This window comes from Galleria mellonella, unplaced genomic scaffold (genome assembly GCF_026898425.1).
Source record: "Galleria mellonella isolate WM207_F2 unplaced genomic scaffold, CSIRO_AGI_GalMel_v1 utg300, whole genome shotgun sequence".
Lineage (NCBI taxonomy): Eukaryota > Metazoa > Arthropoda > Insecta > Lepidoptera > Pyralidae > Galleria > Galleria mellonella.
The window spans coordinates 3395443-3539621 of NW_026442068.1; the positions used below are offsets into that span (position 1 = coordinate 3395443).

At 31.3% G+C, this 144179-nt stretch overlaps 1 protein-coding gene across 3 annotated transcripts; it reads left to right on the forward strand.

Moving 5' to 3' along the window:
* The first annotated feature begins 22807 nt into the window (after nt 1-22807).
* On the forward strand, nt 22808-86448 carry LOC113515249 (roundabout homolog 1-like). 3 transcript variants are annotated; one of them, XM_052895674.1, is made up of 12 exons: nt 22808-22952; nt 55709-55789; nt 65808-65958; nt 75307-75636; nt 76163-76316; nt 77617-77747; nt 77944-78216; nt 78298-79614; nt 79706-80039; nt 80156-80328; nt 81200-81546; nt 82793-86448. In XM_052895674.1, exons 3-12 carry the CDS (start codon nt 65901-65903, stop codon nt 83375-83377), a joined length of 3702 nt encoding a protein of 1233 aa, XP_052751634.1. In that variant the 5' UTR covers nt 22808-22952; nt 55709-55789; nt 65808-65900; the 3' UTR covers nt 83378-86448. The 3 variants fall into 3 exon arrangements, with proteins under 3 accessions (XP_052751634.1, XP_031763470.2, XP_031763469.2); XM_031907610.2 differs by lacking the exon at nt 55709-55789; XM_031907609.2 differs by lacking the exons at nt 22808-22952; nt 55709-55789 and adding an exon at nt 42714-42877.
* The last annotated feature ends 57731 nt before the right edge of the window (nt 86449-144179 follow it).

Here is a 144179-nt window from a genome sequence, read left to right on the forward strand (position 1 = left end):
AATCAGACACTAAAAACTTCTGGATTTTTTTTTTCAATTTTAATTAAAGTTCATCTATTACCTGGTTCGTAGATAACGACGCTAATATAATTGGAACTTTTCTCTTTAACGAACTCAATGGATACGGGGTCAATTAAAAAGCGATGTTCTTGTTAAGGCTAAATGATCCCTTTTGTGCAGTGAAGTTTCTGTACTGCGATGCAATCCAACTAAACCGTTGGATTTATGTGGAATAATACATTTATCGTGTAATAACAAGACTTTACAGTCTTGTTATTCAATAAATAAATATTCAATGTAGTTACGTACATCGAATATTTATTTAAGTTTTTTTCGTGTACGACAATACAGTTTTTATGATATTTGTGTACGATATTTTTATAGAACTGTGCTCTTTTCTGTAAATTAAAATTAATGAAAAAAAAAAATACTTAAAATAATAAAAATAAAAATATTTTTTATTTTACATTTTACTATAGGTATATTATTTCAATAAGTATTTGGTATATTTAAATTACATAGAATTATTCGATAGTTATGTATTTAATAATTAATAAAAATACTAATTGATCTTTTTCAAATTATTTAATATAAATTATTTAATTTATTAAAGAAAAAAAAACAAAGATTTATTTTGTTTTATTTAGGGCGACATGTTTTTAATATTTCTGATTTATTAAAAATGCTTGTTATATTTAATAGATGCAAAAGATTGTTTATATAGGCTAAAATAATTTGTTAGGGGATCGTTCTACATGTAAAATTGAACATTTTTCCTCAAGAAACATGGGTTGTAAAACGACAAAAAGGTTTTGCTTCTCATACTGACGCAGCACATCCATCTCTCAAAATGTACGGGAAACTTAACATTCTTTCACGTCTTGAACCATGTTTGTTTAGTAAAATTATTAAATTTTAACGGTGGACTATTATCTTAAAATGATACTAATTTGTGGCTGTCTGGTCCCGGCATAGAATAGGCCAGCCCTTTCTTTCCCATAGGTGTCGTAAAAGCCGACTAAGGGAGGGCGTCCCTCTTAAAACATCTCTAAAGCCTGATTGCGGCTGCCAATCTGTCTGCCAAGCGTGGTAACTACTGGAAAAATCCCCCAAGGAGGATACTATGATACTAATTTTAATTTTAACGTATAGAAGATATTATCTATTGAATAATTTTCCACTATTTCATGGTATACCACAGTGGGGCAAAAAACGAAGCGCAATAAATTGCTTAACTTTGAACTTTGTAACGTATGTGAAACAAAAACGGGACATCTCATCCGGCTACCGAGGACCGAGGCTGGAAGGCAGAGTAAAAAGCCGCAAGCCAACGTCCCACCCGTGAGTTCCGAGGCGGCCGCACTGATGTAATATAACTACAAATTATGATTTTTGTGGAAAATATTAAGGATAAATGTAAATTATAAGCAAGGTATAATTCCAAAATTAACTCAAAATGCACATTTTATATAATACTAGCTTTCAAATTGCAACTTCGTCTACATGACTGGGATGACTGGCATATATTCACTGACTAGGATAAAAAATAACCTATATCTTTCTCTATTTCATATATTACGTGTACACCAAATTTTATAGTTAAGCTGTTAAGGTGTAAAGAAGTGACAAATTCATTTTCGCATTTATAATATTAGTAAGGAATAATTGTTAATAATCATGAATGTAAGTACATTTCATTATAGGTGTTTACAAGAATTTAAAGATGATTTCATCTTAATTAGTTTTTCGTGGTTAATTGTTAATATTTAAGATATTTGGTATTAGTATAGTACGAGAATATCGATATTTATTACATTGTTTGATAGCTCGAACAAAAAAAAAATCTTTCATTTAAAGTCGTTCAAACATGATGTTAACTCAGTCAACTTATATACAGGTTTGTCATATCCTATCTCCATTAGTGGTATTTCTTCGTATTTTTACTTATTTTATATTTTGCTCGTTCCAAAAAAATACTAAAAAATATCAATGTAAAGTTTAAAAAAAGTAGTTTCATGTTTTAGTATTTTGTTTTAGTTTTATCCTAATTTGTTCACAGTAATTGGTCACACTAGTCAAGCAAAAAGTTAAATTTAAACATCCCGCTCTCGTAGCCAGCTAACGCGGACATAATTAGTGCGCACGTTTCACGTGTAATTCATTGAATTTCTCAGCTAAGCACTTTTTATAACGTGCTTAATTAATTAATCATGGTCGGATTTGTGATTTTTTCCCATTTCACTATTTCTCAACATTTCTTAGACATTGTAATAGTATTAAATGAAGCGGAATAATAAATTAAAAATAATAATAGAGAACAACCTCTATTTATATCTTCGTCTACTCACATTCATTCGCATTTATACAGGTATTATCATTGTAATAGTAAATAAGAATAAAAGTATATACATATATACATAGTGTTGTTATTATATAGAATTTGTTCTTTTCGTGATTATTTTTATAGGGTATAAATTATACAGAGAGTTGATAACAATTATTGAAATTTATTATTTTTCTTGAACAATTTTCAAAACCTAAATGTAAGTAGATAATTACTAATCTAAAATTAAAAATTTTAGACTTTTCTAAATGCGAGTAATCAGCAGTAACATTACAATTACGAGATTAATATTATTTTAACTAAGGATATCTTTTCTCTGAAAAGAAATATAAATAATACAACTTTTTTTTAATGTAATTATTTTTAATACAACAGGTTAAAAAAAACGCAATACATTAACCGTTAACCTGAAAGCCCATAAGTCAATAAACTTCGCAATAATGTAAATCCACTCAAACTTCAAACAATAAAAGATTTACCTTACCACTTGACCCAAAAATATAAACAGAAAAGAACTCTCAAAAATGTCAAATTTGTAACAAGAGTGGAGAACAATTAAAGTTCTCCGTCTCGGGAAAAGGAACCAAGCAACTCCGCCTAAGTGCTTCAGTTGATTTGTTTAACTTTTACGATGGATCCATCGACGTACTGTTTTAAGTAAACCAAAGGAGAACAATTAGATTCATATATAATGGATATTGAATATTTAAAGTTTCTTTTTTTGCTTTTGTTTTATAAATGTTGCTATTAGTAATAGTTTTCATTCGAATTCTCAAGGGATTATTAAAAGGACTGTAGCACGTTTGTACATAATACGCCATATGTATTATCACGTTAAGTCTATTTAGAGGTAAGTAAAGTGAACAGAGTGCAAAAAGTCTCCATGCATCTATATCGGCCGTTAACTGTCCGCTACTAAACATAGGCCTCCCCTTTTGGGAGAACGTAAAGAGCCTGTAATGTTTTATAATTTGTTTTTTTTTTTTGCAACTCGTCTCATGCATACACGCCGATTTAGGAGACTTAACATCAGTACAATTTATATAAAATTTAAAATTGTATGTATTCAAAGTATAAAGATTAACTGTAGAGTTCTTTACTGGTTCTTCTCAGCTAATAGCAACACTTCGAACTCAGCAGAAAAATCCTTATAAAGTTAAAATAAAAAAGAGTTTTAAAAAAAGCCTATACGAATAAAGATGATTCCTGTCCTATTGTATTCTTTATCAGATGATACACGGCGTATGTGACTATTACAGGGTAGCCTAATCCGGCATATGCAGCACCTATTTTCATAGGTATTGACTGACAAAGGAGATATTTTCTATATCTATTTTGTCAGTCTTTTATTTAATATTCTTTTCACATACTTGAATCAGCGTCTCGTCTTTATACAAGAGAAATTAATACAAGAGAAGCTAATAAAAGAGTGTTAATACTTTGTTAGATGTGCACTTACTCGGTATAATACCGTTGCAAAGAACCATCAGTCAGCCATAATAGCGACCTCGTAATTCTACAAGTTTAAGTGTTCTGAGGCTTTCGTCTCTATAAATTAAAGTGATTTATAGTCGAAACTCAAAAGACTCGCAGAACGCGGAACTTTTGTCGTTTGCAGAAAGAAACAGATTTCGCGTAGCGACTAATTATGGAACCTTTTTGTCTCTACAACCATTTTGGGCCGAGATTATTTTACAACGGATTTGAATGGCCACCGTAAAGAAAATGGTGTTATTGGCACGCATTTTGTTTTCCCGCGTAATTTCGTGGAAGTGAGTTTTTTTTTTTATATCAAATGCCACTTTATTTTTATTCTGTTCCTTATGAATTCTGTTTTGTCTGAATTATTAATCAAATTAATATATGGTTATGTTTAGTATTATAAATTGCAATAAAATGAAGTTTATTTTGGATTTTAAAGTGGTATGTTGTATTGAGTTTTTGAATATAATTCTGTATATTTATGAGCATTTTATGGTTTCGTACTATAGTATTCAGCTTATAACAAACAATCTGTTCGACATGTTTTATTCAAGTATTACTTTAATTAGCAATGAATAAATAATATATATGCTGCCGTGTGGTCTTGGCATAGAATGAGCTTCTCCTTTCAAGCCTTCCTTCAAGCCAAAACACAGCCATGCAAACACAACTACTTCACGGTAGAAACACGAATGGGACAGAGGTACCCAAGCAATCGACTTTTATACAAAGTCTCCCTCTGGTAAATTTAATTTGTTTAGACTATTGCCCAGGATAATCAAATTTATAAATTAACTTTAAAATGAACAACATGTCGTATTTAGCTACAAATATAAGAGATCACCTTTATTATAAAAATTAGTTTTCTTTTTTAACATTGAAATTTGACATGATAAGTATTTATTATTCAAAATAAGCACACATATATATGTAAGTACATATTATAATAGTTTTCAGATCATAAAGTTACAAAGTACTTACCTATTAATATCTTAATGTAGCCACTATTAACCTATAACCCTATAATATTATGCCAGTTATCATGTAATAACGGATTCCGGGGCATCATAAATCTCACGGTGGAATAATGAATCGAGTTCGTGATCCGAAGCGTAAGGCTTTAGTTACTTATAGGACTATTTAGGAACAGTTTTAGCATAATATGCATGTTGTTTGCTATCTTTGTGGTATAAAAAATATTAAAATGATCACCCAATCTATTAAATTTCATTCGATTTATTTATTTATCTAAACATGGGCACAAAATTATCTTAAATTATTATAAATATCCCAATCATGTCCTGCCGTTTCTGGCATATAAATTTCTAGTTCATACATCGTTTTTATAGATAAATGATGAAGTGAGAAGAATGAAGAAAGATAAATGGAGTAAAATGATAATCTGTTGGTACACAAAAGATAAGAAAAGGTAAAGAGGAAGACTACATAGAAGCTGGATAGATGACATTAGGGCTGAAGCAGGTGGAATTTTGACAAGAATCGCTAGAAATAGAGACCATTAGAGGTAGTTGGAGGAGGTCTTTGCTAATAAGCAAACAAACGATAGTAATTAAATAAATAATAAATTATTATAAAAAAATATGTCATGTCTGAATAAAGGCTATTATTATTATTATTTTACATAATTTTATACATTAAGTCACATTAATATTAAATATTACAACATTAAACCATTGTTATACTGTAGTATTATACATCACATCGTTATACAATCTGACGAATGATGAAATTGTCTTAAAAATAGCTTCTTTTAAGGGAGTTTTAAAAGTGTAACTAATTATATTTCTTAAGAGTCATAGGTTGAAAAATGAAAAATGTTGAACCTCCCATCCAAATATGGGTTATTTTTAAATTCTCATGTGTGAACAAGAATATCTCAGAATAGAATATGCTGCATAAACCGACTTCATCCAATATTACTACTTGGAGGGAAAGGATTATTAGTCATGGATTCAATCCTATTACTGGCAATACACCCTATCAGGCCGACCTTCACGCGATTTCCTCTGAAAACTTTCGTGATTAATTCTTGTCGAATTCTTCATGATAAGCCAACTGACCTGCCTTAATCCTCGTCTATCATCTATCCCTTATGCATCCCTCCAACGTACATCGATAGCGCTGGCTTGATATGCATTCGATTTTTACCAATTAAAAAAATATTACTCCTTAGCACTAAGGAGATTGTAATGGGTCTTTTTTACAAACAAAGGTGAAGAAATTTTGTCACCAACATCGTGGCTCAGCACTGGCTTGTAATCCTTAAATATATATCAATCCGTAAGTAAATGTTGGGGATAATATCATAAAAAAAATCTTGTACCCACACATTTGACAAATATTACAAAGCCATCATCTATTGGGGCTACCTGTCTATACATAAATGAATTTATATTTTTACATTGTTGATTGTAAAAACTTAAACCGTAAAAGAAAGAACTTGTATTTTAAAATCTTATTCCTACGTTATGAGTGTTAAACCCGTTTCTTATCGACGCTAAAGCACTGTGATAGCACTGCGATTGACTTTGGATAGACCAGCGGAACAACCGCAGCGTTTTCACGCAGCGTTTTTTTTTCTATATTTTACAAAAAAAAAAGAAATATGTTATTATTAATATTTGCTTGTTTCTATATCGTAAAATAAGTTATACAATTTATTGTTCTAAGGATACGTCCTTAAATATCAATGGGTTTTCGTCTATAAAGAATTTATATTTTGATTAAAGTTTATCAAATGAAAAATTTTATTTTATGTGTACGAATATTTAAAAAAATGTAATTTTATGAATTTTTGGGTACATATTTATGTTACAATATTATATATTAACATTATAGATACATTAGATATTTTTAATATTTTTTGTCTATACTTATAAATATTAATACGGAAACCTATTATGCTAACTATATACGCGTGAAGTATTAATGCCACTTCTTCATACTAATCATCTTGACACAAATAAACGGGCATTATAATCGTAAATTTTTTTTTTAAGTAAAGGTACATAAAAATAAAATTGAATAATCATTTAAACCGCCCGTCTGCACAGTAGTCTAATGCGTCCTGAGGCAGTTCACACACTTACCTGCAAAGTAGTGTTCCGTGTCGCCGGTTCGTTCAGATAAATGGAATGATCAAGCAAAACAAGCACCATGTACCACTTGGGCCCTCGAGGTATATTGTCACGTCGAGAGACCTGACAACAGAGGATCTCCCTACAGCAAATACTTATTCTCTAAACAGTAATATTATTTTGTTCATCCATATATACGTCGTAGGGAAATGAGTAAAGGGGAACATATACTACGAATTTGATACTAGGGATTTAGTAACAATACATACCGCGAAATTAGGGAAGAAGGTATTTCACAGAATATATTGTATTTATCTTTCATGGAATACATAAGAGAATATAAGGAGAAACCGATTGGATAATTAACGTACAGATCGAATAATAATATCAATGATGATATTGTGATACAAATAATCTAAAATAATTAAGATGGAATGTTAACGAAAAATAGAAAAAAAAAAAAGGTATTTAGAGATATATAAAGTACATTTTTCAGTGGCTTACTAATTTACATACGAGTATAACTCCGACCGAGGAGATTGAGGTAAATTTGCTCACTTCAACACATTGATAATTTAAAATTTATGATTTTCAGAAATTATTATCATTATCATATCAGCCTTTAACTGTCCACTACTAAATTTAAGCCTTCTCCTTGGGGATTTTTGCCAATAGTTGCCATGCTTAGCAAGCGGATTGGCAACCGCAGTCAGGCTTTAGAGACGTTTTAAGAGGGAATTTCGGAAATAATAAATGTCACAAATATACATAATAATTAAATATATTATTCTATTATATTGAATAGTTTTAATGAATTAGTTTATTAATTAAATCATTGAAAATAAATAACAGCACTTTTTACAATATTTTAAATTAATTAAAAATAAATAATAATTTTTTTTTTATTAATACAATGCACAGAAAAAAATGTCGAGAATTGTCCATCGATTGCGCAGATTTTAATATTCACCACAATACTTTTAAATAACTCTAAGTTTAATATTTCCTGGTATTTGGAAACATTTTGAATACATTAATAAATAATAGCAAAAGTTTTAAAAGCATTATAATTAGAAATTTAATGGAAATTCTAGGTTGATTCTTAAATTCTATAATGACCATCTTTTTATATAGAGTAACATCTAAATTGGTACAGAAGTATTAGAAATGTCTTTAATGTTGTGTTCACAAAATAATAATTCTTTATTTTAAGTAACTAAATGTATTTATATGAAACATATTTTACACTCTATACAAATATACCTTCAATATGTTATTGTATCTTAAATATATTTAAATGTATATTTATTGATCTTAGATATGAAATATAATAACAAATACATTCGATATAACCTTCTCAATATTTCGATAGCAACAGAAAAAGAAAATATCTTCAAATTTAATGAAAACAGTCCCTCCAAAAACATTACCAACAACTGTGCACACATGGGTATGCTTGAAATCTGAATAAATAAATACTTATGAACCTGCATAAGGCAGTTAAGTGCCCATTAGCCTTCCTAGAAACGGCTACTGCAATTATAATCTTTTGTCGTCTTGAAATGTTTTGGTCTCCGATTCATAATATTCAGAGATACACCTACAAATGCTTCGAAAAAAATAACACTTTTTTTTTATATTGCGTAATTTTGAAATTGTATAAATTTTGTAATAAATCTTTACTTAGGAGCTGAGTTGTTAGAAAGATCAAGTACTAATCAAATCCAAATGCCTACATTCAATTCGCTTCGACAAAATATTAAAAAATATTTTCACAATTAGTTATTATGGGGTAGTTAGCGCATTTGTCGATTGTTGTCGTTGTACAATGAATATAAGAATTACTTTTGCTATCCGAAGTGTTGTAACGTGGTAATTATCTGCCAATTTAAAAAAAAAAATCCTATGTTTATGACAATTATTTTTTATACCACGATAGTGGTAAACAGGCATACAGACTGTCTGATGGTAAATGGTTACTACAGCCTATAGACACCTGAAATTATTGATGGGATTATTTAAAAAGTGCTCTGCAAGCGAACTATAGCGTTAATAGTAGAATATGATGCATATTAATATGCTGAAAACTTTGCACCTACTTCATATTTAGTTTTGAAATTTTTAAAATAAATTTTTCCATCATATTCCAAATTTTTAGTAGGCAGTTTATAGCTTATAAGAATACATTGTATTATTACCGTTTTAATTCATTAGTAGAATACATTTGAAATAATCAATTACAAATATAGAAAAATATTCAACTGTTTTTTTTTAATTGATAGATAATTGCGACCTTCTCATACTTTGTTTTGAACGTTCTTAATGTGGTAGAGTTCAATAGTTCTCATTTCAATTATTTTGGTTTGTTATCAGTATTTTCCATCACCGGAAAGTTAAGCGGTAATTTGAAATGACATACAATTTTTTTGATGTTGGTTAGTTTCGAATTTATTAAGTCTAGGTATTTCGCAGTTTACAAATCGCTATATGTAATATGCCACAAAACTACAACTTTATTTAATTCGTATTTTGAAAAACGGCTTGATTATACATTACAAAAGATACAAGTATAACTAAATTGACTGTTAAAACTTTCCAGTACTTAGTGTAGATATAAACACTATTGATAAAGCTCGTACAAATGCAATGCAGATGGTATTAAAACGTCCAGTAATTGATTATTTGTTACATGCTATATGGTTTTAATTAGTAGACCAATAAAGCGAGTTGCAAGCCACGAGCGTTAATGAATAGTGATATGATAAGATAGGGTGCAAGCGCCGTCGACATTTTATTTCTGGTATAAAAAACAGGTTTTTTCTTTGTTTTTTGTATTTTACAATCTATGTTACATTAAATATAACCTATACAGTAGTATATCTGCATATAATGTACTACTATTTAATTATATATATTTTTACGTAGTACAGGGTGTTTTACGTGTATATCGAGACACAGTTGAATTGACTATCGTTGTTTGATAAATCATAAAAAAAATTAAGGTTTACATTTTATTAAATTTCTATTATTTATGATATTTAATTAAATTACTTTTAGAAACATATAAGTTTTAATTTATTGACATTATTGATAGTGCTTTATAGCGCACGTAACTCGTAATCTTTATATATATATATATATATATATATATATATATATATATATATATATACTATTTTATCAAAAAAAGTCCTTGTAATATCTATAATTATTTAAAAAAGAAACATTAATTTTTGTACACTTCTGTATTTTAGTTTTTATACCTTTACATGACTTTATTTAAATTTCCCAGTATTATGTTAAGTTCAGTATTATATAGAATTTTAAACATCCCATAAAGCCATTTAGTGTGACATTTTCATTATACGGTCTAGATTTATTTACTCGGAGGTCATCTGAGAGAACGAGAATGGGTGTAGGTACGCCAGCCAAGAGCACACTCGTATTTGTGGAATTACAATTTATTAAATGTTACCAAGATAGCGAGTGTGTATCGTAAATATACGAATATTGGCCAGTATAAATATTAGGCTATTCGGAAGTTATTGTAAAATGCATGTCTCATAGGAATTTTAAAACATTGTGAAATTATCTTCCTAAAAATCGATCTAATATAATTCAAATCTGTATATTTAGACTATACGAGCAGAATGTGATTCAGTTATTATTATAATAATTATAATTATTAAAATAATCATTGAAAAACCCCCTAATAATTATTATGGTTTTTTTAATTGTTCACGATCATGACACAAAGTAATAAGAAAGACTGCATTGAAATGAATTATTTGTAGGGAGTTAATAGATATAGGTGACATAGGAATGTTTATTATAGAAATAATTTTTAAGTAGTTCTTAGTGGGTTGGTAATAGAATGGCGACTCTGCCTTTACTATCGATATATGCTGGCAGAGCACCAATGAGTGGTGATAGCTAAGAATGAAGTTTTTAATGGGGTGATAATTAAATTGTGACCCCGCTTGCGCTGTCAGTATACGCAGGCAGAGTACCAGTCAAGGATAATAGGTGAGGATGAAAGCTAGTCAGTAAGCCCATCGTGACGAATTCTATCAGGATTAACCATGATGGTTTGTAGGAGGAACTGCGTGGAGGTCGACCTGATTGCAGTTGGGTTGCAAGCAATGTGGCAGTTTTTTTATTTATTTATTTATTTATTTGATGGGTGAAAATCTTATGGTAACCCCGCCTGCGCTAACGGGATTCGCTGGCAGAGGACCAGTGAAGGGTGATAGACGAGAATGAAAACAGGCCAGTTAGCCCATCATGATGAATTCATCAGGAATTAACCATGATAGTTAACAGGGAAAACCGCGAGGAGGTCGATCTGGTTGGGTATATTGCTAGCAATGGAATTTTCAGTCTCCATTGCTAACAATCCATTTCCCCCCTGCAATGCGGCAGACCTCATTCCTAATAATTCCTGCTCTCCTAGTTGAGAATGAAGTCAGGTTAGTTAGCCCATTGTAGTCAACCTGACAGGGCAGATTACAAGTAACGGCCTCCACGTAAGTATCGTTTATTAACTAACTAGGACTAAACTCTATAACTAATAAGCTCTCTTTCTCTCTATAGAAGTTTATTGCAAAAACCTAAATTCATGAAGAGGGAATATTAATTTGATAGAATAATCTAATTGTAATATATTTCATAATATCTACCTTTATTTCTTTATGCTTAAATTCTAAAAACCAAAAGGGAATAACGAAGTATATTTAAATAAAAACCAAACGAAAGTATTCTGTCTGTTTGCACCAAACCTTGTTGTCTTCCCAACTTATTATTCGTTTCAAACAGAGGGTGACTGGAACACACCACTTAGACACCAAACAAGGGTGTATTAAGTGTGAGTTAAAATTTAAATTGATTCTACCCTCCCTTAGGAGAAAATTCAAATAGTGCAGTGTGATCTCGAGCGAGTAACATTCTGTTTGTGAGATTCTTTTTCTGTGGATTGAGCGCCTCGGGCCGTTTAGTCGCAAAAAGATCGGCGAATTGGACATAGTGTAAGCCGTATGTATATGTATACCGACATGTAAATATATATGTCGTATGATTATACGGTTCATTTGTAAGGAAGGGGAGTGTGGTTCGTGTTGTTCACAGTTTTCTAGTTGACATTTAAATTGTAATGAATATTAACCTTCTGAATTTTAATATTAAATAATATTTAAATAATAACTTAGTCCAATAATCTCTTAAGTTGTATAGGATATTTTATATATTTTTTTATAATATTTTTTCTAGTTTGTCTATCTCCTCCTCCTCTGTCCCATTCGTGTTTCTACCATGAAGCGGTTGTGTTTGCATGGTTGTGTTTCGATTTGAAGGGTGGGATATGGCGTGAATTTACTGGGTACAGAGGAATAATACCTGAGTCCTCAGGAATGGCAACGAATGGGGGGTATCATGGGCGAAACAATATGCGTGTGTACTGTTATGACCATGGTACTGCTCATGTCTATAGGCGACGGTTACCACTTTCTATCAAGTGGGCCGTCAGCTTGTTTGCCATTCCAAGTTGTATAAAAAAAATAGTTAAACCTCTATATAGTATAGAGCAGTGGACTAACCATCTTGATATGTTTATTTAAGTATATTATGTTCATATATTTTTACATACGAGTATATATGTAGTTTTTAATATAATATTCAATTAATATGCTGAGAATTATCGTTGTTTCTAAGTTTTAGTTGTATTTTTTTTACAACAAAATTTTAAACAATTTACTTTTTTTTTATAATTTTTTTTTATTTAATTAGCATGCTTAAATACATTAAAAAAAAAAAACTGGATTTTTAGTACCACTTAAACTTCTTGGGCTTGTGTGTGATATTTAACATTTCGTTCTCAAATTATATTATCATATTTACATTAACATTCTGCTGTTTTAGCAAGGTTGGACAGTAAATAAGCTTTCAGTTTAAACTTTATGTTTTTAACAGTGATATTGTTTCGCAAGTCGGTAGGTAGAGAATTTACTAATCGCGGTATGAGGTAATAATAAGATTATTTAGTTATTTTGAGCTATTGTTATTATTAGTTAGAATTTTTCACAAATAAAGACTATTCAACTGATGGAAATCTTGGAAATTAGAAAGAAATTTCAATGGAAATGGATCTTATGAAAACATGGAATAATGTCTGTTATACTAATTAGTGATTCGAGTAATTTAAAAAGAAATTCAAATTCTTGTTGTGGGTCGTTTACGATCCTACAAAAACTCGCTACAGGCGGATGAGCTGTAATATCATGCAAATTTCCCAGGCTCTAAGTATGAAATACGTTTTATTTTTTCCTTTCGTTTTCTTCAATTTTTGGCATGCTTCGTAGGAAAAGCTTTTACGTCCGTGTCTCTTACAAAGTTAACAAAAGGCGCGACTATTTTCATAAGCAGCATACTTAATTGACTATAACTTACAATCTTAAAAGGCACTATACTTAATTTCCATTCAATAATTACTGTTAAAACCATAAATATAGTATAGTTTATTTAGCAATTACATTATGTGACTTCTAAAAGGTGCAGGTTCACATTTCGATTAATTTTTTTTTAACCAATATTGATGTCATAATTTGTTATTTAATATCTTTTGCAATCAACAGTCAATAATATTATAAAATGAGCGTAACATTGATTGTCATACAATTGAATGGCATACGGTTTGATTTATAGAATGTGGTGATAACAGCCCAGCAGTAATTAATGTTTTAAATGAAAAGTTTATTTACTAAGAGAAGGGGATTAACGTGGTTATGTATGTAAAATAATTCTACAACATTACATGGCCAGTTATTATTATTTCATATTTATTATTATTCATATTTATATCTCATCATTAGTTAGCTGATGAACTCATCAGCTCTGATAATTTTACATATACATGTATGTTAATAGCTCTGTGATCTGGGCATAGAATAGGCCGCCCTTTCCTATCCCGTGGGTGTCGTAAGAGCCGACTGAGGCAGGGCAAGGGATGAGCAGCAGCGTCCCTCTTAAAACATTTCTAAAACCTGACTGTGGTTGCAAATCCGCCTGCCAAGCATGGCAACTACTGGCAAATCCTCTCAAGGAGGAGGCTTATGTTCAGCAGTGGATCATTAAAAGCTGATATGATGATGTTGATGATATATGCTATTCAAGTACATAATTATGTTTATACGTGACAGTTGCTGCTTTCCATCAAATAGGCAGTCGGCTTGTTTGCTATTTCAATATGTATACAAAAATTAACAGAAAAAAGAATGTTAAGGAACCCCTATACTCTTTTTTCGTTATTTACTCGTATAAATATAGTGAAGTATAGATAATACTTGACCTTTTCTACCCACGGACGTTATAGAAAAATATGAAACTCAAACTTAATCATATAGTACATATTTTGTTCTTAAAAAAAATAAAGACATCCATTGTGGTATAATTTTAGCTATTAATCTCACTATTCTTATTTTAAAACAACGACCACAAGATGTTTCATATATAATAAAACTAGCTGTATCCCGCGGCTCTACTCGCGAATAAACAGCCTTTTGATCTGAAAGAGAAAGAGCGTGCAAAACTTATAAAAAGCCAACACGAGAGGAACACCGATCACAACACAATGAACACCGATTGCAAATAAGTATCATAATCGACTAATATTTGGTGAAGCTACCGATAACATAAATACAAAAAAGATTGTAAACCCCATTCTTTTAGACGCTTCTTCAAAATAGCCACAAGTGCTTAGCTATATTCTTATATTTAACTGTATATATTATTTCATATAGGGCGCATTGCCCTTTTCGCATAAGACGCAGGGATGGCTTTTCAAACATCTGCCCAAATCAATCTTAAATATTGAATTTGCGTCGTAATCTGATGGAAACTTTTACGGGAAACGAGTTTCTATTACGTTTTAACGCAATTTGTTTTGAGTTTTCACCTTCCTACACTTTGTAGGAGGCCCGCTCGGATTTAGTGAGGGAGATTTTTAATTTTAATTGCAGTCGTGAAGATATCACTATTATATATTAAATGATACTTTTCCTATGTCGTGATATTATGTAGAAAATATGTCAGTTTGTTTAATCGCCACATGAGTATTAAATGTAGGATTTTAAGAGCGGATCGAAAGTAAAAGTAAAAAACAAAAGAAAAAGTATATAACAAAATTAAGTTAAACAGACCTTTAACTTTTATAGTTCACTAAAAATTTCAATAAAGTTAGAAGTACAGTCGCAATCTATAATAATAAGGTCTTATCTCTGAAAGGAATTTCATCCAATCAGGCATTGACTACCTGATAAAAACCTGCAGAGTTGCGGAAATTAAAAAGAAAATGGAAGTCAGTACTATCAAGTGATTTATATAGAATTATGAATTAATGGGATGAAATTTGCATACAGTTGTGTTAATACGATATTTGACTTTAATTATCCTATTATTTATATTTTAGTTTATTAAGTGATGTTACTATATTTCCATATGTTAATTATTTTAAAATACTCTCTTACTATACATATAATATAAATACTACTTATACTGTGCAAATATAATTTATCTTGTGCATAATAATTTGAAAAGAGTAACTGTTGTTTCTTGTGGGCTCTCTTTAGCTGATGACAACATTCGGAATCCAGCAGTACAATCATAAAAAATTGACGATTTAAAAGAGCTTGTAAATAAGTGCATGTGAATAAATATTATTTTTATTCTATTCTCTACTATGGAGTATAATATAGTTATTTTAATGTTACCGTGTTACGTGACCTATCACCTGCATTCCTCCATTGTAACTATATATAAAAAAATCAACGATATCATTTAAATATTAGATATACCTATAAATTCTATATAAATCCACCAATATTATAACCATTAAAAAAAGTAGCCATATTAACTTGTATCAATTTGGCTACTTTTTTATTACAGTTATTTTTCACAACTTAAATAAATAAAATTTATCAAAATTACGTCAAATATATTATTTAAAATAGCGATTTACATCTTTAATATGTCCTATAACTTTGAATGAGGCTATATAAAGCGACAGATCAAAATACCCTGTATTCTGTGTTGTGAATAATGTTGCCAGATACGATTTTTACCAAGTATCAAAATTTCAAATATTTTTACCTAAATCGATACGATTTTCTTAACTTTTATTCAAACTCAAACAGAAACAAAAAGGAATGCCGTTGTCTCTATACCAGGTAATTCATCTTATGATGCTACTTTCATTAGTTTATTGTATGGCTTTATATACTGCTGTACGATTTATAAATAGTAAATTTATCAAAAAAAAAACTTTTTTTTATACAACTTAGAATAGCGAACAGCCCACCTGATGGAAAGTGGTAACCGTCACCTATAGACATAAGCAGTACCATGGACATAACAGAGTATACTGTTCCGCCTATGATACCCCCATACGTTGCCATTCTTGAGGACTCATGTGTTATTCCTCCGTACCCAGTAAATTCACGCCATATTCCACCCTTCAAACCGAAACACAGCCATGCAAACACAGCTGCTTTACGGTTGAAACACGAATGGGAAAGAGGTGCCCAAGCATACGAATTTTGTACAAAGTCTCCCTCTGAAACAAACTACACAAATTCCTCCACTTTCATTGTATTTTTCTTAAAAAATTTGCTGTTAATATAATTACTAAGTATTACGAAAAAAAATATCCAATCTGGCAACCCTGGCTTTAAATAAATAAACTACATTAATTGTGTTAAGTATACGATACATCAACTAAAAAATAAATCTGAAAGGCCATGCAGATTGTGTCACATGCATCATTTAAGTGTGATTTAATGGAAATCCGAGCACCACCATCGATTTATTCATCGACACCGTTCGTATATTCGGCTGTATTATTCGAGATTACAGCTGTAATCCGAATTTTCAACGGTCTACACACTTTTTCAGGCTTCGCCGGCCCACGGTGGGATTAAGGGCGCGTCGATGGTTACTCGTTACCGAAACTTCGTCGTTAAGCCTTTTTTACACGAGATTCTGTTAAGTGCCCACCTTATTAATTAATTAATACCAGTTTTATATTCTAAAGTTTAGAGAGTTAAACTTCACAATTAGGATTACTCGGTATAAAGATTTAGCATTGTTACGGGTGTATTTATTAGAAGAAGTTAATTTTGTTAAACACTTTTTGCTTATAGATATTAGATATTTAAAAAAAAGGAATTATAAAAAATAAAACACTATTTATAGAGTAGTCAACGTTGGATAAATAAATCAAATCGAAGTTTCGACTCTGAAGAAAAACTATAACCAAATAAAAGATCACTCGATCACGAGTGTGTTAGATATTTATTTTAAATTATATTAATTTTATTAAACATCTTGTGTTAACATGTGTACCTATATTTATTAATAAAAATCAGACTAACTACTTTAAATACAATAAAACGTTAAAATTGTTATTATACCAAATTTGTTAATAAATTATTCTTGTAATGTCTAATTTGATAAGTGCTTATTAATTTTCAGCTTATTTTTTTTTTATTTTCAGCGTTTTAGAGTTGTTAGTATAAACCATCTCCCATTGCATTTATTTATTTATTTGTAACTAAAATGTCTATGAAGGTTTTAGAAGTAATCGCGATCATTATATCTACACTGTATAATTTTGAATGCAATTTGGAATAGTTAACAGGTTGATGGCCTATTCGATGGAGAGTGGTGATGGTAGTTGCTTAATAATATCTTGGATATTATTAATCAACTTATATGGATATTTTAAAAACAGGTATATCTTATATTACCAATATATTAAAATTGTAACTAGACAATGTATGTATAGTATATTGAACATATTTAAGAACAATTGATATGAGAGGTCTTAATAGGATTAATAGAGGTAAAAACGATATTTTTTTAAAATTTTGGCTGTCTATCTATCTATATGTTTATTCTGAAATTATTTATATCTAGGTTTTTTCGTATTATCAAAATAAAACAAATGAAAAAGTCCACTTTTAAATGGTGTATCAAGATGAAATATACACCGGATTTTAAGGTATATCTTCTTAAACATAACTGTGAATCTAAATTCTTGTGAATTTAGTATATATATATATATATATATATATATATATATATATATATATATATATATATATATATATATATATATATATATATATATATATATATTATATATAGATTAATAGAAGCCAGAAAATTCTTTTTTATTTATTTTTTCTTTTTATTATGTTGATACTTCATGGTTACATCTGTGTATATTTCTTTTCCTAATAAATCTATGTATCTTTTCATATTTTATCAATCAGATGGCAATGCCGACTTTGATATAACGTAATTATTTGCTGTGTAATTTTGTCTATACCAATAAATGTTAACTGAGACGGTATAAAAATAAAATATAGGATAGTTATTAACTTTCACAGATTTATTACACAAAAACTATCAGAGGAAAAACTATCTGGATTTTCCGTATCCCGTATAACTGGGACCGCTGTGAAAGGAGGTAAATAGAGGACAAACATTGACGTTGAACAATATGGAGTCGCAGAAAATAAAAATAACAATAGAGGAGCTCTTGTACACTTCGGGAGCAAGGTTTATTTGGTTCGGTCCTTTTCATTGTACAACGTTATGTCAGGTATCGTATGGTTTTATTTCATACGCGACATTCTGTTCTATATATTTTTTTTTATAACACAAGGGGCAAACGGGCACGAGACTCACCAGATTGTAAGTGAGTACCACTTACAATCTGCCACCTACATATGAACATTCTCAATATATATATATCACATACTAGCTTTTACTTGCGACTACGTCTGCATGACCGAGATATGTTTACTGACCGGAATAAAAAGTTGTCTATATTCGTCTCTTCTTTTCCATCCCATATACTATGTGTATATCATATATTTCATAGTGACTGGTTAAGGTGCTATAAAATAACAAAACAACAAACAAACTTATTTTCACTAATATAGTAAGAATATATTTATTTAAAGGGAAAGTATAATAATATTGCACATTACAAGAGTGAACTTATTTCTAGAACAAATATCAAATTGGAGAGTAGTATTAAATGGATTTTTTATTACGATATGAACTTTGTTTAGGTGTATTTTATAACTGGTCTTTACCCGCGACACCATCCGTGTAAACGGGATATATGATTGGTATGAAACGTGGCCATATTTCATAACGATAAAGTCGCCAGAGATAACAAACAAAAAAACAAAGTCACTTTCACATTTATGATATTGATATCAGTAATAAGTAATTTATTAAATTTATTACAATACTTTCATTTACTATAGCATTATATTTGAAACTATAATTTATGATAATATACTAATCCTGGTATGATGTAGAATGTGGCTGTGTTTCGGTCTGAAAGGTGGGATATGGCGTGAATTTACTGGGTACAGAGGAATAACACCTGAGTCCTCAGGAATGGCAACGCATGGGGGATATCATGGGCGAAACAGTATACTCTGTTAAGTCCATGGTACTGCTCATGTCTATAGGCGACGGTTACCACTTTCCATCAGGTGGTCCGTCAGCTTGTTTGCCATTCTAAGTTGTATAAAAAAAAATGTATCAGTTCTAAAATGCTCGAATCGAAATATAAAAAAAAACCTATCAATTAATTGTCAATAATAATCATTAGAATATTTTTATAATGTTATAATAATATTTATATAACAATAAAAGCAAAATAAAAAGTCTCTTGTTTATTTTTAATGGTAGTAAATAATTTTGTCAAAATATATAACAAAATCATAAACTATACAGGTAAATAAGCACAAATATATAGTACATAACAATAGATGTAATCTAGACAAGCGATTCGGGCACAGTCGGTAGCAAATGGATTGGGTGTCACGGTACGGAATACACGTAGTTTCATCCGTACTACGAATTGCTGAAGTGAACAGTAATTTATTGTTGTTAGTTTAAAAAGTATGGAAATTTCGATTTCGCGTAGATTGGTTGCATTAAAAGTAATTAAATTGTGTGTGGTCCCAGCATAGAATAGACTACCCCTTTCTTTCCCGTGGGTGTCGTAAAAGGCGACTAAGGGAGAGTGGGGGATGGGCAGCAGCGTCTCTCTGAAAACATTTCCAAAGCCTAATTACGGTTGCCAATCCGCCTGCCAAGCGTGGCAACTACTGGTAAAACTCCCCAAGGGGGAAGCTTATGTTCAGTAGTGGACAGTTAAAAGTTGATATGATAATGATGATGATGCTGAAATTATCCTAAATCATTTGTTCTATTTAGATTTAAATAGTAATAATTATTTAATTAACTAAATAATTATTTGCTCTTTGGGAAAACGATCCATTATCAAAATTTATGAAATTTTTGTAGGATAAGATTTGTCACAGAAATATTTCAGGTAGCTGAATATGAGATATAAATATTATTCAAGCTAGATTTAGTTCCGTCTGTTATGATCGAGAAAAAGGTTGGTTCTATGTATTAAAGTTAATCAAAATAATAAAGTAATCAAAATTTATTATTTCAATATCTTCTTATTTTTGTAAGGCATAGATATAAGTTGACATACAAATATACAAGTTTATAACCAATTTCCTCCATATGACGAGTTATGTATAAGCATATCTGATTGCCCGGGATAAAAAGTATCTATGTCTATACCTACTTTAAAATTAATGAATTCCTTTGCTATACTCAAATAAATAACAAAGGAAAACAACGAAAAATTCATTTCAAATGTTGGTTAGACCAGTATCTTTCCAGCGGAGTCGCTGGCAGAAATGCAGGGTGTTAATTTTTTGTGTAGGACGGAGGCTTTTAGGGGACAATGATTAATAGTTGAACAAGAAACATGTATCTCTCTTTTTATACCATAGCCAGTTTCTCTGTACTTCGTTTTCCTCTAAAATCTTGTCGATTTCAGACTAAAAGTTGTTTGTCGCGGGTTCAAGTTAATCTGGTCATACGAGTATTTTGAAATGTGCTTTCAGACAGAAAAATGTCGTGAAAGGAAATCGCCTGTGTCATTGCCACATTATTATGAACAGTTGGATACCATTTGCTTAGTTTTCTACATTTATGTATTACCTTTCAAATTAAATGATCCTGTGTATTTCTTAGCAAACAAAGCCGTATCATAAATATTTTATTGGGTAATTTTATAAATCATTAAATGGTTCATTTAGTTCGTCTGTATTACTTTTATAAATGTGTAGGAAAACATAAAAAAAAAACAAAAACACAGTTAATGCGCTGTAATAAAAAGGGAAAATGGCGTAACTCGTCTGGCATTAAAGACCCGAAGATAAGCTGAAATACTCCTGTCAACTTATACATCGTTAATTTTGCTGCGAAACTCCAGTTTTTATTGTCGTAATTTTTCTCTACCCTAAAATATATTATCCTTTTCGTCGACATGTGACACAGTGAACACATTTGTCTTTCTATACTCCGTAATAAAAACTACTTAGGGTAAGCTCTGTTGGTTCCTATATAGGTAGTTGATTAAACGTCAAGTCAAGGTAAAGGGCGGATATCCGAACGACTACCTACGAGGTACGAGCAACAAGCGTGTACACAGGCTTTTGTTGACAAGGTTTTCTTGGATGGCTGCCATCGTATTTATCTAAATTTATCTTTGGATCCATTAGAAAATTAGTAATATCGTTTTATTTTTAAAACTTATATTCATTTTTAACGTTTTTAACGTCAATTTAACATTCAGAGGGAGTATAGTGCTTTACCTTACAGCATTTCGCCTACCACTGTAACAATTGTAGAAAATGATAAACAAAATAAGTCTAAGTAATAATAATCATAAAATTCATTATATGTACATATAATGAATAGCAATGTATATATATAATATAGCAATATTCCCTTAGGATTTTAAAAAGCAGCAACAGATTATATCGTTATAAGCTTTTATCTTTCTGTTGTAACTTGTAATTATTTCAATGAATATTTGTATAAAAATGTATTTTATTATTTGTTTGTTTTAAGGATAATGTTTTCTATCAGCATCCTATAAAAATCTAAATTAAGACCTAACACGATTGATAGTGATTGTTATTTTCTTAACTTTGTAATGAATATTTAATTTCATCCTCTATTTATGTATAATTAATTATACTTATGTTACTTATTGTTATGATCATATAGTATACATGTTATTATAGTTTTTTTTTTTTTAAAGAAGGCAAACTAGTTCGTGGCTTATCTATTGGAGACTATTGCCGCCCATGAGCGTTCGCCACCAGATGAATTGCAGACATGTTCCAGTTTTATACAATTTTTTATTATTATTATATCAGCTGTTAACTCTCTACTGCTGAATATTGGCGTTCCCTATAAGGGAGAGTTTTGCCAGTAGTTGCCATGCTTGGCGGGCGGGTTGGCAACCGCAGTTAGGCTTTCGGTGATGTTTTACGAGGGCCACTTTTGCCATCCTTCGACCCCTCTTACGATACCTATGGGAAAGGAAGAGGTGGCCTATTATATGTCGAAACCACATGACGATTATATTTAAACTATAATTTCAACTAATTAGCTCACATTTCGACAGATTTATCTTATATATTAGATTTAACCTACATATTACATTTCCTTATTTATCTTTAATATTTTCCAGAACAGTTTCTCACACTTTTACAAGCTGAAAACAGCTGGCCTTAAGTTTTATAGCAAGTCATTATACCCTCCTTAGTGAGGGAGCGATGTGAAACATTTCTTACCTGCTTTCGATATTGCTCGGGGTAACATATGAAGCTAGGACCCTCTGGTTACGCATATAAGAGTGCTAAGGTAGGAGATGCGCGCGTCTGTTGAGACCTCCGGGAGGCTCTATCCCCCCTCAGTAAAGTCCTGCTCGTCAGGTCGGCTGCACGCGTATGGGCGGCAAAATCTGATCACTTTCCGCCTACGTTCGTAATTATTGCGATGCCACAGTTTTCAGTGTTGTAAAGTGCTGTGAGTATTATATTTTGGACTTTTGTTGCGAATTATGGAGTCGTGAGGTAAGTTTTAATTATTATATCTAGTTTATTTTTATTATTTTTGTATTTGTATGTAATAAAAATCATAAATGTAAAAATTATTTTTATTTATGCATCGTTTATAATTGACTCAATGGATTAACGAAAATATTTTTAATTAAATTAATAATTACAATAGGTTATGATTATTCCTAATAACATTATTATTATTTTTCTTAATTATTTTCTTCTATATATAATGTTTCCTTATATATCTATTCTTTAATAAAAAAGAGTTTTAGTAGACGTAGACATATGGATAGTAATGTGATACAAAAAAGGTTTCTTTCTTATCATTTGAGGGACAACTATCAGTGGTTCAGTATAGATTCAATAAATGAGATTGATGTTCGTTGCCAATAAACATTTTCTTTTCTTTTCATAACAGAGAACGTCTTTTCTGTTAAGGGGAAAATAGCGAAAAAAGAACGAAGAAATATACAACTTATCATTAGATAAGAAATTGATAAAAACATATAGATGCGGTTACGTCTTTAATTCCATATAGACATATCAATTCTTATTTTTGTACTGATATTCAATATAATATGCGTATTATTTTGTAGAATGCAATATGGTTGAGTGATCCCATCATCTTTTAAGAATAAGTTTACCATGGTTAGACTGAGATATAAATAATTAACTAGAATGAATTAGGTCGATCAGGTATTTTTGAGACGGTATATTACGAGTATACTAAGAATAGTAACCACGTAATATATTAATAGTACCACGCCCATAATCTTAACAATAAATTCATAGGTTTTTTTTGATGGGTGAAAATGGTATGGTAACCCCGCCTGAAATTCATAGGTATTAGAAGCTGGAAAACTTGTAAATACATTTGAAAATTTTTACTTAACAATATTTAATGGACTGAAAGGATTTGAATGAATTTGGATACAATTTTGTACTTATCTTTTAACTTATTAGACCCCGATAAAGCCGAGGGATAAGTAGTAATACACTCTTTTATTTTAAACTATACTAACGTAGATTATATGTTAGAAAGCGTAATTGACGTTAGATAGATTTATTACTTAGTATTTATTCACAGTAAGTGCATTTTCAAAGATAAAAAGATAAGAATGTTTTCATTAATTGTCTAACCTATGAGAGAATATTCCATTGTCAACGCATGAAATTTTTATGAGGAAAGATCTGTAATCACAGATCAACCTGTTAATTTGCAGATAGGAAGACTATTAAGCTAGAAGTAGTCCTGTCAGCTATAAACGGAAATACGTACCAAAATTATGTTTTTTGACTTTCTGGAAAATTTGACAAATTTTGCTTTCCCTAAACTCCTGGATTATTATGCACTCTTAAAAGAAACTACTAAACCAATTTTTTTGTTCTCAAGTGATATACTTACTAACGATACAGCATTTTATTTTCAATTAAATAGATTAATGATATATAAATGAAAGAATTTTTTATCATTCGAATAGTTTCGCTTGCGTAGTTTTTAAAATACATAAAATATTTTCTCTTAATAATATTAAAATTATAGATATTTTATTATCTTTATAATTAAACTAATTGTGTTCACGATTTCATCTGTATGATCATAATGAAAAAAGCCTATTTTAATTTTTTTGCCAAATACAATGTGTAAATTTCATGAGGGGTCTATCGACTTAATTTATCCAAGCCGTGAAGGCGCTAAGATGTTATTAACTAGCAAAAACCCATATTCACATTTATTAATAAAGATAATGATTTCTAATTTAAAATTTTTGTTTTATTTTTCGAAGCATTTGGCGTTCCATTGTTTCTGCCTATCCCAATGGGAGACAGGCATGGCATATTTGTATGTATTTACAATTTTATAATTACCACATATGTCTTAATTTTATATTAATACATTAAGAAGTCATTAATATCTCTGTTTAAATAGTTTATTTATTGTTATTTACTGTCAGCGAAGGCTAAGATCGAAATTGAAACCCCATATTTCTTTTATGTCAGTATTTACGAGTATTGTAATTTTTTATTAGTGTATATTACGTATTATTTTATTTATCCCTAGCATTGATGATGTAGATATTTAATAAAGGTTACCGACTAAAGTATTTATTTCTGTTGTATATATAATAGTTTGTAAAAATGTTTCGATATTTGTCATTCCATAGCAAGATATCTTAATGGATTTCGATTAAATTATGAGGTTACTTTTTATTGGAACTGATGTGAGTAAGACTGTACTTTTATTTATTTAAAATGTCATAGTTATGCATAGATTTTATTTTTTTGTAGTAAAATAACAAAAGTCGTTATTTTGTTGACAAAAAATTAAAATAATGCTGCCAAAATGACGATAAACTTTCTATTATTTTCGCTATTGCTAAATATTTTTTTAAACCTTTTAAACATTATATATGTATTGAAATTAGAAGCCCCTCCGTTTTAAATTCGGTTGAAAATATCACCCTCAAACGGAATAATAATTTTGACTGACCTCTTTGTATTCCCTCGATCTCGGGATCTGTAGCACTTGTATCAACATGATTTAAAAACAACATAAATAACTCCAACGCTTTTTAGTTACATGACAATACAAACAGAGATGTTAGGGATATAGTCATTTAAATCCATTGTCATCTTTCGGGTATCATCTTGAACTCTGCCAAGAGAACCGGTCAAAAATGTGTCGAACGAAGATGTTGACGTTACAAATTCGACTTTATCACCATTGGATTTAGGATGTTGCACAATATAGATGATGCGTTCAATTCGATTGTGATATAATACAAAGAAACAGCGATAAAACAGATAACAGCAGGCGTTACAAAGGCGCTAACAAAAGCATCGTGTACATAAAACATACGCGACCCACAGCTAGACTAAAGCTATCCGTATAGATGTTCTTTGAAATTTAGTGTATGACGTAATATATGGTAGAGTTGTAAAAACGCATTAAACTATAACACCGTACTGTGAATGATGGGTATAAATTGTTTATAAATAAAATGAATCAGTACTAGCGACCTGCCCCGGCTTCACTCGAGTAGATAGATAATGATACAGTTAGCAATAAAATTCTATTCTAGTATAGAATAGAATTTTATTGCCAACTGTGTACATACATATGCAGTAAACATTGCTTTGGACTTGACATCAGTATCAACGGTTATACCCTATGGGGCATGCAACAATTTAAGAACAGGTAATTTAAATAAAAAAATAATCGTGCTCGCAATTACATTAACATTTAAATATTTAAATACTATTAACATTACATGTATGATGATATATAACTTATGTTATTCGCTAACAATCCAGCTTATTATTATAGGGCGAAGAATGGGCAGCACTTAAAAAGCCTAATTGTCACTGCTAACCCGCTTGCCAAGCATAGTAACTACTGTCAAACCTCCCCTTAGGGGGAAGGCTTATGTGCAGCAGTGGACAGTTAATGTCTGAAAGAATAATTATTATAGGTAAAACAACAATAAATTCGGATTGATTTTTTTATTAATAAAAAAATAATATACAATCCGTATTTTTTCTATACTAGGCCATATCAGCCCGTCTTATTGTCAATAAAATCATGCAAAGCCAGGGCGGGCTGCTAGTATTAATATTAAATTATGAGATTTTCTAAATTAATAGATTCAAAAATATGGTTAACATTATTTTAAAGAAGATTAATTACAATATTAATGTTTGTTAAGGGCTGCTTAAAGACACAATTGTTCCAACAATTTCAATTTCGCCCATTTTATCTTCTGTCACATCAAGCGGGTATCTATTACGAAATTGCGATTTGATAAATCGCCAAACATTATTATGGGCGGTGAAAGAAATGGACGTACTCAACTTGAAATGATACTGCGACTAAAGTGGAGATTTTCCACAAAAACGAACTTTATTTGTAAACACGTAAAGTTTATTGTTCCAGTTTGATGTGTAGTAAAATAAATATTTTATTAACCTATAAGGAAAGCATAATGGTACGGACGGCTATAGTGATTCTTATGGTAAATTGTCCGCCGATTGAAGGATATTATTAATACATTAAGAAAATTACAGGAATAGCTTATTTTTTATATATAGGTAAGTTTTATAATGAGTTCATGTATCATATGCATATATTATATTGATTGAATTCTGAATTATTGTCATATTTTTATTATCATGTAGTTTTGAGTTATTGTACTATTTACTGAGAATAAAAAAATTTATAACAAAAAGAGTAAACAAACATGCGGTTTACCTGATGGTAAGTGACTACAGTGCTATGAGCACTCACAATATCTAATAAGTTTACTATTGTAATCTTTTGGAGGAAACAATAAAGAGTATCTATCTATCTATCTATCTAATATCAATAACAATTGTAGGCGTGCTGCCAGCCTCTTAGGAAGGTATATATTATGGCCTTTTCTTGAAGCTTTTAATGTCAGCTGTTTGGGAAAGTTCCATATAGCAATACGTGAAAGGTAGTTTCTGAAAAAGTGTACATAGTGGAGGAGTGTCACTTTGCCAGATAATTGGAAAGGAACTTTATACGATGTAGGAAACCACGGCCCTCGTTTTCAAGAAATTCGGCTCTGAATACCCATGACTGCCTATTTCAAACGTAAAGTTTTGAAATACATATTAATCTATTTATGGTATTTCTGAATGTATATAACATGTTTACTGATAAATGTATTGCATAGTAGGTTGGGTAATATTTACTAAAATCAAAACAAATTGATTGTACATACGTTGTATATATATATATATATATAATAAAATTATCGTAAAATTATGCGAGAGTTACCAAAAACAAATTTATTTAGATGTATATAGATTTGCATCGCATAATGAAGCCTCTATTATTATAAGGTATGAAGGCTATACGGAGGGTGAAATGTTGTGACATGTAATTATAATAAGTGATGTAGACCAACAACACTAGAGTTTCCTATTATTATTATTATTATTTCAACCGTTAACTGTCCACTTTTCCCATATAAGAGGGGTTTGCCAGTAGTGTCTACGCTTATCAGGTGGGTTGTCAACCGAAGTTAGGTTTTGAAGATTTTAAGAGAGGCGCTTCTCCTCATCTCTCGACTATTTAGTTCCCTTAGTCGCCTTTTACGATACCTACGGGCTAAAAAAGGGTGGCCATTCTATACCAGGTTCACACGGCGAAGAGATCCCTAAGACTTGTTAAATCGTAACGTTAGATTGCATATAAACAGTTACTCATCGTGACGTTTTGACAACAGTAGCGGATTGTCAATGAAATTCTTACTGAAATTTTTAGCGATGTGAGAATATTTCACAATAAACTACTGTATGGTACTTTAATAAGACAAATCACCGTTTTGTTTTTTTTTTTTGTAATTTTTAGTGTTCTACACACCACGGAAAATTTGCCTTTAAATTTAGATAATTGTACGCTCCATACGGTTTTCTATATAATACGTCTATTTAAGAAATTGTTTCTTTCGTTTTGTTCTTATTACGTTCTTCAATTTTCGTGTTTCATTACTATTGTAATTGTTGTTTAAATTGTTAGTAAGATAACTAATGAGATTTTTAACATCACCGAGTTGGTTAATTAAGTACCTATTCCACTAAAAATACCCGAAGTAAATCTATACTAGTTTCAAATCTATTCTGCGTTGGAAAATACAATATATTAGGCAATATATATATACATAGGAATTCATCCTTCTTTTTGAAATCTGTTGCCGAAATGAATAAAAAATACATCTTAAAAATAAACAACAATATCAAGAAAATACTCTCACCTCGCGTAGAGACTATATATTAACGAAGCGTGCCACTAAATTACAAGCTTGATTTTCTTCCCCGTGGAAAGATCGCGTGTAGCCACGTCTGCCCGCCCTCGCACGCTATACCAAAATTTTCTAATATACCTGCAGATTACGTCGCAACAATTATTCTCTGGGTTTGCACGAAATCTTGTCGTCAACTGTACATTTCATATAGCAGATGTTACGCAGAATCTTATTCGAGGATAATGGATATACGTATAGATGTGTGTAAGTAGATATGCATTAATTTTGTGTGCTTTTTGTTACGTCAGTTTATTAAGAATAGTGATTTTTAACCACTTCCCAAAGAAGAAGATTTTTGATTCGTGTCTCTATTTTTCCCGCGTGACATATGAATACAATTACTGGTATAAAAAAAATACAAGCCGATTGATAATTAAATTCCGCGATATCTTCACAAATTCTGAATCAATTCCAACGATTCTTTTTGCGTTCGATTCAGTAATTTAAATCGAAGAAGTTTACTTCCAGTTGGTGTTACATTAATTTTGTTAGGCTTATGGATGAAATAAAAAAATGTAGTAAAAGATCTACATATTTTTTGCGTATCCGTATGACTATCTGTCTTTAATCTTAGTATATATGCATGACATGAACTATTTAAGAAAGTAGGATGAAGCAGCATATATATGTAAGAATAGTATCATTTGGTACTATACTCTATAGGGCAAAGTGTCAATATTGAAAAAAACAGTCAATCTAATATTTTTTTTAAACCGATAGTCGTGGTAGCTGGCCAGTCGAGCGGAATGAAGCAATTAAACACGGGTACCGCCCCCAAAGGTGTACGTATTGAATGAAACTAGGAGTACAATTGTTACTGTGACAGTATATTTTTGTGTGTGTGTGCATAATATATCTATAGAACTTCTGTGTTAGTCTTATTATTTATTTTATCTAGATTAATGTGTTTCTTTTATGTGGAGATATATATATATATATATATATATATATATATATATATATATATATATATATATATATATATATATATATATATATATATATATATATATATATATATATATATATATATATATATATGATAGAATGTTAAAAAAAGTAGATAGCTCTTGGCTAATAAAATGCTAAAAAAAATTTCTAATGACCTTTGCCTTAATAACCTTTGACTTTTGCCTTATTATATTTCACTTTTCGGTACGATATGATAAAGATTTTCTTTCATAAAAACCTTGTCCTCAGGATTAAAACTCATCAAAAAGTTAACTAAGAGTAGGAACATGCAGCCGTTCTGAAGTAATGCGCTTACATACATTCCGCAATTGATTTTTATTTATTAGTTATATAAATTGTGCCGTATAGTCCCGGCATAGAATAGGCCACCCCTTACTTTCCTGTAGGTGTTGTAATAGTCGAGTAAGCGATGGCAATGGATGGGCAGCAGCGTCCCTCTTAAAACATCTCTAAAATCTAACTGCGGTTAACAATCCGCATGCCAAGCATGGAAACTACTTGCAAAACCCTCCAAGGGGAGGCTCATGTTTAGCAGTGGAAAGTTAAAAACTGATATGATGATATGATATGATGAGTTATATGAATTAAATTATGATTTTCGTAATAAGAGTAACGAATTTTAAAGTAATATAATCGCACTGCATAAAGAAATATGGCTGTTTCATAGTAAGCATCTGTAGAGAGACACTGTCTCTATATGTACTTTGTACGTGTGCAAGTAATAACGTACAAGATTCGTGTGAGGTGTTAATTTAGTCTGTCATGCGATGAACAACAATAATGTTTAGCTTGTGGGGGCTGTAACATTGAAATATCCCAAATTACGTTCAGATAATCGTTTCTCATGTTGGGGAAGGTCCCTGTAATCATCTGCACTAGCAATTGTGTGAACATTTTTATTAGGAAACGTTGATGTTCTTATTGGACAGGGGTTGATTTTGGAACAATTGTAAGAAAAACTTTTTACATATTTCTTTAAAATTTAATTAATGTCAGACTTAAGCTAGAAAAGATGTGTTATTTCGATATATGAAGTTTTAAAAATTTGAAGGAGATGGCTCAACGCTTAAATAGTGAAAATTAGGAACATCTTTAATGATAAATTTATTTTAAAAAAAAAGTGGTTACAATATAATATATGAGTAATTATGGATAAATAATTAGATGAAAATAATAATAATAAATAATAAACCGCGCAGATTTATAAATTTAAAATAATACAGGCGTCCATATGTTACAGTAACCGTATACATATACATATACGTGATACTGTAACGTAAGTTACAGTATCAGATGGGCTGTAGGCTAGTTTACCACCTTCGTGGAATAAAAAAAAGTAAGTGAGCATAAAACGTGGTTCGATAATAATCATATATAAATATGTTTTTAAGGTTCGTTATCATGACTGATTGCGGTAGCATAAAGATGGGAATAATGGGTATTACCAACATGTATTTAAAAATAACAGAAGTATCATCGTGCTTTCGATCAAATTATTTATAATTACTACTGTCCATCCAAAGGTTGCTTATAAGAGAATGCTTTTAGCGATAAGGCCGCCCTTTGTTTTTTTAGTGTCAATATTTCTTGTAATTGTTTGTATCTATCTACAATAAGTTTACTATTTTAATCTTTTGGAGGAAAGGAGAAAGAGTATCTATCTAAATTCATATTTTCTGCAAACTACTTTATCTGTTAATATTCATAAACAGGCTTCGTTGTTTAAAATCTTATATCTAATATTAAAACTTAAATAGTGTGTAATATATAAAGAACGTATTACGTTCCATTTACCATGTTAGGAATTAAAACATGCAAAATGCATTTGCAAAGGTCAAGGCAACAAACTAAACGTGAAAGCGGCAATTAGATTAACAGGAAGAGGAACGTTGCGTAAATTGTCCTAAAGGGGGTGTCTATTGGAACCTCCGTCACTGTCTACACACACGGGAAAGAGTGAGACAGACTGCGGTGGAGTAATACTGCCGGGCTTGTGGTTATGTTTGCGAGTTTCCGATTCTACTATTATATTATCTGTGCTTATACAGGTATTAGTAATGTTTTTAATGATGTGACATGTTTAAGTATAATTTTGATAGAATTATTCTGAAAATAATATGGTGGTAATAATAATACAGCCGTGTGATCCCGACATAGAATGGGTCACTCCTTTCTTTCTAATAGGAGTTGTAAAAGGCGACTAAGGAAACTTAATGATGAAGGGATGGGCAACAGTATGCCTCTTTAAACCTTACCTAAGTCTCATCGCGGTTGCCGATCCGCCTGCCAAGTATGGTAACTACTGGCAAAACCTCCCAAGGGGGAGGCCTATGTTCAGCAGTGGACAATTAACAGCTGATAAGGTAATGATGATAATTCCTAAAGTATGAATACCTATTAGAAATGAAGATTATATATCCGTAACAAGGTATTATCTGTTTGTGTATATTTTTTATTATATACAATATTTAGTTTTAAATTATGTACATCAATATATTACCATATATTTAGCTATATAATTTTATTATTCCGAATTTCATAATTTATAGCCATAGAGTACAACCAATCAATTAAGTACGTAATATAACAGTTACATAGACATAACAATGCTTATATTTTTTCGATTACTCTACCTGTGCTGGGTGCTCTTTTGTATTCTAGTGCAAGCGCTTCAAGTTATGAGACGTAAACTATTGTTGTTGAGACTCGTCTAAACCAACCCCACAATGTTGCGTTAACAAATGATTAGTTTCGCATCGCGGTAAAAATATTGTGTCCATTTTTGTCAATGTCCACCCGCATTGAATAATTGTCAGAACGGTTAACGTCCGTAACGTTAACCGTTCTGACAATTATTTTCGGAATAGTAAGACCAACAATAGTCAAATGATTATGTTACAGTGGTCATAAAGTAATAACGTTAACATTGTACTAAAGCGACTATTGTTTACTTGGAAGTGGTTAGTGTATAACACGACCATTTTAAACGTGCCTTTAATAAACTGTTCGTAGTGTATACGAATCCTTATGTTAATGAAATAAGGGATATTTCGTGTAATAGTTATTTTGGTGATGGCCAAACATTCTATTTGCATTTAGACGCGTGGGGTACGGGGTTAGTGATTTATATTCGTCTTTTGTTTTTGGCTGTTTAGCCAGCAACGGTATCAATGGCACACGGTCTCGGAAGGTCGTTATTCTTGCATTGTACCACTCGTATTGTCTACAGAACGACATCGTTAGTAAGTTAGCGGGTGGTCGACGCATTGAAATTCTATTGGTGACATGATAAATCTTCAACCGTTCATGTTATTACCACAACCTATTGAGATAATTGTTTCGATTATAAGAAGTGACATTTTTATGTAAATTTAACCACGTACGGTTATATTACATGAGGTATTATTACCATAAAATAGTAGCGCATCAACTATATGTCTTCGAGAAAAGTGGTCCGGTTCAAAAATGAATTCAAACTTCTCGTGTCCATTATAGTAGATTTACGTTTATCGATTCACATCCGTTGAATGCTCCATTCACGAATATTTTTTTAACATTTTTCGTCACGAATTTATATGTCACCTATTGATATATTGCTTTGAAGATAACAAAGAGAATTCACGTCTGTGTCAAAATAAAACGACGTCGACCTACGCGTAACATGGGATATTATTCCAAAAACTCAATAAATACTACACAGAGTGACATTTGAGTTTCTACGTCCTTAGTATTATCAGAGAATGTCCAATGATTATTATAGAACGTTTTTACTCTATGGTTACCATGTTTAACATGTTATGGAACTTAAAATATACCTAGTGTTATTGGAGGGACATTGAATTTTGATCGGCATTTAAGCTTGTTACACAACCGAAGTATTGTTATAAGGATGGGATTCGACTATATTCTGTATTATAACAATAGTTATGAACAACGAGTGACCATCAGAAAGGGCTCTTTGTTACCGACAGCTGAATATTTTTATAAAGGATGTCTATAGAGCCGTGATGAAATATGACTTTTAATAAAGAACTAAGATGACAGGGTATCTTTATGCGACAAAATTTTGTGATAAAATAGTGGTGGATTTTTATGTTCGTGTAAAAACTGTATTAAAAGTGCAATAATTTTTCTTTAATAAAAAACACTTTAATTTTTAGAATAAACAACATCTCACAATAAGATAATATATATAGAAAAGTGTACTACATTAATTCACTAATTATATTAGTCACTAATGGATTAAATATTTATTTTCTGCAGAGTGGTTCTTGGTTTCATGTTAAGTGAATTTGTAGGTACATAGATAAGTTCATATTTATATACACTAATCGATCTCTTTTAGAACTATGCACAAAGGGTTGTTACGTTTGCCTCCCCAAACTTTAGGAAATTCAACAATATCATACAAGTAATATGATGTCATCTCTTCCGAAGTTCAGGAAAATAACGCACTGCTACCTTCAAAATTACTTACATGTAATTTTTATTACCATGCTGATCTGATTGATTACATGAATGACGGAATGTGTTATATTTCCTACCTAATTAAAGATTGTGTAATTAATTATTCCCCAAGAATTACTAGACAACAATAATGACCGGGACTTTAATTGCTTGCCCAAAACACATCAGTCGTCCGCCAAATAACCTCTCAGGCTTAACGAAGGACGCAATAAAGAGACAAAAATAAAACGGCAAGTGAAGTATCCTTCATTTCACGGACATTCAGCATTAACACTACTCCGTTAATGAGGTAGGTAGTGAAACTTTGGAGTTGTTCCAAGAATCTTGTAAACAGAGAGAGAAATGAAAAGTGAAGTTGTTTTCATTTGTCTTGTATTATAAGAATACTTTGCAGGGACTCTTTTAAAATATGAACCAAAATAAAACTTGATTTTACAAGTCTTGAATTTTGTGTGACGATATATAACTAACATTATATGCAAACTTTTTTAATAGTTTATTTTTTTAAATATCTGTTAAGCAAATGACTCCTCTTTACAAAAATTAAAATGTAGAGATAAAAATAGTATAGACATACAAATCTATACCTCTTCTTTTCCTGTGGGTGTCGTATGAGGCGATTAAGGGATTTCAATAGTAGAGGAATGGGCAGCAGTATTATTTTTAAAATATGACCAAAGTCTAACTGCGATTGCCAACCAGCGTGCTAAGCGTGGTAACTACTGGCAAAACCCCCTTTATAAAGGAGTCCTATCTTTAGCAGAGAATAGTTAACGGCTGATAAAATAATAATATAATAAAGTAATTTGAACAGACTAAACCCTACAAGTAGAACGGAACCAGAGGAAGACTGTACAAAAGTCGTTTGCTTAGGTACCTCTGTCCCATTCGTGTTTCAATCGTTAAGCAGTCGTGTTTGCATGGCTGTGTTTCGACTTGAAGGGTGGGATATGGCAGTGAATTTACAGGGTACAGAGGAAATACGGAGAAAGGATATCATGGGCTAAACAGTATATTCTATTATGTCCATGATACTGCTCATGTATATATAGGCGGCGGTTACCTCTTTCCATCAGGTGGGCTGTCACTTAGTTTGCCATTCTAGGTTTCATAAAAAAAAAGGTAAACGTTAGGATTATGACGAATAAGCCAGATACTGTTATACTTCTTCCTATTTTAGAGCTCAACAAGTCTACTATGCCATAATAAATCATAATATTACCAAAGAATCTAGAAGCACGGTTATATGTTACTTGGCATTCGTTGCAGCGCGGTCAAGCGATTCATGCATGAACATAGTAATTCAGAGTGGACACTCACGTACGTTGCCTAATTCCTACACTTCACATCGTAGCTCCACTGTGAAAACTTAACGCTTTTGTACACTGTTGTACTATAAACACTGAAAATTCCATTCCTTTGTGCTGAATTAACAACGCACAAGGTAAATTACACCAAAGCTCAAGTCACAGAGCGTACACGTGAATATAGCCCGATACAGCATTACGAAAATATTAGATATTTCACTGCCTCAGATCTCTTGCTTCATTATGATAATTTGGTAACTTTTATTTATTATATTAATTTATTTAATATTCATATACATAATAAAGGTACATATAGTGGACGTGACTCCTAAAGGTGTTTTCTAACAGCCGCAGTCATTCTATTTTTTTTAGTCTTTAGTACAGTCTATTGCAGTCTATGGGGGATGCTTATGTCCAGCAGTGGACGGATAATGGCTGAAATGATGATGAAGACAAAAAATAAGGATTATGTGTATTATTAATAATAAATACCTGTTTATTGTCGCTGGTAGATAATGAGATGCGAGACAAGCTGTTCTACGTTTTCTTCTTATTCAATTTAATGTTTATGCACAGAAATAAGAAAATATTATGTTGGAAAGAACATTGTTGAGTTGTGTAAAAGTAACAAGTAAAAGTGAAATTACAAAATCATGTTGTGTATAAGTAATAAAATAAGTTATGTAATTGTAATGTATATTTTTTCCTGTAATAACAGAGTCTCTTTATACTTTATAATAAAAAGCAAATGTTAGTACAGACTTTATTGTTTTAACAAAATTGGGTATAATAATAGGTAATGTTGATATTTATACACGGGGAGAGAAGAATAGAAAATTAAGATCTCTATCTTATTTGTAAAAAAATAAGGTAGACTTTGACATTCGAGTCTCTTAGTCTATCCCTTAAGAGACTTGGCATAGAAATAGATAGATCCTTATTAATATTATAAATCTGAAAGTAGGTTGTTTTGTAACTCTTACCATATAAATTGCTTTACTAGTCTATATAAAATTTTATAATATGTAGTACTTGGAATGAAGAACTATATAAACTTTTGTTTATCCCGGTCTCTTAGGTAAAGTATATAGGAAAAAAGTTCTATACTATAATTATGAATTAAAGCCTTAATAAGTTCGGACACGTTCCCGGATCGTGACCGTTGCAGTTTACTTTCGACGTAGCGAATCGGACTGCCCGTATTAGCATACCTTTTCACGTGAGTGTATTTGACTTGCTTATTAGTATTTCCTACAGGACGGAAAATGGGTTTGTGGGAATCCACTTTATATAATAAACGTTTTAGATTCAATTTAATAGAGTTTCAATATTTTTTTTAATAGGTGACAATGGAGTGGTGATCCCGCCTGCGCTAACGGTATACGCTGGCGGGGCACCAGTGAGAGATGTTAGGTGAGAATAAAAAGGCAGGTCAGTTAGCCCATTTTGATGAATACACCTGGAATTCAACACGATAGTTTTCAGGGGGTCCAAGTGGAGGCTGACCTAATAGGATATATTGCTAGCAATGGGACTGGTAGTGCGTATTACCAACAGACCCCCCCCCCCCCCGAGTTTGTACTTAGATATAGCTATTCAATCCTTATTTATATTAAAATTATGATACCAAGATAAAAAGGACAGAACTTTTAGAATATAGACGGGAGAAAAAGTAATAAATATTTATATTTATTATGTTATTTACAAATAAAGCATACTTTTTAATAACTATACATATATTTTGGAAACGCAATACATTTGCGACTCCCCTGGCATCATTAGAATGCATGTGCTGCGACGATCACTTACCATCAGGTGAACTGCACAATCGTTTGTCGCCCTCTCAATTTTTTTTTATATCACTGAGGTTCACTGATGGTAAACCGTAGCCTTAATTAAAAATAGTTAATCACATTAAGTTAATTAAAAATATTTTCAATTTTTTTTCGTTATTTATAATAGTAACACATCAAATTTATTGTTAAAAATAGTATAAAACCAATAATTTCGTATTTTATTTATTTTTTTTTTATTATTTATTTAAAAACTTAAATTTAATAATTGTAGAAATAATTGTGTAAATACACAGAAAAAATGTAAAATTGTACAATTTTTTTTAATATTATTGTTTAAAAAATATATACAATAACCTCCTCTTATATGGAGTTGGTTGAGAATATTATTAAATAAACAAATGAACTTGGTTTGTACACATAGGAGATAATAAAGCTAGCTAGCACTCGGCGGCGACCTGGTAAACAGGCAAAAGCTCTATCACGTAGAAGATTTTGTGGGCTTAACTCGGCGCTAGGGATTAGTTACTTCTCTACGAGTTAGTTTAACATGCAAACTTTACGATTAACGTGTCGTTTTTGATGCGACGCATTAGTATATAAAAAATATAAAATATTATATTTTATACCGAGAATTATTCTTGTCTGAGTGTTTCTCAGAAACTAAAACAGCTGTACCAAAATACTGATATATTAATACACAAAAAACCCGCGTCACGATGTTCGTTCACGTTGATCTCCAAAATATTTAATGAAATTTTGTAAATGTATATTGTTTGCTCTAAATTTCTTTTATCCTGATAAGGTCATATGGGGCAAAACGACGTTTTTTAGGTCATTTCGTACAATTTACAATTATCAGCGTAATTATTTAAATAATTTTAAGAATCATAGGTCTTATTTTTCTAAATATTTTCTTGTAATTGTTTGTATTTATAATATATTTACTATTGTAATCTTATAAAAGAAACAATAAAGAGTATCTATCTAACCATCTATCTATTTCAATATTTTATATTATTGAATACTTAAAACGGTTAACATGTATTTCTTACGACTATTAGTTAAAAGGTTTCCAGATCTTTGCTAGTATTATAAATGTAAAAATGAGTTTGTTTGTTATTATTCGAATTTGAAGTTATCTCTTAGCGCCCTAACGGCTTAATCAATTGCTATGAAATTTGGTATATACGTATTATGTGGGATGGAAAAATATATATGCTTCTTTTCATCCCGGTCAATAAACATATACTGATCACGCGGATGAAGTCGCGCGTATAAGCTTGCGAAGGAATATATAAATTTTATTAAGGAACTTTAAAAAAAAGATGATTTCAATTCTAGTATATTTTTGTGCGCCATTGTTACGTGATACCTTCACCAATTCTCAAGCGGTATTATTAATTGTGGCAATCGATATGGACACGGAATTGTCTGCTATTGCTCTCTTATTAATTTTATTACGATAGAATATTCTATTCTTAATCTAATAAAATCTTAAATTATACTACACATTCTTAATTCTTAATATTCTTTTTTATAAATTTTAGAACATACTTTTATTACAAATTTTTATATTTGTAATAAAAGTGTGTTTATTATTATTTAGAGCATTTATCAAAGATATTTTTATCTTATGTTCAGATTGTGACGATCTGAATTTAAAGGTCTACTACATTTAAATTCAGACCGTTTAAATTAATTCATAAAAAAAAAAAAACTTCTAACTTCACCAAATGCTGACAATCTTCACCATCAATAGTATTTATTTAGCTCAACATTTTATTACTGCATACATACAAATATCAGTAAATCAAACACCCGTATGGTCGCCGTGTGGTTCCGGCATAGAATAGGCGACTCCTTCCTTTCCGGTGGGTGTCATAAGAATCGACTAAGGAAGGGCGACGGATGGGCAGCAGCGTCCTTCTTAAAACATCTCCACAGCTTAACTGCGGTTGCTATCCCGCCCGCTAAGCGTGGCAAATACTGGCAAAACACCCCTTAAAAAATGGATTATATTCAGCTGTAGACGGATAATGGCTGATATGATACATAAAAATATTAATAAATTAAAAAAAAAATAGTACAAAAGTCGATTGCTTGGGTACCTCTGTCCCATTCGTGTTTCAACCGTGAAGCAGTTGTGTTTGCATGGCTGTGTTTCGGTTTGAAGGGTGGGATATGGCGTGAATTTACTGGGTACAGAGGAATAACACCTGAATCCTAGAATGGCAACGCATGGGGAGTATCATGGGCGAAACAGTTATGTCCATGGTACTGCTCATGTCTATAGGCGACGGTTACCACTTTCCATCAGGTGGACCATCAGCTTGTTTGCCATTCTAAATTGTATAAAAAAAACCTATTGCAGTCCTCTGCTAGATAGATACCTATTTGGATTTAATCCACCCTTGTATCCCTGATTATTACGCTACAATGAAATAAAATAATACATAATATAAAACTGTCACTGAGAATTGTTTAGAAAGTATGCAAGTAATGTGAATAACCATTATCTGCAGTATCATTCCCACTCTATTATTCAGTGTCTCTTTAAACATAGACATAATGTTACTAAAACGATGTGTCATATGAACATCAATTTGTCATTCCCGCATCTTGTATGTCGAGGATAATATGGAATTAATAAGTTTAATCTCATTACGTGTAGCCGACTGGGTTATAGGTGTAAGTGGAGTGTGAGTATCGCGGAGAAAGCATGAAAGTAGGATAAATGCTATAGAAATGAAAGCTTTGATATATACCTCATATACGTAAGTGCGACAAAATTACTCCAAGCACATGGTTCTCAAACTAGGATGTGTGTTATAAGGATATAGGCAACGTACATCTTAGGGCACAACCCAGAACACCCAGACTCGTGTCAATTGAAAAAAGTACTCGTTTCCTAAATTGCTCCAATCGGGAATCAAACCTGAAACTACATCAAAGCAAAGTAACATACCACCTGTCAAGTATTTGTAGTGTAACATAAAAAATATAAATATAATGAAGAATCGTGTCAGAGAGAACTGCGGACTAAAAGTAAGTAATGACAAAGATTAAAAAGCACATAGCATCCTCTATGTGTATGTTTGTTTATTTGGAAATGATGAATTCAAAAGATATATCGGTTATGAATAAGTAAAAATACTTACATAAGCTGTTCTAGAAAAATGTACATTAACCAAATATGTGATGTGCTGAAAAAGGTCCAAGTTAAAAGCACTCGAAAACGGCGAGCTTGCATGAATGTATTAATTAACGCGGAATAAGCGAAAGAGGTTTGTTTGAATCGGAATATTTGGCGTTCTTTTGTTTCTGCATGTCCCAATGGGAGCATATGGTAGTGAAATGGTAGGGTACATAGGCATTGATATTATTAAGTAGCTTAGTCCTGAGGTATGAGAGGTACTGCATGAGTGAAACCATGGGTGTGTGTACATTTGAGTAATCTGTAATATACATAATAATGTGCTTGTGTATAGGCGACGATTACCACGTTCTATCAGGTAGACCATCAGCTGGTTTACTATTAAAAGTTAGATAAAAAAATCTGAAAACTTCCACAAATGATTAAAACTAAAAATATACCAAAATTTCAAATTCGTTGTTCCACATTTCTACGAAATGCATAATTTAGATTTAGTTCCTCTCTACCCTAGCATTTCACCACCTCTCTCCAGGAAGTACCAGTACGTGCTATATTTAAACTAGATCAATACAGATCGCTCTTATAGTTGCTGCACTGGCGATGCAGACATTTTATTAATAGCATCTCAATTTATTATAAACCTATCCGTACAGATAGATGGACTATTCCATTTTATGATATGATTCCCGAGCCATTAAAAATACAAAGTGAATCTGTCTATTGGCTTTTAGAGCTTTCCTGACCAAACTATTGATTTCGTTTGAATAAAAATTGGCAGAAAGGAAGATTGAAACCTAAAAGGGTATATAATGTTACCATAAATTTTATCCTACGGCATAATTTATAATGCACTCTATGTAGATGAAGCTGCGAGTTACTTTCGATTTTATTTTTGATCATTTTCAAACGAACATTACTTGAATTTTTAAGCATCGCTCAGTATGGCTTCATTTGAGATAAATATTGTCATTCAACAAAATTTGATTTCAGGAATAACAAACAGTCCTTGATTACATAGAGTTAAATATTTTAAACAAAGCAACATATATAAATAGTAATTTAATTTTCTTTAACTTAGTTTGTCAAGATGAATTGAAATTACTACATAATAATAAATATTTTTGATGGAGATTGTCATGTCGATGCATATATTATTTTATATGTTTAACCTTAAACTGTTGCAGAGTAATCCAATTCGTATAGTTTTATTGTATGTGATCTTAAATGAATGTATTGATTAATCATTAAACAAATCTCACAGTTAGTGACGATTACTAGTAAAATAACGCCTTGAAAATAATGTTATGAGTCATATTATTTTTATGAATTATATTGGAATATAATAATGTTACGTAAAACGTCTACTATAGGTACCTATTTCTACGTCAAATAATAATTAAAACAAATTAAAGACTTTGTAATATTAAGTTCCAAATGAACTTTTCATACAAAGTTCTATCAATTTTGCAAAGAAGATTAGGAAGATTCAATTTATATCAGATTATAAACTCAAAAGGCAGAAGGAAAGAAATTTCCCAGATTTCACGGTTCAAAGATAAATAAAGTTTTGAACGTAAAGTTTCTTTACCTCAGACCCGATCTTTGGAAGTTGAAATAAGACACACTTCTTAATTATATCACTCCTATAATCAGCATTCAAGCATTTAATTATTTAAACTTAGCTATTCTTACTATTAAATATTATAAATATGTAAATGAGTTTGTTTATAACCTTCTTAACTGTTTAGTCAATAATCATGAAATATGGTATTTATAAACGTAATATTTAGGATAAAAACAGTATAAAATACTTTTTGTAACTTTGATTTTCTATTTATATTATAACAAATCATAATTTTTAATATTATATTGAAAAATATATATTTATTACAGAATTAAGAGCTTTCATCAATTTTAGGTACATTTTGTACTTTGATATTTTAGATTTGAAACATATATTTATCTTCTTATTAAAATAGATACATTTCTCATTAATATATATAAATAAATTCGAACACTATGATAAAGTGAAATATTCGTGCTACTCATTACAACATAAAAGCTTTAATGAACTACAAACGTGTTGCCTAATTTGATAGACACAATTATACTTTGACAGCTTAATCGAATATTTCCTTATGATATCTGTGGTCGGTCGTTTTGGACAAACGTTGGCGAGGGTTGGTTTACCCCCGCTTTTCCCCGCTGTACGCCTGCCCATCCCTTGTCTAGACTGTGAACCAGACTACGTTAGTTGACTCCCATATTTTGCGTGAGACTGACGTGCTTCCACGCTATTTTCGGCGCGAAATTCAAACGCGCGCATGTGAGTGTCATTTATATTGGATTTATTGTGTTTTGTGACTGTTTTTATGCAAAGTTCATCAAATATGAAGTTACTTTAAGTATTGTGAGTATGAGAGTTCAATCTTTGTTATTGTTATTTTCGTGGCCCTTGTTATTTTTTAGTGAACTTCAAAAATGAGAATCTTATTTCAATTGTGTTCATTGTTTGTTAAGCAATATTAACCTATTTTGATAATTCTTTTTGTAATCGATACACGAATTACGCTTTTTTTAGCCATAGTAGAGATACTAATTTTGTTGCATTTAAAGTCGTTCTTTTTTATGGAGCAAAATTCTAATACATTATACTATCTACAGAGATAAGTATAATAAAACTATGACTCGAACGATAGTAAAATCAATGTAAATAATTGTAATAAATTAATATTTATTAAAGATAAATCCTAGTATTTTTTATTGTTATCGCTATTATTATATTATTTAATTTACATTTATCTTAATTAAACACATATTTTTGGTGTTATATAATGAATTAAAATATCCATAAATAAGGGTGTAAATTTTGAAACCTTGAATTAATTTTGTTTTATGATATGAATGAGAGTCATCAAATTTATTTAATATGAATGTATGAACAACGAGCACAGTACGAGCAGGCTCAAGTGGCAGGGCATTGTAAAAAATATCTGCAAAAGGATGTCAAAACGTACTTATGAAAGAAGTTGTATTCGTAGATATTTTTGCAAGGCCCTCGAGAGCCGACCCGAAAAACCCGACTTCCGGACGACTCGTACTCCACTTAATGTCGCCGTAGTGTCGCGATTAATTAACATTTTTAAATCTAAAGAATATATGAGAGACAAGCGAATAAAATAGCGATATAGGTTAGAAAGATCAAAGAAAGTTTTTATTTTAGATATGTTCATTTCAAAACCTCCCAAAAAAGGTCTATTCTTTTAATGATTCTGTTTGTATGCTAATCTATTTACCTGTTCTTTACAACAGTTTTACTTTAAAAATAAAACTTGAACTTGAATTTACATATTATGGGTACCGGAGTAAGAATGAAATGTATCACTACTTTTTTTAAGACCGAAGGTTTTATACAACTCAAGTACTACTACAATATGACAAAAAACTAGTAATTTTTTTTTCATCCTCACAAAAGGACAAAGTTCAAGAGAGAAAATGAACCTTGAATTAAAATTCTATGACAAATCCATTGGTCAAAGTATTATATTGTAATTAGAGAGTTGCACCCAATATCAGCATGTAGTCGTACTTCGTCACAGCGCAACTATGAATGACTTTTAGATCCTTTGGAAAAAGCAGATATTGAATATGTTTAACCAGATATATCTGAGATATAGATATAGGTAATACTTAATTAAATATTTTAATAATTATGTTACCTTATAAATATATACTAATCAATTTCACTCTTACTTTTTAAGTATTTTTTTTTAAGTTTAAGTTAATCTCACTCTACAATATTTAAATTTTTTTTACGCAACTTAGAATGGCAAACAAGCTGAATGCCTACTTGATGGAAAATGGTATTCGTCGTTTATAGACATGTGCAGTACCATGGACATAACAGAGTATATTGTTTCGCCCACGTCTACCCCTCATGCGTTGCCATTCCTGAGGACTCAGGTATTATTTTTCTATACCCTGTAAATTCAATGCCATATCCCACTCTTCAAACTGAAACACAGCCGTGCAAACACAACTGTTTCACGGTTGAAACATGAATGGGACAGAGGTGCCCAAGTGACTATTGTACAAAGTCTCCCTCTGGTAATATGGCCACTTTTTAACCTGCGCAGACTAGGTTTGTTCAGTTTGTAGACAGAATTTAAATATTTTGATTTATCTTTCCATGTTTTTTTGTTTCATAAGAAACAAAACTCTACGTAAAGTTTAGTCCGGACACCATAAGACCCCTATAATAATAATATAATGATAGTAATATAATATTTATTTTATTGTCAAGTACTTAACCCATAAAGGTACAATTATATTACAGTGATATTTACGCTTACATTTAAGGCATACTCGGATAAGATATAAAATATTATAATTAAAACATAAAACTATAGTTGCACGTTACATGTTTTGCAAGTACATGGGAATATTTTACTCATGGATAAAATATTCCTAATAAACAATTAGTTGTTATCTAAATAATCAGGTAATTTCCCATCTCTTATAAATCATGCAACGTGAAAATCTAAATTAAAAAAAAATACCCAATTACGTGTAGAGTTTGATACTATTGCTTTAAATCTATATGTATCTAACTATAACTGTAATTATAATTTTATTACCTTCACATAAGATGCAAAGAATATGACTGAAAATATTATAAAATACGTAATTCTGTATTTGAGAAATCTAAATATAAGCATATTCCTTTTTTAAAAGCCGGCAACACACCTGCAATGCTTTTGGTGTAGTGGTTAATCATGGGCGGCGGTAGTCACTTAGCATCAGGTGAGCCGCATGCTCGTTTGCCTCCTATGTTATAGAAAAAAATAACAAAAGGAACATTGTATTTCACAAAAAAGTCAACTTCTATTGTAGCCAAACCTAACTGGTTTGGCTACAATAGAAGTTGTTGTAGAATAGTTTTGATTTAGAAACTAAACTACTTAACCGATTTTGATAAAATTTCTATGAGAATTTTCAATCTGAAAGAATATTTTTTCAAATAAAAAAGTATTTTCGGACGGAGTTATGAGGTGATTAATAAAAAAAAAACGGAATTGAGAACCTCCTTATTGTTGAAGTTGGTTGAAAACAAGTATACACAGCTGATTTACCACCACTATTATGTTATACCTTTTTTTGAGACAATTTTTTATAATTAATATCCTAATAGGAGTACTTATAATTGTTAAAATTGTGAACACTGACGTGTAAACTTTATTGACTATATTATAAAAACAAACTGACAAGTAATGATGTCAAGCACATATAATAATTATAAGGACTTCGACATAATATTATATTTTTAAAAATATATGGACAATATAATTAATTTTTTTAATAAAAACTTTAAGAATATTTTAAAAATAACCCCATTAGCCGCTTACAGCGTGTAAGCTAAGCCAATAAAGCGCTGCGTTTGTGCCGACGCATCACAAATCTTCCTTTAATTGCTAGCCTGAGAAAAAAGCCGGAAACATGCGGTCGTTACAAATAGATACATTAGTATTTTATATCGCGATATCCGATACTGAGCATTTTCGTTTACTTTTATAAATTGTCTTGAAAAATACGTGTTATATTTCATAAAATTCTGAGAATGAAAAATTATTATCTACATTTACGTTGTTATTTAAAATATTTTTTAATAGTTTTAAAAAAAAATATGGATCCATTTTGGTAGAGTATAAACATATACGCATGAAGGGTATCGTGGACGACACAGCATACATACATATATAGTTATATCCACGGTACTTTTCATGTTTATAAGTAACTGTTATTACTTTCCTTCAGATTGGCCGTCAGCTTGTTTGTCGTTCTAAGTTGCATAATATAAAATAAAAAAAATCATCCAATGATGTTTTTAGAACAATTTAACATTACTAAATGTATAAGTTTTATATTTTATATTATTTTTTTACTTTTATTCACAATCGTTAAATGTGTAAAAATATTTTTGTAAAATATCAAAGTTTCAGTTTTATATTGCAACATAATAATATGTTCATTCAACTGCAAGTAAAAAAAACTAGAAAGCAACCTTCACTGATGCATTTCACACCCATAGATTTAAAGAAACGAAGCTCATGTTACTTACATCTTAACAACGAACAAAATGTATTCTATGTTTAAAGGTACAGTCGCGTACACTTTTTTCTTTGACTAGTCTAAAATTCTGTAAGTAGCACATTTATAAGCATGAATTATGTTTATATAATGTGATACTTATAGTATACATAGTAATTATTATTTGGTCTTTAGCGAAATGAAAAAAAAAATTGTGTTATGAGTACTTTTTCACACATTTTACATCATTCCAAGAATGACAATGTTTGTTGTATAACCTTGTAGTTAGTAAAAGTACTGTTATTTTATAAAGCGATTGTCACAGGACCTCGAAAATCAGAACAATAAACCAGTCCCATACAAACTAGTTATAACTTACGCACGTAGACCATACTTGATTCCTGTATTCTATTCAGATAAAAGGGCACAATACAGATTATACAGAAGATGAACTATACGAGTACATTCACTTACAACGAAACAATGTTACTACATAATGCTTTAAATCTTGTCACAGCAGTGTCAAAGGTCATCGGTTACTGAACGGATGCATCCCATTTCATATTGAGTACATCTATTTGTGTGTTCTTGTTTAACATACAATATAGAAATATGCGCATATTTACAACAGATGACTGCTACGTCCTACTTAAACGCCCGAGTACCGTCGCTCAAGATCCTTGCCGTTTGCAAAATGTCGGAAACTAAAAAAGATATAGGCACCGTTACTTTCCATACATATTTATATGGCATATATGTTGTTGCAAATGTTTCTTTACATTATTCATATACTTTTAAACAATCATCAAATTTACATACAAAGTTACTAAAATGAAATTTCTACAATATGGTTATTATTAAGTATAAAAGTTATAATAGAACCGAATTGTTATCATCTATTGTTATTTCATATTCAAATTTAGAACTATTTGAAGTACTTTCAAATTCTGAATTCGTCTGAGGCTCAAAGTTACGTTCAAAGTTATCTTTAGAATAAATGGATCAATGGGTTGAATTTTCTAGAATATTGAATGGGAAAGGTCAAGTAATTCACCCGCTTCGCTATCAGCTGCGCCCTCCTCTTTAAAAGCCTATTCTTGTTTACAGATAAAGCAAAGATATCTCGTGACCTCGGTTCTTTCGTTACCAGGATAACAGAAACAATGAATTTTAATTTTGTATTCGAATAAGGCGACAGCCGTCTGGTTCATAAATAAGTCCCTTATCGCATAGGTAATTGGTAATGTGGGCGATCGCTTCCAAAACTAACGGAGAGCTTGTATCTATTTGGACACTGTAAATTAAACAACACAGTCTTAAATCAACAGATGGTTTATCGACAAAGTGTTACAAATTACTCGTAAATCACCCTTTATCACAATTAAATCGTCTACGTAATTGAGAGTAAATGATACCTACAACAAGTTGATAATTATTAAGAACTATCTAGTGTAGTGAGTTTATTTTGATAATTTTTTTTTATACAACTTAGAATGGCAAACAAGCTGACGGCCCACCTGATGGAAAGTGGTAACCGTCGGCTATAGACATGAGCAGTATCATGGATATAACAGAATATACTGTTTCGCCCATGATACCCCCATGCATTGCCACTCCTGAGGACTCAGATGTTATTCCTCTGTACCCAGTAAATTCACACCATATCCCACCCTTCAAACCGAAACACAGCCATTCAAACACGACTGCTTCACGGTTGAAACAAAATAAAAAATTTAAATTAAAAAATGACGTTCATTAAAGGTGAAGAAAAAATTTATTTTTGTCTAAAATAAATCTTTCTCAGCAATGAAGACAACATTACACGAAAACCTAATTTTTAGTGCTATAAAATTAAGTAAGATTATAAAGTTGTTTGAATTATATTAGAATGGCTTATCGTGAGAACAAATATTAGTGAAATGCTACTTCAGAAGTCCTGTGTAACTAAGATAAGGCCGCTTTAAAAAAATATTATAAACTTTTATAACCGACATTAAGCCAGGCTTGGTGGTAGGTATGTTGTTTTAAAAATTAACTATATAGTATAATGAACTTGAAGTAATGTTTTTTTAGGAAATCATTATTAATATTTCCCAGACCAGAGAGAGACTGTACAAAAGTCATTTGCTTGGGCACCTCTGTCCCATTCGTGTTTCTACCATGAAGCAGTTGTGTTTGCATGGCTGTGTTTCGATTTGACGGGTGGGATATGGCAGTGAATTTACAGGATACAGAAGAATAACACATGAGTCCTCAGGAATGCCAACGCATGGAGTTTGTTGCCCTTTTAAGTTGCATAAAAAAAACAGAAATGTGAAAATGAGTTTGTTTGTTTGATGCCGTGAAAGGTTAAACAATTGTTTCGATAATTGATCAAATGTACTACATCATTGTCATCATCTCAGCCATTATTATTATCTGCCTAATCGCAGCCATTATCTGCAGCATACTGAATAGAGGCCTTCCCCATGGACATAAGGAACGGTTTTGAGCCACCTACATCCACAGACTCCCTGCAATATATTTGAGGTCGTCACTCCATCTAGAGGAAGGTCGTTCTATACTCCGATTGCCCGTATAGGGTCGCCACTCAAGAACCTTTCTTCCTCATCGGTTGTCGGTTTTACGAGCTATGTGACCAGCCCATTATTTATTATGATATTAATTATTTATTTTGACACCTTGGACTCGCGGATGAAATCTCGGGTAAAAACTATTTATAAATGTAGTTGTGTTTTCACATTTCGTATTAAATATAAAGATTTATATTCATGAGTATGTCTGTTAATTTTGTACTAAACGTTTAATGAAAATGTACTTAAGAATTTAAGGTAAATGAATAAAATAGCATAGCAGTAACTAGTCACTAATACTATTAGTGAAAAAGTGTCATAGTTATAATAACAATGACACTTTTTCACGGCAACAGAAAAAAAGAATAAATTTAATATTAAATGTCGTTAACATATTCTGTAAAAAACTCAGCTCGTCAAACCCTTGAGTGACAGCGGGACCTAAATCCACCATCAAGTCTATCAAAATCGAATAAAGTACAATTTTCCCCCATTACCGCCCTTCACTTCTTCCGTCATTTTACGTATCGCTTCCGAGCCCTAAAGAGGGTAAGATGTAAAGATGAAAATAATAAATCCGTATCGAATATGCACGGTCGGAGCGGATGAAAAAAATCTTTACGCGAAATATGATATTCGACCGTGAAATTCGCTGTGATCCATCACCAATTAAATACAGGGTTGTTGTAGATACATTATCATCTGTATTGCGAATGATCTCTGATTGATGACGTGGTACCATGAAACCATAGCATAGTTGTACCCGCTCGATTGGCTCCCAGTCTATGGAGACTGCTGTCAGAAAGTGACCGATGACCGATCAACAGTTTGTATCACCCCAATAATTGAATTCGGCGCAAGCATAAATTTACGACACCTAAATATTATTGCGAACATACAAACTTAATTACATTCTTGAACTTGCAATAATTTCCTACACTGGGGGGCCCTTGATAAAACTCGTGTAATAAATTTACACGGGGATAATAACCTTCATTGAGCAACAAAACAATGTACACCTGATATTAATAATGTTTTAGAATTCACCAGTTTAATCACGGCTTCGAGCTTAATTATTCCATCCGTTGGATAATTAATTAAACAAAAGACTCCATGCAGCTAGGTAAGTATTCAAGCTGACTTCCATTGTTATTGGGATAACAGTGAAAAATCCGCGATGCTTCCGGCTGCGTCCCTGGTTCACTCATTGTTCGAGCTTCTGCTTCGTTCCAATTTACGCAGCTCTTTTATCGCGTGACTGATGCATTTATCATTTGCGTTTGAGAAATTTCTTTGGCCCTTATAAATTGTTTATTGAACTGGCGTCGCTAATCGGAGTTGGATCGAGTCACCCGATGTCTTTTTGATTTGGACGCAAACGACAGATTTGTAGGCATTTAGCGTGAGGTTGTGGGGTCGAGGCGACCGTTCCCATGCCGTTGGGGTGTTACGCTATTTTAGTGCGTCGTCGTACCATAATTTATGGTATGCATTGCACACACGCAGCTTTTAGGGAGATGGTCTGGAATAACGATTTTCGTGAGTATACGTAGCTTTAAACATGATAAGTGACTGCTAGAAGGATTTATCCATATACGGAATACGAGTATAAAAAGAGTAATAACATTATTTGTATTTTAAATAAATTTAATAATGTTGTAAACAAATATGTTATGTCTACTAGAAAACTGGTTTTACTGACCATTTCATGAATTCAAAGAGATATCTAAATTAGTTGTCCATAATTAAACTTTTACACTCACATTAAGCGTTTCCAGATGATGACCAAAGAATGTAAAATATTCAACCGTAGAAATGGAGTACTTTAAATTTTATTACCGAATTGTTCTCCGCGGCGGCACGTCAAATATTTAAAGACTTAACAAGGCCATTAATAGGTAAAATGTTGTACCAATTTGTGTTCAAATTGTTTGTCAAGAAAGTCCATTCCAAAAATTGCTTCCAGATTTAGCGAGAAAGGGGTTCATTGCGGTGTGTTCGACTTTCATGTTACGATCTAAAAGGATGTCGTTTGTTTAGAAACTTCTAGAAGTGGCACTATTGTTCTCATTGATTATTATGTATATGATTCTTTTACATCAATAAGGTAGTACATTCTGCGGATTAGAAATAATTATGAATATCGTTTCAAAAGTGGTAAAGATATCATATAAAATATGAACAATAATAAAAGCGATTAGAATTTTTTAAAGTTACTTCATTGGGTTATCATCTTATTACAATGTTACAAATGAATATATGTATATTTTTTTATATATTATCCTACCTATATATTTCATTGCAAATATATGAATATATATTTAGCAACAAATCAGGATATACTTGCTAATATTATTACAAAATTCAATATCTTTTATGGCGTCGTGCAATGTCACGGAAAAAGCAATGAGGTGTAAGGATCGCGCAGCTGCCAGCATTATGCTCGATAATGACTCTGTTTGTTGCATTCTGAGTACGGCAATGCATTGGTTTTAGCGAAATATATTTATTGACAATGTAATACATTTTGTACATCAGTTGGACATTTAAGTAATGGAGAGTGGACGTTTATGTCCTTTATATATATAAGGGATATTGTATTAATTAATATAAATCATATTCTTTTAACCCATTTAGGTTATGATTTCTCCGATGGTTTGACTGATTAATAATCCAAACATCTTTATAAACTTTCATATTCATTATATTACTGGTTTTTTCCCGTTACTTTGTCTGCGTAACCTGTATATATTTATGTATTGAGATAAAAAGTAATACATGTCCTTTTCCATCCCAAACATTACTTGTTGTACACCAAATTAAATTACTATTGCTTAAACTGTTAAGGCTGTAATAAAAATAACAAATAATTATAACAAAATATAACTATAATAAAAATTAAAAAAATACTGGAAAAAATGCCACTTCTAGTGAGAGTTCATTCTGTGGTCATCCCTCCGGGAATAGCACTGTAAGTTGAGTATATAAATTAGCTGCCAGAGCGCTAATCGCTCCGACAGGCCGCGATGAAACTTCAGAGTCCATCAGTGGCTGTCTAAAAACTCAACGTACACCCAAAATAGATACACAATAACGGCAGTTATTTATTTTGTTATCCCTTTAGCAAATCCCTAGGGACCGTTAATTTGAACGACCATTGCACTCGCAGTTGTTTGTTCAAGGATTTCGTTGTTTCTTCTACGAGAACTAAATCTAGGAGTTTGGATATGCATTCGTTGTTAATTGGCAATTGGTATTTTTAACATTTTAAATCTCATTACTGTTAACTCTCGACACAAAAGATAGAGTTTTAAAGTGGGAAAAAGATTTTTTTTATTTCTCTACGTTTATATCAAATGTACAACGTTACAATTTAGTCTAGTTAAATGTTCGTTTAGTCTTAGCTAATTGGCAAAAATGGTTTAATTTTATCAGAATATTTTTTATGATACTTTAAATGACAAGCAAACTGACAAATATGCGGTTTTTATTATTATTTTTTATTTAGTTAAGTTTAGTGATTATAGATTAAATAATTTATTTTATCTGTCCGATATTATTGTATATAAAAAAGATTATCTCAAGCAATGTTGCATTTAACAATTGGATAACTTATCGCTATTCTGTATTTATTTTCAGGCTTATTTAAATGAATATAACTAATTAATAATGATTGCATATCGATTAAACTCCATTAGATTTACATATTGTTAATCCATTGTTCCAAAAAAGAAAAAATAATTAAGCAAAAATGTTAAAAATCGCTAATATTAAAATCAGTCTAAGCGAAAAGTTGTCAGGAACTTCACGCGAATTACGACATCCCCTGTCCCAGATTCACACGGTCCGCAGAAAAATGGCGTCCGAATACAATAGGGTACAATTACAGACTTCGCCATTCGCCACAGTAATGAGCGTGCCAATGAGATAGCAATAAAATTCCTCACAATACCGCCATAATTAGAATTAACTGTCTCGTTCCGCCCACATTCGATAGCCATCTCTATTTTGATGTTGGCCAGGACAATTTTGCCACCACCTTTGTGAAAGTTCCATTCTCAAGAGTCCCCCGGGACGTAATGATCTTAATGGTGACATATTGTCTTTTCATTGGCCATATTCCTCCTCTCATCGTTTATAAAATCAGTTTATCCCAGTAAGAAGACGACGTTTAAATTTCAAGTAATCTTTTAATGTTTACGAGTTTTATATTATGTTTGCAAGAGATAAATTATGTTTATGTTGTATATTCAATTTTAATGAGATTTAATAAAAAAAAGAACAAAGTTATAATTACTCGATTAGAAGACATAGTTGTAAAGTCTACCGATGTTTTTATACAGTAGTAGATTAGTTGATTAAATGTTTTCATTTATTACTAATATAATTTAGAGTTATTTCTGATTATATCAATAAGACTCATTAACCAAGTTTTGCTGAAAGGTTAAAGGTAATTACCTTTTCATAAACTTCTATTGAAATTCAGAATATTCGAAGTGGCATAAAACTATAAAAATATCATATCGCACAAGCCTAACAATATACATGTGAAAGAAAACAAAAAAATAGTGTTCTTTGTTTTAGGACCAGCTGTTAATAAGATCGAACAGAATTCCTTTATACTAAACTTTCTCAAGGGTCAATAAGTTTTTGTTGGACCAATTAAGGCGATACAGTTTCCGCTAAGGGTGTTTGTTAGAAATTCACGGATCGCCACTCAGACGTCCCTTCATTTGGAGGATTAAGTTGAAATTAAGTGAAGAATGAGCGAACAGTGAGCCCATTGTATAGTGTTTTTAATAACAATGGCCTATTGTTACATCCATAGGACCTAGCTGTTGTATTTTCTCATTGTATATGAAATTTTGAAACATAACATTCAAGTAACATTCTACGAGGAATGTTTATTTTGAACTGTGTTGAGTGAAAGTAGTTAAATAATGCATTAATTATTATTATTGTTTAGGTTTACAAATAACCAGTGTTGTAGCGAGTTATATTTTAATTCTAGAGTAAGGTAATTTCGAAAATAAACGACAAAATACAACTAAATGCTAGTAATTTATAATTTCATAAATATAATTACCTCGATTCGGTAGTCCATTATAATATAATGGTACCTCTAAAGTCAATTTTAATGGCATTTGTTGTGAAATCGGAGCCCTGCACATTAGCGTTTTATTGCGTTGTATTATTTGCATATACTCTGAAATTATGCCTATATGTAAGATCATGTTACACACCTATAAAATGTCATTATCTTTTCGAGATTAAATGATGACTACTGATTTTTTTAATGAGTAGAAAATAAATAATGACTCCGTCTGCACTATTGCTATACATTGGCGGGGTACCAGTAAGAGTTGATAGGTTAGATTGAGGCAAATCAGCCCATCGTGACCATTTCAACAATTCTTAACCACGATGGTTTCTAAAGGAAACCGAGCGAAGGTCGACCTGATAAAGTATTAGCTAGCAATAGCTAGATTACTTAGGATCATATTATTAGTTCTAAATCATTCTAAACTAGTAGATATAAATGAAAATAATTATTTTTATATGTTATAGGTGTTGATGTTATTATACATATATTACAAGTGTTTTATACATATATTATACATGTTAAACCTATTTTATTCTAAATGAATATATTGAATGCTTTTTACGTACATATTTCAATTCAATGGTTCCCGTTAAATAACTAGTAATGTTTTTAAATGTGTAAATTTCGTAAAAATACCTAATTACTCATTTTTTTTTTATTCAAAAACAACTCATCTATTTTATCTAACAAATATTTATCATAATAATTGTTTGAATATCAATATTAAGTGTGTAGAGCACATGTGATTTTAGTTGCTTAGACTAATGCTTCTTACCTGATGATAAAAATTATGTAAGTTTATGTAAAAAAATGGTGCGGTACAATCTATCAAATTGTGATTTATATACGATTAATACAATATATATTTGTGTTTAGACAGATTTCAACCAACGTAAAACATTTTTATAGCACACCTTTGTCGGACGCCTATCGTAATTCGGCTTATGCTAATTAGCTTAATAAATATCGGTTTTTATACAAACCATTATCGGAAACGCTACGCTGAGGTACAGCTATCAATCAATGCTTTTGAAATTCAATCTGTACTTTTAGACCCTTCAATTAAGCATAATTTAAGATAAGCCTTTAATTTTTACGTCTCGGGTGGGCTCAGGAAAGTGTAAGCCAGTCATTAGCCACATTTTACTCCAGTTTTGTACCTTTTGTCTTAAAGCACATCATATTTTTTTTAAGTTTAATACATAATACATGAGATACCGAACCCTTCAATTATGTGTAATAAATCTCCTGTTAGATCAATAACTCGTACGTACCGGTATTGTTTTAATTTTATTACTTACACTGTGTATCGCTAATATAAGATTCTAAAATACCAAAATGATTTCAGTGTGAATTTTAGATAAAAATTTAATACAGTTTCGGAGAAGCGCACCGCTGACCCGAAAACACTCAGCCCTCATTGAATAACGTTATCAACGAAAATAAATGACCAATTAAATAATCTAATTCATTTCAGTCGGGTCTCGGTCCTCGACGGGGTGGAAGCATAAATCAACATGCCGTCGAGTGGCGATAAACATTCTGACTTCTAACCCAGGTGATAAAAAAGTGTCCTCTTTTTTTCTACACCGCACCCGTCGTACCCCTTAAAAGGGTGACATTTTTTAACTAACAGCTCCTTAATTGTTATTATGACCACCCTTACGCGTCACTGTTCACAAAAAATAGCTTAAATAAATGACCCTAAAGAACCGCTTGGCCGCAAAAAACTAGTAGGTAGCCGCTGTAATTGGTTATAATGCGTATTTGATAAAAGGAAATTCCTTCCTAACTTTCGACATCTCGACGTCAAGTCACTTGTATAAATATTTTAATGACACATGCCTAAACATTAAGTGTTAGCTAATGGGGTGAGCAAATATGACGCTTGTAGTTGTATGTATTAGAGTGGTACAATGCAACCTCATGCGGATAAGAGCGTCAATATTTTGATAGCGCGCGTGGTTCGATGCTGGAAACATGTGGTCAACCATTGTGCAACAACGTGGCTGTTTAATCGCTGCGGTGCGATAACGGCGAGCTTAGACAAAACAAATGTAGCCGCTCTTTCGCTGCCACCATACGTCACAGGAACAGGCGGCCAAAAATAGTCGGTCGAGATGAATCAACCGCTAACTCGAGAAATTCCAACACATCAAAGCAACTTCGAGGAACATGCTTTTTTTCTCATACCACATAAAGTTGATTGCATTTTCATGGTTTGATAAATTGTAGTCTTCACTGTCAACAGGACTCTTTCTTTATAATTATTTTTAAACGTCTGGATATGGCAAAGAAGTTGATGGCCCATCTGATTGAAAACTATAACCGTCGCCGACAGATATAAACAGCACCATGGATATTACAGAATATACTGTGACACCCATGGTATCCCTCTTGCGTGGCCTTTCGTTAAGACCATTCCACTAAGCTTTCATGTATAATTATGAAAGTGCCGTTACTTGACAGCAGAAATATGCGTGGAACAGAAGTGTTCATGCAGAAGACTTATGTATAAAGTTTTTCTCTGCTAAATTTTATATTACTCCTGTCACAGACATTTTTAGGTACGTATCGAAATGAGCCCCTAATGTTAGACCGACCACGTGTAACCTATTTGCTATATAAATATCATAAATTAATTTAATAACAATAATTAAAAGAACCAAAACCAAATGATTGATTACTTTTATAAGTACACAAAACGCTGTACATTTTTTATAGTCCAATTTGAATATCGAAGGGAGGTTTAATGATGTGGAAAATTTGACACTTCGCACTCGGCGAGCACAGTCAAATTATTCGGCATTATTGGCGCGGTCATTTACACGCCAGCTGTTCGATCGTTTCTCAAAACTGTTGCTTATTCTTTTTGTAAATGAGTCATGTAAACAGGCTATTAATATGATAATATCAAAAACGTTTTCGCTTTATACTTGCAAGTAAGTTTTTTTTTCACAATTTATAATACTTTAATTTGAAGCTTTGAGGTATGATAGACTTTCTTACTTTTTTATTATTTCAGCCGTTAACTGTCCTCTGCTGAACATAAACCTTCCCCCATAAGAGGAGTTTTGGAAGTAGTTGCCACGTTTGACAAGTAGGTTGGCAACCATAATTAGGCTTTCGCAAATATTTTAAAAGGAATGCTGCCACCCAACCCTCCACCATAAACTCCCTTAGTCGTCTCTGACAGACTTATGCTTAATTAATTATTAAAACTAATTAATTAAAAATTAATTAAACATAATTTTCAGTTTTTAAACTTAAAACACGGTGTTCTAAAATATGTAAACATATAATGTAGTTCTTTGTGGAGTACAGCGACAAAGGTTAATTTCAATTTGCTTTATGTTTGAATTTTTATGATTTATTTTAATAAAGTTTCTTGTAGTCGTCGAAAGCACGTTTTGTATTATGAAATTCAAATATTTTTCGTCTCAGACATAACAAAAATGAGTGAGGCTTTAAGACAATGGGTCTTAAATCTTTTGACCTACTTATGTTTTTAAAATATTTTAAATATAGCCACGCTACATTATTCATTTGTTGTGCGGTACTAGTGCTGCTTTATTAAAAATTATTATTCCCTTCTTTATTCGCTTTATTTAGCTTTCGGTAAAATTAAACAAGGATATTACGATATCAAATATGACAAAATAAAAATAATGCAAAACATGAATATAAATTATATTAATTGTGAAAGTAATTCAGAATTAAAGACACAAATTTGGACTTTTCAAATGAATGGTCATCTTCTGAATAAGAACGATTTATCACTTTGCATCAAATGGGGTAAGATCAAACCAATGGCATCAAATTGAGAACGATTTTTAAAATTTGTTTTTTAAATTACTAGAAATTCATTATTCATTATTTCACACATGTCAATGTTTAAAAACTGAAGTGGTTTACTTAAAAAGGTAAGATATATATCATTATCATTGAGTAACTATTCAAGAAAACTGTTTAATATTAATAAAATAATGCAATAAGCATATTGTAGTTTATTTACAATGATTAACTTCAACAATTTATTGCATCCGTGGCGATAATCTACAGAAAGGTTATCATCGTTATTCCTTTTACGAATCAAAAGACTTATTATCATGGTCTAACAAAGCCATAGATTGTTTCCATTGTAATCGGTGACACAGTATTATTTATATACAGTTTGTATAATATGTATAATAAAGATTACAATATATGATTATTGTTGGCACTTAGTGGAACTTCGTGTTAAAATTATGCAACGACATACTTTTACTTATTAATCTCTTTTAATTAATTATTCTTATTTGGAAGTGAATAAAATTTTATTTGGTATTTCGTAAGTTAAATGAAACATGAAACAAAATTAAAGTTAAATTAAGCCATCTAATTACTAATCTTCATTTAAAATTGATAGAAGTATTTATGAAAATGAAAGAGTAACTTTCTCAATTACAGTATTATTAAGAATTAAGAAGTTCATATTTATTAATGGGTATTATTACCCACTAAACGCCACTAATGGATTAGTAGACTGGATAAGCTGTGCACTGTATCTACTAAATTAATTAGTAGATATATACTTACTTTTTACGATCTATATATACATACCAATGAACACAATTGTTTATACCGTACGGGAATCGAATCGAATATATATATATTTTATATAACTTAGAATGACAAACAAAATTACGGCCCACCTGATGGAAAGTTGTAACCGTCGCCTATAGACATGAGCAGTACCATGGACATAACAGAGTATACTGTTTCGCCCATGATACCCCCCATGCGTTGCCATTCCTGAGGACTCAGGTGTTATTCCTCTGTACCCAGTAAATTCACGCCGTATCCCACCCTTCAAATCGAAACACAGCCACATTCTACATCATACCAGGATGCAAACACAACTGCTTCACGATTGAAACACGAATGGGACAGAGGTACCCAAGCAATCGACTTTTATATATATTAATATAAGTACGGATTATTAGTATGTCAATCTTCACATAAAAACCAACGGGAACTATCCTTTGGCAATATCGTCTCATCCTAATTTGTTTTTTTTTTTTAGTTTTTAAGATATTCATAAAAGATACAAAGCTCGCGCATTAATAATTTTATCATCATATTTTAATCTAACCTTAGGTAATTCAATACAATGTTTCATTTATAAAGACATTTTGAATATAATTTACAATATCTGTAGATGGTAAATTGAGTCGTAAATATTTTTTATCGTCGTTGCATAACGTAGACGGCGGAGGCGCTAACTTTGATCGGACGGTGAGCGTGAACGCTCACAACGTAAAGTTTTGCTCTTTTGAACATTTTGACATCTTTATTTGAAACTTCAAAGTTGGTGCATACATATTCAGTTCTGGCTCCGCTGTGACGCGACAGTTATTTTTATGGAATCGCCATCGATCTGTTATTCTATATAATTTAAGCGACTGAATCAAAGAATTCGTTTTGAATTATCTTTAAACTTTTTAAGCAAATAAATTGTTCAATCTATATAATATATTAAAATGCTTATCTTAACTGATCTATTAGCATATTTATCAGAATTATTATCGGTATAAATAACTGAAGATAATAAACTTGAAATTTGAATATAGATTCTATTTTTGATGCAAATAAATTTCTTTGGGAACAGAAATTAATAGGTACTATGCGAGTGTATGGCAGTCTATTGGGGAGGCTTAATCCAGCATTGGATGAATAATAACTGAAATGATGATGATGATGATGCCAGTGAAGCCACGATAAACAGTTTTTTTTTTATTTATTTGTTTCGCTAATTTTCTTACTTATATTCTTGTTGCATACTTGTGTTTATTTGCCGCTATATAATAATATAATAAAATTCATTTGATTTTTTTTAATTTCATATTAATATTCTTGTTTTTTAGTTGCTATAATGTAATAATAAAATAGGGAGGTGTTATTGTCGAAACCTTTAATAATGTTACCCAGAGTAATACGTCCAGGTGCACATAAAATACTTTTTATTTCATTTTATGCCATAAATACTCACTGCGCGAACAATTTTATTGTGACAATAACTAGTAGGTGTTAGCTTGGATTCCTTTGTGTGTTTGTGTTTTTTTTTATTGATGTAGGTTTTTCTATTAACTATTTGAGATTATCCGTTTGTAATCTGTCAATTTTGACACGTTGAAGTGACATGCCTTGTCGGCGACTTTATTTATATTCTTGTAAGTACTAGTTCTTTCCTTCGGCGTTGCCTACACATGAACTGTTGTACCTTTTTTGTTTTTTAAGAAATTCTTTCTTAGTACTTTATTTAAGAAAGAAGTTTGAAATGAACAGACATTTGATACAAGAAGTTTGATGCAACATATCATATTTCTATATTAAACTTTTCAACTATATGTTGATTGATCAGTTTCTTCATATTAAAAACAAATGTAAGATAAAATAAAGAAGGCTTTTGCCACTCAGCTCCTTGTACTAATATTTAATAGAAGTAGAAATACATAATATCTTTCCTAAGATAAATTTATAAATTTTTATTCAACGTTGTAAAATTAAAACGCTTACAGTATTTTAATTTATAATATTCGTTGACAAACACATTCTGATTATCCAGCTTTTATTCAGTACTGACTAATATTTGCACGAAATTAGCTAGACGCTACCCTAATTTAAACAAAGGACGAGGCTTATGATTCGACAAATATTGTATTTCAAATCAGATCATTCATAAAGCTTCAAACTCTCAACAAAAATCTCTTGGTCGCTTTGTAGAGCCGCTTCCGTCGCGCACAATAGATGCATGCGAACTTAGTGAAATGGGTAAAAATAATCCTCTATCCCAATCCAATACATCACGCTAACTGTCAGTATAGACCGCACGAACCGAAATACACCATTGTGAACGACGGCCAAGGCTTTGTTTGAAAGTTTTGTAAAAACTTGTGCAATTTCGGCAATACACGCACAGACGCGATGCGATGAAAAAAAAAAGAATCCTTAAGCTGTCATAATCCGTCCCTGTCGATTGTATTTTTACACTTGATATCTATTTTATATAGTTCAATTTACATTGGATCGTTGAATAGTAAGTTACAGTTATAAAAATACGAATTAAGACCATATAATAATTAACAAATGGATAAAATAAAAAAAAAAGAACCGTCGAATAAATTAATAACTATGATATACTTATTTTATCGTACATTACATATATCGGTATAGAACAAAGAAATAAACTATTCTGTACCCTATATCTAGATATAGTTGGTTTCTTTTATATTTTACTGTATTATGGCACGATAGCTGTAATTTACTACATAAACTTTACAATTAAGAATCTAACGACCGATTTAGAAAATGAGTAGACATCTTTCGACTTTGTATTTTGTCTAATATTCGGATAAATTTACCTACATAACCGACATACATTAGTCTTCTTTCTTTATTAGTCGGATAAAAAATATCTTTGCAGTTTACAATACATGCTAGTCGATTTAAAATTAGAAATACTCTCTTCTTTTCATCACATCATACAATTAATCAATTCTAAATGTGGAACACTGTTCATATTTTAACAGACCCAAGTTATCAATCGCTCTTTGTGTGGGTCTAACTGGCGTCGGCACTCTTATGCGCTCACATGAAAATATGGGAGCCCTCGTCAAAACAAACATGATTCAAAAAGTATGTTTTCATTTATTTTTATAATACACCCACGTTTAAGACTACCGCGTGTGATCTCGGCCGGTTTCGTGAGACTTTCCTGTAACAGTGCATACAATGGTTTCATTCTGTCTGCGAAGACATAACTATGAAACGTGGTTACCGTCATATGTTACTTCAGCGACAACAAATATGACACATCCTAAAATGTTAGCGAAATATTTACTTTGCACGAAGTCCGCTATATTTTATTTTACGTACCATTAACAAACATTAAAAATATCATTAATATTAACCATTCTCGGTTATATTATGACACATGTTAATAAACTATGTTGATGTAACTGTATGTGAAAAATAAACAGTATAAAACGAGTGCTTAGTACGTTTGCTAAAGCTATCTCTGACTCGCGCCTTAAAAGTTTAAATGTCAACATCGCATTATGCTTTCGAGTGTCACTACAACACTAACGACTTTATTGTTGTCCCAACACATTAGGTGATGCTACGATAAACTTATTTTTAGATATAGTAGGCGATAAAGCGAAAGTTTAAACAAACTTTCTTGAAACTACGTGGGACAAGTGGGGAAAAAATATTGTCTTCTCGCTTAAATTATTTTTACGGAGTTCTTTATTTAAAAAAAGTGTAAAATCAAATACAAAAAATTATGCATTGGTTTGCACACCTTCATTTATTTTTTAAAATACTGCATTTGTATTTACTTTTACATCAAAAATTTAACTTAATATACACTTATATTAATTCGATAATCTATTACTTCTCATATAATATTTATTACCATTTCTGGCTAACCCCTTACGTTGAAAGTGCATTGTTTATAAAGATTTTTTTCAGCCAACCGCCTTGTCAGTTTTCAAGTGGTTATAAATTGTAAACTTAACCTTGGCTACGTTTGTTTTAGTTAACCGTTTGTTACAAACACATGGTGTATCGTGAGAACCCTTTTAATAGTCCAATAGTTAATTTTATAAACCTTGAACCCTACTTGTTTATTTATCAATAATAAACAAATAAGAAACGAAAAAATTTTCAACATATAGACTGAAAAATAGTAATATGTCGTTACAATAGGACTAGAGTCGACGTCCTTTAGTCGTCTTCGATTTCAAAACCAAATTTAAATACGTTCGACAAGAATATTTTAAATAATATTTTAGAGAACATAGTTAAAAAAATAAAACTTTTAACTTTAAAAATAAAATTATGTACATAATTACATAAATTTAATTATGCACATTGTGTGCGTAATTTCAATAACTCGTTCGATTTAACGATTGAGGTCTCATTATCATTATCCATACTAATTACGAATTAATAACGAACACTGGAACGGAAATTTGGAATATTTGCTTGCTGTTTATCTATTTCGACATCGTAAAATTTATTTAGCGTGTTTACTGTTTGACTGTGCAACATTTTGTCCCATAAAATAGTGTATCATATTCGTTATCATTATGACATTTCTTAGTTTATTGGTCGTCTCATAATCCAACTATATTTATAACATGTGTCGACGATATCTTATCTGAGACCTGCAACCACATCTTGTTACAGCATTTTATCAGTATAATAAGAGAGTCGACAACGCTTTTAATTTAATATTATTTCTTTTTATTATTGCTACTATTTATGGTATAAAATGATCTGCAATACTCAGATCAAGATTTTTATCTAATATTACGTATTTTCAACACCAGGGTTTTATTGAAACTTTATTTATTAAAAAAAAAATTAAAATAAGTCTGTTTAAAAATAATATTTTATAAATATCTTTTGGACTTTATCACCAAACTCGAACATTACACAAGGTTAGTTTTTGTTAAAATTAATCAAACAAAGCCATTTTCCGTCTTCATCATCAGATCATCTCAAACGTATCTACCATAATATGTTAGTTTGGGGACAGTTACATAAATATGCTAAATGTCAGGACAATATAAGGTTGATCCTAGATAAGGTTGATAATAGATTACAAATATTGAACGGAAAGACTTAGTAAAGCAAATTACATGAAAACTTGTAGAAAGCAGAATACAAATTATTTATCTATAAATTTTTTTAGAGTTTTCTTACCTATTATAATCATTATGTTCATAGAATGAAACTGTAATCAAAATAATGTTTTTGTTTCACATGAATGTTTATATTATTAAGTAATTTTCTCACTAGTCAAAGCTTATAATGTAAACAAAATCACCCACTTAACAATAGCGGAAGTTCACGTCAAGAGCATTTGAAATAAAATTTCAACTAGTCAAGTGCTGAACTAGGGTCATACATGATCATAGAACCATGCCGAAACAATCATCTTATAGAAAAGGGGTTATTGTATTATCGAATAAATACAATAACTACCTATCACCCGCACTCTTTAAATCTATTAAATATAAGCTAAACAAATTTCACCCTTAACATTATTATAATTCGGTTTAAATTTAAAAACTTGCACATTTTGGGTGGAACGCATATCATTTTACTCGAGTATTTGTTTCCAATCAGTGGTATCACTTTTATTGGATCAATGAACGAACTGTCAATTTTAATTTTCAAGAGCCTGTCACTTTTTATTCTGTGAATATTGGAAATAACGAAACAAGTCGTTGCTATGTTCTTATTTTTTTGCACTCGAAATACTTGTATAAAAATGTGTAAATAATACGTGTATAAGAGAGTCATAACACATATATAAAAGAAAGAAAAGTATTAGTAAAGTAAGTAATCATTGTAGTTAGTAACCTCAAAGGCTGTTAGTTTGAATCATTTAAAAGTATTTGTATCAATTTAAAGTTTCAATTAACCCTCTAGTGATAAAAAATACCGATAACGATTCAAATTAATCCTAATGATAACGGCATATATAACCCATTTTTCATATTCAATTCTGATAAGCTCAGCAGAATGGTGGTCATGTCCAATGTTCAGTACGAATACAATATTGAGTATATTAATTATTTATTTATTTTAAATAAAAAATACTACATTTGCAAGTTACAAAACTATACATTTTTAAATACAAAAAGATGAGCGAATTAATTATAAACGTAAAATTTTGTAACACATTGCTTATTAATTTCATTCATGCATAAATTATGTTTCTTTCACGGGAATGCTACAAATAAACAGTATTTCAGCGTTCCAAATTTGATGACAGCGTTTTAAAATAAGATTTATATTAACGAACTTTTTATAACGAGTAGGTAGATAAAGTTTATTTTAGAACGGAAGATTGGTCAACTTTCCAAATTGCGACAAGCACAACCGTGACAACTAAAGTGTTCAAAATCTCGATTTGACAGATGTTTACGGCGACGTGGGTAATCCAAATAAATATTTCGAAGTTGTTTACAATATTGCGAGAGTCCGGGACCGTCTGAGAACATGTCAATCATAAACATGTAGCGGTTTGTTTGTAATTTCAATAGGAATGTTAACGTAAATAATTTTATGATTATAGTGCAAATGATTAAATTATATTGATCATATGTTTTGTAAATATGAGTTAAAATACAAATAGATATTTTTGAATTTCTTGTCGTGAAATCTTTAATTATGAATAGATGATGATGAAATTAGATAATAATATATCATCTTTGTATATACTGTAAATAAATTGGTAGGCATATTATAATTGTGTTTTTATGTTTTATACATATTTATTTGCTTTTTAAATACATTATTTTTTATTTATATTATTACGATGTATTTGTTTTACTTCTTATTTATAATAATTGGACGGTTGATACAAATATATATGTTACTGTAGCAATAAAGACAAGATTTTTGTATATTTTGTGTATTATTGAGAGAATAATTTAAAATAACAATAACTCGAAATTTAATTGAAATATAGTTAAGAAATAATACATTTATTAACATTTTCCTTCTTTTATTTGTAGATGGAAAAGAAACGAGGACGATATGGGAAACTCCATCGAGATCTTTCCAGAGCTACTAACATCACACTGAAAATGTGGTAGAAAACTACCATAATGGGAACTTTGGAAGTGGTGACGTCATTGTTGAGCATATATTGCTGTTGTTATATTGGTAAGTGGAAGTTATTAAAATAGTTTATCTCAGTTTAAAGAAAATACGGCGAAGGGAATGCAGTTATGGCAGTAGTAATAGCCTGTGTTATTAAAAATGAAAAGTATTCAAAACGATAGATTTTATTATAATAATTTATAAATTTTAAGATTACAAATAAGCATTATTACACCAACTAAATTATGTATAATTATTTACAGTTAAAGGCTACCTACTTAGACAATATTTATTATTATTTTTATTTTTAAAGAAAATGTATGAATCGTATAGACCAAACTTTGCATCAATTGGGGATCAAATTAAACAAGTATCTGAAGACGAGTGTGATACATAGAAATAGACTTTGGGTAGCTCAAATAATTAATATGATAATAATAACGATAAATATATGGAATTATTTATTTCGATACTAAAATATTAAACAAATGGATCAGAAATATACTAAACAAATGCTATAAACTATAAATAATTTGCTTAAGCAATCCGTAGGAAATGCCACAATTTTATGTCAACTGCCGCAACGTCAATCTTGATATTTGGAACGTAAAATTTATGGGATATCATGATATTGTCTTTTATGGTTACAGCGCTGTGGGCAACCATGTGTCGCTGTTTTGCGATATTTTTAGGCATGCTTGTTTAATAACTATTCAGGAATAAAACAAAGGATCTAATAATTTAAATATTACCGTAAATATAATTGTGAATTGTTTAATATACGAAAACTCACTATCGGAAAAAAAAAATAGGTTAGTTCAAGTTATTGTTTATTAATAAATATAGATCTATAGTAATAGACTTTAAAATATGTAAACACTATAATATTTTTCACAATTCCATTGTGTAAGAAGGAGATATTCATATATTTCAATAACATTTATTATAAGGTATTTAGTATATCTGTTAAAAACTTTTATGTGAACATTTAAACTCTATAAATAAATACCACTGAACATACTACTAGACATCTTACAGATATGCTTGATATTTTATTTAATATATATACATAAAAAATATCCAACTACAACTGTATTGTACGGAGATAAACAAACTAATTAATAGTATATAATCGACAGTAAAAAATTCTGTTTTAAAAATTACCAGCCCTAAAAATAATTCTATCGTGTCATAAACTAAAAATTGCTTCGGAAAGCATAATTAGCATCACTTTTAGCTTGCTTGTTTCTTAACGTAATAAAATATAAAAATAAACGGTAAAGTTGAAAGTTCAACCAGTGCTAATAGCTTGGCATTCACCCTCTATTCTATGGGGTAACATTCCCCTACACTATTTGATATTTAGTGCCTTGCGGTACCATCTTAGATTTGTGGCAACACTTAGCGACGCCGAAAATAACCGTGTCATTCGTACAATATCACTCTAATTTGTTATCGGTCGGAAAAAGATGGAGTTCATTTGGAAAATTAATTAAGAAGCAAATAGATTTGATTTCGTAAATAACTATTTATATCAGAGGGAGATTTTGTACAAAAGTCGTTTGCTTAGGTACCTCTGTCCCATTCGTGTTTCAGCCGTAAAGCAGTTGTGTTCGCATGGCTGTGTTTCGGTTTGAAGGGTGGAATATGGCGTTAATTTACACGGTACAGAGAAATAACATCTGAATCCTCAGGAATGGCAACGCATGGGGGCTATCATGGCCGTAACAGTATTCTCTATTAAGTCCATGGTACTGCTCATGTCTATAGGCGACGGTTACCACTTTCCATCAGGTGGACCGTCAGCTTATTTGCCATTCTAAGTTGTAAAAAAAAAACTATTTATATACTAGTATTTACCCGCGACTTGGTCCACATGAGTCGAATATCTACATATTGGACTCATGTGGACCAATATCATGTATGACATGATATCAGATGTAAAGCCCATGTCTTTCTCCGTTCCAAATAATGCATGTCTACCAAATTTCAATAAATAAAAAATAAAATACATAATGGGTCAAACTCATAAAGCCCCAAAATGTAACAAACGAACAAACTCACTTCCACATTTATAGATAAGTAAGGATTATTATATTATTAAAGTTTATTTCCATGCCTCGTAATAATAACAAATTTTTATTCAAGTAAATTTAAAAATAGGCATATTTGATTATTTATGTGTTATAATGCAATATGATGTTGGTGTTCCTATAAATAAATACATAAATAGTAATTATTTTAGAACGGGCAAGAAACACAGCTATTACTTTTCATAATAGAAATAGATATTACTGTCAAAAATCTTTACTCTTACATTAGCTGTTTCCAATGATATTTACAGTATTATAAAAAGTAGCCTGTGTGTTAATCCAGTATATGATCAATTTTAGTGCCAAATTTTCTTTTATACCTATTAGTATATACATTAACTATAAGGTAGTTAATGTAAATCATTTGTAAATAATGTAATCTCATTAAAAATATTAAATCTTTGATAAACCTATTTTTAACCGACTTCAAAAAGAAGGAGGTTTTAAATTCCATTGTATTTTTCTGTTTGTCCCACAAAAAACTTCTTCAATTATGACAAAACCCGTTATTTTTATCTTAAAACTAAACTACTGAACTGATTATGATAAAATTTCTATGGAACCAATATATAAGTACCTATAGCTTTTCAGATAAAAAAATTAAATTAGTTTAGAAGTACTAAAGTCATGGAGGTAATAAACATAAAAAATACAACCGAATTAAAAACCTTCTTGAATTCGGTTGAAAATAATAAAGTCTGAATGAAAGATTTCATAATATTCTGTTTTAAAAAAAAGTAAAAAATATATATTACAACACACAAAAAACTACACAGCATTTAACAACACTCTTGGGAGTAATTCACGGAGGAAAGCGTAACTTATTGACACTACTCATTAGGATAACAAAACACACATGCGTAAATAAGTCTCACAGCTGTCTATTGCATATATTTTACAATCAACCGAACATGGGGCATCCTACAAAAATTCCGCCTCTGGACAACCTCAGCCCCAATGTCGTGTCACCGTCATTCAATAATTTTATACTGTGGTTCGATACAGAAAAAAGAGACCGGGCACCCCAGGCGGTTATCAAAGCGTAAAGAAGTTAAGCTAATGTTAAACGACGCCTATCTTTTGTGCCTAATGCGTGATGGATGCTGCGTAAAATGCAGTATAAAAAGTATAATAAAAATAAACAGAGTCAATCGCTCGGGGCGATTTACAATAGGCACATAGCATAGTGCGTGTCATTGTATTCAAGGAGGAATTGAAAAATGGTTCCTATCTCGGATCTTGGTTTAAACAAAACTGTGACTTTTATGAATATTGACGCATGTGTGACCCCTATAAAGTATAAGGACGTTTATGCGTTCGAATAATAAAACGCGTAATTTTATGTTTTTTTAAAAGTACGAGTATGTTATTTTATACTACTTAACTGTAATAATATATAGTATGTTACCATAATTATGTGACATATTTTTCACCACCTCTGCCCTTCATACACTTTCGGCTTTTACCTAATTGTTAACTGGTAGAGAATACCATATGGCATTAAGCTCGCCACTTGTACAAAGTTTTATTGTACAATAAAAAAGAAATAAGTAAGTAATAATTATTACATATTTATTCGAGCCGAGCAACTAAATTCCGCTTATAGAACAAAATTGAATTGGCTGCCAATTCGAAGGCGTCGAGACTTTCATATAATGTCGTTTTTATATTCCGTTCTATATAACCCTACTTTTCCCTCCTATCTTCGTGAACGTTTTGATTTTCTAGTTCCCCATGACGTGTCCTCCCGTTCGACGAAATCTCTTATCCTCAAACTCCCTTCACACTCATCTACGCGCTATAGTGGATCTTTTACCGTCCATGCTGCTAGATTGTGGAATTCTCTTCCCATATCTATCCGTGAGAGTCAATCCCTAATGAACATATATTTATTTATCTATATGTGTAGGTATATTGTATGTATATGTGTATGTATATGTAGGTTTATGCATAGATGTAGGTATATATTTATGTATATGTGTGTGTGTATTTGTACTATATAATATAATCTAATTAATTTAATTTTGGCTATTTAAAAATTGTACACTGCTGTATCCGCTGACATTGATGCTCCTTTCCACTTTGGGTTTGCTGGAAGAAAACTCTATCAGAGTTAAGCTCGCCTTTGTACTTTTGTTTACCTCTGTCATATTTTTATAACTAATGTGTACAATAAAGTATTAAATAAATAAATAAATAAATAAATTACGCATAAAATATTTGTATCCAAAATTCAATCTAGATCCTTCTTGTCACTAAAATTGGAAGAAAAGATTTAAAAAAAAAGTTAATAAGTATCCAAAGTCGTTAAAAATTTATGTTAGTGTTGCTACCCTGACAACTACTAATACAAACTCTACTACCGAAAATATTATAATGTAATAAATTTATTATTCCTTTTTTAACCGTAAACATATTCTTGGAACAAAATAAAGACGTCGCATCACTTGTACTAATCAGCAATGTTATCGAGAAGGGGCATCGCCAAAAACTTTTTGTATATTCAAATCTTCTCAAAGGATCTCCGATCAGATAGCTTTCAGTTTGCTAACTTTTTTATATTTATTGAGTCGCTTCTGTGCTGCGATGCCTTATTATTAACGACCTAGTATGACGCAAATATATTGTCAAACTATCACAAAGTAAAGAATATATTTATAAATATTTAATACTCAAAATTGTTATTATCATATTTCTATTTAGAAATATTACAAAGTAACCAAATTAAAATTGCATTTATTTCAATAGACTGTATTGGTCAATAACATTCATTCCATACCAGGCATGCAATATTGCTGTATTTTAGTATTTCGCTCTGCATTTAAAGCAGTAAAGTAAATTTTGTCGTTATAGAACTGTAACTCAGTTTAAAGCATCCTGTCTCATTTGAATGAATATATAAATATATAACTATATTATTGCTATAACATCTATAAATTTGAGAAAACAGCGACAATCAGTGTTTTCTTTTTTTTATGCTAACGAATATGTGTCTATAATTTTTGGCTCTTGTCTAGAAAGTGTGGGTCTCTTAATAATCTAGGTACGCGGACTTAGATAGAAAGATTGTCCTTGACTATTTGCAGGGTCAGCTTTACACAGAGTTTTGTTAAAAGATCATGGCATGGCTGTTATTACATCTGTCCACGCGCGCTATTGATTGCAACAACAAACCGAGAGAAAGAAACGTCGCAACTGTCTCCGACACATTTCCGTAAACTTCAACGGATAAATGGCTACAATTTACAACAGCCAAAACATTTTACATCACATGTTAATAAATCATAAACTATAGACTTTACGCCAAGGATACACAGTTCAAAATAGTAATTCCCAAATTTTATCACAGGAGAACGAAATTGGTTTCCATCTTGTGAATGTTCGCTGCTGCCCCCATTTTAGCAGGTATGTCGGACCCTATGAAAGATGACACTGTGTCAACAATTTGTCCCTTCGTGCATTAGACGAACGCCTTACAACACAAACATTGTATCACGAAATTCATATTAACCTAATCCGTGCGTCCGTTGCAAGTAAAACGGCTAATTCTTAGCACATGTGGCAGAAGCGTGTTCTGTTTTTTGCACCTAAAGACATAATATTAAGTGCTATTTCATGAACCGTGACATTTTATTGCCTGTTTGCTTCTTATGCACCGTTTGAACTGCTGTGTTTGAATAATGAAGCGCAAGTCTCTCACGTGAGTGTGAAGTACGAACTTAGAGTACCTACATTGTCATATTTTAACTTCTTAGGTTAACTTATATACTGTAAAGTAAGACAATATATGTAAATATCTATAAAGACCGATCCCGTTGTCAAAAAAATATTTAATTAGCTTAGCGTAAGCACCAAGTATTATTGTTTATTCTTTTATATATATATATATATATATATATATATATTATCATATCAGCCGTTTACTGTCCACTGGTTAATACATAAAACTCTCCCTGTTGGGGGATATTTACCAGTAGTTGTCACGCTTGGCAAGCGGCTTGCCAATTGCATTTAACCTTAGTTAATGTTTTAAGAGGGACGCTGCAGCCTATGTTCAACTATTATGAGTTACGAGAAATGAAGGGGGGAGGGCTATCCATGCCGGGACATGGCTCAGAATGTCGGCACGGCGACGTAATAATATATATAGACCTGTTTATTGCGTGATATTCTTACTCGTGGTCAGAAAAATAGGTTAGGTTTAGTGAAAGCCCCAAAAATGATCTATTTTTTTTCTAAAATGTTTACAGTTATCAATCCATGTTCGTAAAACTTAAGATTTACTTATGAACAAACTTTTACAATAACATATATTTTTAATATCAGAAAGTCCAATTAACTCAAAAAATGTCGCGAACTAGACGAAACGTAATCATTCCAAACGAGTTCAAATTGCAAAGGGGTCCCAAAATTGAACACGTGTTCGAAATTCGGAAAATCATGATTACCTCCTAAGGGAGCCAATCACGGCCATTAGAATTAGATATTCGAAATTTAAACTGTATCCAGTTACATGGGGTGACAGTTATGAACTCTAGAAAATTTTGTGCAACTACGTACGTACCTAATTAGAAGTGGCATTTCAACAGTTTTATTTATATGCAAACGTACGCATATTTGTGATCAAAGACATTCTCGTGACACACTTCGTTTGATCTTCAGTCATATTGCAATACGAATGCAGGTACGCGTCAAACTTTGGAAATAATTTCTAAAATCAAAGAGAGAACGCTACTTAACACAGTCGTAAACCTAAATTCGTGGGCGGAGCGAGTGCACTCCAATGTTCGCGTGGTTAACTGTTCATGGACTTTTCGAACCATCGACTCCAAACAAAAAACATACTCGGAATTGCAACATTTTAAAGAATCGCTCTGCTGCGTAGTCGCACGCCGCACGAACTTAAATGCGAATCCCATGTCTCCATAACTGATTTTTTATTTATTTTTTCTTGGGACGCGTGTCAACATGTGCCTCTAGTATAAATTAGCAGGGGTCTGAACGCACCCCACTAATTTTTTTTAACAAAAATCTTTGAACAATAGAACATAACTACTCGCGCAAGTTCAACAATCACTCCCTATCGACGTTGGCGTGGGTGACTACGACTTTCCCAACAACGCAATAGTTTTGTATTATACTTAATTTGATATTATTTTTTATTTTAATTGCAATTATTTTGATTGTAGAACAAAATTAACTTTTTATAACGAATTTCAAATAGGAGATTCTAAATTCGATTTTAAATCTTTTTCGAATATTCCTATATTTACTATTTATTTTTTTCAATACTAAAGATAATAAATAAATAAAATCATTAATAATTATGGTAATTATACTATAGTAACCTGACACAATGTAAACCCAATATATAAATGTAAAAGTGCATTTGTCTCTTCATAGATGTATTAATTTTATATATGCAAGAAAATATCTTTAACATATTATTTCTAGATGAAATGTAATTATAAGTTTTCTATAATAAATCATCAAATATTAAATTTAGGATTCAGGTTATTATTAATATATACATATACATTCAATTATGTGATTATTTTATACTGACTAAAATACATTCAAATATCATATTATTTCTATTATATAAAATATTAATAACACATTCAATACTATAAAGAAAAATATTACATTCATCTAATAACCAATAATAATCGATCGAGTTCTAACGTATTATACGATAAAGTTAGTTTTATGCGCGATAAAGTAACGTAACGAGATAAACATAAACAATATTTTATGTTCCTTGCAATCTGCTAAATCTTATTTTTATCTCTCGTCTGGCCAGTATTTATATAAAACATATTCTGGTGCTTTATGGTCCCGACAGTCAATTTATTGCTGTCACCCAATCTTTGGAGTATTATGCTTTTCCTTTTTTGAAATTATGATTTTATTTTACTCATCGACTGTGGTGTTTACCTATGTATTCACATAAATGCTCAGTGACATATCTGTAATAGTAAATCATAATATATCATTGCGATATGAATTTATATGGACACTTGTTTTTTTTCTATATGCTAATTTATACTTCGTCTGCATGACCGGGTTATGTTATTTGACCAGGATAAAAAGTAGCTTATATTCTTCTCCATTCCAAATATTATATGATATAATGTGCCAAAATTCATAATGATTGGTTGACGTCTTAAAGATCTTAAAGCGCCAAGAGGTAACATACAAACTCATACTTTCATTAAGTACATTCTATGCTACTTCACACAATAGAGAACTCAAGACATACCTCATGGTATTTCTGGTAATAACGTAACGAATATATAATAACTTACCGTCATATGTCAAAATTTATAATAATAATAAAATTATGATAATATTATTTTAAAAATGACTGTCTTACGTTGTTAATTTTTTTTTATCTTTTGTCTTTCTAATTTTAGTAAAAAGGTAATTTATTAAACTTTTTTATTGTATTATGGTATAATAAATTAGGATTTCGTATTTCAAATATTTTTTATTAGCACTGTGATTGCTGTTAAATAGGTACATATTAGTATTATTTTCTTTTGTTTTTGCTGTACTCGTATATATAGGGCTATCCCTAACTTTTGGCATAATAAACATGAAAAATTAGGTAAAATTACAAAAGCTTTTCTAATGGATATGAAACAAAAATAGGGGTTTGCGCACAAAAATAGAAAGATACCCAATCGAATGGAGATTCAATTATAGATTAGCCCATGTATCGTACCGCATCCACAATATCAGAACACGTGAATAAATAAACACAATTACTTTATACAAAAGAGTAATCCCTATTGATTTCGTTCACAAAAATAACCTTGTCTCTAAAATCGGGTCGCACAGTATTCGATGAAGTTCATTTCCCCGAAAATCGGACACCAAATCGAATTTTTTTGCCGATCGATTTTTACTTCGCAACAATAATAGCAAGGCACAACAATAGGCATACATCAATTCGAGTGTCAAAAACTAACATCTGCGCGTTCGTTGTAAACAGAGTAAAATAGTGCAGGGGTCCAAATGCTACAGCATCCTCTGGGGGACCCCTTCAGCAAGCCTGTGTTTATGGCTCATTATTATTGTGCGCCGCTTTAGAGTAGCTGCAAATGACATACTCCACCTATTATTAAAATAAACCGTTGCCTAGCACGGTCTTTGTTAGGTAAATTTAAAATAAAGCTGGTCGGAAATTGCAGTGGGTGGGTCAGGTCACGTCGCCTTTCATTAGAGCGGACCTAACATGCTAACTGCGACTACTAAACTTTCAAATGTTTACGAGGTAATCAATACGCCTAAATATTATGTGTTTTATCAACAGGTCCAGCACAAGGGGGCCTGAACGATGATTATATGAGCAGTGGCGAGGCTCCTTATATTATAGAACAACCATTGGATGTCACCGTAGCCCGTCACCAGCCAGCCACCCTTAACTGCCGCGCTGGGGGATCGCCAACTCCTACTATAAGATGGTATAAAGGAGGAGTTCTCGTAGTTTCTGATACTCATAGAAGCCTATTGCCCGCCGGTGGCTTGTTCTTTCTAAGGGCCACACATGGCAGAGCTCACTCTGATGCCGGAGTATATTGGTGTGAAGCAACCAATCCTTATGGTACAGCAAGAAGTAGAAATGCAACTTTACACGTAGCAGGTATGTAAAATGTTATTGAGTTTAAAGTTTATCTTAGATTAACAATCAGAACTTTTGAAAATAATAATTTTGATCAACCTACAAAATTTGCAAAAGTTGCATCCTGAAATAATAATAATAAAAAAATATTAAAACAGAAATAATCGTCTCTAGTGAGTTTCCTGCCGATTCTTCTCAGTAGTGGTTTTAAGCTAATGCTATTAAATGATGATGAGACTTCTTACATACAAGTTTTAACTGAAATATGGTACTGGTGCAAGAGTTCATTTCTATTTGTTTCCAGGAGACTGGGACTATATTTTCATGGAACCTCTGTACTAAATTTAATGTATTAGGCTTTATTCTTAATCTTAACTAGTGCATAACTATCTATAGTAAGAAAACTTTTATCCTATTTACTTATGAATGTTAAATCTATGTGGTTACTAATTTAGATGTATGACTTTTTATATAATGATTTGACATTCTGTCATCGATTAATAAGAAGCTTGATTTTAAAAATTACATGTAAATTATCTTTTATCAGTGCTTCGAGAAGAGTTTAGATTAGAGCCAATCACTACACAAACAGCTCAAGGAGAAACTGTTATATTGGAGTGTTCACCACCACGTGGTTCCCCTGAACCAGCCGTCTATTGGAAAAAGAATGGGCAGACTTTACATTTTGATGGTGATTCCAGGTAACTATAAATTAGATATCACTACCGCTTTAAATTATTATAGTCAAAAAGAATACATATTAAACACAAACACGTAAAAAGAAACTTGACACTTAATATATTACTTCTATACAAGACCATAGTAAGCGTTAAAATTCGGTGGAAATTACTTCAACTTCATACATAAAACTACCACTAGTTAGAAGCAAATTTGATAGTGGTGTTAAGAGCTCTCGTGTAGATGAGTGGAAGGTGGAAATTCTATAGTCTTGTGATGTTAGGTGAATAGTCTCGTTTGACATTGGATCCGTATAATGCCGTATGAATTAGATTGTTGTGCGATATCACGAACAATAAACTACATTGGGAACATCTACTACTAAAAACTACGAAAAACTAGCTTCGTGTAACTAACTGGCTTATGTTTACTGACTGGGATAATGGGATCCCTGTCTTTCTCCATCCCATATAACATATTTATACCAAATTTCATAGAGTACAATCACCATGAGGTATTAAAGTGTATTTATTTTTAAAGGTAACAAACAAACTGACTTTCACATTAATAATATTAGTAAGGATTGTATATATGATTAGTTACTTGATAAGAATTATATAATTATTATATTACTTATTCATTATATAACAACTGCTAATTAAATTAATTTACAAAAACAATCACTTTAAGGATACAAAATTTAAAATCCTATATAAAAAAAATATGGTAAAGTTCCGAATGTTCTTGTATAAAATAAAAAATTATATTAAAAAGAAAAAGGAATTGATTTTTCCGTTAAAACTTATATTGGCAATTTATTTCACTTTGTTGTCTATGAATTTTTATGAGCTTCGAGTTACATCTTGAGGGAGCATGTTGCTGTGTATGGTGAAGCATAAAAATAATTAACAGTTACGGGAAGGGTACATCAAAGTTATAAAAGAGAGGGGATTTCATAAGTGCTCCGCAAGCAATCAAGTAAAAATCTGAATAGTTCTGACTCATCGGACCCCTATATTAAATGTTAATTTTGTATTGAATTATTCCGCCCAATCCTTAAATTACTTTGTTACATCATTTACTAACAAAGAAATGATTTTAATTACTTTAACCAATAATATTTGATTTTAAAAAATAGCTTGTAAGCTGCGTTGTAAATATTTTGTTTGAATTTAATTTTAAAATAGTTATAAGTTAGTGAGTGGCTTTGCTGTTAGATTTTTTTAATATAATATTTATAAGTTTTATAAAATGAATTTCAAATTACATAGTTTCACTTTGAAATTAGATATTTTATAATAAAATTATTATAATGTTACTCAGGATGCATTTAGTGGACGGAGGCAGTCTTGTAATACAAGACGCAAGGCAAACCGACGCTGGTAGATATCAATGCATTGCAAGGAATGCAGCTGGCACGAGAGAGTCTGCTATTGCCACGCTCAAAATACACAGTAAGTTCCTCGGTTCACATGAATGCTTTTCATACCCTGAATTTCCATTTCAATTATTTGACGGGGATTTGTCGTATGCCATTCATATTTGAATGTTCTGCTAATTTTCGACGATCATTTCACTCTGAAATCTAAGCCGCTTGTCTCGGACGTATCTTTTGTCTTGTAATTCAAAGAGATATTTCTCATTGCACAGTTAAGCCGTACTTAATCACGGGCCCTGAGGACGTCGTGGCACAGACTGGTGGCAGTGTCACATTTCAATGTCGGGTCGGTGGTGATCCCTTGCCTGACGTACTATGGCGAAGAACTGCTGGAGGCGGAAATATGCCACTTGGTCGTATCAAAGTACTAGATGATAGAAGTCTTCGGCTCGATAACGTTATTTTAGCGGATGAAGGGGAATATACATGTGAAGCTGATAATTCAGTAGGGGCGGTAAGCGCTAGTGGATATTTAACAGTATATGGTGAGTAACACTACAAGTTAAATATTATCTTAATTGTTATTAAATATTGATAACATATTACTTTGTTAATTTTTCTTTTAGATCCGCCGTCAATTATGTTGGAACCAAATAATATAAATGTTGAAAGTGGCTCAGTAGTAAAGCTTACTTGCAAAGCTTCTGGTAGACCTGATCCTACCATGTTTTGGAGTTTGGAAGGAAATAGAACAATAATATTTCCTGGTACTTCTAGAGATAAATACCATGCTTCGTCGGTAGTTGATGGAATTACTATATTAACAATCAATGCTACAAATAAAAATGATAGTGGAAATACGATAGTTTGTTCTGCGGTAAACTTTGCTGGCAGTTCGTTTGCCAGAGGGAAACTTAGTGTGACGTCAGACGATGACCGCCCACCGCCAATCATAACAAATGGTCCCTCTAATCAAACGTTACCTATAAAATCGATGGCGGTTTTCCCCTGCACTGCCGTAGGTACACCTGAACCAATTATAGCTTGGTATTTCGAAGGGGAAGCATTATCACAGAATCACAGGAGAAATGTTTCGAATGATGGAACCTTAATATTAAGAGATTTAGATAAAAGTGACAGTGGTACATATACGTGTGTTGCTTCATCACAACACGGAAAATATGTATGGAGTGGTGTTTTACTTGTAGATAGCCCGATGAATCCAAGTATACATTTTTTTCGAGCTGCCGATGGATCAGCTTTGCCAGGACCACCAACAAAACCTCAACTTTATAACGTCACTGATACAAGTGTCACAATTACTTGGAATCAGAATAATAAAATTGGGTCTTCTTCTATTATAGGATATCAAATAGAAGTATTTCCGAGAGAAACGCTTTCAGGAAACAGTACACCGAGAAATTCTCGCGGGTGGGTAGTAATAGCAAAGAAAGTCCATAAAACCTATTATGTTGCGAAATCTCTTATACCTGGAGTTACTTACATGTTTATAGTAAGAGCTGAAAATTCACATGGACTGTCCGGACCGAGCCCTATATCTGATTCTATAACTATTGGTGAAGATACTAACACTATGTGGGAAACTGGAATGTTTTCCAATAATACAGAGTTTAGAAATAATATTTTAACTGATAATATCGTTGAGTTAATTGAAGCCACACCAATTGATGCTAAAACAATAAAATTGATGTGGGAAATATTGAATTTCTACTATTTGGAAGGATTATTTATATATTTTAGGCCTTTAGATAATATTACGACCGAATATGAAATGAAAACTATTCTGCATTCCAACGATGTTTCCGGATATGAAATAACTTCTTTGAGAAAGTATACAAAATACGAGTTTTTCCTTATACCCTTTTATAAAAGATTTGAGGGGAAACCGTCTAATTCTAGGGTCGCCCAAACATTAGATGACGGTAAATATTATTACAATATATTTATTTAATACAATAATAAATTATTTTAATATTACTTAGAAACATATTTAATACTTTTCTTTATTTGCAGCTCCTGATGGTCCACCGATAAATATCGAAATGTTCATTTTTAATACCACAACAGTCCATTTAAAATGGTCACCACCAGAATTATATTTACAAAATGGTGTAATATCTGGATATAATGTGATAGTAAACTGGCTTGATATTCCGGCCAATAAATCTATGGTAGCTATAAATACTACCGTCCACCAGGCAACGAGTCTTATAATGACTAACTTAACTTCAGGGGTTAGCTACTCAGTTCAAATTGCTGCGGAAACCATTGTTGGATTGGGACCATTTAGTCAAAAAGTATATTTGAATATAGATTCTCGATCAGTAGGATTAGATCCTTTATCAAGGTAAATAAAACTATATACTTATATACCATAGTTATATAAGTATATGATATAATTATAACATTTATAAGTTCCACAGTTATGAAATTTGTATATAAAATTAAAACTTTTTGCTTTAGATATCCTTTAAATGGAGAAGTATCAATAGTTGCTGGAGATTTTATGATGGAAACATGGTTTTACATTTTGATAGGAGCAATTATATTATTTAAGATAATTGTTATCGGTGGCATTATATATGTACGGAAGAACAACATTTTTGCAAAGAAATCAGCACTTCCGAATATTTATGGTAAAGTATAATAACTATTACATTTGGTAAAGCTTTTATTATTAAGAAAATATATAAAAAGAAAAGAAAAATACGTCGTAGTTAAACAATCTAAAAAACTATCTAAAATGCCGTTCTCTATTTATAAAACTGAAATGTATGTTATATCACAAGTATTACGAAATTATTATTTTAAGCAACAATATGAACCAAATTATAATAAATTTGTATGAAAACTAAATATAGTGTTTGGAGCTCCGTTTATATAATAGTTTTGCTTAACAATTTCAAAGTTTAATTTTAGACACGTTTAAGGATAGCACCTCAGAATCGGCACCAGTGAGATACTGTTTCAAAATAAATCGCTTATTAAAATATAAACATATATATTTATGTTTGGCTTATCTCAAACACTTACATTTTTTTCTGTGGAATCAGCATCAGAATTTCAAAATTAAAAACATTCCTCGGGTGTCGTGGGGTGGTATGGGGCGCCGAGCATTTGTTTGATGGAGGCTTTGCCATGCGATGGGCGGGAGGGACGCTAGATTACTTTCGAGTTGAAAGGTAGCACGAGCCCTCTCTAGTGAGCGCAGTGGATCTCTTTCACTTTGCATTCACGTTCAGGGCACAAAGGAATGATACAAATCCGAGAAATAAAGACCCAGTAAATGTAAATGTTTTCTATTTTGTTTTCTCGAGTCGATTCGTTTGTTGACTCACCCAGTTACCTTTAAGCCAATTTCATTCGCTTTGTTTGCACTGTTCCGCATTTACATCTTATAAGCCTTTGGTAAACGAAATAATTTGCATGCGATTTATGAAATTGATACAAATTATTGATGTTAAGTATTAAGTATTTTATATCTAAGCTTATTTATTTTTATTTAAGATTCAAATGGAACCAGTTTGGTAACTCAAATGAACATAAAAGCTGCAGTATCTTTATCGCATCCACTTACAAGCTGTTATAATAAAAATACCGTAACAAAGACAGAATCGTTACTTTGGATGGAAAATCAGCCCGGATTATGTATGTCTACTAATCAAAATAATCAAAGCAAAGAAAAAGTGAATAGTGAATATGATAAAGTCACTCAACAATTACCAGAATATGCAGAAGTGACATCTTCAAGAGCTAATCCAAATGAATGGAATACGAGCAAGACAGCAAATTCTCCGGCTGCCTACGCTTCTGTTACACTTGTTGCTAATACAAGACAGTGCGTCAGTTCATTGGTAAGTACAAATATTTGTATAGTTTTCAAAATCATACATATATTATTTAATTTATTAAAATCTTAACTAGTCGCTCTCTGTACATGGAAGATATATAAGAAAAAATATTATAATGGGACTTTATGAGCGCAATAGAATCCAAAATAATGATTTTTAGAATTCTTGTCTATTTATACGTTTGTGCACGCTAAACTCAGAAACCACTTAACTCATTTAAATGCAGTTTTTACTTATACGTTACAGTTTATTCTACTTAAAATATAGTGTTTGTTTTATTTCAATCGGTTCATAAATAAAAAAGTTCTATCGATCTAAAGAATTACATATAAAAGGCTATAAAAATCTATAGGGTACTTTATATACTGATTCACGCGAGTGAAGCCGCGGGATACTGCTAGTCTTTTAATAATAATCTCAAACCAGTATCATACTATAAAAGTTTATTAATTTACCTTTACTTACACATTTTTCAATATGATCTATAATATTCTACTCTTGCATTACAATCAAATTTGTAATTTGATCATAGTATTTATTCACATAGATTGTCTAGAAAAGAGAAGTTGATTTTTATTGTGTTTAAAATAAGTTTTAGTAAAACCACTGAAATAAGATTTACCTTTACAATTCACTTTTCTTGTCAACTCTCGAGCATTCTCATATAACGGAAAAAATTATTGCAATTTTTTTTATACCACGCAGGTGACAATCAAGCATACAACTCGTATGGTAGCAACTGTAGCCTATGGATGCCTGTAACATTAAAGGTGTCATGTGCATATTGCCGACCCTAAAGAAACCTTAATATACTCTTTTTTAAGAACCCCATAATGTAGTCTTTAGAGAAAACCTCGACAGAGAGCTCATTCCACAGTCTGAGCGTTCACGGGAGAAAACTGGTTTGAAACCGCGCTGTACGTGACTATTTAGGATCAAACTTGTAAGGATGAATTCCCTGTCGATGTCGAGCGATGCAACAATAAAAGGTGTTTGTGGGCATCATTTCAATGACCTTAAAACTCTATTTTAAATGCCATCAAAATCTGCTTTCCTGTCCGAGTTGGTCTGTGTGAACGACACTGAAGAGCTCCTAATATATTTTTCTAAAATATGTACTTACATAATTACATAATATGTAATAATATGTATAATGTAAGAATATGTATGTATTATGAAATATTCCATTTTTTTTGCTAGGTTTAAAAAGTAGTCATAAAATTTTACTTAATAGTTTCTCTTTCATCAGGGTTGGTTCCCACCTGGAGGTAAGAATATTGATTCTTACGATAACCGGTATGCCCCTGATGAGGAATTATATCCAGCTAGCAATGGAGGCTACTACAATCGAAATGTTTATAGTGAGAAATATTTCCAAGGTCATCCTAATATATTAAAATTTTACGATTTGCCATCAATGGACAAAACGCAAAAAGCTCAATTAAGGTATAATCAGAGCTTAGATGAAAGAAAAGGAGATAAAACAAAGACTGACGCTACTCAGTCCTTAATAGGTCGGACGTATGGAATTAATTCCCGAAAAAATTCTGAAACTGAAACGACGTATAGAGCATTTGGAGAAGATGAATCTGATGATGAAAATTATACAGAAGACGGTGGTTATGATGAACTGCAAGCTATGCAGCCTCAGAGACAGAGACCACAACATCAATATGAACGGCCTAATTTTGACAACGATGGTACTCGGACGTTAGCTAGGCTGACGTCGTTTAGACATGGACAAGGGGTCCATGGTAATACTACCCAATCGCCTCTTGCACCATCACACCCCCCACCAGCGCCACATCCCCGAGTTGACTCCGTGACTCGGTAGTATCACGCCTTGCCGGTTTTCGGCGATCTGTGCCAAACGGATGTATAGACCGATATTTTTTTCCTATATTAGTGTAGTGTGTCACTATGAGAGATCGCAGTTCTTCCTCACGTTGTACAGGTTTCGGTGTATACTCGTGTAAAGAACATTTTTATTTGACAATAATAGTGAAGTTCGTTTTGTTTTTTGAGACTTTTCTGGCCTATATAACGTTACTGTGAAAATGGTTACTAATGCGTAAACTAGGCCTAACGCTTATAACTGCGCATATTGTAGGTAGTTAGTATTTTACACATTTTAATATATTCTTTTTATACTTTGGATCTATTCCTAGTCTTTGTATAGTGTATTAATTGTAAATATATTGTATTATATCTATAATTATATTAGTAAACTAACGAATCTCATTGGAAATGGTAATATGTTAATTCAAATAAATGTTTTATAATGTTATTATTGGATTTGATAGAATTCAATTGATATGTCCGTCTGAATATCAATAAACGAATTTGTAACCATAATATCATTAGTTTAAGTATAAGTAAAAATAGAAACTGAAACAAATTAACGCTTGGCAATAATTTGAAATAACTTCGTAGAAATGTACATAAATTTTGTAACATAGACATAAACACAATAGTGGCAAAACTCCGTAGATTTTTTTGGGTTTTCAATTACTTATAAGAATCTAACTTTTATTTATTTTAATTTAATTGTAACTTAATAATATTTTATCATGTTACAAATTAATTTAGTTTTACGTTAATGTGCCATAAAATTATTCTGTAGATGTATTAGTTAGTAACATTGGAGTTGTGAAATTTAATTCATATGATGCTTTTACAAAAACTAATGTTATAATCTACGTAATATAATGTGATATGAGTTGAATATAGCCACTTGTTATAACGTCTAAATAGCACAACTTGTATAATGGCATATCATCTGTATTAGGCATGTAATAGATAAAAAGATGTTAATAACCGCCGGTTACATAAGTATTAATGTTCAATTGAAATATGCTGATTCAAAATTACATTTATTTAATATTATTTCTCTGTATCTATCTCTATAGTTTTTTTTTTTTTATTAAATATAATTGCGTAAATTTAAATTATCAATGCTGTATACATAAAGTATCAAAATATCCATCTTTTATGTAACTAAGATTTACTATCAAAACGTAACATTTTATTTTCTTGATATATTATTACTTAAATATATAAAACTTCTTAGCAAATTAGAAGTAAAACTTTATATCTTAATGCATAGGTAATTCAGTAAAACTATGTAGATGAAAAGAAACTAAACACATTGATAGGTCTCAGTTCTACGTATTGCAATATTAAATTATAGACCGAATCACTTCAGAAACAGTTATGTGTCTCTCATTGTTGTTTTTTCGATTATATGTATGACTTTAATAATGTCATTATTCATCTAGATAACATAAAATATTGCAAAAAAAATTACTGGGTAAATATCTCAGTTATGTATATATATGTGCGATTCCTCCACCGTGCATTAGTAATTCTATAATATTACTGAAGGGTTTTGATCTTTAATAAGTATCTTTTTGTTTAAATGATGCTTCTTCTCTCTTCTCTCTTACTATGGTCTTTTCGTTATATTATAATATTTCGATGAAAAGGTTGTTCCGTATTTCATCGGATCAACGTGTCGTGCAATTAGGCCTATCAATTTCGTTCTGTTGGCAGCATTCAATTCATTCGCTCGTGTACCTTTTCATCTTTTAGCGTGCGTACTCACGTGACTACCAGGCGTCCATTATATGATCAGGAAATAATCAGTGCTTTCAGTCGTGTACAGAGTTGCCAGGTCTGCTCAGAATGCGTTCGGTGAATAATTACAAAAAATTGACGTTTTAATTACCTCTTTTTAATTATAAATATAAGTAAAATGTATTAATTTGAATTAGTCGAATAAATAAGTTACAACAAATGACTTTTATAATAAATAATTGGTGCATTTTAGGGACAACTGGCTGTTCATAACTGAAAATTAATCGTATAATGGGCGTCTTAGTAATGTGATAAACATAGCAATATTTGTTAATGTTTTCTGTTTCGTTATAATAATTAATATTATTACATTATACTACATATTCCACTTAAAGATATAGGTATTTACAAAGTCTATTACGTTTACTATAACTGCAATTAGAACATGTTATAAATATTTAATTGAAATTTTAAATTAATACAGAGAGATGTCGATTATTTTTATTATAAATTTCTTATAAAATATACAGATACGAATGTTAAAATAAAAATAACATATTGATTGAATATTTCTTAATTAATGTCCACATTCTATTGGTCAGTTTTTCAATCGCATAACACTTATGTAATCGTCTTATATTTATTATTTTGTAAATATGTAAAATGAAGTTCATTGCCTTTTTATACTCCAACTTGTGTACTGATCTATGTTTTATTGCTCTTGCTATGACTTTTTTTTTTATTAAATGAAATATTAAATGGATACCTTGCTTTGTTATCGGTACATAGAGAATGTGCCATAAATATAGTAGATACTAGGTATTTGCAAGTGATTGCTTTTAATAAAACCAAAATAATATCTATAGTTCCTATACGCACTTTATTATGCAAATTGTGGATATTTTAAAAGCTATATTATTTGCAATAAAATGGACTGGGAATTATCAGTCTCATTTATATGTTATTAGAGGTAATTTACTGCAATATTTGCAGTGAAGTGCTGAATTTATTATTAATATACATATTTTAGTGCTGATATAGCAAAACTCTTTACCGCGTAGTGAATAAATTTAGCAGTTTATGTTTGCCCACTTGCATGTCTAGTTTTTACAATTAAATATCGTTGATAAACCATAGCAAGGTGTCTTTGATTCAAAAGGAAACGATATTATGTCGTATTTTGTAACTATGAAATATTATTTTTGTGTGCACGCAAGAATCAATGATTGAAAGTATAATTTCTAAATAGCAAACTGAAGTCTGAGGATTTTAATTTTGTATTAGTCCTTGAATATCTATTTTTAATAAAATAATTTGAATTATCTATAATTTTGACTTTCATTACATATATACCCAAAAAGTATATGAATGAATGAAAATTTATTCATATAATTTTCTTAAAAAAAGTATTCGTTTTCTTTAATAAATTTGCCTAAAGCTTAAAATATATAATTAATGCACTTAAAAATTACAATTTAATACTTTTATTATAAATGTTTTATGGACTGTACAATTTAAATTTCTATATAAATACAATCAATTTGTCTTTTAAAAATAATAATCACATTGAGTACCATCGTATATATATAGACACACCCTTTTGGATTACTACAATTTAATTATAAACATTTGCAGAAATGAATAGCCCTAGCAGACAAAAGGATAATATACAGCTGGAGTCAATAATTCGAACAGACCAGTATGTAGCTAGGACAATTGTTAACACCGCGCGCATTCAATTTACGAGGTAACAATTCATAAAGCGAATCTCAGGCCTACACTCACCATAAGTACTTTATTGGCGGGTGTTTAGCATCGGCTTGCGGCCAGCCTGCCGTCTGTAGCCGCCTGATAACCCTGCTTTCAACCCACATCAAGGTACCTACATATGTACATACCAGTTATTAATAACATTACGTTGCGTCTTGTTGCAGGCGCACAATAGTTTTTCAATGAATGAGATTCATTGAATTATTTTACAATTGTGGAAATATAATTATTATAAGTTTTTTTTTTTTGAGAATTTCAAACGAGTTAGCAGTCCACTGTTAATTGACGCTCTTCTAGAAATATAAGCATTATAAAGGAGATAGCCAAGTATACAGTTGAAGACTTATGTTTTAGTAAAGATATAACTTATTATTGTTTTCAGAAATCACATATTTTATATAACTTAGTATGTGGTGTGTAATGAAGTGGTAATCAAATGTCAGTCCAATTGATAAAGTGGTAATTTTCTGTGGATATGAAGATACCAAGAACAGAGCAGAATACACTATGCCAAAGATATTCTTTAAGTGTTGGTACTTCTAAGGATTATAACATTATGCTTTTCATACCTTGTAATTTTATAGCCATGCTGCCAAAAAACTGCTAACCACTGGTACATGACAGCTAAAATCCGAATTGAGATGGAGGAACTTAAATAGTGAAATTTGTACAGTCTATCTTGATGCTATATACGCTATTCCTGTCTCCCTCCGAGGCAAATGGAAACAAAACTCTATGACTAGTAAATAATAGTGGCCATAATAAAAGAGCGTGACCCGAATCTGGCTGAAAAACATTTATTGCCCGGCAGCGTTGTTGCAAAAGTAGGTGGCATAGGAAAACGAACAAAAATCGGTTAAGCTCGTATTCGCGGGAGCGCTAAACTTTTTACCCGAAGTGAACGTATGAAAGCACGCGAAGTTCCTCTATTTCGTTCCTGTTTTGCATATTTTCTACAATAGGCGCGCACACACTACGTTGTGAGTGTGAGGCGCGCTCGTGATCGCCCCGGGTATCGTTTTAATTTTCCGCCAGCCTGAAAATTTACACGATCTGAATGAACCATCTATTTTAATGAGCTTTAAAATTTAACTGATCAACGACCTCGGCAGAGAGCGGGTCATGAGAATGAGTCTCTGTGCGACGATTTTAAAAAGTTTCTCCAATGAGAAGTTGGAAAAAAGCATTTCAACGTTTCATTATACATATGTATATGATATGTATATTATAATGAATATGTAGGTTTAGAATAAAGCGTATAAAAATATATTGTATTTGTGTAATAGATACTCAAAAGGACTAGTTATGATTTTTTACTATTATTATTTTGATAGATATTAATTTAATTGTGGAAATAAAATATCTCCATTCGTGTTATTTCAATTTTCAATCTGTGTGCAACAATTAAAATTAGTAAATTATTTTATGAACAATGAAATGATTATCTATAAAAGAGGATAAATATTTTAATGTAAAAAAAAAAATTAACTTACGTGTAATTAAATAGAAAAAGTTGGACTAATTTTGCAATCAATTCGTGGTCCTTAGTCATGAGCGACTGTGATGCGAGTACAAGCCTAATTGCGTGCCTCGATTCGCTAAACGCAAGCTGTAAGCGCTAGAAGATAAATACTTTGTAACATAAAACAGGATCATAGGCAATATATAAGATATTTTGATGTCCATTGTACTCCTTATCCGTTGCTATTTTTCTGAAAAAATGGTATTATAATACCTTTGTATCCAAAAGGCATCTAAGCAGACGATTTTGCATAAACTCTCCTTTGATATCGAAGTGCGACGACAAAAAGTTTTGACATTAAGTGGAAATGATACGTTACAATAATATAATAGATACAATATTTAGTTATTTTAATTATTAAATCAATTATTTTTTAAATTAATAGCTGCTAATGTGCTTACCGATAACATAGCAACAGGCATGAAAGGCAGAAAGTATGAACAAAGTTGTATAATAAAAATTCCTACTAAATATGTTAAAACTAATTACTACAGAATCCTTCCTAAATTGACTAACAATTTTTTAAACATGTTACAGAATATCTTCGTCAATACTGAACCGATTTTTTTATTTTTTCAATTGTATATTAATATGTTTGGAAAAATGTAAGTATATCGAGTATAATATTTATCACAACGGCAATAGTCGACATGTGTTTCTAATTATTTATTTCAGCCATTAACTGTCTACTGCTGGACATAAGCGTTCCTCATAAGGGGAGTTTTGCCAGTAGTTGCCGCGCTTGGCAGGCGGGTTGGCAACCGCAGTTAGGTTTTTAGAGATGTTTTAAGAGGGACGCTGCTGCCCATCTCTCGTCCTCTCTTAGTTGATTCTTACGACACCCACAGGAAAGGAAGGACTGGCCTATTTTATGCCAGGGTACACACTACAGTTTCTAATTATTAGGGACTATAATTGAGATCATATTTTTTATTTTGCAATCGTTTATCAATTGCTCCAAACATTTTACAAATATGTAGTAATAGTAAGTATGTAAAAATAAAAATATATTTTTTATTAGTACTTTTTTTTTAATGGATGATAATGAAATGATGAACCCGCCTACGCTATCGGTATACGCTGGCGGGGCACCAGTGAAGGATGATAGATGAGTATGAAAACAGGTCAGTTAGACCATCATGACGAATGCAAGAAGTATTAATCACAATAGTTTTCAGGGAGAACCGCGTGGAGGTCGACCTGACAGAGCTTGCTAGCAATGAAGTCATTAGTCCACATTACTAGCAATCCTCTCCCCCTTTTTATTAGTACTACAATTTAAGTTATAAGATTGTCTTTGTATCTCCGCAGACTATAAGGTCGTATCTACAATTTTTCATTTATATAGGTAAAGCAATAGAAAAAATCAAATGCACCGGGTACCTTTATCAAGGGCCCATTTCACTGGCCACTCAAAACCGATGACGGATGTAATCCAATTAGAGGTTAATTGTTAAATTAAGTTGTGTCACCGGCTCGCCGTTCGTCGCGTGGAGGGTTTTATTTTGCTTGAAATATGATTTCGAAGGGAAGGTGCGGTGTTTCACGTCAATTACGGTAATGGAAAACGTTTGTGATTAGGTCGGCGTGGTTCTGAGTGGTTAGGTATTGGTTTCGAGATTAACAAAATGTCTATTTTTAGCTATAGGTCTGTTTATGTATATATATATATATATATTCAAGTCGATAAAGATCGATTGATATAATGGGAGTGTTTCCTCACAAAAGAGGTATTAGTTTTTTTTATAATTATTATAACCATTAGCCATACTGGCCAAGATTGGTATATGATTTTAGTTCTAGTTGTCTTTATTCTTTATCTTGTACTGATATACAGTACAAAGACTGTGATTTTTTTATGAAACGCCAATAGATTACAGACTTGTCCTATATTATCGGTATACGTTGGCTGTCCACTTCATGAAATTAGGGCAATTCTTCTTGTTAGAACATTTTATTCTTTTTATTTTTTATTATGATATTTTTTTATGGATACTTTTGTTAAATTTTCTTTATAACTCAAAACTCACTTTTTTATTTTATTAATTCACATGTAATTATTTTTATTTATAGAATATAAATGTCTTTATTTAAGAATATAGTATTTATACTATATCCTTATTGTTAAAGTTTCGTAAGATACATATTATATTTTAACTAAAACACACGTATGTCAATCCGGTTAGTTTCATAGTTAAAATATTACTACCTTCTTGTTAATTTCTAACAATCAAGTAGCTATACGTGCATTGTTGTATTTCAATTCGAAGGGTAGGATTGAAGCGTGAAAGCTAGTGCAATTATAGATTTAATACGTAGGTACAGTTCTTCTGGTACAAAATATTTTTGCAAAGTGTAAATAATTACTTATATATTACTTTTATATAGCCAATGGCGAGTACATCTTTAACTAGTGTATATATACTGCTATGTTTGTAGGAAGTGGTATATTCAAATGCATTATATGTAATATTGTCAATGTACCAAAAATTTAATAAATAAATAAACGAAAAGATTCATACGTGATACAATATAAATTTTGATTTTAAGCTGCAAAAATTTCGATATTAACATACGTCTAGACAAATTGACTAGCATGCATCACAAAATTTCTGTTTTGGCCATTAAGTTATAGAATTTTAAATGGGGTTATGCTACCTTAGCTGAATCTGGAAAATGAATCTTTACATTAGGATCGTAAGGTTTACAATCGATACTCACAATAAATATTTATTTACATAACATTACATTATAATATGAGGAGTTAACTCACAATATAGAAAACGGCAGCTATAATATACGGTCGCCCTTAAGCCCAAAGTGCCCTTAATACTGTGCTTAAGTGGGCGAGGTTCAGAGATGTTCGGAAGCTTTTCAGGCCCAACACTTCTAAGCCTTTTAATATCGCACCCTCCGTGCTTTGCTCTTATCGGATCTCTTACATAAAGTTACCTTTTTAATAGCATTTGCAGCTAAAACCGCTAACCATGACTTTTATGTGCATTCAGAGGTTTTATGGTGAGCTGTATTTAATGATTCGGGAACATTAAAGTCTAGTGTATACAAAATAAAAGTTTATAAACATATCAAGTAATTAAATATGGTCGTAATGGTAAATTTTAATAACCTACAGTATCTGGATGACGGAGATATCAAGTTCGCTCTGACTAGTCAGTTTGGTCGTCAGTTTATTTACCATTTCTAATTGTATATAAAAATTGAGAGAGAATTAGTAGAAGAAAAAAGTAAAAGTTGCCATACATGCCACTTCATCTTTTCAAAATTCACTATTTGGCAAGTATCTATTATTTATATATCTACTTACGCCATATAATATAGTGAATTTTGAAATTAATTTTATAGGGTTTAAAAAATTTGACAGAATATTGAATCTCGTTCCAATAAGAATTACAATTTTTCAATTTGAAGATCTTGGTGGTATAGCGATTCAGTACACTGCCTTAGATTCGATATTCATAAACTATATCCTCACATAATATAAAGATTTAATTTATGAACATGTTTTTTTTTACCACGAAAGTAAAGCAAACAAGCATATGCCTGTCTGATGGTAAATGGTTACTGTAGTTTATGGACACTTACAACACTAGGGATATCACATGCGCATTGCCTACCCTGAAATCAAAAATCTTAATACTTTCTTTTTGAAGAACCCTATACTGTAGTCTTCATATTTTTTATGCACCTATGTATTTTAAAAAAAAATGTATGGTCTGTTTCAATAGAATTTAATAAAAATGTGAATTAACGAATAATTATTACGAATATAAACAGTCATGTTAATGCCACCAGTAGTTCCAATAGAAAATAGATTAATTTATTATATTTGATTTATTGCTAATATCATTTAGGAAATGTTTTTTATACCACAGAGGTGACAAAGAAGTACACGACCCGCCTGATTGTAAGCAGTTATCGTAGCAATACCAGAGGCGTTTCGCGCACGTTGTCAACCGTGAAGACATATCTAATTTCTACAAAATTTTGACATATTTTTATTAACTTATATTTAACAATAATATTAGTACCAGTTATCTGGTACACATAGTACAAGCTCCAATTAGTTGGAAATTAATTGTGATTTATGATATATTTAGAAATAAACGTAAACGTAGAACTAACTCAACACCTTACATAGTCAATCTTGCAATAACAATTATTATACAACTTCACAAACAAACTTCGTGTATCAAAACACAACTCACGCCTGCATCACGCGATAAAGTCATCACGGCATACGTGATTCGACTTAATTCACTTAATTCACACTTCGGGGTCATTGTCAACTGTAACGTTCTTATATAGAAGTAATGACGATTGCCCAAATTTAATTAAACCAACTGCATCCAACCCTTTGAATGGGATAGTACAAAATGGGCTCTTATTTCGGGACGGCCGGCACATGGGGTCTGAATTTTGTAATTTTATTAATGATGTAATAACAGTTCTGTCAGTCGCATGTGTGCGAGCCCATGAGCGATAGTGAAGCCGTTAGTTCAGGCTGGTAATATTGGAGGGTTGAATCGAATATTATCTGTGAAACCCGTTAATATTTCTTTGAAAACAAATGGATATGACAAAGTTACAAAATACCCAAACATAGTAATCAACAGTCTATTGGTCATTATATTTATTTTATAATATCGCCGTGTAATCTGTAATTCTTTTAAAATTACATTTGTCAATATACGAATACTATTAAAATGTATAAAAATGCATTAAACCGTTTATAAGCTGCAAGTAGTACTAAATATCCGTACTTATATACATCTAATAATTCAAAATTTTGTTCCACATAAAATCTCGACTACAGTTAACAGAATTTGTGTGTAACCAGTATATAATAATTATTTAAATCGATACAGATTTCATAATGTTAACGTGAAATATATCTACATGAAAATACCGACCAATTAAGAACTCCTCCTTTTTTAAATCTGTTGGAGACAGACAACTAACAAATCGATAAAATTTTGTCTATTCGTAGATAAAACTAATGCGTTGGCTACTATTGTTCATAAACTTTATGACATTATAATGAAATGTTGTAAAAAACCGACTGACAAAATCTATTATTTTGATTTAAAAACTAAACTACTGTATCGATTTTAATTAAATTTTAATGAGACTAATCAGTAAGTTCTTTCAGATAAAAAATCAATTTTTCAAATCGGTTTAAAACTGACGAAATTATGAGGTAAATATTAAAAAAAACACAACTGAATTGTGTGACGTGACTCTCTGTTTGAAATCGGTTGAAAAATATAGGATAAAGGTATGTAAACCACTAAATCGATAACGTCAATTAGAACTAATATATTCTTATTCTATAATTTAAAATGTCTTTTGTAAACTTCTATATTGGCAAAATAAGTATAAGACCAACACGGGTGTAAATACTTCGATAATATTTATCAATGACTTTTTATTAAACAAAGAAGGTTGCAAACAAGATACAAGCGGTCTGATGGTAAACGGTCACTGTAGCTTATGAACACTTACAACACTAGAGGTGTCACGTGCGCGTTGCTAACCCTGATAAACTTTAATAGATTCTTTTTGAAGAAGCCATACCTTAGTCTCTAAGGAAAAAAGCAATTCTAAATGTACAAAAAATATAATAATCGAATTAAGAACTCCTCATTTTAGAAGTCGGTTGAAACCAGCAAAGAAACAAATCGCCAGATTTTGTCTATTCGTAGATTAAACTGTGCGTTGGCAACAGCAACCATTATTCACAAACTTGATGGCATTAAAGTTGTACGACAGTTGTACTGAAATATGAGGACAGGCGCACAAATTCCGCTTAAATTTAACCAAGTTACACTTAAATGCACGAGTTTCAGTTTTGTAGTTTATTTGATTGCTTGTCAAAAGTTATTGATTAAAAGCTAGATATTATCATTTTAATTAATATGGATGGGTGAAGGGTAAATTTCATAATCTGATAAGATACTTTATCCAAATTTTTAAGTGACATTCAAAAGGAGAGGGTAATTAACTCATGTGTATTTTTCTGTGTATATGTTACGCGAGATCATCATCCATTTCAAACTAATTTTATGTGTCTTTATATTTATACGAACATCACGTAGAAGAGAAACTAGAGAGGTAGTAATTTAAGCATTTTTTAAATATAAAATAAATAAAAATATTTATATAATAATAATAAAAATATTTATATAATTGTTACGTATGTATTAATAAATACGTAATTCAATAATAGAACAATGAAAGTGAACGAAGCGAAAAAGGTATATTGCAACTGAATTTAATTTTTTTTTTTTTGTTTTCCGTGATAGAATTTATATAGATCATTATATATATATATATATATATATATATATATATATATATATATATATATATATATATATATATATATATATATATATAGTCATTATTAAGTAATAAAAATTATTAAGGAATAACACCTGAGTCCTCAGGAATGGCAACGCATGGGGGTATCATGGGCGAAACAGTATACCCTGTTATGTCCATGGTAGTGCTCATATCTATAGGCGACGGTTACCACTTTCCATTAGGTGGGCCGTCAGCTTGTTTGCCATTCTAAGTTGTATAAAAAAAAATTACGTAATGCAACCTTCAGAATGGTGAATTCTAGTTTGAAATGGTATATGAAGAAAGTAAGTTTTACCAGAAGGTTTTGTACAAAATCATCTGCACGAATACTATAGTTTTAGCATTTGAGATAGAAGACGGTGAAAATACTGAGTACGTAGTTCTCAAGAATGGCAACGTATGAGACAATATAATGCTTTTTGTGATGTCATAGTGTTGTCACATTATTATAGAGTACAATAATGTCCTTTGCAATGTTATTTTACTTTAAAGTAAAATTTATGCTCTATAAATATTATGCAAAGAATACAACTTTCCATCGGGTGGGCCATCAGCTTGTTTGTCGTTCCATTTCGTTCAAAAAAGGTAAAGAATAATAGATGGTAGGCCGGACGTCGGAACTACCGCCGCACACAACACAAAAACGGACGCTGGATTAATAAAGGAACTCATGGAATGAATGATCAATTAATATTCTAAATATTTAAAGAAGTAAACGGATAAATGGAAATATTATTAAAATATATATACATAATTAATAAATTTTCTATATGTGATTGGAACAAATTTTGAAATATATAGTAGACAGAAGCATCTAGCCTTGGCATATTATAAAAGTTCGAAATCCTCTCGACTTAATTTTTTTCCATAACACTATCTATCTTCACGCCACGTCCTATGCGGGATTAACAGTTAGAACTGTGAACTACGGGACTCTGTCTTTACATATATCTGTTGCTGTCTACTTTCATGACTTGTCTCATAATGCATGCACGCTGGTTTCTATTATGTTGTAATAATTTTATGTAAATAAATTATAAAGAATTTATTTTCTAATGAATAAATAAAAATTTATCACAATTGTCTTTCTTTTTAACACTATAGTTTAAGTGAACTATTAAAGAAACAAAAAATATTAAATTTACCTAAAGAAATATGATTTTTGTTAATATTTATATTTTAAATGATTTTAAATTATTAATTTACCAACATAAGCTAAATATAATTACAGTTAGTTGAATGGTAACAAATAATAAACTCATTTTCGCATTTATAATATGAGTAAGAGGTAAGAATTAGCTTAGTTTGGACAGCTTGTATAAACTCTAAAACATTTATTTATTCAAATTACAATGTATTATAAGTACTTAAAACGGAACCACTACTATAATACTACTATGATACAAAATTGTCCTAAAGTAGGGGAAAATATACCCTATTTTGCATAGATCAATATCCCGCTCCGTCATACTGACAGCACTGCATGCAAGACACCAATAAATTCCAAGTCTCCTTTAACATTTGGTGCTACTGTTATGGCCCAACTTTGTCACGGGCTTTCGTTAGGGTGTCTAGACACGGAAATATGGCATACACGATTACTTGAGGTATTATTTCTACGAAGTTTCTATTATAAGATTTAATATAGATGTCATTTTCGAAACTTGAAATTAATATATATTATAATATATGTGGATATTTTTTATACAAATTTCTATGAAAAACAAATTGATACATATAATAAAATAACTATATATTATAAAATATATTGTATATGACATGCAAGAAGGGGGAGAGGGAGACCGAGACATAGTTACATCAGGCAGATCAAGGAAGGAGTTGGTGTCGTGTCGTATCAAGAGGTGAAGAGACTCGCTGAAAATCGTAGTGAGTGGCAAGAGCTCCACCGACAAGAGCGCAGCTCTTAAATGGATAGATAGATAGATAGATGACATGCTATGCAAAAGTAAGACTATATAAATAAGTTTCCTTGTTATCTAAATATTTATGAAAAAACAATTTCATAGGCAACTGAAATGTGGGATGAAAGTTTATGTGAAGTCTGTTGTGTTTAAGACTTCACTATTTTTTACCCAATTAGGTGTTATTTTGCGAAAACCTATACCACTGGTTAGTTGACTAGCATTAAAATTCATTTAATTTAAAAAAAAAAAACATCCTACAATGAAAATTAAGAAAAACATACTTTAGCATTTTTTAACTGAAGTAATCTTTTAGGATAAAATGCTGAAATCCTAAACAAAGACATTTTATTTTTTAATAGCGAAATCTCATTAAATCGCTTTTAGATATTTGTTGATACTTATTTACGAATAAAAGAAATAATAATTAAAATAATCAGTCTACTATACTTTAATTGATTTTTTATTCATATCAGCAGAACATTTTAACCCACCGCTCGTAGTAAACAATATACTGTTTACTTTATAGCACTAGGGTCATTGAAAATAACAGTTTGTACTCCGGTCAGCGATGTCGCCAAGAGATAAGAGTGTGCGATCCATCATTGCATTAGGGGAACGCAATATTTATTGATTTTCACCAATTTTTGGGCGCGACATTGTCTATATGAAGTTTTAGGGTGTAAAAAGGATATAGGATGAAATATAATTTGGGTTCTTATGTTGTTTTCCTATTTTTAGACATTGTAATATTTTTCTTTTAAAATTGAGTATCTCAGTAATTGATGTATTCGTATTTATTTCATCTTGAATACTGATTTGTAATAATATATAAACATATGATGGATGGCTTATCCGTCATATGTATATCGAGAACGGGCGCTGCTTGTGGGGATTGGTCATGTTTACTTATACAAAATTATCTTGTACATAAATAAATTGTAAAAAGAGTAACTATTGAATTTCTCGCGGGTTCTTCTCAGCAAATAACAATATTTTGCAGCTAGCAGTAGAATCATAAATATGACGATATAAATAAGTTTGTAAACATGTCTATTTGAATAAAAAATATTTCTATTCTATTTTGTATGGTTACTAAATATATACTTTTTTGTAAATGCCAATAATAGCAATATAATAATAGCATAATATCAATAATAAAAATAGCAGAAAAACTATCGCAAACAGAAAAAAAAAACACGATCCAATAAATGAAAATGAAATGAACAGCACCAGCAATTTAATCTCAATCCATCCTCATTGTATCAACTCTAGGAAAATTCAGGATTAATCCAAAACATTTCAATGAGAGGACAAGAAATTGTTTAATTCTTGGCCCTCGGCGCTGTCGCATCTGGCTGTTATTGTCTGCAAAATTGCTGTTTGGATTTCACTACACTGTTATTTGCACATGCAAATCAGCATTTTGTTTTCATCTGAAATGAGATGGTGCGAGAGCGGGAACGAAGTCGTATACTCAAAGCCGTTTGACATAGATTTGCATAAACTATTAAGAATTAGCAGCTGGGCTTAACATATTCGGTATGCAGGCGAGGCGGCAGTTAATTTTGGTTCAATTTGAACGTACAGCGACATGTGCGACCGATGTCGTGTTGTTTCTTCTTGTTAATATGGAAACATTATTTATAAGTTACAAATTAAATATTTAACATCCTAAAGATTTATATGTAGGTATTAAGAAACTAATTTATCTTTCACATTACATCATACATAGTATGTGGTATATAATCTGATAGAGCGATCAAACCGCCGCTTAATAAACAGGAATAACACTATTGATTTCACAGGATATACTATATATTCCATATATTGCTACTCTTAAAGACAAAGGTGTATTGCTCAGTCACTCCTTGGTTTTTACACAACTTGAAAAAGACAAGATAGAAAACGGTAACCGCCTATTTTTAGGCATGGATGATATATGTCATGGTCATCTTTGAATACACTATAATGCTCATTGTACTCCTCTTACGTTGCCATTTCTGAAGACTAAGATGTTATGTACCCTTTGTTTTCAGTGTCATATCCAGCCCTTTAAAACAAAGTACTAAAACTGCTCGGCGATGACAATAATAAGAATAATAACACTAATTTATTTGCTTAAAAACACGGCATAAAGATGCTAGTAATAATATGTCATGTGTATGTATGATTTGACAAAACAACGACACGCAAAATTTACGTACAATAATGTCAGTAAACAATTGACATTAGTTAGTTAATAATAATAATAATTTAATTATAAAATAAAACACAAATAGATAAAATTGAGTATTTTGCAATCAGTTACTATATTAGGAAATCTTTCATATAGAAACAGTAACACAAAAGTACCCATACTTTTAGAATTTTGCACGGGTCCCTGTTATGTAAATACGTGACATTTCCGTAAGTTTTACTAAGTTAAAGCAGTCTATGATCTAGTGTAATCAAATACATTCTGCATAGCGAATAGTTTCCCAATGAAATGAAAACGCTGTCCAACAATACTATCAACGCAATGCCGAAAACATAAAAATGTCATGTGCATAATGCACCCCATAAATATTATTCCCAGTAGATACCACTAACACTGCTTAGTCTCTCTCCAGAGATGTAGGTCACCATGTTATCTAACCATTTATGATAAAAACTACACTATTTATGACTTGAGCACCCACGCATAAAGTCTAATTTTGTTATTCGCAATATTAAATGAGACATTCCAATCTGAAATCTACCATACGTCACCAATTTTAAGGTTCCAAATTCAGGAAGCAGTGTTCGGTAGGAAAAATATAAATATTATAGGGTAAGTGATTTGTGCTTGGTTCTATTGCGTTGGGGCACCTAATGGTCGCGACATGCGCTTGTCTGCTAAGTACATGAGTGCATTTAATTTATGGCTAATATAAGAAAGGGTGCAAGATTAACCATTGTTAACATTATCTTGCACATTTTAAGCTCAATTAAATCTCTTTTCATTTTGGCAGGCCATAATTTTTTGGAGCTCAAGAACGCAAGCATCCTAATAGGCTGACCCCTTTTTACGATTCTTTGTATTAGATAATATATGAGTTTACTTACAGATATCCCTTAGTTTTGTTTGTGTATTTATAATTTTATGTGATATGGTAATGTTAGTTTTAGATATATGGAATGGGAAATTTATTAGTGGTTAAATTTTTTGTCGCATACTGTTGTAACTATCGTATAAAAAAATAAAACTCCCCTAATCTTTACTTACATTATTTCCTTCAATCACTTTCAGAACTTGTTCATTCTACATACGATTTACCTCGTCATAATTTTAATGATAATAATAAGCTGAACTTAAATCTAACAAATGAATTTCGATTGCACCATCATCAAACATGAAATCTTTATAAACTTCACATTTTATTACAAAAAAACATTAGCTATGTTCATAACGTCTTACACGCGGCGGCAAAATTCGTATTTTCCCTTGGGGATGTAAGGTACTTTTTTTCAGTAAAATGTATCCCAGATATTAAGTTATCACTTGACATATCCGTCTAGTATATCTGTGTGATGCGTATACAGACTTGGTCTCTTTACAATTTTATTGTATGTAGGTACATCTAAATTAATACTATAAAAAGGAAAGATTTGTTTTTTTTTTTTATTTACAATTAACAAACTCAAAACATACTTAACAGATTTAAAAAATTCTTTCACCTATACAAAGTATATATAATTGTCAGTCAGTAACATTAGTCAGTCATATGTCAGTGAGTATTTAATTTAAAAAGTGTAGCAAAATTGGGGCAAGTTGCCAGTTACATAATAGTAATATGCAAAATATATAGCGCGTTAGAAAATATCAAAATTTTCGCATACCATACAAATTATTTTATAATTAATGGAGATGTGCTGCTATGCAAAATTCTAAATCTTCGTTAGAATGAGGATTGCCAGAGGACATCCACCCCGTGAACTGTTTGCTCAGTAACCTACATTACAGCGACATGAGAGATGGCATCACTAATGATCAACAGGAGGGGCATGATTTGGGGACGACTAACCCTCCGTGACTGTGAATGCATTGACGTCTCCTACCCCATTAATTTGATATAGACAACATCAAAATTGTGTAAATTCAAAACTTTGGAGCATTTTTTACGTTGTCAACACAGAGAGAAAGTAGTGAATTTTTTATCCAAATTTTGCTCCACATACGAAAGAAAAGTTTTTCGATTACAAAAAGAATTAACATAGATATCGTATATTCACATACACAAAAAAAAAAACTCTGAATAGAGCAGCGGAAAGAAAAAAAATATTATACATTAGAATCACCGAATAGAGTTATCACACGGTTATAATTTTAACGTATATTGAAAATAAATATTATAATATTAAAATATATATTGAAAAACAAAATTTTAAGATAGACACAAAATTTGCATTTAAAATTATGTCAAATATTCATATGAATTTTCTATGGGCAGTGCCCCTCTTGAAACATCTCTAAAAGCCTAACTACGCTTGTTAACCCGCCTGCCAAATGTAGCAACTACTGGCAAAATTCTCCCTATAGGAAAGACATGTTCAGCTGTAGATAGTTAACAGCTGAAATGATGATGGTATAAATTCGTAACTAAGTTTATTTAAATAAAAATATTTTCTTATCTATCTATCAACTAGTCTATTGGTTAATCTTTTTCCATAGCATAGAAATACACAGCACGTTGTTAATATTAGGACTTTCATTCATAACAAACGAACACTGAAATAGTATAGCCATGCACGTAATCTACCTAAAAACAGTGCGTCTGATTGGATTTTTTCCTAAACCATGTTAAAATAAAGACAAATCGATGTTAGTTCGACTCCAATTTCAATATCGGATTGAGTTCGTGCCGATCTATTGTGACTAACGTCCGAGTGGTCGGAAGTATGCCCGATGAGCGAAGTGGGCGTCGCTATATCCTTTCATTATATTTCACAACCAAGGATACAATCCCGTAACCCTATGTCTATTAGCATAAGGGTGACATTCGTCGGATTATGAATAGAGGAATATGTTCCATTCAAATTTTTACCCTCAGAACGGTGGGCAAGCTCGATGAGTGCTCCACCGTCCATTCAATGCAATTTGATGAAGCTAGCGCGGTGTACGCTATTCAAGCTCAATAGGATTGGCCACGACAATACAGTGATTTAATGGAAACGTACCAAAATATGCGTTTACATGCTGCTCGTGCTTGTCAAAGTGGATTTGCTCGTAGTTACGAAAATATATTACACGGTATTATAGAAAATATATCATTAGAAATAGCTATTTCAAAATTGGGGTAAATTTTCCCATTTTTATTACCTATCTTTGAGATTTCATTAGGGTGGCCTTCCTTTGTAAATGGTACAATGGAATATCAACATAAGAATAAAACTACTTTAAAAACGTTAGATGATGTTTAGATATTACTATGTGATTATTATTATTATTTTATCCAAATCTATCAACTGTTTATGCTTGATTAAAGAATACATGTAAAAAATATCTAAAAGTCTAAATATAATAAATAGTATCTACCAACGTGAAAAATTGAATATATCTATGTTAAACTTTTCAAGTTTAATCTAAATAAATATTAATAAAGAACTAAATATAGATGGGTTTGTTTCATAGCCTTGCTTATTTGCTACAATCATAATATAAAATAATCCTACTGTACCCTCCTAGTTGCACATACCATATTACAATCCTTAAAAACGTGTTAACATAAATAATGAATGATATTTATCATCGTTATCACAATAAGCATATTGTAATCTATAGATTGGAAATAGGTATCTCAAGGCATGCCAATAAGCATGATTTTAATAAATGTCATTACTAAAATATTATTAAAACAAAATCGCCGTCTCAGTTGTTTAGTAATGAATGTAAATGAGAATCAACTGGCAATTCAATGTACATCCGTCCACGCTGTCACTATTTAGCACAGTCCTAAACTAATAAATCTAACGGCGACAAACAACTAAAACTGAGTTATAACAACGAAGTCAAATTACCAAAGGAGTTCGCCGCAGGAGACGCGTGGGGGAACCGACACCGGGAGGGCGCGCGACTTGAATACTGATTCTGTACCATGAGACTCCTAACTCTCCCAAGATTTTCGGATCGGGATTTTCCTTTCTTTACAATGGGCCTACTCTTGGGGCATATCAATTGCACGCGGTTATGTCGTTAGAAAGTTTCTTGGAGAGGGCACACCGACGTCCCCATCGATTTTCAGGCTTAACGCCTAAATATACTATAACTACGTGTCTGATTCAGCAGAGTTTTTCTGCATTGTGAACTGGTTATAAATATTTTTATATGATATTTTCAGCTTAAGAGCTGAAATCTTATCTGAATCAATTAATATGACATAAAAAAATGCAGTTAATAAAATAATGTATTATAAAATTAATATTTTGTTTATATTTTGTGTGTAGTTAATGTTTTCCGATACCTATTTCAAAATATCCATCAACAAATATAGGTTTGTAATTTTATATAATACTTGTGTAATACATACTCTAAAATAGATTGTTTTTATTTTTACGTATCTAACTTATTTGAATTTTGAATGTTTAAAAATTACAAAAATACCTATATTTTTTCTTATCAATGTTATGAAAGGGATGTCATTTCGAACTTTTACAATAGGTTATTGTGTGTGCACCTGTCATGCTTTTAATAATAAAAGGGAAAAGTATTGTATTAAATAAGATATGATTTTAGGATATTACTTCTATTTAATCTACTTGATTGATGTCCAATATTCCTTTTAAATCCCCAATAATATTACGATAAAATCGATCGATTGGCACAGTTGGCTGGCATTAAAAGCGTCATATAATTTTTAAATGAAACAATCGATCTCCCTTACTTATCTAGGATAATGTTCCCGTACGATCCCTACATTTAATTTACATAAAAGTGCTAGCCATTGTTCATTTTTCTATGAATGGGGATTATCCTTCTTATTAGTGATCCCTTGGGTATTAGACTATTGTGAATTAGGGATTATTGTCTACATGTGGGTCAGCACGTGAAATACAAACGTAAAATGAAAGTAAATAAAATAAATAAAAGATATAAAAATTATAAATACTCGTAATGGATTCGAATCTTATGTGTTTTCAATTTAATCTAAACATATTTCTTAACCTAATATTTAAATATAATAGTTACGCGAAATTACTGTTTTATGGAACTAATACATAACATATACTTAATTTATAATAATTTTTAATTTAGTTATACAGGTTGATTTTTTTTTTATTTTAATAAGAATGTAAAATGTAAATCCGAACAGAAGTAAAGTGTAAACATATGTGTGTATTCCGTGTCCGTGTGTAAATCCTAGTATAATTTATTATGTTCGTTATATTTAATCCACTTTTGTTGAGCCATTCTTGCAACTAAGGTATATTTGATATCATTTTTATTTCAGCCGTCAACTGTCCACCGTTGAACATAAACCTTCCCCATAAGGAAGTTCTGCTGGTAGCTGCCACACTTGGCAGGCGGGTTGGCAACCGCAGTTTTTTTTTATGGGTGAAAATAAAATGGTAACCCCGCCTGCGCTAACGGGATATACTAGCGGAGCACCAGTGAAGGGTGATAGATGAGAATGTAAACAGGCCAGTCAGCCCATCATGATGAATTCATCAGGAATTAACCATGATAGTTTCCAAAGGGAACCGCGAGGAGGTCGACCTGTTTGGGTATATTGCTAGCAATAGGATTCTTAGTCTCCATTACTAACAATCCCTTTTCCCCCGGCAACCGCAGTTAGGCTTTTAGAGAGATTTTAAGAGAGATGCTGCTGCCCATCCCTCTACCATTAAGTTCCTTTAGTCGCTTCTTACGACACCCACAACAAAAAAAGGAGTGACCTATTATATGCCGGGACCTCATGGAACGGAGTAAGGTATTAACCTAAATAAAACTGATTGAGATTTTTTTATACAACTTAGAGTGGCAAACAAGCTGACGGCCCACCTGATGGAAAGTGGTAACCGTCGCCTATAGACATGAGCAATACCATGGACATAACTGAGTATACTGTTTCGCTCATGATACCTCCCATGCGTTGCCATTCCTGAGGAGTCAGGTGTTATTCCTCTATACCCTGTAAATTCACGTCATATCCCACACTTCAAACCGAAACACAGCCATGCAAACACAACTTTACCAGAGGGAAACTTTGTATAAGAGTCGATTGCTTGGGTACCTCTGTCCCATTCATGTTTCAACCGTGAAGCAGCTGTGTCATGCTCATGTCTATATGCGACGATTACCACTTTCGATCAGGTGAGTCGTCAGCTTGTTTGTCATTCTAAGTTGTATAAAAAAAACAACTGATTTACGGTTGTAACACGAATGGCACAGAGGTACCCAAGCAAACGACTTTTGTACTTTTTACCTGATGGTAAGCGAGTACCGTAACCTATGAACGCCTGCAATACCAGGGATATTACGCGCGTATTGCCAACCCTGAATAAACCTCTTTACCCCCCTTTTGAAGAATCCCATGCTGAGATGAAAATAAACCTAATCTTTCTATCAAATATCCTGACGATTGATTGATTGAAACGTTAAGGCACTAAAAATAACGAACCAACAAGCTCACTTTTACATTTGTTAAGTAAAGATTACTTAGAAATTTCCTCAATTATTCTCGACTCTCTACTAAAGTTTTAGTATACCTACATTTGTTCAGTCGATGTTGCAGTAAAGCCGGGGTGTTGTGAATCAGGTGGCAGGTAAGACCCGGGATAACGGGTCCGCCTAAACTCTGTCCATGGACTTGGAAAATTGCATTCGTTATCGCATATCCGTATCCGACTGTGTGCACTTCTTATACGTTAGTCTTAGGGAAGATGTGGTCTCAACATTTTATATATTAGTATATAATTATATAATAAAAAAAAGATTTGATTATTTGTTTCTAATGAATAAACTCAAAAATTACTGAATTGGTTTAAAAAAAGTTTCAATTATAGAAAACTACATTATCAGTGAGTAATATATGTAATGTACTATTAAAAAAAACAAGAAATGCCTACGAAAGTAGCTGAAAGTATAAAAATACCACTTTCCATCAGGTGGGCCGTCAGCTTGTTTGCCATTCTAAGTTGTATAAAAAAAATATTGCCTATTAAAGCTAATATAAAATAATACTATTTTCCTTCTATCTATCTATAAATATTTAGTGACTTTCAATAACCTTCGTAGGTATGCTGAGTTAAAATTTAATGCCTATTTATATAGCAAACTTTCGATAGGCACAAAGTAGTAGCTAAATATTACAATGATAAAATACGACTTACGTTATATAACTATAAATAAGTTATTAGTGTATTCTAAGAAAAGTGTGTCACTAATGACACTGAAAATTTTCCTCGAAGAAACATAGGTCAAAATAGGACATTAAATTTAGTGCTTCTGATACTAATATAGTGTATCTTGTACTGACTTAAGAAGTCAATATGAGAATCTTTCTTTTTTTAATTTTGTATTCGCAAGATTTCTGTTCAAATAAAATTCTATAACATAGAATATTCTTAGTTTTATGTACTGACAAATGACGTAAATATAAATCTGCATAGGTAATGGAACTTTACTTACAAATTACAATATTATAGATTTGCAAAATGCATTTTGCTTATCTACATTAAGACAATGTCGCCCCCTGTTATTATCGGTCGATGCTAGAGGAGTTACAAAAGTCATTTTCCAAATACAACATGAATTGTCTATATAAATAAAAAGATTTTATTGCTGGCATCCAATTCTTCACATTATAAAGGTAGTAAAACACAAATTTATTAGCTTTTCTAATAATTTAAGAGTTACCTCAGATTCTATAGACATTTTATATACGTGACAAAATTCAGTGATATAAATAAATATAATTATAGCCTTGATAAATATATAAGATACTCGTACTTTTCACACTAATTAACGTTGATAAAACTAAGTATTAACCTTAGTTTGTAATGTAATATTATAATGTAAATCTTAAATAATATATGTACATAGATAGAGATTTGAGTCTAAAAAACCGGTCAACTTTTTTTTAGACAATTGTCAGGTTAGCGACTATTTTTTTTATTAGTGTTCTATGTATTTATATACACAACGTACCTTGACGTGTCTACGTGTTTATATTTATTTATTTAATAAAGAAAATTAATATTTACGTACTAAAAAGGAGTAAAAATATTAAGATAAAAAAAAAACTAATAAAGGAATCAACGTAAATATAAATTACAAATTGTCCAGGGGACTTGCTATCATCATCATCATTATCATATCAGCTTTTAATTGTCCACTGCTAAACATAAGCCTCTAGAAGGAGCTTCAAGGAGGATTCAAAAATGAAAGGTTTTGCTAGTAGTTGCCATGCTTGGCAGAGGATTGGCAACCACAGTTAGGACTTTTATATTTTATTAATGTTATTTTTATGCATTTAATAAAGAAGTTTTTTTTTATTCAACTTAGAATGGCAAACAAGCTGACGGCCTACTTGATAGAAAGTGGTAACAGTCGACTATAGACATGAGCAGTACCACGGACATAACATAGTATACTGTTTCGCCCATGATACCCCCCATGCGTTACCATTCCTGAGGACTCAGATGTTATTCCTTCATACCCAGTAAATTCACGCCACATCCCACCCTTCAAACCCTATCCCACCATGCAAACACAACTGCTTTATGGTTGAAACACCAATGGGACAGAGGTACCCAAGCAATCGACTTTTGTACAAAGTCTCCCTCTGGTGAAACTTTTTTTGGTATTACTTTCTAAGCATTAATATCATTTATTACATACTCAACACTATATAAAGACGTATATAAATTTTGTCTGTAGATTTATTGAATACCCCTCGAAACATGTTGAACACTACCCCACCTAGTTCCCCCCAACTACGAGCTGCGACAGACGGCATCTTCTGAATGACCCCTATTCATTCCACGGCGCTCATTCTGCTAATGGAGTTGCCTTTTAAGGTGCAAATAAGTAGTATCGTCAAAGAACATTTGTTGGTCTTCAAAAGCAGATAATTAATTAGAAAAAAAGTAGTATTAAAAGGAACATCGAATGATGATATTGATATTCGAAGTCGTGAATTACCTCAAATAAATATCTATGATTTTTATTAACATCGTTTTATAAGTTATATGAAATAAGTTGATTGTTTTTAGTTTCAGAATAATGAATTAAATAGTATAAAACAAAGTCGCAGTATAATTTATTACTATACAATCATAACAACAAAATCAAATAATCAATCATTCATAATATATTTAATTACAGAATAGAAATATCGAATATATATATATATATATATATATATATATATATATATATATATATATATATATATATATATATATATATATATATATATATTATAATTTCTGTTATTCCTGTCTACAGTCAACTGGTAGATAAAGCCATATGGTATTAAGTCCGCCATTTATACTATCTTAATAAATATGCATTAAAGTTTAATAAATAAAGAAATAAATTAATATTATTCAAAGTTCGTTTATATGTTCCACTGTCTTTTTTTAAATGTTTTTATGAATATATAATATATACAAGCGATCGATTTCGAAACTTCGTCTTCAAAAGCCAAATACTTAAGTGTTCATTTTCTGGTAATGATAAACTCATTACCGAAAAGTGTGCACTTTTGAAAATCGTTAAACGTGGAAGGCTCGTCGAGAAGATTTCCCACAACCAATACGCTTAGCGAGGGGTACGTAAGACAGTGTTACGTTCACCACAACGGAAACAATAGGATTTTTTCCGCCCCTATAATCATAATAATATTATAAAAGTGAAAATATTGGAGTAATTTTTGTGTATTATATGTTTGAATATTTGTTAGTCAATGACAATTAAACGAATAGATTTAAAAAATTTCTATTAAATTGTATCTACTCATATTTATTTTGTCACTGTAGACGACGCTGTATTTTTTTTTTTTGCGTATTAAAATATTAAATAAAAAATATAATCAAACATAAATAAACTAAACATAAATTTTTATTTTGAGAATAATTATAATAATTGTAATCCATACTAATATTATAAATTTAAAAGTGCCTTAACGACATGACCGATCGACATATCTCGGTTAGACGGATTAAGTCGTGGGTAAAATCGAGTAAGTACACAACAGAACATGCATGCCAACTTATTTATCTTACATATGCACTATGATATTTTAAGCAAGACATATATATACATATTTGACTTAGCCTAACTATGTTGACTTTCCTTTTGAATAACAATTAGTAGAATATCATTCTAAATACAAATAAATGTCAAAAGAATTATCCAACTAAAAAAAAATAAACAAAGTGCATATTTTCCCATAGAAATTGAATTGGAACGCAACACAAAAATTCTAATTAGGCACAATAATTCTTTTCCGCATATTTCAATGAGCACAGATAACAAAAGCAAATTCCCTAATGCGTTCGAAAACGCCAATCTCGTTTGGCAGCCAGCATTCTTGGCAGCATCAAGCAGCTTCTATTAACAAACATGGCTGTTCAGAACGTCAAGTAATTGAACATTCTGTTGGGCCTTAGAATATTTCTCGATAAGTTGGCAATAAAGCGCTCGCTCTTGCATTTATAATCCGCGCCCTTCAGCCTTCGATACAGCCTCGGTAATGAAAATTCGAGACGTCTCGCCGTGGATTTGCTATTTGAGAGGTTGTATTGCATTGGAGAAAAAGATTTTATCAACCGACATCAAAAAGAGGAGATTTTGATGATTCGTTGTATAATAGACAAGATTTGCTCCTGTGTTGGTTTATATAAATTTTGTCAGCAATGAAGTAAATTTTTCTTTGTGAAACAAAATATTCCGTGTTTATAAATGTAAATGTAGGATTAGTTATTATAGAAAAATAATGATAATTTGAGAATGAGAGGAGAAAAATTTGTAGGATAATAAGTATATATTGTATTATATATATTTAAGTATATATGTAAGAATATATATATTTTTTTTCTTTAATTGTATTTCATAATATTATATATTTATCTAAGGCTATATCATTATAGTAATAATCAAAATAGATTTGTAATATATTTTTTTTATAAAATAACTATTTAAACGTACTTTACGTTCTACGACAAAAAATATTTTTAAATTGTTTTAATGAGGACTAGTAATGATATTATTTATTTTATTTATTATATTATTGAACAAAAAATAGAAATTGTTACAAACATAAATTGAGGGAAAACGCAGTTCGTAATAGAATTGATCGGAATTTCGTGGTACCGGATGGTCTCTGATAACCGGTGAGAATCATGAATTTTTTATAAGCCTCTTCACATGATACACAGGTCGATGGGTACGTGTCGATCGCGAACTTGAATCATCTCAATAAAAGATGTTATGTGTGTTGATAACTTTATTGTTTTTAAGCTATTTCAATTAGAAGATTTTAAATTAGATTTTTTTTGTACACGTTAAGCGATACCGTCAATTATAATTCGATATTGTAGAGTAGAACAGAGCAGAGCAGAGTCGAGCAGAGCCGAGCAGAGCCGAGCAGAGCCGAGCAGAGCAGAGCAGAGCAGAACAGAGCAGAGTAGAGTAGAATTATTATTTATTTTAATTATTTATTTTGTTAATAATAGGTACATGCATAGAATGTGATTGTAAAATACAATGTGGTCCTTTATTATCAACCCTACTGGCATACAAAATAATATTATTTTTTAAATTCAAACTAATTAAATTTTATTTACGTAGGCTTATACAAAAGATCTTTAAATTACAATTTTTTTAATTTTACTGTAGTTCTGGAAAGTTATATATAGAAAAGTAACTACAACAGTTATTTACAAATCTTTGTTAACGTTGCGTGTATTAATTTGAGTGTTAATATATTTAACATGTTTATTGAATATATAAAAATTCCATGCATGATCAAATAGTAAGTATATATAAACGCAGATCTTATATTTGTTACACTTTATTTATCTGTACCTAAAAATATTTATAAGTTAGATAAAAATATCGCTAACATAATTCACATGCTTTGCCCATTGTCATTCATTATTCATCTCACTCATTCATGACATTTCTCGAAGCTCTTGACTTCTTCAGACAGAACATAATCATGACAGATTGATGTCTAAAAACCAAGTAGATTATTTTGCAGTAAACGATATATAGCTTAGCTGATAATATACTGTTTTCGATTTAATAATCTGGGATACAGTCTGTCTACATACTTAATATAATCAAAATCCGTTTAGCCACTGCAGCGTGACTTACTATCAAATATCTAAACATCTGAACATTTTTAAACTATAATTTATATCTACAGATTTTATTTCTTTGGGTAAGTAAGTAAAAAGTCTGTCTAAAACAGTAACTATTCATGTTAATCCAGGATCTGTGTATAATATATACTCGTATGTGTACTGTTTAAACTGTTTAGTGTGATTCAGTGACAAATATCCGAACATTTTTACAAATTTTCATACTTATTATATCGTATGATACACAAATATATAGCTGTCTTTAAAAAGTATAACAGAGAAATTACAAAGTATGGAAGTATAATATAAATACCTCAGTTCTCAGAAATACCGGCACATAATGTAATATTCATAGTATTCTTCATATTTACAAGTGATAGTTACCATTTTTTATCAAGTGGGCCAACAGATTCTTGTTCTTATTTCAAGTTGCATAAAAATTTAAATTTATATCTACGGACCTACGTTTGTCTATGGATCTATGCAAATTATACAAAGTTATAATTTCGCTGAAGGGCTAAAATTCTTAACTGCACAGAAGTCACGTTCCACAGTGCGTCTCGTACACAACAGAGTTCGATCGAAACGAACCCCGGACATCCTTACCCTATCCGATAATGGCGTCGGATTTATCAAATATTCAGCAACTTCAACCTTATTTATGAGCACCTTCATGCTTAAGGAACAAAGGCACACAACAAAAATCTTCATTGTTAAGGAAATAAAAACAAAGTTGCCTGAAGTTCGTTATACTTACGGCCATGTTAATCTTGTAGATGGGCCGTGAACATTAGATGTTTTGTGGCTTCACAGGGAAACTTTCAATTATTTTTTTTGTATGTATCATATCATTTCTTTCGAGTTGATAAAAGCATTAAAGACTTTTTTCCATTTTTGAAAATTTGTTTTTTTTTGTATTCTTATTTGCAAAGTTATTATTTATTTGAAGAATATTTTGATAGGATATATGTATTAATTTATTTATTATAATAATTATGTATAGTTTATTTAGTCTTGTTTAATAATCTGTTTATCATTATGATTATATGTAATACACTATAATAATATTATACTTTACAAAATATGTATACATGGTCCCGGCATACAATAAGCTACCCCTTTCCTTTCCGTAGGTATAGTAAGAGGCGACTAAAGGAAAGCGAGGAATGAACAGTAGCGTCCCTCTTAAAATATTTCCAAAACCTAACTCTGATTGCCAATTCGCCTGCCAAGCATGGCAACTACTGGCAAAATATCAATCAATTTTGATCATCAAATGTGATCATGATTGATAAACTTTGAAGTTTATCAATGGACAGTTAAAAGCTATTATGAAATGAAATATGAACATTTATTTGTTTTATAATTTATTACATTACATTATGTATGATTAAATATTACAATAATTAATTAATTTTAAATACGATACACATATAAAATACAATAATAACTAAAGTGTCCTGCACAATAACAAACAGAAATGAACATTACACAAAAGTCACAATTGATAGTTTGCTAAAGACATATTATTGTTGGCAGTGTTTAGATCGATAATAACAGATCCTACGTATTCAGCAAATATAAGAGTCCTTTTACACTTGTAAAACAATAAATGTATATAATAGAAACAATTGTGAACAAAATTTTTATTATTTATATAGCAATACCACCAACAAAGCCTACCTGCGGTTACCAAAACTGCATGTCAAGCGTGGCAACTACTGACAAAACTCCTCTTATATGTAAGAAGAGCCTATATTCACCAGTGGACAGTAAACGGCTGATATAATAAAAAAATAAGCAACAATCAGTTCGTTATATCATCATAATCAACATAATCATCATCATCATCTTCTTAGCCATTAGATAATGGATGTCCATTGCTGAAAATAGGCCTCCTCCATAGACTGTTAAAGAACAGCGAAATGTGTGTATGTATGTGTGTATGTGTGTATATATGTATATAATTTTCATATATTTTTAATTTGCAAAAGATGCTTTTTTTATTATAGAGTACTATCATACCTACTTGTACAACAATTAGTCCATTACCTTAAGGTTGTCTTGAAAAGATTGCTGTCAGCAATAAGACCGCCTTACTGTACTTATACAATTGTATCGTTGAGTTTGTAAATTGCCTTGCTTATTTCCTATATTGTATAATGCAAATAAAGTATACTCATTCATTCATTCAACAGCTCTGAGCCACCTGCATCCATTGACTCCCAGCAACACATTTGAGGTTGTCACTCAATCCATTTTTGGGGAGTCATACGACATTACGGTTGCCCGTACGGGGTCACCACATAAGAACATTTCTCCCACATCGGTAGTCGGTTCTTTGAGCAATGTGACCAGCTAATTGCCACTTCAGCATGCATATCCTTCGGGCTAAGTCGGTCACTTTGGTTCTTTTGCGGATATCCTCATTTCGGATTCTGTCACGAAAAGAAATGAGCATTGCCCTCTTCATAGCTTGCTGACTAATATGAAGCTTTTGCATAACTAACATTTGCATAGTTGTTTTTTTGTTTTTATTATTTTAGCCATTAACTGTCCACTGCTGAACATAAGTCTTCCCCATAAGGAGAGTTTTGCCAGTAGTTGCCATGCTTGGCAGGCGGGTTGGCAACCGCAGTTAGGCTTTTAGAGATGTTCTAAGAGGGATACTGCTGCCCATTCCTCGCCCTCTCTTAGTCGACTCCTACCACACCCACGGGAAAGGAAAAGATAGTCTATTCTATACTGGGACCACACAGCGGTTTATATTTGTTAGTAAAAGACCTTTTGTTATGAGAATCTTACAAAGATAGTAATGTATTTTAAATTTATAAATATCTAATGAAGATATTGGATATGCTATGAATAGTCTTGGATTTTAATTTCAACGCCATATTTCTGATGACAATCAGATATTAAATTTTTACAAGTTTAAGAGGTAAGTTAAGAAAAAAATATTTCTGATATATATCGTTCGCCTTATATTTTTTTTATACAACTTAGTATGGCAGACAAGCTGACGGCCCACCTGATGGAAAGTAGTAACCGTCGCCTATAGACATGAGCAGTACCATGGATATTACAGAGTATACTGTTTCGTCCATGATACCTCCATGCGTTGCCATTCCTGAGGACTCAGGTGTTATTCTTCTGTACCCAGTAAATTCACGCCATATCCCACCCTTCAAACCGAAACACAGCCATGCTAACACAACTGCTTCACGGTTGAAACACGAATGGGACAGAGGTACTCAAGCATTCGACTTTTGTACAAAGTCTCCCTCTGGTAAAAGTCATTTACTTACTTGACTTAAATATTTTATATATAATTATTTATTAAATATTTTATTCTTCAAATTCTATTTTAATTTTAATACAAGAGTCCCAATTAAGAAACATATGCTAAAGACACGCATGAATTTAATGTAAGTGTAGTGTGTATAATCACTTAGTACCGAGTAGGTTACAAGTCGGAAGTACAACAACGCCTTTTGCATGTTCAATTCAAGAATAATAACACATTACGACCATGTAGTGTATTATTAAACTCAATTCAGTGTGAATATAATGTTTAATAACATGTAACAAAAATAAATAAAAGATAAATATATGCTAAAAGTTTTAATCCTAGATGGGGTATCTAATTTAAACTTTTTGTCAATTGGTGTGGATTGCCATAGAGCTCTAATTTCCCATATTTCTCTAAACATATTCATACGTTACATTATAAGGAAATTTCACTTAAAATAAAATGTATTTGATTATGAGGAACGTATGAAGTATTTTGGTTTCTTAACTTTGTAATCGAGGCGAAAAATAAGCGATCTTGCTTCCTAAGATTGTGAATGGATTGTTGAATGAATAATTAACAGCGTCTATGAACTTGATTGCATGTAAGTATTCTTTTATGATACCCTCGATTATTCAGTATTCCATTAACCAATAATAATGAGTCACAAATTAATCCTATTCATAGGATGTGTTTATCGTTCAATGAAATAAACGAAAAATTCGATATTTTTCATCAAAGTACCATCAGTTTAAAGAAGTTATTATATAATTTTGAAATGCTATAAGTTATAGATCATAACTGTAATCAGTAATGTAATGTACATCTGTAAAAGCATTATAACATTTACTTCTAACTTACTGCTAATAATGTTTACAATGTAAGGTTAGTAAACTGTGTATAGATAAATTTTGGTATTGTTTTCTATTTTATGGCATGCTCATTTCTGTTTGCAAACTGTTATTGTAACTTGTAACAAATAAATAAATAAATATTAGAATTAATTGTAGTAACATGCGAGCATACCGTCTTTTGGAATAATTGGTCTATTAGTGTATTTCATGGGCCGTGTGGTCCCAGCGTAGAATAGATTCCTGCCCCCTTCCTTTCTCGTAGGCGTCGTAAAAGGCGACTAAGGGAGGGCAAGGGATGGGTAGCAGTGTCTCTCTTAAAACATCTCTAAAAGTCTAACTGCGATTGTCAACCCTCCAGCCAACTGGCAAAACTCTTATTATAGGAAAGGCTTATGTTTAGCAGTGGACAGTTAATGGCTGAAATAATAAAAAAAAATATAATTTATAATGCAAATGTTAGACTGCCAAACATGGCAACTACTGGCAAAACCTTTCCTTATAGAAAAACATTATAGCTTAACTGTTAAGCTATAATGTCGCTGTAAACGTCTCACTCGAATATCTAACCTACACTGAACCGGTCGATAACATTCTGATCCCAATATTTCGACAACACTGTTGGCCTTCGTTTCCTCGAACGCAGAGGTCAAGTACTGAAAAAAGTATGAAATCAATTTAGCCCGAATTAAAAAAAAAAAGAGTACGATGTCCAAGGGGAAAGTTTCACGAGATTAATTCTCTTGATAAAATTTCACGGTTCAAGAAATCCAACTACCGGTTGCGTGGGGCGATGAGCGATACTGATTACGTTCGTCTCAGCACGCCTTACAATTTCATAGAACGTCTGTCTATAAATAAAAAAATCATAAAAAAACTTTTAACTTTAGCATTGCTCTTTTTCTTAGATGTACTAAATAAGGACTTTTTTCTGAATTTTGACGCTCTTCTTCTTAAATGTGTTAAATAAAACCTTTTTTTTTTATTTTACATATTACATAATAATTACTTGCTCTGCGATGAATAAAAATAACATTATATGGAACAACTTATTTTTAGGTAGAAAAGAAATATTTTCTTTTATTTTTACTAGATCTCTCCCGCAGCTTTGCCTACGTAAATCAGCATATAAAATATCCTTTGTGTTAAATTAGGATTATACCTATCAGTGTACCAAATTTCATTCAAACCTATTGGGCCGATTAAGCATAATAGAGTAGTAAACATACAAACAGTCATTTTTACATATTTTTACAACTATAATATTGTGGATAGATTTATGCTCACATTACACATTTATGATATATAGGATACTTTGATATATATATGATACTACTGACATATAACATATCTACATAATACATATATAAGGAAAGTAACTAATTACCTGGTCACTGGAACATAAGCCTCTCACAATAAGAGGGGTTTTACTAGTAATTGCTACACTTGGCAGATAAGTTGACAACCGCAGTTAGGCTTTGAAGATATTTTAGAAAGAACGCTGCTGCCTATCATTAGATCATCAAGTTCCCTTAGTCGATTCTTACAACCCCATGGCTAAAACGCGATTAAAGTTGATATAATTAATTACAAAAATAAAAGTATCATATTAGTATCATGTAATGTTATATTTATATAATATCAGTTCTGTCCATTCTTACATCTATATTCGTTACCGTACTGCTACGACTGTGCTACGGCTCGTAGCTGGCGGGCTACGAGTCCCCAGAGAGGTTCGTAGTCGTAGCCTTACATTTCCTGCCTCGCTTAGAGCTAAGCTGCTGCCTTATTATTTCCTAGATCGGTTTTAAAACTGTTTCTATCCGTACATATTTAATGTAAAACTCTTTTTAGATAAAATAAAAACATCTAGAAAATGTTATTAGATTTTTTCAATTACTTTTTAATGAGAATTTAAAAATTAATATTATGCTTTTATTTAAACAAAGAATCTATAAAGCAAAATAACATGCACTGCCTGAAAAGTTTGCATTATCAACCTATTATAACGTTTAATTAATACAAAATAGACGTCTACAAGATGAAAATATATTTGTATGAATATGGTTAGTGATCCCAAAAACCAGAATAAGGATAGGAATTTAATAATGAATTTAATGTTTAAATAGTCATTGAGATTAACATTATATTCATACATTTTTCTAAATTACAATTTCCATCTAAATAACAAGAAAAAAATCCAGTAATTATACAAACGAAACGATACGGAACAACTTTGACCTTATCTAAAATGGACAGGCAGAAACAACAAAGGCTTGTTATTCTAAACTTATTAACCCAATATTTATTTAACGGCCTTTATAAATCTAAGAACCGTAACTTGGCCGTGGGCGAGCTGGTCGCAACAAAATTAAACCCATTATACATTACGTATTACCAAGTCGTTATTCGACTTCTGGCCCGTAAACTGCGCAATTGTAGATAAACTATTAAATTAAGCACCAAATTGAGCCGCAAATGGCAAACAACAATTTAGAGATGTTACTGTTGGCATTAAAGAATTACAGATACACTGGAATAGGTCGGTTTATCGAAGAATATTAAATTTACAATTATTTTACATTTTTTTAGTTGCGAAATTAATTTGCATCAATTTTTTTTTTGTATTCATATACAATTTTTCTTTCGTATTTCATACAAAATTTTTAAATTTCTTATTAAAAATGATAAGATTTTCTACTTCTTAGAATATAGATGGACCCCAAGATGGAAACCCACCTGTTAGAAAATGATAACCGACGCCTATAGAATACACTGCAATACCTATTTTACTACTCATGAATTTCAATGTAAAACTACCGGTTTAACTTACGTGTAATTAGATCAAAATAACTCAACTGTTTCAGACTTGATTTGAGAACTATTATGACTCCATACCTTTATTTTGTACTTTTATTTCCATGTACCTAAAGATTAATAATACACTACTGTACATTTATATACATATATTTTAATCTATATTTTATGCTATTGTATTTTATTGTATATTTTTATGTTTTTGATGCAGTAAAGAGTTAAATAATAATAATAATGACTTTTCCACTATTTAAATGCTCCTAATAAACTAAGTTTTATGAAACTTGCCACTCGAAGTTGGCTCACACTGCATCAACCCCAGGCATGAGCTAAACCAACCTTCACTGTTATTCTATACAATTACACAATATTCAACTCTCGCGCGACTTTGTCATAACTTCCTTCGAGCTGTAAGCTTTATCACCACTCATAAAAAAGTTTTAGTGAGCCAACTATCTTTATAATAAACTAAACGATGAATAACTAGTTGAATATATAATAAAATAAAAGAAAATATAATATATAACTTACCTAGTGGATTCGGATACACCACTGGATGGAGCGACGACCTCAAACGCATTGTAGGGAGTCAGTGGATGCAGGTGACTCAGGACCGTTCCTTATGACAGTTTATGGAGAAGACCTATGTTCAGCATTGGACAGTTAATGGCAAATATAATATGATACTATATATCCATGGTACTGCGTCTATAGGCGACGGTTACCACTTTCCATCAGGTGGGCCGTCAGCTTGTTTGCCATTTTAAATTGCTTTAAAAAAAAACTAGTGGGAGACGTCATAATTAAAAATTATCTATACAAATTTTGAAATCTCCGAAATGTTAATTGATTTGTAAATAATAGTCCAATATTATTTTTATTATGATTTCACTTTCATAATAAAATATAATAATAAAACATGTTAATAAACAAAGTTGACTCTTTAGTGAAGATATAGTAAACTCGTATAATCGTATGTATACTTGTTTAAACAAATTACTGAATAAATTATTATTTCGTTCAAAATAGAGTCAAACAATAATTACAAAGATTAGTTGATTAGAATTATTTTAATTCCGTTACAGTTGACACGCGTGTGACGACCACTGTTAGATTTTACGGTAATAAACAATTTTTAGTACCTATTTGGTTTACTTTAATTTAGTACACCCTTTATTGTACAACCATACTCATTGTTGTAGGTGGTCATATTTCAATTAAAATCAGTATTTGACATTCTTATATAATAATATAGTCACAAAATTACTAATATTCATGTACTTAGCACAATTTCCACTGCCAGTTTACTGCAAAGCAGTATTAAGTGTACGATTTATATCTAAATTTGCATCGCATCACGTAGCTTGTCTCAACAGGCTGTTATTATACAGAATAATGTCTCTGAAACATTCTCTTTGCGTCGTAACAAGGGCTCGACAAGCCATAATTTATGTGGCAGGGTGGCGAGTCCTTTACCGCGAACACATCTGCTTCACTTCACGGAAGACATTTAAACTTTCTATAATATTGTAACAGGACACTTAACAAAAGCACCCTATACCTAATATACAAAAGAACACAAAAACGCCTGATGAAATGCGCATAGCAAGAAGGGTATAATTTTGTCACATTTTCTTCAGGCGTTATATAGAGTTAGAATAATTAATTTTTTCTTTATTATTAATTAACAAAAACAATATTACAAATACTTTTTGCATTAATTATTAAAGTATTAGAAACTTATTCATTTAATGTAAAAAATAACGGGTATCTTTATACAAATAGTGGTAAAATATAATAAAATTATAAGCCAAATAATTGCAATAAATTTATTAATAACAATAATATTCTATTATGTCTTTTTCATTATAATGACAAAATAATAATGAACGATATAGTTCTGGAACTACGCGTTAAAAGGGAATAAAAGTTATTTTCATAGTCCTAAGGTAATAACAGTTACAATTTGGAGTTCAAAATGAGATTGTAACTTGTTAATTATTATTCATGTTCCGCTACCTCTTGCTACGTATTTCGGTTAAGTTTTGTAATGGAAAAACTTTTTTTAACTGCCGAAATCTCGAGGACCGGCCATAAATAACTGTTACTGCAAGCTGTTACGCACGAACTCAGTTTGTTCCTCTTCTTCGGATTGAAATGAAGGGTCAGCCTGCACGTAGGTAATTATTTAAGACACTGAGCCCCATAAAACATTTCCAAGAGTCTTTTTTTTCAGTTATAAAACGCGCCAGGAATAAGCGATTCCTTCTTTTCAATTTTTTCCTCAACAGATTATGTTAAATTAAATCGGATTAGCGTTGCTAATTTAATATGTTTGAAGTGCTACGGTTTACAGACGGCTGGAATGTAATTACCATACACAATTCAATAAAGTAATTAGATTAAGAAGCTAAATATAGAAATGCACAATATTTTCCATCAGATTAATTGGTGTCTTTCCAAGAAAATTCCCGTTTTAAAACAATATTTTACACTGACGTATTTCAAGTTCATTGACATGGAAAGACTTTAAAGTACAATCAAATTTTGTGGCGAAAACGAAAAAATACAACAATAAATATAAAAGAACGTCGTAGTCTTGTAGATTATTACCTCGGCTCATAAGACGGTAATAGTCGGGAGTTCAAATCGATAACACTAAGAAATTTATGTTAAGACTAATTCTAAGCTGATTGATGATACACTCTTAATAAACCAAACTAATCCGCGAGGCGGTGGGAAGCTCATCCCCTGTCACATTATATACAAATGTGCTTGGCGTAATATGGACAAGTCAAACACTGACATACTACCACTATATAAGTTTTGACCGAGATATATTCAGAGGATTCTAATGAGGATAAAAAAATAGTCTATATCCGTCTCTTAAAAATAAACAACTCCCTTTTACATTTATAATATAAGTAAATATCTGTAGTATACTAAATATCTGTAATTAAATGACCGTGTGGTCCCGGCATAGAATAAGCCACCCCTTCCTTTCCCGTAGCTGTCGTAAAAGGCTACTAAAGGAGGGCGAACGATATGAAGCAGCGTCCTTCTTAAAACATATTCAAAACCTAACTACAGTTGCCAATCCGCCTGCCGAGCATGGCAACTATTAGCAAAACCCTCCAAGGGGGAGACTTATGTTCAGCAGTGAACAGTTAAAGGCTTATATGATGATGATGATGATACTAAATATCACTAAAATCCAGTGAACAAATTCAAATAACACATTCGCACGTTTTACAAATGTTTACTTTAATAAAAAGTAAAATTAATACTAAAAATACTTAATGTAACATCAGCCTTACATGTTATAAATCAATTATGATTAAGTTGCATTTTAACATTATTCGATGCTCTTTTGTTAAAAGGATTTAGGATTAGAGGCGAATCGACTATCAGATACACCGGACGCGCCCTCTATGAGTTATGGTGACCACATCCGCGGGTGTATTTCCTGTGGTCGGACTGCTATGGTCAGTTAATTACTCAGTGATTCATAACTAATCAGCAGGAAGTCTGAAATTCTTATCTTTAAGTTTAAGGGTGCTGTGAAAAGAGGGGTCACTAATATTAAATTGATTTGACCACATCTTCAGTTTGTTTTGGAAGGGAATATTATTTTAATTCCCTTTCGTTTTATACTACAAAAGTTTTCTCATCTAATAGGTTACTTATTTTAGGATTGTAGATATATTTTAAATATATCTACAATTTAAGTATTTAGGATTTACTATGATTTAGGTCTTATATTCTCATATTGACATACCTAATATGTATTTGAAAAAGTTTAAAATCTTATTTTATAGTATACAAATTAAGAAAAAATGGGCAGAGTATATATAATAATATATATCTAGTATGTTTCTATTTCCAAAAGTCTAAACTGATTCGAATAAATTTAACACACTTACAAATCGTATTGTTTTGGGTTACGTATAGCTTTTAACTTAATTCTGTAAGCAAAGCCACGAAATATGGCTAGTATAAGGCATGATTATGACTAGTCTATTCCTAAATAACAAATAAATTATTTATGTATTTTACAAGGACAGGTAATGCCTAAGATGATGATGATGATGATGAATGTTATACCCACACAATGTACCACAAAGAAAGATGATAACGATCCTCTCACTATAAATTAATAAAGAAATAATTACCAGTTACGAAAATAATTATGCAAATCGGTTTAAATTGATGTATCTACAAAATAAATATTAAACATCTAACTACAGATAAATTAAGAAACGCTTGCTGTTAGAAGTCGCTTAAAAACTTCCCTTTCGTTGTTTACACATAACATTCATTGGCGCTGTTTTTAATTTTTTTTTATACCACTGAGGTGGCAAATAAGCATACGGCCCACTTGATGGTAAGTGGTTACCGTAGCCTATGAACACCTGCAATACCAGAGGTATTACGCGTGCGTTGCCGACCCTGAAGAAACCCTCGGCAGGGAGCTCATTCCACAACCTGAGTGTTCATGGGAGAAAACATCTCTGTAACCGCGCAGTACGCGACTATTGAAGCTGTAGGACATGAGGATGAACTCCCTGTCGATGGCGAGCCGTACGATGGTAGAATTTTTTTTTTATTTAACATCACCATTCAGTACGAATCGCACAGCATCTACGATTTATACATTTCCATCATTATTTACATATACGGAATATTTAAACGTTCATTAATGTTTGACTTTCTTTCTGCGATCGCTCGGCTCGCTTGAAACAAAACTCATAAATATGTAATGTCGGCTAGGAAAGCGGGCCATGCGAAATTTCAGCTCGCCTCTTTTATAAACAGGTCAACTTCAATTTAACATTTCATAGATTTAAATCTGAAACAGATTAAGCAATGATAAGACGGAATACTGAACGGTATAATGAGGTAGGGGCATAATAGTTTTCCTTTGTTTGGTTTTATTTAGTTAAATAAAGAGAGTGAGATATGACTGTGAAATCACGGGGTACGGAAAAATATTAGCATAGTTCTCAGAAATAGCAACGAATGAGGATCTTTTAATGGATGAAAATTAAACAGTGGTGCTTGCCTGCTTTATCGGTATACTGGTAGGGCAGCAATGAAATAATGTTTTTTTTATACAACTTAGAATGGCAATCAAGCTGATGGCCCACCTGATGGAAAGTGGTAACCGTCGCCTATAAACATGAGCAGTGCCATGGACATAACAGAGTATACTGTTTCGCCCATGATACCCCCCATGCGTTGCCATTCCTGAGGACTCAGATGTTATTCCTCTGTAACCTGTAAATTGACGCCATATCTCACCCTTCAAACCGAAACACAGCTATGCAAACATAATTGCTTCACGGTTGAAACACGAATGGGACAGAGGTACCCAAGCAATCGGCTTTTGTACAAAGTCTCCCTCTGGTAAATGATAATGATAGGTGAGAATAAAGCAGGTAAGTTAGCCAATCGTGACGAATTTAACAATTATTAACCACGATGGTTTCCAGGGGAAACCGCGTGGAGATCGACTTGATAGAGATATGATAGGTGGGAATGAAGCAGGTTAGTTGGTTCATGGTAATGAAGAAAAAAATATTAACCATGATATTTCCAGGGAGAACCACGTGGAGGTCGACTTGGTAGAGATATGATAGGTAAGAATAAAGTAGGTCAGTTGATCAATCGTGACGAATTCATCAATTATTAACCACGATGGTTTCCAAAGGGTCGAGATCAATTTGATAGAGTATATTGCTGCCAATAGGGCAGTTAGATCTTATTTAAAATCCCTTTCCCATCATTGTCATCATTTGTTCATATCTATAAGCAACATTTATCACATTCATTTGCTGTACCTTTAGCTTGTCTTCTATTTTAAAGATCATAAAAAAAGCGTCGTAAACTTAGAAATATCAACTTCAAAAGACATTCCTCTTATGTTATTTTATTAAATTCTTGAGGATTTAAACCCTAATCTATAAACAATAAGACACTTATGAAACTTATGCTATGCAAAAAATGACCATCGACTCGCAAAAAAGGGGAGTACGATCTCGGAATTTCATTTAGAAGGATGCCTAGGGTTTTTCTTTACTTGTTGAAAATTGTAATACCAGTTTCAATTTAGTTTAGAAATAGATTACATTCCAAGTTTTTCTTAAGCTAGCCGCAATAACGTATTACGGATTTAAAACAAAAAGAAAGAAAAAATATTTTTTTTATAATATAAATACATCTCACGCAAGTACAGAATAAATATTAATAGACAAGAAACGTTAACAATAAAATTAAAAAGAAAAATATATAACTTACCAAAAACCTTTTTTTAACTATGACCAAAATAATTATTACTATATTGAGACTTACTATGTAGCTACTTATGGTTTATGTTTCATAATACCCGAACTCTGATTTCCAGTGGGATTTTTTATATCGTGTGAAAGTATTGAAGATTCCATTATGCATTCTATCTTTGGACTTTAAACTGTCTCTATAGTAAACTTTATTCAAATAAGCTTATATACTGCGTCCAAAATTATGTCAATAACTTTGTATGGAAATCTAAGTTTTCAAAGCCGTCCACTAGAGACGTTGTTAAATTTTCAATACAAAATGTGTGCCTGAACGCTAACGCAGCGATAATGTTAATCTGTGTTAAATTTATACTAAAGATTCGAATACCTACATTCCTGCTTACATTAATAGTAGCTTTAACCTACAACTTTGTCCGCTTGACCGGGAAATGTTTATTAACTGGGATTAAAGGTAGCCTATATCTTTCTCCATCTCATCCAATACGTATACATTAAATTTCAGTTATTGTTTAAGCTGTTAAGACTTTATAAGGTTGTCATTTATAGAGTTGCTAAACGAACAAACAAACTCACTTTTACGTTTTTTTTTTTTTTTTTTTTTTACAACACAGGGGGCAAACGAGCATGCGGCTCACCTGATGGTAAGTGACTACCGCCGCCCATGATCACCCACAACACCAGCGGCATTGCAGGTGTGCTGCCGGCCTTTTAAAAAGGAATATACTCTTTTCTTGAAGGTTATGTTGTCGTATCGGTTCGGAAATACTGCTGCTGGAAGTTGATTCCAAAGAATGGTTGTGCGTGGAAGAAAGTGCCTTGAAAAACGCACGGTGGAAGACCGCCACTCGTCCAGATGATTGGGATGAAACTTTAGTTTGTGGCGGGTTGTACGGTGGTGAAAATCAGCAGCAGGTATCAATCCGAACAATTCCTCAGAACACTCCCCATGATAAATTCGGTAGAAGATGCACAGAGATGCAACATCTCTGCGCAGTTTCAATGGGTCAAGTCGGACAGTAAGGCGTTGACTATCGATAATTCGAGCCGCCCGACTTTGAATGCGGTCTAACGGAAGGAGTTGGTACTGTGGCGCTCCTGCCCACAGGTGAGAACAGTATTCCATATGCGGCCTGACTTGGGCTTTATATAATTTCAGGCGGTGTTCTGGCATGAAATATCGTCTCACCCTATTGAGCACTCCTAACTTTTTGGAAGCTATCTTAGCCTTCTCCTCCAGATGACCGCAAAACTGGACGTCGCAAGATATATCAACGCCCAGAATTCCTAGACTTGACTTTTTATCGAGGGAAGTGCCCTGAAAGTGAGGAGATACGACAAACGGCGTCTTTTTTGCGGTAAACGCGCAGACTTGTGTCTTTTTGGGGTTAAATTGGACAAGATTTTGTTCACCCCAGATCGAAACTTGATGGAGTGAAGTTTCGATTTCAGACACAAGTCTATTCCGGCACTCATCGGTATGTGCCCGCGAGATCTTTGCATGACCGGTATATAATGTATCTCCTGTACTGTCGTCCGCATAGCAATGAATATTACTTATCTGTAACATATCATTGATATGCAGAAGAAACAGAGTCGGAGATAGTACACAGCCTTGCGGGACACCAGCATTCAAAGGTTTTAAATCAGAGCATGCACCGTCGACTACGACCTTAATGCTACGTTCCTTGAGAAAACTGGCGACCCAAATGCACAGTCTCGCAGGCAACCCAAATGAAGGTAGCTTTGAAAGCAGCGCTCTATGCCACACCCGATCAAAGGCCTTCGCAATATCCAGACTAACTGCTAAGGCCTCTCCCTTACTCTCAATTGCCACTGCCCATCGGTGTGTTAAGTAAGCTAAAAGATCACCGGCCGAACGTCCCTGTCGAAAGCCGTACTGGCGATCACAGATCAGCCGGTGCTCTTCTAGGTACCGGAGCAGTTGACGGTTAATGATGGATTCCATAACCTTCGAGAATAAGGAAGTGATAGCTATGGGCCTATAGTTAGCTGGATCTGAGCGATCTCCCTTTTTAGGGATCGGATGCACCAGAGCAGTCTTCCAAAACTTTGGGACTATGCCCGATGAGTAGCTAAGCCGAAAAAGACGCGTAAGAACCGGAGCCAACTCTGGTGCGCACGTCCTAAGCACAATTGGAGGAATACCATCAGGCCCACTCGACTTATGGATTTCGAGGGAGAAAAGTGCTCTACGCACTGAGCTATGCGTGAATTTAATGTCAGGCATAGAGCTCCTACAACACGTGATGGTCGGTGGTGGTTTCTCCCCGTCATCCAATGTCGAGTTTGACGCAAAGATGGATCCAAGAAGATCGGCCTTTTCTTTAGCGTTCTGGGCCAACGAGTCATCCTCCCTGCGCAAAGGTGGAAAAGATGACTTACAGAAATTCCCTTGTGCAGCTTTGGCAAGAGACCAGAAAGCTCGTTTATAATGAAGAAAGAAACGTTTATAATATTAAGTATTATTATTAAATATCTAATAATTCAAACATACTTGTAATTTCATATTACGCCCGAAAGTTCCCCGGCGCGGAACGGTATAAAAAGTCACCCCTTCCGCTTGACCGCGGCCGGCCGGTCCTCAACTTGACTCGTCCAATAATATCGTCATATTTTTCTAACATTGCGAAATTGGTACAAAAGGAAGGGAAAGTTCCGTATCGAAATTGCGGGGGTACAGTGCGTCCCATAAATAATGGAAACAATCTGGGCATGTGAGCCGTTCACAGTACTTTATGCTGGCTGGAATTTGTAACTATACAAGTACGTATGTGCATTAAGTGTTATTTGTCAATCGATTACATTAATTGACAGGTAGTGCTGGCTCATAAAATATGAAAGGGTAGGTGAGAATAGGAAGCAATATTTTTACTGTAATGACTGGCCGTAACTGGTATGTCACGTTAATTTTTTACTGGTAAACATAACAATATTTGAGGAAAACAAATTATTTATGTAATTGTTGCCTTTCTACCTTGTTTCTTGAAATACTGTTTTTTCTTCAAATATGTAATAATATTTTTTTATAAGTAACAATAAAGATTATTATTTGTGGATTAATTCAATGTACGCTGTCACATAAATAAAAAATAACAAAACGCAACCTTTTTAAAAACATTAACAGTAAATACTTGAATGTAGTATTTTTTTATTATCGTACGAATAAAAAAGAATAAGATGCCAGACATTTTTCTTTCATTCTGTTGTTATGTCATAGTTAAACTCATCAATATATACGATAGATTTGTTTGTCCATCCTTCCTAAGATTTCGATTCTATTTCTTAACATAAACGACGGATTGATAGATTATCGTAAATAAGTAAAACGATTGTATAAAGTCTGTGCGACGGTGCGCACCGCCTCTTCCCTGTCTATGGCAAATGAGACGAGATACGGATGCACCCCTAACATTTCTCTGTATCGTGATGGATGCCACAAGTTATGAGTGAGTGCGGAAATAAAATTATATACACTACTTAGAAATGACTACAATATTAATTAATTTAATATCCTCATATATTTTATGCAAAGATTGTGTGACAAATTTCATAGTGATTAATAGTTCGATAAACGCTACAAGGGAAAACAAAGACAAACTCTTTTCTATCTATCTACTATATCAACTCTATAAAAATACGATAATGAAAATTATAAGCTTATGAAGTACTATTATAGTAAAGTTTATAAAAAAATAGTAAATGTTAGGTAATTAATTTATAATTAACTACTTTTTATCATGATACCGTTATTGCATTTTGACACTTAACACAGAAAATATAGATTAATTGAGAACTTTGTTGAAGTTAAAAAGAAATAAATAGTTAAGTTTAAAGATGCTCTAAGACTATAATAAGTACTAATACGACTATTTTAAGGGTTAAAATTAATAAGTAGTAGTTAATATATAAAATAATTTAAAGAAACATTATTTTGTAAAATAACGAAAGAAAAAGTACTGAAGTGTCTATAGACGCAAAATATAGGCAAAATATTCTAGATACACTTAAACTACCAGTTGTACTAAAATTTGGCATTAGCATAGCGTTCAAGATTATTATAAAAATACTAGCTGACCCCGTAAATGTCGTTTTACCACTTATTGCGAAATATAAAATTCGCAATAAAAATAGGGGAGGTTGATTCGTAAAACGATGAAAATTTGATGTTGTATGTATTTTTCAATGTTAAATTATGATAAAATAAAAATAAAAAATTTGTCAAAAAAAAAATATTTTGGGGTGGGTCACCCTTACCATTGACGGGTATGAAAAATAGATGTTGGCCGATTCTCAGACCTACCCAATATGCACACAAAATTTCATAAATATCGGTAAAGCCGTTTCGGAGGAGTTTGGTAACAAACACTGTGACACGAGAATTTTATATATAAGATTATATTTAAATATTTTTTCAGAAATGATAAGGAAATACCAAAAAGTTTTTATACGAGTAACCTAAGTAGACATTTTAAAAATTGCATATTTGAATTAAACGGACTCCGTCATAACTTAATCCGTAGCGCAAGGAAACCAAACTGTATTTAAGTTCATCTATTTAAATCAGTGATAGGTATTAAAATGTAAATTTCACTTTCGCATTAAAAGTTAAATTAAGAAGGTATACTTTTTTACTTTCATCATCATCATCATTTCAGCTATTATCCGTCCACTGCTGGACATGGGCCTCCCCCATAGACTGCCATAGGGAACGGTCCTGATCCACCTGCATCTACTGACTCCCTGTATTTGAGGTCGTCATTCCCGCGTTTGCCCGTACGGGGTCGCCACTCAAGAACCTTTCTTCCCCATTGGTTGTTTTTACTTTATTAATGAATATTTATAAAATCAACAGTACAATTTATATTCACTTACACTCAAATTATTAGTAATCGGGTAACTGATTGACGTATTTGTTGTGAATACATACATATTATGACACATATATTTTGAACTTGTACAAAATAATATTAAAGGAGATAAAATTTATTCGTGTTTACGGGCAATTGAATCTACAATCCTTAAACCAAAAGAAACATTTAAATAAAACATTAGCATTATATTGTAAAAACAGTTGGTTATTATCTTTTAATTAACTTATGAGGAGCCACATGACGAAAGAATATTAGTGCTTTATAGCCAAATAGGTCCCATGGTTTTTACTGTAGTTTATTTCGGTTTTTATTCTCTTGCACTGATATATTTTTTGGATATATATATATATATATATATATATATATATATATATATATATATATATATATATATATATATATATATATATATATATATATATATATATATATATATATATATATATATATATATATAATGCATCAATGCAATACATATCTACGTTAATGATCTTTCTTGCAATCCATATGGATTACTATAGTGTTAATCCAATAATAATAATAATTAATCTTCAATATAAGTATATACAATAAAAAAATAGTGTTATAAAGAAATTAAATCTTTCCTTATTCTTCAGTCATGAAAAAACACTCCGGTATTTTATTTTGTTTTTAAAACAAAGTCCACAGTTAATAACTACTTGCCACAACAGAGACAGGTTGTCTGGTAGTACTTACTTTACTTTTTATTTGAAAACTTTACCTGTAGTCCAGTAAGTTGTGACAGAGGTAACACTCACTGAATGGATATTACTTTTGATGAGTACTGTGTTTTTTAATTGCGTTTTTTACTTAAGGTGACATAAAGAGTAATGATTCCACATTACACATTATCTGATATAACAGAAAGCTTGAGTAATCTCTTTGTAACAATGTAAAGATAATCTCTCAGTAAAATTATCTTTATATTGTAACTTTTTTCAATTTCATTCAAAGATAATAACCGACTTATAGAATTATAGTGGAATGAAAAATTACGTGTTTTTTTTTACAAAGAGAGAAGTAGATTGCTTTGCGCATATGTACAATTAAACTTTATCACTTTATTATTAATTATAATATGAAAATTGAAACTGATTCGAAACTACATCGGCATGTTTAATATTTAAAAAGAAACAATTTACAGATAGATTAAGAATTCATAATATTTTTAATAGTTTTATATTTAAGCGCAGATACGTATAAATACGAATATAATCATAAAACAAAAAAAAAAGTACAAGCAATGAAATCATATGGTTTCTAAAAAATATATACCTACGCACGTGTAAAAGTAACATCACGCACAAAGTTAGTAACAATAATACGCGGTGTGTGCACAAATTTAGCATAATGCTGAATAACAGGGTGCCCCGTGGGAGCGCGTACACGTGGGCAAACACCGGTATCTACCACGCCTATGGCTGTAGATAGATACCATAGACATACCTGTACAGACGTTGAAAGTTTTTTTCTTTGGAATAAAATATTAAATAATTATAACCATATTCTTCTCCATCTCATATGCTACATATATATTAAACAAGAAAACTGGCTGAGTTATTAGCGAATCAGCCAATTTTTTTTTTTTGCATTAAGAAATTTATGCTAACATTGCAAAGAGAAAATAATTAATAATTTAATTCGTAATAAATAAACACAAAAAATATATTAACCAATTTTAAAAATTATTTCACCCATAGAATATTACCAGCGAGTAAGATAAATTGTACTCGTATTTTTTTTTTAATAACCAGATCTTTCTAGGTATATATGGTAGATATTTTTTGATAGATTTGTTATCTTATAGTCTCCCTGTTAAATATGTAACTCAAAATTCTCTGTAGTGTCACTTTATATGAAAATTACAGAATTATAAGAAGAAAGATATTGATAAATAATTAATGCTATAATCATCGCATCAGTCGTTAACTATCTACTGTTAAACATAGACATCTACCAGAGGGAGACTTTCTACAAAAGTTGTTTGCTTGGGCACCTCTGTCCCATTTGTGTTTCTACCGTGAAGCAATTGTGTTTGCATGACTGTGTTTCGGTTTGAAGGGTGGAATATAACAGCAAATTTGTGGGTATAGAGGAATAACACGTGAGTCCTCAGGAATGGCAACGCATGGAAGGTATCATGGACGAAACAGTATAGTCTGTTATGTCCATAGTACTACTCATGTCTATAGGCGACGGTTACTACTGTTCATCAGGTGGGCCATCAGCTTGTTTGCCATTAGAAGTTCCATATAAAAACATAGGTTTCCCCCTTGGGGGGTTATGCCAATAGTTGCCATGCTTGGCAGGCGGCGTTACAACCGCAGTCAGGGCACAGTGATTTTCCAAGAAGGACATTGCTGCCCATCCATCGACCATTGAATTCTCTTAGTCATCTCTTACAATACTTACAGAAAAGGAAAGGGTGGCCTATTCTTTACTGGAATCGCACGCCTCAATATTTGATGTAATAAAAAGACTGACGAAAATAAATTGTAATTTATATATATTAGTTATTTTTTTTACAAAATTTCTATTACAGAAGTAGACTTAGAATTAAATTTATATGATAACTTAAACATTTTTTTCTATAAAATTTCTCAATAAAGAAATACCAAGAAAATATTTATATGAAATATATTTTAAGAAAATTTATATAAACGGCTACAGAAACCGTTTAAGCACAATGAAAACATCTAAGTTTGTACAGTATTTTAATTACCACCTTCTTTACTGTATTATAACTTTTCAGCACATTTTACCGCCCCTAGCCTAATTAAGACGACTTTTAATTAAGCTTCTTCAGTTCCTCAACACAACCAAACTCTTAACTGTTTCTATAACTCTTAATAATATAGCTGTAAAGGCCAAAATTAAATTAAAATCTCGTTGGTTTTAATTAGATATATGCTTCTACGAAAAATAAATACATGAATGTTTTACATGAGCCTGCTCGCTTAATATTTCATATCCGAAAGGAATCTTGCATATTAATTTTATCAAGAAGATTCTTAACTAATTTAAAGATGCATACCTGAGTAATATGGTAGTAGTATGCGATTTTTCCTAAACAATATAATTTTTCCCTTATTGTCCCGGCATGAAAACTCTTTTCTTTCCCGTGGGTATCGTAAGAGGCGACTAATAGAACACAATAGTCAGGGGATGGGCAGTAGCGACCCACACAAAACATTTCTAAAAGCCTAACTGCGGTCGATAACCTGCTTGTTAAGTGTGGCAACTACTGGCAAATCTCCCCCTATGGGGAAGGCTTATGTTCAACAGTGGACATTTAAGAGCTGATAGATTGATGATGGGCGTGTGATCCCGGCATAGAATAGGCCACCCCATCCTTAGTCGGCTCTTACGACATCCACGGGGATGTCGTAAGAGCCGACTAAGGGAGGGCGAGGAAAAGGTAGCGGCGTACCTCTTAAAACATCCCTAAAGTCTGACTGCGCTTGCCAATCCACCTGCCAAGCGTGATAATTACTGGCAAAACCCCCAGGGGGAAGCTTCTGTTTAGTGGACAGTTATACAGATATGATGATGAATATAATTTTAAAATTATTTTGTGTTTTATCTTATACGTATGACGTCAGAGTAATTTTATGGATTGCAAAAGAATTATTCAGAGTTAACACTGAATTCAAATAAAGTAGACGTAAAAAATATAGTTGAATTGAGAAATCCTTTTTAAAATCTCTAAAACTGCTTTATAATGTTAATTTAGTTCCTCAAATGAAATTATGAACATATGTATATTTTCTACTGCTATTACGCAAATGTCAGTAAATCTTTGTGATGTTATTTGCCCTAAACATACGGACTTCGAATGTAGCTTACTTATTGGACGTGAGATTTACTAAAACGCAATTTATGAGTATCACAATTAGATCAACTTTTGTTTATAGCACAATCGCATGAATATCAAACTTTGCCAGTCGAGAGTAACTGACATGCAGGGGTCAAACAGAATTATAAATATCCATGTGCTCTCCTGGACAGCCAGAGTGTTTAATGTAATATTAAAATGGGTAATGTACGGTGTATATAACGTTAACAGTTGCTGTCGAAAGTAGAACGCATTTACATATTTATGTTCGGGGGCGTCTTTTTCCGAAAGTACGCATTACTTCAGAAGATTAAAGATACGTTGATGTTTAGATTTCATGAGATTTTCAATTATCCTCCTTATTGTTAAGAGTTATTTTGTAGAAAATGTTGTTTAATGTGAATAAATCGCTGAATAATAGCGTTTTCAATAAATAAAAAAATATTATTAAGAAATTATCGAAGAAAATAAGAACTAAATTAAAGAGTACGTACATATCGTGAACATATTCATATAGCTGACCAATTATGTAATATAATTGGCTTGTTAGAAAGAAAATATATTAAATATAGCAATCATAAATTGTCAAAAGGTTATTTAATACATTTAACTTTAAGAATGAATTTTTTTTCGAATGTTTCATATCCAAATGAGATGAAGGTTTAATAAACTTTTAAATCAGTCCACTATCTGTTGTCACTTATTACTTATATCAAATTTATGATCTCAGTGCGGAAGTGTTATATTTAAAAAAAAATGTTAAAATATAACCTTTATGTATTTTTATAGGTAGTAAAGTTAGTAGCATAGGACAACATAATAATTTTTTTTTTATTTATAGAACTTAGAATGGCAAACAAGCTGACGGTCCACCTGATGGAAAGTGGTAACCGTCGCCTATAGACATGAGCAGTACAATGGACATAACAAAGTATATTGTCTCGCCCATGATACCCCCCATGCGTTGTTACAGGTGTTATTCCTCTGTACCCAGTAAATTCACGTTATATCCCACCCTTCAAACCGAAACACAGCCATGCAAACACAACTGCTTCACGGTTGAAACACGAATGGGACAGAGGTACCCAAGCAACTATATCAATTGGTTTTAACTTATAAAGTATAATTTACAATTATAGTATACCATCAAAGAAACCATAAGCTTTTTAGCTTATTATCTGACCAGAATGCTTTTGCAATTATAAGTATTACCTTAGTCAGTAGTTAATAAGAAATATTACTCAAAGGGGTAGGGAAAACATAGTCATATCTAGTTACGGAATAAAAGAAATGCAAAATCAATGAAACAGCCAATAAAGAGCTATCACAAGTTAAAAAACTTCTTTATAATTAAAGCAATTGTTTTCCACTTGTACATAAGCATTCGCATGGGAAAATGCACCGCGCGCCATATTATAGGTCATTCACCCTAAAGAACTTATTATAAGCTACATACTTCACTGTAAGGTAAATTACATGTTGCAAAATGAAATACATGTAATCCATGAAATATAAAGCCTACATATATGAAATTTGGTACAGAGATTTCTCATTTAACGTAGGCGTCGACGAGAAAAGATTTTTTTTGGGAATTCCTTGGAGTCTTGTGTAAACAGTATAAGTTCGTACAAAGCCATTTTTTTTTCTTATATCTGTTTAGAATTATTCAATCTTTTTTTAACTGGTGTATACAATTTATTAAATAATTAAAGTATTTAGCTAGATGAACCTATCATTACTACATCGCCATACTAACTTCTATTATATTTCGACGATAAGAATCAGTATAGGTCTATTATATGTGATACTTGCTTGCATACATACTTGTATAATGGTATACTAAAGTGGACGAAACAAGAGATGTATTATTATGTATTATCATTATCATCATATTAGCCGTTAACTAGCCACTGCTGAATATAAGGGGGAAGCCCTTTTTTTATACAACTTAGAATGGCAAACAAGCTGACGGCCCACCTGATGGAAAGTAGTAACCGTCGCCTATAAATATGAGCAGTTCCGTGGACATAACAGAGTATACTGTTTCGCCCATGATACTCCTCATGCGTTGCCATTTCTGAGGATTCAGGTGTTATTCCTCTGTACCCAGTTAATTCATGCCATATCCCACCCTTCAAACCGAAACACAGCCATGCAAACACAACTGCTTCACGGTAGAAACACGAATGGGATAGAGGTACCCAAGCAATCGACTTTTGTTTAAAGTCTCTCTCCCTTGGGGGGTTCTGCCAGTAGTTGCTACGCTTGGCAGGCGGATTAACAACCGCAATTAAGCTTTAAAGATGTTTTAAAAGAAGCACTGCTGCCCAACCCTCATCTTCCCTTAATCGCCTCTTACGACACCCACAGGAGAGGAAGAAGTGACCCATTCTCTTTCGGGACGTATACAGCGATATACCATATATACACATTCATATTATTATACCTGAAATATACAACACTCCCTATTTTGGCAGTCAGTTCTCTATATAGAATAATGTCTACATCACGAAACAGATAAAAGTATCTTAATAAACCATGAGAGCGATAAACGCAACATTAATTGTCGAATTCCAAATAATATATGTAAATAATTCGCCGGGATATCTTATTAATACGAGCACTTATGAACTGACGACGGAAGGTTTCCTTTCCTGAATAATGGGCACGACTTCCGGCGATATATTTCCGCTATCTCGGCGCCAACATGGCGACCATACTTCCGGTTGACCGTTATGGAGTGTTAATCGAGCATTGTGTCTGCCAGATGAAAAACTATCTGTCGAGCTCCGGGTTGCCGAATTTCCATAGAGGTCGGGTGTAAAATGTTGTGGTAACTAGTGTCTTAATCTGCCATTCTATTTTTACAGCTTTTTATCTAACGGTTCACCTCGACTTTCCATGATTTTTATTTAATGAAACATAGCCTATATTATTAGTTGATAATGTAGCTTATTATAAATGAAAGAATATTTAATAAAATTAATTTTATTTGAGTGTGTAAAAAAAATAACTTTCCTCTATATATTTAATATTAGTTTTTATTAGTTTAGATAAAAGTTAGCTACATTTATGTTTTTATATACTTATACAAATAAAGAATGTTTATTTATAGGTACAAGGTTTCGCGAAAAACAGAGCAACTTAAGCTTATAAAGGATCTTGTACCAAGCAAGCTCCTTTTGAAATTGAAAGGTAATAAATTATTTATGTAATAATTACAATACTTTGTATTTATATTTACGGTAAAATTTTGTATTTATTTTTTATAATGTTTGTATTTTCTATATTGTTTGTATAATAATAATTATTTTTATAAACATGCCTGAACAAATAATTAAAGTAACGAAAAAATATATATCTCCACCCTATCTTTAAATAATCACCCTGTCATTATTAATAACATTATTAAATTGTAAAGTCTATAATATAATTATGAACTATAAAATATACATATAAAAAGATATAGTACTTACTCTTCAGAGTACATTGCATTCATGCAAGAAATTTATATAAAAATTCTAGTACTCACTTCTTAAGTTCAAGTTTCTTAGGTATATTTTTTATATAACATGAAATGGCGAACCCGTTGACGGCTCATCTGATAAAAAAGTTTTAGTCATCGCTTACATAGTTATGTACAAGTGTATATCTATAAGTTCATCATGAGAACGGTGTCACAGTATAAAAATTACAGAATACCCTGTAATACTTACGATATCTTTCATGCATTACTATTTTTGAAAACTAATGTATCATATCCTCGTATCCAGTAATTTCATTGTTACGCTATTATATCTCTTCAGACCAAAACATTCATGTAAGTATAACTATTTGACAGTAATAACTCGAGTGGAGTTGTGATTCTTAGAGGTGTAAACATTCATTAAGATTGGATTTGCCGAAATTATCAAGGTAACAGCAATAATCCGTTCCTGGTGGTAATGTTGGGGGAGTCAACTGGCAGTGTAACATACAAATAAAATATCCTTATACTGCAATGTGAAAACCAGCATGGTGTATACCAAGTACTATCCTTGACTTCTTGTAAATAATTCAATATTAAGCCTAAGAGTTATTGATTTTTGATGAGTCGAACAGCTTTTCTATTCTCCTCTCAGTTTTGTTGTGAGCAGAGCAGACGTTATTGTTTGCGCTTCCCTTGTCTACCGCGCTTTTGTTATTACCAGTATCTTACCTTGCTTCAAACAAAAGGACTTCGCGGCCCAACAAAGACGTAATTATACGGAAGGGTTCCACCAGGAGAAGTCACGCTATTGCTTTCAATTTTCCGCTTCTGAGTAAATTATAAAATCTTTAAAATACCTTTGGAAATTAATACGTTATGAAAATTCGTTAAAAAATCTTTCTTACTCGGAATAGGGTAACAATAAAACCGAATGATGTTTACAATCATCCCCAATATTTATAAAAAAATTATCAAGGGAACAAATCAAACAAATTATAGTACAAATGAAAACTCAATCTCTGTTCCAAGCTGCATAAACAGCGTACGTAGTAAACTATATCCTCTTATGTTAAGAGAACATATTTTTAAAAATACTACAATTTTTATATTTGGTTTATTGGTAGGTTACGAGGGATTAAATTATGAGGAAGCAAAGTGGCCAAAAAACCGTTAACATCCGGTTTCTAGATAAAACATAAATATATTGTAGAGTATACAGTAACTTCAATTCAGTACAAAAACTTATATCCATAGAAAATATAGACAAGAATTATTATGATATTAAGAATTAAATTTCCACATTTATGTCACGATGATAAGTTTCAATTTCTGATGTCACAGAGAATTTTTAATGCATTAACTAGTTCACTTGGCATTAATGAAAGCATCGGTATTGTTTCTAACAAATGACGTAGTTCACGAACTGAATTATACTTTAGTTAATATTAAATTCATTTTTTACATATTTAATAAAAACAAAATTTAAAAATATTTTCCTTACACTAATTTATCGTTTTCAAAAAAAGTAAATTATCAAATAAAATACATAAAAAAAAGCTAAATACTGTGTCAATTTTCATAAATCTTTTTACAAGTGACAAACTTTATATTTATGTCAGTCCCATTTTATCAATTCTGTCACGCTTGAAATTTTTTTCCTGATCAAAATCTTAAATTATAAATTGGCAACTTAGTGTAAGTGCATAAATCTTTTTGATTAATTAATTGATTTGGTAATTGACTAAATTAAAATTCTAGCCCCCAATTTCTGAGAGTGCTAATTAAAATGTAATATTCCTCATCTCTCGCCTTGTTGGAAACTGAAAATGTTAGAACCCCTTTCTTCTTTTCAACTTTTATGTAGGCTATAAACTACGAGCGTGGAGCGATAAACTGTGTATACGTTAACATTAAGATTTTATAAAAATTATAAATATAAACTATAATATAATATAATCATAAACAATATTATACAGATATATTATGAAAATGTTAAAGACAATCCTTAATTTTTAGGTTTAATACGATTTTTTTTAAAAAAATTTAGATTTTACATTTATAAATAGAAATAAAAAATTTACAAAGTTTTCGAATTTCAGAGAAATCTCTCACTTTATTTTACAAAACATTTTAAATTACTGTAAAATAAAAGAAACCGTAATCAAAAATAGTACAGGAGAGTGACGCGTATTGCTTTTTTCGATATTGCATCGTTATCGAGTGTCTTTATATTTCTGAAAAATTGGCTTACTAGCTTACTTTTCAGAAATTTAATGATTATTATTGTCTACTGAGGATAACTGAATAGCATCAAAACTGTCTTTTGTACCAAAAGTACTAATATGTTCAATTGCAAACTTATTGTCATATATGTTGCTCAAAATATTGATAACTGATGGGGAATAGAATTTCTAGAATATTGCCCTAGTGCGGTCAAACGCGATGTAGTACGACTTCCTATTAAATGGAGTAACGAACTCGAAACGTGTTACCAAGATTCAGTGATTCGCACGCTCATGCTTATAAATTGAACCCGTTCAATCACAAACAAATAACTCATATCCCTCGAGAGTCATAGTCCTGAGACCTAATGACGTGTTCTTCCAGCGACACGCGTCAGACACGTGCCGCCATAAACACTAACACATTCTATGTAGTTTACATAGGAATTATGTAGTAGACGTTTTAAGTGGCCCTTATTGACAAATTGGCGAACATTTTGAGGTATACTCGTAATCTGATGAATACAGTGTAATAATCACGTTACTATTAAATAACTTTTGCCATATAATTTTACTGTCATAATAATAATTAAAAGAGACAATTAATATTCCTAATACATAGTTTTATAATTAATAAATAAAAAAAAGTATAATGAAAATATATAGATAGATAGATAGATAGATACTCTTTATTGTTTCCTCCAAAAGATTACAATAGTAAACTTATTATAAATATAAATAATTACAAGAAATAATCACAATGAGAAAACAATGGGCGACCTTATCGCTAAGAGATCTCTTCCAGGCAACCTTGGGATTGCATATGGCAACATACAATTCGTGATGTATTTTTACCTTTCATTGGGATAAGTGAACGAAAACAGTAATTTTCTAAATACGTAATCCGTGAGAATAATAAGAAGGTTAGTTATAAGACTCGATATTTTTTTTATATGTTAATATTTTTTTCATAATATTAATATGGGTATCTGTATAATATACTTATTAGGTAACTAAGGACTTGTTGCTATATTTTTATTAAAGTATATTGTCATTTTTTATTGTTATACTCTTAATTATAGAAAACACTAAAACGATTGGATGATTTATGAAAATCATAAATATTAGGGGAACAAGCAATTCAATTCTTATTAATAAATTAAAGAAGACCCATTAAATTTGATGAATCGACTTTCTCTATGCAACTATGCAGCATGTTGTTGATACTGAGGTGTTGTTTATCAACCCTAGATCAGAGATTGATTGATAAATAAGCTAAAAAGCCGAGGGCGACATAATTGAGCGAATTTCCTCGCTTTTCCCGCAGAGGGCACTGTTATCGCATGCACTGACAATACTGACATACAGCATTGATGGTTGTGGAGTAAAAAAACAAAAATGTTAAGTTATATACATTTTTTATTTGTCACTACTTATATATTATAGTGACCTAAAAATATTTTTTTTGAAATCATTACATTTTATCATGATATTTTTAAAAAGAATGTGCTGGAAATCGAGTAGTAGTAATAGTAGTTAATCATTTCAATTAACTGAACGAAATAATTTTAAATCAGTCATCATTGTCGTATCAAGTAACAATGCTTGAAATAATATTTAACAGCATGTATTTTTTAAATAAATACCTCGATACTTGTGAAAATAACATTACATAATGACAATTCATATTTTTTAATCTATTTTATCTAATTTTCTTTTAATTTTAAAGCATTTTAAAAGTTGGTCTGAAATTGGCAAATAATTTCCTATAATGTTAGTTGATACTTATAGTCACACTTTTGAAACTTCACTCGTCGCTTTTTGAAGTTGTCTGAAAAGACAATAGTTAACTTATATAAGAGAATTAACAAATGTGTAATCAATTACGAGTATCGTTGCTTATCATAAGATGTATATGACGATTTAATAAATATTTAATTGCCGTCTTGAGATCAACTAGCACGTTTTCAATACTCTTCAACACCTCAAATAAAAATCTTATGTAAGAAGTTGTCCGAACAATATGATTTGTGTGTACCGCGCGTATTAGGGTGCGCATCGTACCGTGCGACATATCAGAAATTAATTCATGTTTTGTCATTGCCGCACTTTATATTCGGGGTTTAATGACGTTGCACTATAAAACATTATAGCGGATACCGGTATCCAACGCAAGATATCGCGAACGTGCGCGCTGTTGTAAATGGAAAAACATGGCTTTGCTCTTACTGGACGTTAGTGCGGCTCAACAAAAACCAATATTTGGAAGGGGTGCTATTGAAACACACCCTTTGGTGAAGCAAAAAATGTAGGTGGGATACATTTTGATTAATATGTTGAGGTCTGATGAATAAAAAGTTTCCTTTTTTTAATTCAAACAATTCACAAACAATGACAATGTTTATCTAGACGTTCGCGTTTCGCTGGACGATTGTATCGTAATTTTATAAATTGTCAGGAAAATGAAATTTGTATGAATGTGTAGATACGAGTGCGTTAATTAATTTTAGTCACATATTAAATGTTTGACGCGAAATTAACATCTCGCTTATAAAACATGATCGTAAACAGTACAATACATGAAGTCACTCCATAATTAATTCTGTTTGTGGGTTTTAATCAAGCGAAATATGTTGAAAGTACGCGGTCAATAATCATACATACTCGTATAATAAAACAGATATTTAATTATTCAGCGAGTTTCATTTCGAATTGTACAATAACATAAATTATAACAATATTATTTAAAGTATAGTGATACACTTTAAAATGTGTCCGAGTACATATCTAAATCCATTATCACGAGGGTCAGAACTTTATCGCGTATCATACAATAAAAAAGAATATGAATATATTTCCAACTTTTGTAAGATTTATTAGAGATATTACAGGAAAATGGGAAAAACGTTATTCACGCGCAGGTGTGCTGACGATTTGCTAACTTGCCATATTTTTGAAGTGGAATTGAGTTGGAACATTCTATATGGGGTGTAATGTATTACTCGAGTCTTATATTATTTAGCAGGTGCACACAAATATATAACATTTAACATATTTTATATAAAATATAATTGTTGAAATTAATTGAAATGAACAAACAATTGATAATTTAAATCTTGTTGTTATCAAATATACTATATTTAGTGTTTAGTATATATATATATATATATATATATATATATATATATATATATATATATATATATATATATATATATATATCTTGACTTAATTTCTTATTAAATTATATATATATATATATATATGTTTATATATATATCGTAATAAGTGTGTGTATTATACATAGCAAATAAATATTGTTTCATTATATCGTAATAATGTAGCCATAATACAGAGAAATATATACACGTAAATAAGAATAATAATTTACTAGGGACGTCTAAAAATAAAATATAACCAAAGGTACTTAATAGGCAATATGTCGCCGAAATTGCTTCGTAACCTCATTTTCGCTGTAACTACTATCGCAATATCATTAGTATTTTTATTCTATAGTTACCGTTACCGTTATATCTTATAGTACTTATCTATATATATTTTATTTATTTTTATTGTTGATTTTATTTTATTTTAATAATGGTCGTTTGCAGCTATCCTTTAGCTTTCTTCCTAATAGGTTATACTCGTATTTGTATAAGTAAACAATTACAATTGGGAGTATTTTTAACCGCCTTCAAAAAAGAAGGAAGTTCTCAACTCAGTTGTATTTTTTTATGTTTGTTACCCCATAACTCTATCAGTTATTAATTGATTTAGAAAATGATTTTTTTATCATTTATTATAAAAAAAATTCAAATAAACCGACACATCCATTACACTACGTGGAAATAAATAGATTCTATATTATTACTATTTTAATTAATCAAATATAAATTATACAGACAATAGTCTTAACCTGGAAAATAAATGGCGAACAATAAAAAAATAAACTGTCTTCTCATAAGCATGCATTAGACGCATGATTTAAATCAAACCCGGTCAAGTACAAAATAGGTTCCAATATGTAATACATACTAATTTAAGACTTTTTACACAATAGAAACGTACTTCAATCTTGACAAAATTAGTATGAAATCAACAGTTCATTGACCTTCAACAACGATTATGAACTGAAGAAGATATTTCAAACACAAATAACACAGCCAAATATAAAATGTCCTTTTTAAAATTAGATGAAAATGATATCAAGTTTTTTACACATAATTCATATTTTTTTACACATGATCCATTATTTACTCATAAAATATCTTTATAATATTTCAAGAACTAGCAACCAGAGTCATGTCTGATCGTTTGGTGGAGTTATTCCCTGTTATAACATTCCATCTATCTGAATATTTCAAGTACCTTCGATATTAAATTCTCGATGCAACATTCACATTTTTCTAGTCTATGACTTTTAAAACTTTTATAGCATATTTATATTGTTCTTTCGATATTTTGTTAGGAAATATTATTTGTTTCATTTCAATATAAGTATAGGGTAAGCATTTAAAATAAAAAAAATCAAGACTGTATTTATAGAAAATGATAGAATATTATGATATATATATATATTATGATACATTATTTTTTTAATTTACACCCCGATTCGGATAACATTTGCAGATAATTTAAATGATCATAATTGTAATCGAAATATTAAAATATTATCTATCTATTTGCAATACAGTTATTTCTTTTTATTATTATTATTTTAATTACTAGATAGATAGATAGATAATTTATTTACATTACTTACAGCACACAAATTACAATAAAAAAAAACATACACATAATACCTACACAGCAAAAGAGACAAAAGAATAAAAATAAAAAAGCACAAATAAAAAAATACAAAAACAAAATTATAATGAAATATTATTATTTATATTAATTATTGTATAATATATTACTTATTTCTCGATTTGCCCAATGGTTAACTAATAAAGAACATCGCCCAGTGTTAAGTCCGCCATATGTACATCATTTCACTGTGTATTAAAGTTTAAATAAATAATACTTTCATTAGCTTCCATTATAAATAATCCAGTTTGTAAAGAATTTTAAATATTCAGTGCTTTAATATTCATTATATTGAAATAGTTGAACAGGTTTGAATTAATCAACATATCGGACGTACTTATAATGATAAAAAAACATTCTAAGTGATATTTAAGCGACAAAATCACAGATTTTGCATGACATAGTCTAACGATTAAATAAGTGAAAGATCTTATAAAGTTTTTGGAATCAATAATGATTTTTCTATAAATAAGGGTCCAAAATTATAACACAGTATGCATATTGCGTTCGAGTGCGCGCAATGTATGTTATGTCATAAAATCTAATCTCGGATTTCCATTATATGGTATTTTTATGACAAACGTATCTACTCAAATCTCTTATTAGTATCTTATCCGTATCGGCATACGA

What these genes read in the sequence shown, in the direction of transcription:
- LOC113515249 (XM_052895674.1), top strand. Translation starts at nt 65,901, where the DNA reads ATGGGAACTTTGGAAGTGGTGACGTCATTGTTGAGCATATATTGCTGT. An exon ending in ATATTGCTGTTGTTATATTG is followed by an intron (nt 65,959 to 75,306) that starts GTAAGTGGAAGT and finishes TTTTATCAACAG; the next exon opens with GTCCAGCACAAGGGGGCCTG. An exon ending in AGCACTTCCGAATATTTATG is followed by an intron (nt 80,329 to 81,199) that starts GTAAAGTATAAT and finishes TTTTTATTTAAG; the next exon opens with ATTCAAATGGAACCAGTTTG.